This window comes from Lepidochelys kempii, chromosome 8 (assembly GCF_965140285.1).
Source record: "Lepidochelys kempii isolate rLepKem1 chromosome 8, rLepKem1.hap1, whole genome shotgun sequence".
Classification (NCBI taxonomy): Eukaryota; Metazoa; Chordata; order Testudines; family Cheloniidae; genus Lepidochelys; species Lepidochelys kempii.
Window position 1 is genome coordinate 68,638,460 of NC_136387.1, and position 144,179 is coordinate 68,782,638.

Sequence of the window (144,179 nt, forward strand, 5' to 3'; positions counted from 1 at the left end):
CTCATGGCCTGACTAAGGGATGTGCTGAGCACCCACAGCTGCTATGACTTCTCCAGGAGCTGGACATGCTCACAGCCTCTGAAAATCAGGCAATCCATAACCTCTGGCATGTTCTTGCTAAGTGCATTTGGCTCCGCACACACCCTCCAGCATTGGGCCCCAAAAGACTATTTGCAAATTTCCATCTTGCTTTACAGCTTTCTTTAAAATAAGAAGGGTGAACAACTTTAATGCTTTTTATTTAAACCAAATGTTTCCTTTTGCAAGCATGACCGTCCCATTGACAATTAAAGCAGGACAGACATTGTTTTGCAATACAAAGTCATTTTTCTGCTTGAGTCACCACTGAAGTGATCACATTGGTCAAGACTATGCCCTGGAGGTCTATGCATAGATTCCCACATCCAGTACTAAAGGTCAGCCAGCATCCACTGTTCCCAGGATCCCACCAAAGGCACTCTGCACAATGGCTTGAAATCCATGCAGTGGAGTGAACTGGGAGGTCTGCTTCTAGTTGGGAAAACCCTCTGCTGCAGCAATTCCCCTTTAAAGTGCAGTCCCAAGGCAGTCCTGGCCAAAGGGAGTACTACAGATGGGAAACAGTGGGGTTCCAAAATCAGTGAAGCAACATGGACTGCACTGTAGAGAGCAGAATCTGTCCCACTGTATAGACAATCCAACATGTAAATAGTAATCCAGATACGTAATTAATGACATACATCTGGATGCATACCACATGTTTAGAACATGTTGCTGCAAGCAGCTGAGTACCTTTTCCGATGTTCTGAACACCCTATCCTCCTACTGACCTCATTGGAAGTGAAGGGCACACAGAAGGAGTGCTGAGTACCTTGCAGAATTGGATCTTTGCCCTCTGGTGGTGAACAATAAGAAGGGCTCTTCACAGTTTAAACCACAAGTGGTCAGAGGAGAGCCATGCAAGGATTCTTCTACACTGTCTGCATGTTATGGGAGGAGTCTTTTCACCTACTGTGTATAGGTCGGTATTATCTTATGTACTGTCTTTTATCTGTACTTTATTATCTGTACTCCTAATACCGAGTGATGTCCTACTCCAAGGAGTGCAGCTGACTGGCCCCAGGTGTACTGCATGCAGGGTGATCTATGTGAGCAGGCAGCAATAAATGTCTGTTTGTTGGAACTGCTTGGGGTTGTATGTTTCTGTCTGATACTGTATCAGGGACATTACAATCAGAGTTGAGCAAAATTTAAATTTCTTTTCCACAGGAAATTCTGATATTTCCCTATTTGTTTTTCTCCTGAAACAGGGTAAAAAGTTGAAATTTTCCACAGAATGAAAATTCCTAAATATTTCAATTCAGACATTTTTGATCAAAACCAAAAATATCAACATTCTTTGAGTCAAAGTGTTTTTTGTTTCTATTTGTTGAAATGATCTGAAATGCTTTGAGTCATTTTAGCATTCACATTTTCTTATGGTGGCAAATTGCCTAAGGAACAGGGTGGCTTGCTCTTGGGCTGAAGAGCCTGGGGCCAAGCTAACCCTGATTACAGAATGAGCCCCACCTCATGGGAGTCAGGGAATTTCCTATCAGGAGCAGGAAGAGGGGAAGTGTAGGAGACCACAAAGTGTGAGAGAGGCTCCTGAAGGGAAGACTCTGAGACTAGGGGAATTGCTGTGTCTCAGAAGAGCTGGGAGTAGCCTCTTAAGGCAGAAGGACTCTGCCTATACCATGGGAGTTTGGGTGTGCCCAGCTAAAGGAAAGACTATTGTGTTTAGTTTTAAACTTTAAATTAATAAATCTGTCCCTAAGGAGGGCTTATTGTGTTTGGACTGGAAAACCCTGTGGGGAGTTTATTGGGGGATCCAAGAAGGGAAACTGAGGTGAGGGGCTGTGTGCAGCGCGGTACTGAGACCACCAAGGGGTGATATGAGTTGGCCACTAGTCTACAGCCTTAAGGGAGTTGTAGATCAGGCACTGGATTCTCCCACCCACCCGTCCTATGGCCAGGCTCCATGGCTGGACTACATCTCCTACAATCTCCTACAATCCACCCAACATCATACAATTGCCCGATGCACCACACACCTTGATCAAAGTGACATCAGTGCATTGCTTTACAAGAGACGTAATCTTCCAGGGAGCCCAGGCCATGAGAGTGGAACTACAACTCACATAAGATAATATGCCACAATAGGTACATGCAGTTTAATGTTTGTTGAACTGATTTGAAATGAAATGTTTCAGGTCAGTTCAAAAAAGGCAACATTTAAATTTGATTGGAAAGGACCCCAAATTAAATATTTCATTTTTATTCTCTCGATGAAAAAACTGAAAACTTTGATTTTTGCAAGAACTGCATTTTCAGACTGAAAACTCTTGACCATCTGTAATTACAGCTGTGGAAGGCCGCAGTGAGGGCAGGCAAGAGCAGAGGCTATGGAATCTGTATTTACACAGTATCTAAGTAGCACAGAGACACTATAACCCCTCCACATCAGCTCAGATGCTGGAGTTGCAGCTGTAGAGGAGCTGTGTTACATATGCACCACTTTTACTCCAGAGTTAAGGAGTTGATTGTGAAAGTGCAGCATTTCATGGTAAGAACATCTCTCTGTAATAAAGATAACAATTTGCTTTACAGCTCTATCAGAGGTAACTGCAAGATTCATATAATTTTCATATCTTCCGATGACTCTGGAGCAGAAACAAGACAGCATTCTTTTCACAATGGAGAAGTTAAAAAATGAAGAGCTCATTCAGAAATATACTACAGATTTTATGCAATATTGCAAAGCAAAAACAAATAAATGTGACAAATTAACTTTAGTGGAAACATCAGATGTCTGTAGGAAAGAAAAATCCCCTTGTTTCTGATCATGGTAATACTATCTGAATATGACAAATTCTTCAGCATCTTGGTTTTTATACTTTAAAATGGATTCATAAATGTTGCTTTAAACTGGTTACTTTGCTTATGGAATATTTTATTCTTTTGTAATATGATATTACATACTATTTGCACCTTAGAATCCAGATGGCAAAATTAAAGGATGAGGATTAGGATTATTTATGGATGAATGTAGTGAACATCTGCCAAAATCTATCCGGTTATTTGAATTCTCTGTTTCAACAAAGCTGACCATCTGCTCTGTCATCAACAATGATCTTGTTCTAAAAACTAAATCAAAACATCACCTGTCTTAGGCACCTTGTTCTCACTTAATACAACACAAACAAAACTTTAATGGCATCCATCTGTAGCTATGATTGGTGACCTGAAACAGGTAAATATGCAGCCATTCTGACAACTCCAGCTCCAGCTCCTAAGTTTTGACTCAATTAAAATTTTCATCCTGCATTCAAGAATAAAAAGCATGAAGACTAATGTACTGCCTAAAATAATTGCTCCATGTCATCACAATGCATAATCTCCTAAAACCTCTAAAACCCAAGCACATAGACATTAAATTTAAAATATTAAAATGTAGCGTGATATTTCCAATTTAAAAATGCAAAAGCGAGTGCCATCTTTTTTACCTTGTAACTCTTGTATATTTTGAGACATAAATATAATAGAATTATTATATCAGATGAATTAAAAAGCAACTCAGTAATACAGTATAGTCAGTGTTATTATGAGAACCTAAGGTTTTTAAGATCCTCACTGATGAATTTAAATTCAAAATTCATAATAGTGTTTTTTTGTTGTTTTCCCCCCCAATCACTTTGGGTCAATTGAAATATTTTGTTTCAGGGATTTCAAATGTTTTTGTTTTAATTTTGACCTTTTTGGTTATATTTTTCAAAAAATTGAAACAAGTCATTTCAAGCTGGAAAAACATAATATTTTGTTTTAAAAATGTCAAAACAAAGTGTTTCAACAATTTCAAAACCTCTTTAGCAAAATTTTTGAGTTGAGAAATTTGTTGAAATTGACCTTTGTCTGTGAAAAGCTTTGGTTTTGATGAATCTGCATTTTTTTTGATGACCAAAAAAAAAAAAAAGGAGAAAGAGAGAGAGAGAGAGAGAGAGAGAGAGAGAGGGAGAATATTAACCAGCTGTACTTGTAATTACTGCAAAATAGCAAGAGTAAATTCTGGACCTGAAGCCAGGGGAGGATATAAACTTGGCAAACAAATAACTTCCGTTCAAGATGCTTAGAAGCTCTGCTGGTGAAACCAATCAATGGAGTTGCATTCAATGATATTTGAGAATGCTCAGCTTCTGCAGAAGGTGAAGAGCATGGGTTAGGATTGGGTTCTCAGTTCTATAGAATTTGTATTGTACGTTTAAGGAGTATATGAAACTTCACTCTGAAATCTGACAGAGTGTGGTTCCTATAGTTTTTTATAGGGTCAGAAAAAATTATTCTTAGTCTAAATTAACCATCAAAAGAGTGAAAAATTATCAATTTATCTGGGTATTGACAGAGAACACAGAGGGTCAGATTTTTCTGTCAGTTACATCCCTGCTACCCCAATGATTCACTGGAATTACCTGGGTGTAAATGAGAGCAGAATTTGGCCACAGAGGGGCCCAGAGTGAATACCCTTCTAGATTCCAGCTATCAGCTCTAAACAATCTCTGTAGTGAGATGAATCTAAACACTGAATATGAATATCCCACACCTGGAGAAAGAACATCCTTGGATCCGGTTTATGATACTCCTTAAAATTTTGGAATATCTGTGTCCAGTAATTGGGTTAAGTTTGCCCCACTCTAGGGATATAAGGTTATATCCTAGTCCCACTGAAGTCAATGGCAAAATTTCATTAACTTCAAAAGGACCAGGATTTTACCCAGGAAGCTTAGGATCTGGATCTGCAGACCTGGGATTTTAGCTTTGATCTGTAAAAGTGGCCCAACATCATAATTTAAATTGAACATACAATAAACTTCAAACTACTTCTGTGAGTAAGGCTAGCACAGTATGGCCACAAGTGGCTATACATTGTGGATACTTGTCACTTAGTGAAAGAGACAACTTTTCAGCTGTAAGGATCTATCAAATTAATTATAACTGTTAGTCTTGCCTTGGGGCGAAGTGTGTTTCTGTGTTCTATCAATAATATTTGCAGCAAGAATTATGACTCCATAAGTCTTCGTACAAACCAAGTAATGGTATTTTCAGCAACAGTCTAAGTAGAAAAACTTTTGGCGTAAATGGAGGTACTAGGTTATTAGTATTTAAAATTATCCTTTTGATCATGAGCCAGAATTGGGCAATATAAGGACAGTGCCACCAAATATGGATGTGCCAGGTTTTTCTTGGCAGGCTTTCCAGCTGTTTGAGCAAATAGTCATTAAGCTTATTTAATCTTGCAGGTGCCGTATGTATTCCAAGAATTATTTTCATTGTATTCCTTCATGGCATAAGGAAACAGGACATTTGGTCATAGATCCGTGAACTGTTCTTACCATTTAATTTTGGGGTTTTTTGCTACACAAATGAAATCATTAAAAAATTGATTAGGCATGTAAACCATTAATAGGAATACACATAGGACTAGACAGATGACATTTAAAAAAAACCTGAAAAGGGGAGGAGGATTACACAAGTGACTCTGATATGTCTATGCCAAGCAATAAACAGTTTGGATGATTTTTTTAGGCAAGATGCTATTCTTAGAAATGGTGGTAGTGGCCAGGGGATTAGTGTCCAAGGAGTGGAATGAAACCCCTAGATATTTATTCATCTAACTTTTCATTTTTTTTTAACTCTTCACCTTTATGGGCCTGAGCCAAAACAACTGAAGTATAAAAGGGAGTGTCTCCATTAATTTCAATAGGCTTTCAAGCCGATAATCATTCCACTTGTCTTTATCCCCTCAGCACCTAATTCCCATTCAACTCAAACTCATTTTCACTAGGCCTTACTCTGTTTCTTCTTCACTCTTTTTTTCCTGGTTCACTTCAGTTAGCCTCTCAGCTTGAACATACTGTAAAAATGAGTCTTGATAGTTAATAAATACTTGATGCAGTTTTCCCAGAATGGCTTGTTTGAATATATCTCAAATGTTCAAATATATGATATTAACATACTATGTCTGAACTAACCGTTTTCCTCTGCGCCAAAGTTGTCCAGGTAATGATAAAAAGTAATTTTGAAGGTTATATTAAGTATAATTGAATGCATTCAGAGCACAACTGCAAATCTCTTGAAGCTGTTATAAACCATGCAAAACTACTTCCCCTGTTACAGTTTGTTGAGCATATAAATGGAAATCAGAGCACCTAAGCTATCTATTTCAATTCAGTTAGATATTTTGCAAAGCTTACAGTTCTGTAACACACTGCGGAAACTCAAACTCTGCTAAATATATACAGACGTCAATAGCACTTTTTAAAAACCCTATGTTAAGAGAATGTTAATGTTGCATAATTAGGCATCCAAAATCAGGAAGCGACAAAATTAAAGATTGTATATACACTCTTAACTCTGCCATATTGTGAAAATCCATTCATGTTCAGTTTGGAATTGCTCCACAACATACATTTCTCAAATAATAACAGCATGGTCTAGTGCAGTGGTACTCAACCAGAGGTACCCATACCCCTATGGGTACACAGAGGTCTTCCAGAGGGTACATCAATGCATCTAGATATTTGCCTCGTTTTACAACAGGCTACATAAAAAGCACTACACAAAAAGTCAGCACAAATTAAAATTTGACAATACTGACATGACAATACTGACATTGACATACTGACAATGACTTGTTTATACTGCCTTATATACTATTCACTATTAACCGCACTGACAGTTAGGAAGTTTTTCCTAATGTCCAACCTAAATTGCAATTGCTGCAATTTAAGCCCATTGCATCTTGTCCTATCCTCAGAGGACTGTTGTAACAGGCAAGCATATCTCCATTGACCTAGACATTTTTATTGGCTAAGTTATTTTCTCTCTTGGGTATATTTAAAAGTTTAGCCAGTAAGACTGCAACTACACCATTCTCCGTCTCCCTACCAAACCAAACCCGCAGCATACCCTTCCTGAAGGGTATTTCAGGGAATTGGTCAAATTAGCTCCTTGGTTAGTTTAGCTACAAATTTAGAGCCTGATCCTGCAAATAGATATGGAACTTTTTTTTTTTCCCCATGTGAGTTTTCCAATTGAAATCATAATAACTGAAATCCCTGGGACAATTCATGTAAGTAAAGTTATTCAGCTGGTTGAAACATTTTATCCATGAGAATTTTCAAAAAAAACAAACTTTTTTTTTTAACTGAAAGAGGAAGTGGAAAGACAAGACAATGGAAAAAAGGGAGACGGGACAGGGCAAGAATGGAGAGTAAGAGGGGCAAGGGTGAGTGAGGCAGAAATTCTAGCTTCAGGTGCGCATGTGGGGATCTGAGGCTGTTTGACTGACTATATCTGACACTATGTAAAATGTGGTGGAAAATATTGGCACGAATTTATTTTCCTGAGATTCAAAATACAGTATATGATACAAAATACTGTACGTATGTCTAAGTGTATTAAAACCCTAGTTATCCATATACCAAATAACATTAAATAGATTAGTTGTGACCTACGTTTTTAATATCAGGAGAGAAAGCCAAAGAGAGTAAAAATAGCTAAGTCCCACTTTAGGAAGGTATTGTGGTTAAGCCAGAGGGCTGGAACTAAAGGGACCAGAGTTTAGTTCCCAGCTCTGCCACAGACTTCCTGTGTGATGTTGGGCTGGTCATTTGATCTCTCAGTGCCTTCATTCCCTGCCCATGCAAAGGGGCTAACAACTTCCTCACAAGGAGTGTTGTAAAGATAAATTAATTAATGCATGTAACATGCTCAGATACTGGGTGGGGGAGGGTATATAAGAACATGAGTCAACTTAAAAAGAAGTTAACTCATTCACCCAGCCATAAAGTCATTCACCCAGCCATAAAGTCATTCACCCAGCGATGAATTTAATCCAGCCTTGAACCGGATTAAATCCTTGTCTCAAAAGGTATCCTTTTCTCCCAGTTCATGGTCATTTGCTAAATCAAGAATAAAAATCTGTATGTCATTTCCACAACTCTTCCTGTTGTGAGCCTGTTGGCCAAGAATTGCTATCTTAATATTCTTCTTGCTACCCTCCACTTCTTCCACACACCCCAAAAAAAGACATGCATTCAGTAAGTGGTGTAGAATTAACCATCCATAAGGGGAGCCAACCTTTTGAGGGGAGAAGGCCAGAAATCACTTTTACCAAGTAGGCCTCTCAATGTAAGGTTAAAAAAGAAATGACAGTTCTACTAATATAATTATTAAATAATAACTTTGTTTTAAAAAGAGAGAAAAGGGAACAAATCAAAATACAGGTAATTTAATACGGAAAGGGTGATGTTCTTCAATAAAATTTTCTACACACCTACTAGTTTCTTAGGATGAGATTGAATTTAAATTCCATATGGCCATGCAATCGTCTCAAAAGCTATGAGATGTCCTGTAGGTAGAAAGAATATATTCTCATGATTATTCAGTTTTTAATTTTGTATTAGGCTACATGCTTACCTAATCTTTTCTGGGTAGACAAATTTAACGAAACCTGTGATGATTACAGGTTAGCAAATGAAGTTTGCATTGGTAGCTGACAATGCAATGCAATCCATTAGTTCACATACCACTAGGAGGAGAATATTAATCAGATTTCCGTGTATAAAGCAAAGGAGAGAGAAAAAAATTGGAAGTGTGTTTCTTTGTGCCTCTGAAATTAACTCTGAATATGCTCCTAATCTAAGAACCACTAACATGCCACCATAAATATGATTGCATAATATATAATTTGTCTCTCAAATACTTGAGAGGTAACACTATCAGGGGAGAGAGAAAATTTATTTAAGGGGTTAGAAGAGTAATGGACTGCAATATAAAAATGGAAAATTTAACTGAGATACCTGGAAAAAAGTCCTGCCCTTAAGATGCATTAGCCAATAGAGTAGTTTGTTAAGGGAGGTCACTGAAGCACCAACAAAGACATGTTCCAAAGTAGACCAGATAAAACACTTAGTGAACAGGATAATTTTATAATAATGGTGCAGCCTAAATGACCCAGGTGGTCTTACGAACTCTAACTGCGTTGGATAAACTGTACATGGCAAAATAGTGAGACGCGCTAATGAACAGACCACTGCCATTGGCATTAGCCAAAATGAATATGTATCTACAGGAAAGAAATATAAAAAGTGAAATCCCATGGCAGCAATTACAAATGATGAGCTATTAGTATTAATTCCGTGCTAGAATAGGTTGTGGCTCCTCTTCTAGGTACATAAATCTACTGCAAATATGTATGTCAACACTGTAAATAAGTTGAAAGCTTGTGAAGGACTGAGTTGGTTGTGCCTTGGCTGGAGAGGAGCATATGAATGGGCTTTGTGCCCGGGGAGTTAGTGAGTTTTGTGCAGGGATTTTCTGTGGGGTTTAGGAGCCACAGAATCCTCCCCCTAGAGTGCAGATCACTAAATTCAGCTGCTTTGTTGCTACTACTGTGACTATAATGTAAACTTAGGGTCCCTGATCCATACCTTAGGGTAGCTGACCACAGAATCCATGGACTCGCAGGTCCACTGGCTCTGCCTCTAACTTTCCTCCTCCTAACCCCTTCTGCTCTGCTGTGGATAGAGCCCCTCTGGAGCAGAGCTGTGCAGTGAAAATGCAGACTCCATGAAAGCAGGCTCTCCAAGACCTGTTCAGTGTTTTCCAGGCATCATAAAGTCCTATCACAGCTGTTCTGAGATGTAATCTTCAGCTACAAACATGAAAGTAACAAATCCTATATACAGTGCATAAACAAAGTAACTGCAGAATCAGTCTATTTCTTCCATTCTCGTTGGTGTGTCAATCATTTGTATTTGCTACCCATGGATATGCAGCTTCATTTGTTAATTGAGTAACCCAGAAAGTTTGCCTGTGTTCTATTATTTGTATTCTGTTCTATCATTTATGCTATTTACCTTGTCATGTCACCTATTTGTCAACAATAATATTTATTTATTCTCTTAGCAACTCTTGCTCTGCCATGCCAGCTGTTTTTCACTAAATGCCCTGTCATATCGCTGTCACTGCTGTGCTTTGCTCTGTCATATCAATTATCCCTAAAGCTGTCACTCTAGTAAATAATAGGTTAAATAAGAACTTGCAGAAAGGCAAAAAAAAATGTGTATATACCATGCTTATGATGTTACCTTTCTTGCTTGGGCACAGTTCTTCCCACATGTGAGAAAGGCCTAAATTACATCCTGCTGCAATTTTGCTTCTTGAATCTATACCATCTGCATGCCACAGAGCACAGCACTGGGGGCTCCCTCCCTAGAGAGGGCTGTATGTGTGTTTTGAATGTGCAACAACTCTATTATTCCTCTGCTGGTTCAAGAAGAAAGTTTTTCAGGGCATGGTTGTTATCAGTTCCCCTACTATTACACTGCAGCCTTGGGGAAAGATTATTTTCCTCCCTCCTCATGGATATACAAATTACAATGCTTCCTTAGCTCCCGTCCCCTAACACCCCTACTCTACTTGCACTACATTGATGACATCTTCATCATCTGGACCCATGGAAAAGAAGCCCTTGAGGAATTCCACCATGATTTCAACAATTTCCATCCCACCATCAACCTCAACCTAGACCAATCCACACAAGCGGTCCATTTCCTGGACACTACTGTGCTAATAAGCGATGGTCACATAAACACCACCCTATACTGGAAACCTACTGACTGCTATACTTACCTACATGCCTCCAGCTTCCATCTAGGACACACCACACGATCCATTGTCTACAGCCAAGCTCTAAGATACAACTGCATTTGCTCCAATCCCTCAGACAGAGACAAACACCTACAAGATCTCTATCAAGCATTCTTAAAACTACAATACCCACCTGCTGAAGTGAAAAAACGGAGCCAGAAGAGTACCTAGAAGTCACCTACTACAGGACAGGCCCAACAAAGAAAATAACAGAATGCCACTAGCTGTCACCTTCAGCCCCCAACTAAAACCTCTCCAGTGCATCATCAAAGATTTACATCCTATCCTGAAAAATGATCCCTCACTCTCACAGATCTTGGGAGACAGACCAGTCCTTGCTTACAGACAGCCCCCCAACCTGAAGCAAATACTCACCAGCAACCACACACCACACAACAAAAACACTAACCCAGGAACCTATCCTTGCAACAAAGCCCAATGCCAACTCTGTCCGCATATTTATTCAGGGGACACCATCATAGGACCTAATCACATTAGCCACGCCATCAGGGGCTTGTTCACCTGCACATCTACCAATGTGATATACGCCATCATGTGCCAGCAATGCCCCTCTGCCATGTACATTGGCCAAACTGGACAGTCTCTACGCAAAAGAATAAATGGACACAAATCTGACATCAGCAATCATAACATTCAAAAACCGGTAGGAGAACACTTCAACTTCTGTGGCCACTCAGTAAAACATTTAAGGGTGGCAATTTTGCAACAGAAAAGCTTCAAAAACAGACTCCAACGAGAAATTGCTGAGCTTGAATTAATATGCAAACTAGATACCTTTAACTTGGGTTTGAATAGAGACTGGGAGTGGCTGGGTCATTACACATATTGAATCTATTTCCTTAAGTTAACTATTCTCACACCTTCTTGTCAACTGTCTAAATGGGCCATCTTGATTATCACTACAATTTTTTTTTCTCCTGCTGATAATAGCTCATCTTAACTAATTAGCCTCTCATAGTTTGTATGGTAACTTCCAACTTATCTGTATGTATATATATATATCTTACTATATGTTCCATTCTATGCATCTGATGAAGTCGGCTGTAGCCCACAAAAGCTTATGCTCTTATATATTTGTTAGTCTCTAAGGTGCCACAAGTACTCCTGTTCTTTTTGTGGATACAGACTAACATGGCTGCTACTCTGAAACATGTGTAAAGTGTAATCCAGTCGAAAATTGCAAATGGAATGTATCATAACAATAGATAACCATGGAATACTCAGACACACTTATCATGCAGAAACATGTTTTGTGAAGTTGCCTTTGTATTCTGACAGTTCATTTTGTTACAGAGCATGAGTTGTTTTATATATATATAACAACTAGATAGATAGATAGAATGACTAGTTAGGTAAATAGACAGGAATTGTGATGGATTTATATGTTTATTTTTGTTGACAACTATTTTTAATCAACTGTTGCCTAGATACACACAAGTCACAGATACACAATTATTTGTGGAACAACTTTAACATACATTATTGGTTACTAGAAACCCCAGTTTAGTAGTGTCCTTTTTCTTATTTAATGTAACATCAGCGCCAAAATTCTAAGCTGTGTTCTGATGCTTAGGTAGATAGATAGAACAATGATGTCGCTGCAACTCTTGTATTAAAAAACTAAACTGTGACCCTGTCACTTCTTACCAAATGTCCAAGCTTGTTTACTTCACTGTTCTTTCTAAATGAAGAAAAACAAGGGATTGGTCCTGCTTTGAGCAGGGGGTTGGACTAGATGACCTAATGAGGTCCCTTCCAACCCTGATATTCTATGATTCTATGATAAGAGGTTTCAGCTGTGCACCCTTAGCTTTAGCACCAGCCTTCAGGGGTGGGAGGTAGAATCCAGTTTTACTATATGGGATAGTACAGGTTTATTAATCTGGTCAGTTTAATAATTCTTTCCTCCTGCATTTTTGAACTGCATTATGGGTTTTGGAAACCAACTTGTAAATGGGAACAGTATCTATAGTACCTAAACCCAATCAACAGCCCTTCGGTAAAAGGCAGCCAGTGAACATTGTTTCATGAGCTCAGGTAATAATTACTTGAATTTCAGAGATCTCAGTCCTGTATTTAACTACACAATGTCCAGAGACAGATAGTTATGTCCAAGCTAACTGCAAAGTTTGACACTACACAAGGAGATACTTTGAGCTAGATTCTGATCTGTCTAGACAGATTATTCCAAATGTAGATACATTACAGTATTCTTAAAATGTACTTAAAATGGGGAATACTGCTAGGACCTCTGATATCTCTGGAAATGGAATGAACTTTTTACGTACACCCACTGTATCACAGTGTTTGTCTTTGAAAACATAACATGAACTAAGGGAGTGGGACTCAGGAAATCTGAGCTCTGTGTCGGGTTTTGTCACCAGCCTTCTGGTTGATGTTGGACAAGTCACTTCACCTCTCTTTTCCTCAGTTGCCCCATCTGTAAAATGGGGTTATGATACTGATCCTTTTTCTAATTTACAGTGCTTCAGGTCATATGATGATGAGCATTACATAGCTGGAATCTGTCTGCTCACCTGTGGGTTAATACGGTTAGGATAGCTATCAGAATTACTAGAACGTGTTTAGTGTTTGGACTCTATTGAATGCTTGTGAGTTGCTGCATTGATCTTACTTGTAATGTCTGTATTCCATATTGTAATGTAATATGTGAGAGGGTGTATTGTGAGCCTCTGTGCCTGTATGAATCACCATACAGGAAAGGGACATTAATTAGTGTGAAGAGCTGCTCTTCTGCAGAAATTATGTCCCTCCTGAAAGAGGTGACAGGCTAGGTTGGATCTTACATCCAGAAACTCTCTACCTCTGTGTGGCAGGGTGCTGTTGCAAAAGCACCTAATTAGCCCCTAATTACCCAGTCAGCTCCAATCAGGGGAAGCAGATTGGGGCTGATGGAAAAGGCCTGATGCCGGCCTGAGGATTGGCAACACTTGCTGACCTGCCAAGCCAAGGGCTATAAATGCTGGGGGGGAGCCAGAAGGCAGGGGGCCAGCCAGGGAGAAGTCAGTCAGGGGAATACTGGAGGCCTCCTAGCTAAAGTCTGGCTCTGCCTTGTGACAGGGTCAGGCCAGATGGCTACAGAAGAGTGATCCTATTGGGATCCAGGAAGTGGGCGGGCAAAACCCTCCCACGGCTAAAGGATCCCCCCCAGCCTAAGAGGGGGGTCCACAGGACCTGGAAAACCAAATAATTACGGGGAACAACTAATGAACAACAGGGACAGGAGTGTGGTCAAAGGGTCAAACGAAGGGAAATGGACGGGGACACCGAGCAGAGAACCCCGGACAGCGCCCACTGCTCCTCAAAGGCATCAAGGGAGTCAGTGGACGCCGCCCAGAGGAACTCTGCCCGGATACGTGAAAGGACGGAGGATTTGAAATAGGCCCCACAGTCACAGAAGAGTGATTTTTTGAAGCAGAAGAAAATGTATTTGCGTAACACACTTACACAAATCACCAAAGAAGATAAAACAAAACTGTGCAACAAAACAAAAGCAAACAGAAGGTATAACACAGCAGCCTTCAGGAGGGAGAAGTATTCAGGCTAGCCTGGGCCCAGACTGGGGGGGGCTTCCTTGACACTCGTGCTTTTCCACCCTCCTGAGTTACCTGGTGGCTAGAGCGGGGGGCTTCCTCAACACTCGTGGTCTTCCACCCCCTCGAGTTACCTAGTGCCACGCCCAGTGTCACCGATTATTCCTCTCTTGAGAGTGCCCGACAAGATGGGCACGGCTGCGGGGTGAGCGGTTTAGGGGTGGAGGGGACGTACACCATTAGTGACAGGACCTCTCCTAGGTGACAGTAATGATGGTATCCACAGCGGCAACGGCTGGGGCTGGGGTCTCTCGCTCTTCTCCTCAATCAAAGGGTCAGATGGAGGGAACCGGACGGGGTCACTGAGCAGAGAACCTCGGACAGCGCCCTCTGCTCCTCGAAAGTGTCAAGGGAGTCAGTGGATGCCGCCCAGAGGAAACCCGCCCGGATACGTGAACGGACCGAGGATCGGAAAACGGCCCCACAGTCACAGATGAGTGATTTTTTTTAAGGCAGAAAAGAATTTTATTTGTGTAACACTTACAAAGAATCACCAAAGAGGATAAAGCAAAACTATGCAACAAAACAAAAGCAAACAGAAGGTATGACACAGCAGCCTTCAGGAGGGAGAAGTGTTCAGGCTAGCCTGGGCCCAGAGCGGGGCGGCTTCCTCAACACTCGTGGTCTTCCACCCTCCTGAGTTACCTGGTGGCCTAGAGCGGGGGGGCTTCCTTGACACTCATGGTCTTTGTCAAGGTTCCTCCCGCACTCTGAACTCTAGGGTACAGATGTGAGGACCTGCATGAAAACCTCCTAAGCTTACTTTTACCAGCTTAGGTTAAAACTTCCCCAAGGTACAAATAAATTTTATCCTTTGTCCTTGGAATATCCACTGCCACCACCAAACTCTAACTGGGTTTACTGGGAAACGTAGTTTGGACACGTCTTTCCCCCCAAAATCCTCCCAACCCTTGCACCCCACTTTCTGGGAAAGGTTTGGTAAAAATCCTCACCAATTTGCATAGGTGACCACAGACCCAAACTCTTGGATCTGAGAACAATGAAAAAGCATTCAGTTTTCTTACAAGAAGACTTTTAATAGAAATAGAAGTAAATAGAAGTAATCACCTCTGTAAAATCAGGATGGTAGATACCTTACAGGGTAATTAGATTCAAAATAGAGAATCTCTCCAGGCAAAACCTTAGGTTACAAAAAAGACACACAGACAGAAATAGTCATTCTATTCAGCACAATTCTTTTCTCAGCCATTTAAAGAAACCATAATCTAACACGTACCTAGCTAGATTACTTACTAAAAGTTCTAAGACTCCATTCCTGGTCTATCCCCAGCAAAAGCAGCATACCGACAGACACAGAACAAGACCCTTTGTTTCTCTCCCTCCTCCCAGCTTTTGAAAGTATCTTGTCTCCTCATTGGTCATTTTGGTCATGTGCCAGCGAGGTTACCTTTAGCTTCTTAACCCTTTACAGGTGAGAGGAGTTTTCCTCTGGCCAGGAGGGATTTTAAAGGGGTGTACCCTTCCCCTTATATTTATGACAGTCTTCCACCCCCTCGAGTTACCTAGTGCCACCCCCAGTGTCACCGATTATTCCTCTCCTGAGAGTGCCTGACAATATGGGCATGGCTGCGGGGTGAGCGGTTTAGGGATGGAGGGGGATGTACACCATGTGTGATAGGACCCCTCCTAGGTGACAGTAATGATTGTATCCACAGCGGCAACGGCTGGGGCTGGGGTCTCTTGCTCTTCCCCTCAATCAAAGGGTCAGATGGAGGGAACCTGACAGGGTCACTGAGCAGAGAACCTCGGACAGCGCCCACTGCTCCTTGAAGGTGTCAAGAGAGTCGGTGGATGCCGCCCAGAGGAAACCCGCCTGGATACGTGAACGGACCGATGATCAGAAAACGGCCCCACAGTCACAGAAGAGTGATAGAAGGCAGATATATTAGTCCCAGATTAAGTAGATCCCTGTTCCCTGGGTAAGGTAACGGGGCAGTTCCAGAACAAGCAGGGACTTGCTGGAACCAGTTAAGGCAGGCAGGCTAATTAGGACACCTGGAGCCAATTAAGAAGCTGCTGCTAGAATCAATTAGGACAGACTGGTTAATGAGGGCACCTGGGTTTAAAAAGGACCTCCCTTCAGTTAGGGAGAGGCACATAAGGAGATGGGAGTGAGAAGACGTGCTGCTGGAGGACTGAGGAATACAAGTGTTGTCAGACACCAGGAGGAAGGTCCTGTGGTGAGTATAAAGAAGGTGTTGGGAGGAGGCCATGGGGAAATAGCCCAGAGAATTGTAGCTGTCACACAGTTGTTCCAGGAGGCACTCTAGACAGCTACAATCCATAGGGCCCTGGGCTGGAATCCGGAGTAGAGGGCAGGCCTGGGTTCCCTCCAAACCTTCCAACTCCTGATAAGACACAGGAGGAGTTGACTTGGACTGTGGGTTCCACCAGAGGGGAAGGTCTCTGGGCTGTTTCCCGACCCACTTGGTGGATCAGCAGAGACTGCGGGGTTGTTCTTCTACTTTTCCCCATGCTGGCCAGTGATGAGGTTATCTGAATGAATTGCAGATTTGAGCCATGAAAGCAGCCAAACTGAGGGCTGCTGTGAATCTCTGAGGTGAGCAAATCCACCAATAAGCGCAGGACCCACCAAGGTAGAGGAGCAACTTTGTCACAGTCTGTAAAGGAGGAGATTAATCCTGTAAAGCTGTACATAGATGGACACTGGTGGTGGGATGAAGTTAAGTAAATAAAGACACGGTGTTGCACAACTCTGAAGCCTCTCTGAGTCTTATTAGGGAGGGCAAGAGGGCCCCAGGAAGAGGGGCGGGTCGTGGACCCTGTTACACTCTGGATTAAGAAACTTTCACCAAAAAGAATAATGACTCTTCTTCTGCTCTCCTCCCATGAATCCTAGAATCATAGGACTGGAAGGGACCTCAAGAGGTCATCTAGTCCAGTTCCCTGCATTCAAGGCAGACTAAGTATTATCTAGAAGACCATCCCTGACAGGTGTTTGTCTAACCTGCTCTTAAAAATCTCCAGTGATGGAAACAATCTCCCTAGGCAATTTATTCCAGTGCTTAACCACTCTGACAGTTAGAAATTTTTTTCCTAATGTCCAACCTAAACCGCCTTGCTGCAATTTAAGCCCATTGCTTCTTGTCCTATCCTCAGAGGTTAAGGAGAACAATTTTTCTCCCTCCTCCTTGTAACAACCTTTTATGTACTTGAAAATGGTTATCATGTCCCCTCTGTCTTCCCTTCTCCAGACTAAACAAACCCATTTTTTCAGTCTTCCCTCATAGGTCATGTTTTCTAGATCTTTGATTATTTTTGTTGCACTTCTCTGGACTTTCCCCAATTTGTCCTGAAATGTGGTTCCCAGAACTGTACACATCACTCCAGCTGAGGCCTAATCAGGGCAGAATAGAGTGGAAGAATTACTTCTTGTGTGTTGCTTACAACACAACACATCTACTGCTTCCCCCTTATCCACAAGGCTTGTTACCCTGTCAAAGAAAGCTATTAGGTTGGTTTGACACAAATTGTTCTTGAGAAATCCATGCTGACTGTTGCTTGTTACCTTATTATCTTCTAGGTGTTCGCAAATGGATTGCTAAATCATTTGCTCCATTATCTTTCCGGGTACTGAAGTTAAGCTGACTGGTCTGTAATTCTCCAGGTTGTATTTATTTCCCTTTTTATAGATTGGCACTGTATATGCTCTTTTCCAGTCCTCTGGAATCTCTCCAATCTTCCATGACTTTTCAAAGATAATTACTAATGGTTCTGATATCTCCTCAGTCAGCTCCTTAAGTATTCTAGGATGTATTTCATCAAATCCTGGTGACTTGAAGACATCTAACTTGTCTAAGCAATTTTTAACTTGTTTTTTCCCTATTTCAGCCTCTGATCCTATCTCATTTTCACTGGCATTCACTGTGTTAGACATACAATTACTACTAACCTTTTTGGTGAAAATTGAAACAAAAAGATCATTTAGCACTTCTGCCATTTTCACGTTTTCTGTTATTGTTTCTCTCCCCACCCCCCTCCCACCCCAACCCCCGTCATTGAGTAACGGGCCTACCCTGTCCTTGGTCTTCATCTTGCTTCTAATGTATTTGTAGAATGTTTTCTTGTTACCCTTTGTGTCTCTAGCTATCAATCTCATTTTGTGCCTTGACCTTTCTAATTTTTCCCTACAAACTTGTGTTATTTTTTTATATTCATCCTTCATAATTTGACCTAGTTTTGACTTTTTGTAGGACTGTTTTTTTGAGTTTCAGATCATTGAAGATCTCCTGGTTAAGCCAGGATGAAGATGAATGATACCAGTGCATTCCTCCCATTAGCTGAGTTTGCAGCTGAGAGCACATGGCAGGAGGTAGGTAAAAGCCCCAAACCCGAGGAACTAAGGATCTCTATGCTGTTTGGACTTTGATGTGGGTGAGAGATCCCCAGCTGCTAATTCAGGCTTCTATAATCACCAAGTTATATTACCTTTTGAAACCTAAGACTAACTCATTCATGTCTGTTTGCTTGCTTTAACCTTGTAAATAACTCTTTAATTTCCTTTTCCTGTTTAATAAATCTTCAGGTAGTTTAGTAAAGGATTGGCTTGGTGCGAGACCTAAAGCGCAGTTGACCTGGAGTAAGTGACTGGTCCTTTAGGATTAGGAGTAACCTGGATATTTCTGTGATTCTTGGTGTAAGGGGCTATCTGTCACAGAGATATGCTCACGTGGGTGGCAAGACAGACTGGAATACCCAAGGACTCTGTCTGTGATGCTGTGTTGAAGCTGCTAAAGTGGCTGAGGAGTTTGAACTTAGTGCAGTTCATTGTTGAAATCTGAGTTTAAAACGCACTTTTAGGGGGTTGTGCCCTGGTTTTTAAACAAGGTTAATGCAAGTAAACATATATACACACAAATGAGAATGAATCTTACCTTTTGAACTGTAATTTTCAATACTAAACAAGCTCTATATGTCCTTTAGGGCTAACCCAGGCCAAGCAATGGGGATCTTTTGCCTATCCTTAGCAATCCTTGTCCCTCAGAGTCCAGGCAGCATAAAGATACAGTTTATTTTCATTAGGGCTTTTTATTCCTTTTCACTCCCCTTCTGCTTCGAGTTGCAAGTTCAGTTGTTGGGAGGAATTCAGCTGAAAGTCTCCTCTTCCATTGTGTGGGGAGGGGTCTCTTGTCTTCTCATGTTCCACAGCGGTTTGTTTGATGTTTATGGTCCTTCTTTTGTTGGGCAGGAGATAACCTCCTGAGCTAAACGAGTGGTTTACATTTTCTAATGCTTCTCTCCTGTCTAGTGACTTACAGTTACAGAGCAAACACGTAAATGTTACCGTTCACATAGTAGACAGTTCATTATGAGTGCAGTTAAGAAATGCAGCAACTTACAAGCATTCCATAAAATCTAAACACGAAGCACATTTTTATAACTCTAATACCTCTTTTAACAATACTAACACACAGGTGATCTGACTGGTTCCAGCTGAGAAGTAAGGTACTTGGCATGAGCTGGTACCTGATCTGCCAGTGTTACAGTATCTTTGGTACATGTTTACCATATCATCCTTTCCATGGCACCTGGAAAATATTCTGCTTACACTAGGGCTGAATTTACACCAGGTGTAACTCCACTGAAGTCAATGTAACTGTACTTGTTTAAATCATACATGCTTTGGGATAGATCATCACTCCCTCTAAACCTCCTTGTGGTAGCTTCTCCTTTTTTCATGGAGTAGAGTTGATACTTTGGGCCAACTTCACCACTGGCTTAAGTGAGAGTAACCCCACCAAAGTCAATGATATTACATCCGCTTATGCAAACTGTAATTTTGAGCCTAATTCTGTCTAATTCTGAAGACAAGATTATTTTCTGGTCTCTAAGCAGAAGCTTTTTTCCTCATGCCTTTTTTCTGGTTGTAAACTTCCCCCAGCACTGAATTTTGGCTCAAACCAGATTAACTAAGAAAGGAAGATCTGTATTGAAATAGAGAGGGGAATGTTCATGAGGCAGTGTATAGTCACCTCAGTTCCAGTTGGGCCAGAATATTGGAACTAATTTATCCATTACTGCAAAAAAATTCGTAGCTTTTTTAACAATCAAGACCTTTATGTATGTCATCTGAATGACAGAATTGCCCAACCCCCACCCCCACCCCGCTGCCATTCTGGGGCCCTGATTTAATGTTAAGTCAGAGGAATAAGTGCCATGATGAGAAAACAGTTACAGAGGAAGTGCTGTACTAGAATATTATTCAGAACTCTTTGCTGACAGTAATAGCCATATGAATATATGACTGCCATTTATTACCGTGGGAATTGTGTATGTGTATGGTGAGGACAAGAAACTATGCACATTTAAAAAAAAATACTCAGATTTGCATAGAAGGAGATTGTGCACTTGAGATGCAATAAACGTTCAAGTGTTATGTGCTTTTAGAGTTTGTGATTTGTTTCCATTTGTGCATAATGGTAACTTGAATCAGACTTTGGTCTCTATAAAAGACATAATAGATGACTAGTTTCCCTTTATAGTTCTTTTTCTTTTGCTAGAAAAATAAGAGTGACTCATGGAAACAGTCTGACAATGAGACATGCAGAACTGGAAAAAAGAAAAGATGGAGTTTACGCTCTTGAATAGAGCTGAGCAAAAAAATCACAATGAATAATTTATTTGATTAACCTTTCATTCCACTCATGGAAAAGCCATGAGCAGAAACGCAATTTCCTTGAATGTCTACGTTATCTGAATGTTTTTGAATTTTTTACTTTGTGGATCATAAATACAGTATTCAGAATTCATGCTGTATTGCTTGATTGTGATTGGTCAAATTTATCATGTAACTGTTCCCTGATTGGATGAGCTTGCAGTACTTTCAGCATGAATACTTGTGTGAATTTAAAATTCAGTATCCATTAATATTTGCATATGCAACTTTGAAATTCACATTACTTCTGTGCCAAGTTTGTTCCAGTAAAGCCTGATCATTCAAATGTTCATTGAAAACATCAGAAGAGAGCAAGCAGGGCCAAAACAAATTCATTTAGAAAGTTGAACAAATATTTGCAAAAGTGTCATGCATTATTTCCCAACTGTACTTTTGCCCTGTTTTCAACCACTACAGGTTACTTTATCATCCATGACAATTATGATAAGAGAATTCACTTTAATATGCCAAACATCAAATCATGTCCCATGTACCTGTATTTAAATTCAACTGCAAAGCTGCTGGCACTACTGCTTTGTAGAAGATGCAGAATATTGACCACAATACAAGAAAAAAATTATCTTCTATACTCATAGTCTGAAAGCTTAGCTTTAAAAGGTATCAGTATATTTCTGGAAAGTGGACGATTATAGCAATCTGATTTTTGCAGAATTGTGCTAGATACTAATAATGCATGAAACAGTTAAACTCGGTGTGCAAGTTAGCGAATGAGTGGAATGATGATGATGGGCGATCACTTGTTACTGAGTGTGATCATCTTCTTTGGGAGTTATGGGTCCTCAGGTGGCTAATGAGGCCAATCCTTGAACCACAAGTTCTATTACAATGAGGGAAGATGTTTTCAGGCTCAGCAGGAGGCTGTTGACCATGACTGGAAGCCAGTCTCTCCTTCCTTCTGTGCCTCTTGTCCTCTTCGTCTTGTTGGCGAGAAAGTTCAAAATGCAGGGGACCATCACATAGGACTTCACTCCATTTTAAGTGATCCTGGGCAAGTGTCTCCCAAGTGTCAATGTCAATATTACATTTTTTAGGTTGTCCTTCAGCAAGTCCTTATAACCCTTCCATTGTCCACTCATGTTACAATACCCTTCTTTCAGCTGAGAGAACAGGACCTGTTTTGGGAGACGAGGGTCTAGCATCCAAACAATGTGACCAGTCCAGCGGAATTGCTGACAGATGATCATTGCCACGATACTGGTTATCTTTGCTTCTTCCAGAACACTAATATTAGTGTGCCTGTCTGCCCATTTGATCTTTAGAATCTTATGAAGGCAGCATTGATGATGCCTCTCAAGGACTTTCAAGTGGTGTCTGTAGGTTGTGTCCAAGTTTCGGACCTATACAACAGTGTTGGGAGAATAACGGTTTGGTAAACAAGAAGCTTGGTGTCTGTTTTAATGTCATGATCTTCAAAGACCCTGTGCTGTAAACGAGAAAAATCTACACTGGCACAGCTCAGGCGATGTTAAATTTCTGCATCAATATCTGCTTTGGATGAAAGATGACTTCCAAGGTAGAGGAAATGGTCAACATTCTCCAGTGCCACTCCATTAATTTTGATAGATGGGGCATGTAATACTTCATTTGGAGAAGGCTGATAGAGCACTTTAGTCTTCCTGATATTAAGAGTGAAACCAAGTCATGTGTAAGCATCAGCAAACACATTCAAGATAGTTAGAAGATCTTTCTCAGAGTGGGCAAAGATTGTATTGTCATCAGCATACTAAAGTTCCACAATAGATATTGTGGAAATCTTACTCTTGGCTTTCAGCCTGTTAAGCCTGAACAGTTTTCCATCTATTCTGCAAATGATTTCAATGCCAGCTGTAAACTTCCTAGCAATTAAGTAAAGAATGACTGCAATAAAAACTGCAAACATGGTTGGAGCGATGATACAGCCCTGTTTTATTCCTGTTTGTACTTTGAAAGGTTCACTCTGGGAGCCAGTGCTGCTCAGAACAGTTGCTTTCATGTTATTATGAAGCAATTTTAGGACATTGATGTATTTATCAGGACATCCAATCTTAGAAAATGCAATCCAGAGGGCATGGCAATTCACTGAGTCAAAAGCTTTAGTTAGATCAATAAAAGCCATGTACAGTGGTCGGTATTGCTCCCAACACTTTTCTTGCAGCTGCAATGCTGTAAAGATCATATCTGCAGTTCCACAACATGGTGGAAACCACTATGTGACTCTGGTAAAATGTCTTCTGACAGGGGCAGAAGGTGGGTTGCAAGGATCCACGACAGAACTTTGCCTGCAATGGTTAGGAGGGAGATACCATGATAATTTCCACAATCCACTTTATCCCCTTTCTTGAAGAGAGTGACAATCAGGGCATCCCTCATTTCACTGGGTATCTCCTTCTTTATCCAGATTTTAAGAATAAGCAGGTAAAGCTGCCGATTTAGCTCTGGTCCACCGTTTTTAAAGATTTCAGCGGGGATCCCATCTAGACCTGCTGCCTTGTTGTTCTTCATCTGCTGGGTGGCATTGTGTACCTCATACAAATTGGGAGGGTCTCCGAGCTCATCCCTAAATGGTCATTGAGGGATTTGCTCAAGGACTTCATCTGCAACCATAGAATTATGGTTAAGGAGATCTTCAAAATGTTCTTTCCAGCGAGAATTGATGGCTTCGTTGTCCTTCAGCAGTGTGGTTCCATCCTTAGAGTGAAGAGGATTCATACCATGACAAATTGGCCCAGCCTTGGTAGCACTAAAGAAACCACATGTATTGTGGATGTCTGTGAGATGTTGGAGTTCTTGCGCTTTCTCAGTCCACCATTTGTTCTTAAGTTCTCTGGTTTTACATTGTACTTCCGCCCTCACCTTGGCATGGGGTTCTCTCTTTATATTACAATTTATGTCATTCTGCCAAGCACAAAATGCTATTCTCTTCTCATCAATGAGTTGTTCAATTTCAGCATCATTCTTGTCAAACCAGTCCTGATGTTTTTTGGTTTGGTAGCCTATGGTTTCCTCATGGGCACTGATGATTACTGCTTTCAACTGGCTCCAATGTTCCTCAGTTTATTCTGGAAACTCTGATGGGAGCTTTTCTTCTAAGACTGTTTGGAAGTGGTCACACTTAATAGGGCCCTTCAAATTTTGAACCTTCAGCTTGCGCCTGACCTGCTTCTTTTGCAGCCTGCATTTGGAAGCAATCTTAATTTTCATTGTGGATTGAACAAGGTGATGATCAGTCCAACAGTCATCAGCACTTGTCATTGCTCTTGTGAGAAGTACGTCACTATGATCTCGGGCATGAACTGTGATGTAGTCAAGGAGACGCCAGTGCTTTGACAGTGGGTGTCTCCAAGATGTTTTGAACTTTTCCTTTTGTCAGAAAAGAATGTTGGTAATAATAAGTTCATGTTCAGCACACTTGGTCAGGAGCAGAATTCCATTTGAATTGCTTTTGTCAACTCCTTCTTTCCCAATTGTTCCTTTCCACAGATCTGAGTGTCGTCCAACAAGTGCATTGAAATCCCCCAGAAGGATGATCTTGTCTTCTGTAGAGGTCTCTGATAAAATGGCTTCCAACTGAGAATAAAAATCTTCCTTTACATTCTCATCAGCATCCAGTGTTGTGCACAGGCACTCACAATAGTTGCCTGTTGATTTTTGGTGAGCCTCACTCAGAGTGTCATAAACCGCTCATTAATGCCAACAGGTACCTCAGAGGTGCCTTACGAGTTTGTTCTTTATAGCAAAGCCCACTCCAAGCAATCGGGGTTCATCTATAGATTTTTCCGTTCCAGAAGTAAATGTATCCTCCTTTCTCCTCCCTGACCTGTCCTTCATCAGCTCTTCTAGTTTCGGACAAAGCAGCAATATCGATGTTAAATATCTATGTTAATATCGACTCAATTCATGAACAATAATGGCTGTATGTTGCTCTGGTCAGTTGCTGTTTGAGTTGTCCATCAGGGTACATACATTCCAAGTTCCAAAGTTGAAAAGTTTCTTACATTTTTGTTCACTGATGTGGTGAGCCTGCTGGATGCGGATATCCAGCCAGGAAAAACAGAGGCAAGACTATTTTTAGGGTACCTTTCCTAACCCCTTCCCCATGTGGGGTGAGCAGAGTGGATCCTAAAAAGGACTGCTCAGTCGTGGGTGCAGCTGCCGCCTCAGTCCTCAAGCAAGATGACTGTATCACACACCCACAGCCTGTGTGTCGGTCTGTGATTAGGAACTTCTGGATTTCACTGTCCTGTTCCCGTCACCACTCACTGATTGCCACCAGACTTCTGACTTGTGCAAATGTTGTTTTCCAAAAAACTGGAAGATGCCTGTGCAGGACTTCTTTTAAAGTGGGGGAAACTGGTGCACAACAGTAACCAAGCTATCCTTGACAGATAGAGGACTTGAAACCATGGCATGGACACCATGACAATTGGAGATCCTTTATCTGCTGCACCATCATCATCATATGTTAGCACTACTGCAGCTACCCAGAGCTGTGAGCCACTGTGTTACCTCTCTGCCCCAGCAAGAGTGAGTTTTGTTTGTGATTAGACTGTGTATCAGTTCCCTGCCCCCACTAGTCTGTCTTCCTCAAGGCTCACCCAGCCCAAACTGCGCTGAGCAGCTAACAATCCGTGAACTCCAGCATCAAACACACAGCCCCTATCATTGGGTATTCAGAAGATATTAAGTTCACTCTGTTTAAGAGTCAGTACATCAGCTTATTAATTTAAGTGGGGGTAAATGCACTCTTTCCTTCCACATCACTGAATTGGTTTATAGTAAAGTAAGTTTATTAACAAAAGAGCATGGATTCAGTGATACCAGGTATTAGAGATAAAAGTAGAGAAAACACACTTCTAAAAGTCTAAAATTTAGTCTATCAAAAGAGTTTTTGTTCAGGATGGTTTCTGTTACCCAGTCTCCCTTCCAGCATTTTACTGGCCAGCCTGACCAGGACCCACCACAGAGATCAGATCACTTGGTTTCTTTGCCCTGGTCTACACTACAAGTTTAGGTCGAATTTAGCAGCATTAGTTCGATTTAACCATGCACCCATCCACACGACAAAGCCATTTACTTCGACTTAAAGAGCTCTTAAAATCGATTTCTGTATTCCTCCCCCGGACGAGGGGATTAGTGCTGAAATCGACTTGCCAGGTCGAATTTGGGGTAGCATGATCGTAATTTGACAGTATTTGCCTCCGGGAGCTATCTCAGAGTGCTCCATTGTGGCCACTCTGGACAGCGCTCTCAACTCAGATGCAGTCACCAGGTAGACAGGAAAAGCCCTGGGAACTTTTGAATCTCATTTCCTGTTTGGCCAGTGTGGCAAGCTGCAGGTGAGTGCAGATCATCAGCAGAGGTGACCCTGATGGAGTCCCAGAATCACAAAAGAGCTCCATCATGGACCGAACGGGAGGTACGGGATCTGATCGCTGTTTGGGGAGATGAATCTGTGCTATCAGAACTCCGTTCCAAAACATGAAATGCCCAAACATTTGAAAAAAATCTCCAAGGGCATGAAGGACAGAGGCTATAACAGGGACCCACAGCAGTGCTGCGTGAAACTTAGGGAGCTCAGGCAAGCCTACCAAAAAACCAGAGAGGCAAATGGCTGCTCGGGGTCAGAGCCCCAGACATGCCACTTCTATGATGAGCTGCATGCAATTCTAGGGGGGTCCACCACCACTACCCCACCCCTGTGCTTTGACTCCGTCAATAGATTATCACGCAACAGGGATGCACATTTTGGGGACGAGGAAGATGATAGCGCACAGCAAGCAAGCAGAGAAACAGGTTTCCCTGAGAGCCAGGAACTGTTTCTCACCCTGGACCTGGAGCCAGTATCCCCCAAACCCATCCAACACAGGCTCCCAGACCCACCAGGCAGAGAAGGGACCTCTGGTGAGTGTATCTTTGTACATATAATACATGGTTTAAAAGCAAGCGTGTTTAATGATTAATTTGCGGCCAGTACAGCTACTGGAAAAGTCTGTTAGCATGTCTGGGGATGGAGCAGAAATCCTCCAGGGACATCTCCATAAAGCTCTCCTGGATGTACTCCCAAAGCCTTTGCAAAAGGTTTCTGGGGAGGGCAGCCTTATTCCGTCCTCCATGATAGGACACTTTACCATGCCAGGCCAGGAGCACATAGTCTGGAGTCAGTGCATAACAAAGCATGGCAGCGTATGGTCCCTGTGTTTGCTGTTATTCAAGCAACATGCGTTATTTATCTTGCTGTGTTATCCTGAGGAGAGTGATATCATTCATGGTCACCTGGTTGAAATAGGATAATTTTATTAAGGGGACATTCAGAGGTGGCCATTCCTACAGGGCTGTTTGCCTGTGGCTGAACAGAAATCATCCCCGCTGTTAGCCATGTACTGGGGGGGAGGGGTGAAGCGATCATCCCAGAGAATTGTGTATGTGTGTGGAGGGCTTTAGTTGGGTTTTGTGCTGCACGTTAACCTGAAAACCGCAGCCCCACCTTTTAAATTGCCAACCCATTTTAAATGGCCAAGCCAACAGCTGTTTGGTATGGGAAATGAGGGCGCTGCTGTTTGAAACCATTCCCACATGTTATGAAGGTTAAAGAAGCCAAAAGACTGTGGCTTACCAGAGCTCCTGCAAGCTGAATTCTGTTGCCTGCCAGCCCTGTGTGTGTGATTTCTCACACCAAACCAGCAGACCCTCACTATAAGAGGCAAAATGCAACCTTGTACTGAATGCACATGTGCTATGTAATGTTAACAGCAAGGTTCACCCTGAAAGAGTCTACCCATTGTTCTCTAAAGTGTGCCTTTTTAACGACTACTTTCCCTTTTTCTTCCCCTCCTGCAGCTGCAAATGTTTCAACGCTCCCCCTATCATCTCCGTCCCAGAGGCTAGCGAAGATTAGAAGGCGAAAAAAATGCACTCGCAATGAAATGTTCTCTGAGCTCATGCAGTCCTCCCACACTGAAAGAGCCCAGCAAAATGCGTGGAGGCAGACAATGTTAGAGTCCAGGAAAGCACAATATGAACGCAAGGACAGGTGGCAGATTGAAGATGATAGGTGGCGTCAGCTTGCTGACAGAAGGCAGAAGTCAATGCTGAGGCTACTGGAGGATCAAACTGATATGCTCCGGTGTATGGTTGAGGTGCAGGAAAGGCAGCATGAGCACAGACCCCCCCGCTACAGTCCCTGTATAACCAACCGCCCTCCTCCCCAAGTTCCATAGCCTCCTCACCCAGAAGCCCAAGAACGCGGTGGGGGGGCTTCCGGGCACCCAACCACTCCACCCCAAAGGACTGCCCAAGCAACAGAAAGCTGGCATTCAATAAGTTTTAAAGTGCAGTGTGGCCTTGTCCTTCCCTTCTCCTCTACCCCTCCTGGTCTATCTTGGCAGTTATCCCCCTATTTGTGTGATGAATTAATAAAGAATGCATGAATTTGAAGCAACAATGACTTTATTGCCTCTGCAAGCAGTGATCGAAGGGGAGAGAGGAAGGGAGGGTGGTTAGCTTACAGGGAAGTAGAGTGAATCAAGGGGTGGGGGTTTTCATCAAGGAGAAACAAACAGAACATTCACACCATAGCCTGGCCAGTCATGAAACTAGTTTGCAAAGCTTCTCTGTTGCACACCAAACCCTCCTGTACTCTTCTAACCGTCCTGGTGTCTGGCTGTGCTTAATCAGCGACCAGGCAATTTGCCTCAACCTCCCACCCCACCATAAATGTCTCCCCCTTACTCTCACAGATATTGCGGACCACACAGCAAGCAGTAATAACAATGGGAATATTGACAGGTTTCAGAGTAGCAGCCGTGTTAGTCTCTATTCGCAAAAAGAAAAGGAGTACTTGAGGCACCTTAGAGACTAACAAATTTATTTGCATATAAGCTGATGAAGTGAGCTGAAGCTTACGAAAGCTTATGCTCAAATACATTTGTAATTCTCTAAGGTGCCACAAGTACTCCTTTTCTTAATGGGAATATTGGTTTCGCTGAGGTCTGAGTGAGTCAGTAAACTGCGCCAGTGTGCTTTTAAACGTCCAAATGCACATTCTACCACCATTCTGCACTTGCTCAGCCTATAGTTGAACAGCTCCTGACTAATGTCCAGGCTGCCTATGTATGGCTTCATAAGCCATGGCATTAAGGGGTAGGCTGGGTCCCCAAGGATAACTAAAGGCATTTGAATATCCCCAGTGGTTATTTTCTGGTCTGGAAAGAAAGTCCCTTCCTGCAGCTTTTGAAACAGACCAGAGTTCCTGAATATGCGAGTGTCATGCACCTTTCCCGGCCATCCCATGTTGATGTTGGTGAAACGTCCCTTGTGATCCATCAGTGCTTGCAGCACCACTGAAACGTACCCCTTTCGGTTTATGTACTCGCTGCCTTGGTGCTCTGGTGCCAGGACAGGGATAGGGGTTCCGTCTATTGCCCCACCAGAGTTAGGGAATTCTATTACAGCAAAGCCATCCACTGTGACCTGCACATTTCCCAGGGTCATGACCCTTGGTAGCAGCTGCTCAGTGATTGTGTTGGCTACTTGGATCACAGCAGTCCCCACAGTAGATTTGCCCACTCCAAATTGATTCCTGACTGACCGGTAGCTGTCTGGCATTGCAAGCTTCCACAGGGCTATCGCCACTCGCTTGTGAACTGTGAGGGTTGCTCTCATCTTGGTATACTTGTGCTTCAAGGCAGGGAAAAGCAAGTCACAAAGTTCCATGAAAGTGCCCTTATGCATGTGAAAGTTTCGCAGCCATTGGGAATCGGCCCAGACCTGCAACACTTTGCGGTCCCACCAGTCTGTGCTTGTTTCCCGGGCCCAGAATCGGTGTTCCATGACATGAACCTGTCCCATTACCACAATAATGTCCACATTGCTGGGGCCCATACTTTGAGAGAAGTCTGTGTCCATGTCCTCACCGCGCTGCCGTTGCCTACTCACCTGCTTTTGCAGGTTCTGGTTCTGCATATACTGCTGGATAATGCACGTGGTGTTTAGAACAGTCATAACTGCTGCGGTGATCTGAGCGGGCTCCATGCTTGCCGTGGTATGGCGTCTGCAGGAGAGCAGAGTGGCAGCGGAAGCAGCAGGTGGATGATGATGCTGACAGCACTATGGCTCCCACATGCAAAAAGGCACAAAATGATCATCAGCCGTTGCTTTCATGGAGGGAGGAGCAAGGGGTAGGCTGGTGCAGTACGACTGCTAGTTGTCATCTTCTCCTGAGTGCTCACGGTGCTGCTGGCTGGGAGGGCAGCCTGAGGCAGAATGGCCCCCCTCAAGGATTGAACTCACAACCCTGGGTTTAGCAGGTCAGTGCTCAAACCACTGAGCTATCCCTCTGCCAATATTCCAGGCAGGACTGAATCTTCATAGACAAAACTTAAAGAAGAGAATGACCTGAGTCCCTCCCATTTATGTCCAGGCACCCCTGACAAACCTCACTGAGGCCGGTAAGAGCACCAAGAAGACGACGAGGACGGCTAACAGTCGTAATGCACCATCTGCTGCCACAAGGCAAGGAGCTGCTGCTGTGTAGCAATGCAGTCCCGCATCTGCCAGCATCCAGGAGACGTACAATGACGGTGAGTAGAGTGGGCTCCATGCTTGCTGTGGTATGGCGTCTGCACGGGTAACCCAGGAAAAAAGGCACGAAATGATTGTTTGCTGTTGCTTTCACGGGGAGTGGGGGGGAATGACAACATGTACCCAGAATCACCAACGACAATGTTTTTTGCCCCATCAGGCATTGGGATCTCAACCTAGAATTCCAATGGGCGGCAGAGACTGCAGGAACTGTGGGATAGCTAACCACAGTGCAACGCTCCAGTTGACACTAGCCTCGGTACTGTGGATGCACTCTGCCAACTTAATGGTCTTAAGTGGGGACACACACAATCAACTGTATAAAACTGATTTCTAAAAAATCGACTGCTATAAATTTGGCCTAATTTCATAGTGTAGACATGGCCTTTGTCTCCTAGGTGAAGGAAAAAGATGGAGTGTCTCTCTCTCTCTCGCTTATATCCCTAAAGGGAAGTTTTCACCTTACACAGCCTATGGCTACACTACAAAGCTTTTAGCGACACGGCTGTGCCGCTGAAAGCTGTGCAGTGTAGCTGCTGCTTGTCGGCAGGAGAGAGAGCTCTCCTGCCCACAAAAAACTTCCTCCCCCCAGCGAGCAGCAGCAGCTTTGTCGGCTCCTGCTCCCAAAGCGCTGTTCACACTGGTGCTTTTTGTCAGTAAAACTTTTGTCGTTGCGGGGAGGGGGTCTTTTAACACCCCTGAATGACACAAGTTTTGCCAGCCAAGTGACAGTGTAGACATACCCTCAAGAAGCCCCGGGGTTGAGTCTTGTGTCTCTCTCTGGGGTGCTGGAGCCATTTAGTTCTTTTTCTCTAGCGTTCAGGAAACGGATAACCCCCTGCTGGTTTAATTCAATAGCTTTGTTTACAGCTATTATGTAAATTGAGGTAAATCAACATTGCTTTGTCTCAGACAGATCTGTTTATCACCTTTATCTAGGCTAGGCTGTCTGGTCTTAAACACGTTCTCATAACATAATACAGAAGGAATTCATAACTTCACATTTTACATTAACACCTGCATTTTACAGTGATATTAATAGCCAGCATGTTGTTAGCTTTCAAATGATACCTCTCTTACAAGACATATTATATACAGATATTATTGCAGTAGTGTGTAGCATGTGACTACAGGGGTGCCTATGGTCATACTCAGTGTGTGTGGTGGTGAATGAATGTTAGATATATATATATAGTCTGGCAAGAACAATTTTCAGGGATTTGTATTTAAGTTAGTACTAGTAGTAACTTAGGGCATGGCTACACTTGCAGATGTAAAGCGCTTTGAGTTAAACCCGCCTTTGTAGAGCATATTAGGGAAAGTGCTGCAGTGTGTCCACACTGACAGCTGCAAGCACACTGGCATGGCCGCATTTGCAGCTCTTGCAGCAGTGCTGGGAGCCATGCATTATGGGCAGCTATCCCACAGAACCCCTCTTCCCATTCTGGCGCTGTGGCTTGTGGGAAGGGGCAGGAGGTGCGGGGCATTCTGGGCCCTGTCCCAATGCCCCGTGATGCATTGGTTCGCATCCCAGCAATCCCTGAGCTTCCATCCACATTTGGCACCATCTCTCAAAGGTTTTTGTACTGCACGCTCTGTCTTCCCTTTCGGTCTACAAGAATGGAGCCTGAACTGCTGAGGAATATGCTGACAAGTCTCGCCAGCACGTCATGTTTGGCAGTTGAGTTAAGATCCAAACTGACAGTGAGGACACCGATGATGATATTGACGTGAGTAACGCATACGACACGAGACTGCTTGTGGCATTCACGGACATGCTCACCACTGTGAAACGCCACTTTTGGGCTCAGGAAACATGCACTGAGTGGTGGAAGCACATCGTCATGCAAGTCTGGGATGACGAGCAGTGGCTGAAGAACTTTCAGAAGAGAAAAGCCACTTTCATGGGACTGCATGAGGAGCTCGCCCCCCCACCCTGTGGCACAAAGACATGAGATTGAGAGCTGGCCTGCTGGTGGAGAAGCGGGTGGCTATTGCAATCTGGAAGCTGGCACTGCCAGACAGCTACAATTGGTCACTAGCCCGTTTGGAGTGGTTGGAATTGTGTTGATGCAAGTTTGCAGGCCATTAATCGCATCCTGCTCAGAAGAACTGTGACTCTGGGTAACATGCATGACATTGTGTCTGGCTTTGCACAAATGTGTTTCCCTAACTGCAGAGGGGCAATAGATGGGACACATATTCCAGTTCTGGCAGCAGCCTACCTAAACTCCAAGTATGTTAATCGGAAAAGGAATTTCTCTATGGTTCTCCAGGCACTTGTGGAGCACCGTGGGCGTTTCATTGACATTAATGCAGGCTGGGCTGAAAAGGTGCATGATGCACGCATCTTTCAGAACACTGGCCTGTTCAGGAAGCTGCAAGCCGGGACTTTTTTCCCAGACCAGAAGATCACTGTAGGGGAAGTCGAAATGCCTGTTGTGATCCTTCGAGACCCCGCTTACCCCTTAATCCTGTGGCTCATGAAACCCTCCACAGGGAGCCTTGACAGCAGCAAGGAGTGGGATTTAACTGGGAATTGGTCCTGTTTCGAGCAGGGGGTTGGACTAGATGACCTTCTGGGGTCCCTTCCAACCCTGATATTCTATGGTTCAACAACAGGCTGAGTGGTGCAGAATGACTGTGGAGTGTGCTTTTGGCCGTTTAAAGGGCTGTTGCTGCTCTCTGTATAGAAAGCTGGACCTGGCTGATGACAGCACCCCACAGTTATATCCGCGTGCTGTACCCTCCATAACATTTGTGAAGGGAAGGGTGAAAGATTCACTCAGGCATGGAACTCGGAGGTTCAAGACCTGGAGGCTGAATTTGAACAGCCAGAGTGCAGGGCTATTAGAGGGCCCCAGGCAGGGCTGCAAGGATTAGGGATGCCTTGAGGGAGCAATTTGAGGCTGAAAGCCACCAGTGATGTTTGGTGCCCTGCACAGGAGTGAAGTGCAGTGGTTCAACTGTTAGTAGGAATCTGTGTTTGCTATGCTGACTTGCAGTGCCTCTTGCTTTCCTGGGCTAAGGTATCTTTTACTTTATGCAATAATAAAGAATGTTTTCAAAGCCAAAAATTCCATTTATTGAAAAGAAACACAACTGCTTGGGAAACAGACAGGGCAAGGGGGTGGGATGGGTAACGGTTCAATCACAGATTTGCCTGTTCTCATACTCAGACTTCTGGTCTGAAGTGCTGTGCAATGAGTGCTTCACTTCAGGATAGCTACGCTGCATGGTGATGGGGGTTGAGTGCAGTGGGTAAGGGTTGTATTTTTCAGGGCTGGCTGGTGAAGCTACAAGTGTTGGAGGCAGCTGGTGGCAATAAGAACCCAGATGTTGGGGAAAGTGGGCTGGAGGTGACACGGGGCACAAGGGAAAGAGTTTTGGGACAAGGGTTGCTGGGTTGGGTTGCGCGCGGTAGCGCTCCATGTGACAAAGTTCCTGCTCTACCTTGGTGGATCTTGCGCTTATTGGCAGATTTGCTCACCTTGGAGCTTCATGGCAGCCCTCAGCTTGGCCATTTTTCTGATTTCACGGTCCAAGTCGACTCTTCCTGTGTCTGACCAGGAGTTGGGAGGATTTGGGGGGAACCCGGGCCTGCCCTCTACTCCGGGTTCCAGCCCAGGGCCCTGTGGAATGCAGCTGTCTAGAGCGCCTCCTGGAACAGCTGTGCAACAACTACAACTCCCTGGGCTACTTCCCCATGGCCTCCTCCCAACACCTTCTTTATCCTCACCATAGGACCTTCCTCCTGGTGTCTGATAATGCTTGTACACCTCAGTCCTCCAACAGTCCATGTTCTCACTCTCAGCTCCTAGTGCCTCTTGCTCCCAACTCCTCACACGCACACCACAAAGTGAAGTGAGTTCCTTTTTAAAACCCAGGTGCCCTGATTAGCCTGCCTTAATTGATTCTAGCAGCTCCTTGATTGGCTGCAGATGTTCTAATCAGCCTGTCTTAATTGTCTCCAGAAGGTTCCTGATTGTTCTGGAACCTTCCCTGTTACCTTACCCAGGGAAAAGGGACCTACTTAGCCTGGGGCTAATATATCTGCCTTCTATTACTCTCCTATAGCCATCTGGCCTGACCCTGTCACATCCACCTGCATGGCTATGAGTCCTGGATCAAGTCCGCTAGGCACTCCATGATGCTTATAAGCCGATCCGTGCTTTGCTGCCGCAGCTCCACACTTTTCTGCCACCACTCCTCATTCTGCTGGCAGATCCTCCTTTCACTCTCCCTCCACTCCTGCACTTTTAGATTCTCGTTAAGAGACTGTTGCATTACTTCATGCAGCATGTCTTCTTTGCTTCTACGTGGCCTCTTCCTAATTCTTTGGAGTCTTTTGGCTGGTGATAACATGGACAACTGAGATCTCAAGATTGCATCTGTAAAGGCAAAATGCAACACTTAACAGAGGCAGCATTGTTCTAGGGATTCTGGGGTTTCTTCCTCAGCACCCTCAGTCCCGCTTTCCTCCTCCTCCTCCTCCTGCCTTGTTGAATTCGGCTCTGAAGTGTCCATGGTGGTACTCGGAGTGGAGCTGGGATCGCCCCCAAGTATTGCATCCAGTTCTTGTAGAAATGGCAGGTTGCGAGGGCAGCACCGGAGCGGTGGTTTGCCTCGTGGGCTTTGTGGTAGGCATTCTGCAGCTCCTTCACTTTAACCCTGCCCTGCACTGCATCCCTGTCATGGCCCCTTTCCATCATGTCCCTTGATATCTGCCCGAAGGTATCGTAATTCCTATGGCTGGAGCGCAGCTGGGACTGGACAGCTTCCTCCCCCCAAACACTGATGAGGTCAGCACCTCACCATTGGTCCATACTGGGGAGTGCCTGGCGTGTGGAGGCATGATCACCTGGAAAGATTTGCTGAGAGCACTCCGCGCCTGGCTGAGCAAACAGGAAGGGGATTTTCAAAATTCCCAGAGAATTTAAAGGGTGGGTCTGAAGGTTGGTCACCTGAGGGCAGGGCAGTAAAGTTCAAAATGACCAGAGTGGCTAGAACAGGCATTGTGGGACATTTCTGGAGGCCAATCAGAGTGCACTAACAGACCAGGGCGTCCACACTGGCATTGCGGCGCTCCAGTGGGGGCGCATCAAGTATTATTCCACTCTCCGAGGTGGAGTAGCAGGAGTGCTCTAGCCGCGGAGTCTGGGCGCTCTACGTGCCTTGCCAGTGTGGACGGGTAGTGAGTTAGGGCACCCGAGGCTGCTTGAATGTGTGCTAACTCACAAATGTAGCTAAGCCCTTAGCTAGAAGGAAGGAAAGTTACCTGAGACACTGCCACACCATCTCCATTTGGTCTGAAGAAGCCCAAATGTGTTCACCTTCAGGACTTAGTACAACGTCCATCTATTATATCTGATTTTAGGGTGTGCTAAGGTTTGGTAACTTGTGGCTTATTGTTATCTAATATATTCATATTACCTTTTGGCCTATCTAGTTCTGAGATGTGGGTGAGCAGGATAAGATGCTTGATTTACTAGTTTGTTTGTTTATTAAGAATTGTGGTTTAAAGTTTTTCAGTAGAACCCAGCATCTGGGAAAGGTGCTTTTAGTTTATATAAAAGTAGAAATAATCACATGTAATAAATATTCAAATAGAACAAAGTAGTATATTGTGTTAAATTATCTTTCAGAAAATTGGGATAATTCAGTTTACTCGAAATCAGTTAAAAATAGGATTTTCCACTGTTTCACCAAATCTAATATCCTAAATCCAGGAATGGCCAATACTTGATGCTTCAAAGAAAGTTGAAAAAAGTTATTATGATGTACATTTCATGAAACATTCTCCCCTGTCCCTAGATACTCATCTTTAGACACCACAGAAAATAATTTGGTTACCATTATTTTAGCACGCTTAAGTAAAAATATTACTATACTGCTATAACTATTCAGTACTAATACTCACTGGACTGTCCCTTAGCTTGTGCCAAGATCACAGCCTCGGTAGCTATCGCTTGAGACTAAACATTTAATATATTGTGTAAGGAAAGGGACTGACAAATGTTGGAAATGCTTGATGATCTGAATGGGTTATGCAAAGAATATAAGGAAATGGCACAACTACCACATCAACCGATAAACTATTTTATGCTATTTAATCCAGTTATTTTCCATACACTGAAAGAACATATGATCAAAACAAGTGGCCACAGCAAGAAAACCACATTTGCTGCTTCTCTACCTTTTTCTGTTCTTTTCTCTGTGGTGTAATTGTGGAAGGTTTAAATGAAAATTAAGTGTTAAACACCTATAGAATTGGCAAAATGTCATTCCTTTTCCCACCCCAGTCCAATTAAAATAACTCATTACAACATTTATTTGGAAAGCAACAGATGTAGTTTTATTTACAACACACTTAAACACAAGTACAATTCACAAAGTGAGAAAAACCTTTTATCACTGATAAATTATTCCTAAGTGATTTTGCTAGCAAGCATTATTGTTAAATGAGAATAACATCTCATTCCAATTGATAAGCTTCCTACAGGTACTCAGTCTTTAATATCTAATTGTTCTTTTACTCTAACCCAGGGGTGGGCAAATTTTTTGGCCTGAGGGCCACATGGGGGATAGAAATTGTATGGAGGGGCCATGAAAGCTCACAAAATTGGGGTTGGGTGCAGGAGGGAGTGAGGGCTCTGGCTGGGGGTGCAGGCTCTGGGGGTGGGGTTGGGGGTGAGGAGATTGGGTGTAGGAGGGTGCTCTGGGCTGGGATCCAGGGGTTTGGAGGATGGGAGGGGGATTAGGGCTGGGGCAGGGGTGTGGGAAGGGTGCAGGTTCTGGTTGGGGATGCGGACTCTGGGGTGGGGCTGGGGATGAGAGGTTTGGGGTGCAGGAGGGTGCTCTGGGCTGAGATCGAGGGGTTTGGAGAGTGGGAGGGAGATCAGGGCTGGGGGAGGGCGTTGGGGCATGGGGAGAGGCTCAGGAGTGCAGGCTCCGAGCAGCGCTTACCTCAAGCGGCTCCAACATGCAGCGGCATGTTCCTTCTCCAGCTCCTACATGGAGGCATGACCAGGTGGCTCTGCATGCTGCCCTGTCCACAGGCACCGCCCCTGCAGCTCCAATTGGAGCACGTAGGAGCCAGAGTAGGGCCATGACCTGGCTTCCAGGAGCTGTGTAGTGCGGCCCCCAACCCTGCGCCCCCGCCAGAGGGCGGGAGCGGGACTGAGCCACGTGGTGCGGCCCCGGCCGGAGCACCGGAGGGGGGCTGAACTGTGTGGTGTGGCCCCCCGGCCGGAGTGCCGGAGCGGGGCAAGCCCCAGATCCCGCTCCCCAGCAGAAGCTCGCACTCCAGCCCATGGGCCATATTTTGCCCACCCCTGCTCTAACCCATCACCCATTTGCCCTACTTGCCACAATTAAAGTATGTCTTGACTGGAAATACTGAAAAAAAGGATCTTTCCTAATGCAGAAAGGAAACTATGTAATGTAATGATCAAAATAGATTACAACAATAATACTCCACTACCAGTATTAGCAAAGTCCTAAATCATAGCATAGCCCCCCCGAATTCCTCCTCACCCCCACTCCCCGCAAATTCTTCTGTTAAACTACTACTGTCCTTAAAATGTTGTGTAAATCTAAATGAGAGATCTCATTGCCAATAATGGATACATATAGACCAGCTGGGTGATATAAATCAAGGCATTATCTCACACCTACACTCATAATTAATTATCTTTTCATTGATCTTCCTTCTGTTCCAGTCTGTTTCCCTTAAATGCCTCCATATGTTGTATGGCACAAAACAAAACATACTTTAACAACATCTTGATATATACAAGATTCTGCTTAGTTTGAGTTATGAAGTCTATGAAATTTAGCTCTCCCAAATCATGTCATTATAGACTCCATATTGCCTAAAGGAGTGTTATCAGTAAGATAGTACCTCGTGCCCTTTGCGCATAGAGCTCTTTCTGACAGGTGTTTATCCTCACCATTAATGAGTGAGATGAGTTTTCTTTGAGGTTGGAGTGCCTATAAAGCGTAAAGCTTCCAACCAGTGAGAGAAAACATTCACCCTCTCCTTTTCTCATCGCTACCTACTCAGTATGATGCTGAATATTTTTAAAGATTCCAGAGAAAGCGAACAGCCCAAATACTGGAAATGTAAAAGGTACCAACCTGCCAAGTTTTCCGCTATAGGTGGGATGCTCATTCATTGGTTCCCATCCCCACACATTTCCTCTGTTTTGTTGAAATCTCATACTCCAAACAAGAACTGAGCAGGATGTTCCCTCTTCTCAGGTGCCTGGGCCTAACATAGAGTCACAATCACAGGTGGTCTGTGTAGAAGAACTAGCTGGAAATGAAATGGTAGTCAGCAGTGCCTAAAGCAGTGTTGTGCAGCAGAATGGTGAGGGAAGGAAAATGCTGTGGGGGAAGGGGAAGGGCTTAGGGAGAAAGGAGACATTGGGGAAGCACAATGGAAGGACAAGAAACTAAGAGAGCACAGTAAAAGGGGAAGTTAGGAGAGAAAAGAAGGTGAATTGGGCAAATAGGAGACAATAGGGGAGGCGAACCAATGCACAAAATTTCCTAGGGGGAGATGGATCTTCCCTTTGGCGCCATAATCAAAGATTGATTTCATTCACTCCTCCTCTCAAGGAGCTCTTTGTAACTGGGTTGCTCTGAAAGTGCTTTCCTGCACTAAGGGATCTGAAGAAATCTACATTACAAACAGGTTTTCATTTTCCGGTTGGATGAATTTTTCAGATCTCAGAGGGAAAACAATCATGTTTTAGTTTATGCTGCTGTGGGGTGGACACACAACTATAAATCATTTTCCAGCCAATTTAAAAGCAGCCTGGTAGACTGCTACTTCATCAGAAAGTGAGGGTGTCTCTCTTTGCTATTCGTGACCCAGCATCACAACTTTTCGTTGCCTCTTCCAATCAGTCACATGGGACATACAACTCTAGATTCAATAAAGGACATAAATAATAATTTACAGACAGCCTCCATGGTACAAACAGTGAATAAGACAAGATTTATTTGTTGTTTCCTAGGCCTGGTCTACACTAAACGTTTATGTCTGATTTAGCAGCATTAAATCAAATTAACCCTGTACCCATCCACACAACGAAGCCATTTTTTTCAACACAAAGGGCTCTTAAAACCGATTTCCGTACTCCTTCCCAACGAGGGGATTAGCGCAGAAATCGACATCGCCATTTTGAATTAGGGTTAGTGTGGATACAATTCGAAGGTATTGGCCTCCAGGAGCTATCCCACAGTGCACCATTGTGACCGCTCTGGACAGCACTTTGAACTCGGATGCACTGGCCAGGTGTACAGGAAAAACCCCGGGAACGTTTGAATCTCATTTCCTGTTTGGCCAGGCGCGCTCATCAGCACAGGTGACCATGCAGTCCCAGAATCGAAAAAGGTACTGAATGGGAGGTACTTTCTATGCTTTCAGAACTCTGTTCCAAAAGACAAAATGCCAAAACATTTCAAAAAATCTCCGAGGCCATGAGGAACAGAGTCTACAGCAGGGATGCAACACAGAGCCGCATAAAACTTAAGGAGCTCAGACAAGCATACCAGAAAACCAAAGAATCAAACGGATGGTCCGGGACAGAGTCCCAGACATGCTGCTTGGTGTTTCAGGTTCTTTGTGCCTATCCTACATGGCCCTCCCTCCTCCCCGAGTTCCATAGCCTCCTGACCCAGACACCCAAGAACGAGGGGGAGGCTCCGGCCACCCAACCACTCCACTCCAGTGGACAGCCCAAGCAACAGAAGGCTGTCATTCAACAAGTTTGGAAGTGGCCTTTTCCTTCCCTCCTACCCTCTCCCCACACCCCACCTGGGCTACCTTGTGAGTTATCTCCTTATTTTTATAATCAATTAATAAAGAATACATGCTTTTAAATGGTAGTGACTTTATTTTCTTTGCAAGCAAGCTGTGATCGAAGGGGGGAGGGCGGGTGGCTTACAGGGAATTTAGAGGCAACCAAGGGGGCGGGTTTTCATCAAGGAGAAACAAACAGAAGTGTCGCACAGTACCCTGGCCAGTCATGAAAGTGGTTTGCGCTTCCTGCTGTGCTCTTCTAACCGTCCTGGTGTCTGGCTGCGCATATTCAGTGGCCAGGCGACTTGCCTCAACCTCCCACCCCTCCACAAACGTCTCCCCCTTACTCTCACGGAGATTGTGGAGCACACAGCAAGCAGAAATAACAATGGGAATATTGGTTTTACTGAGGTCTGAGCAAGTCAGTAAACTGTGCCAGCGACCCTTTAAACGTCCAAATGCACATTCTACCACCATTCTGCACTTGCTCAGCCTATAGTTGAACAGCTCCTAACTACTGTCCAGGATGCCTGTGTACAGCTACATGAGCCATGGCATTAAGGGGTAGGCTGGGTCCACAAGGATAACTATAGGCATTTCAACATCCCCAACAGTTATTTTCTGGTCTCCAAATTGATCACCGTGATCTCCAAATTGCCGGGGATCGCGGTTTTAGAGAAATCTGTGTTCGTGTCCTCATCACCACGCTGCCGTTGCCTCCTCGCCTGGTTTTTCAGGTGCTGGTTCTGCATAAACTGCACGATAATGTGCAAGGTGTTTACAATGGTCATAACTGCTGCGGTGAGCTGAACGGGCTCCATGCTTGCCATGTTATGGCGTCTGCTCCATTGATTTCATGGAGGTAGGAAGGGTTGACTGATGACATTTACCCATAATGACTCGCAACAAATTTTTGGCCCTGTCAGGCATTGGGAGCGCAGCCCAGAATTCCAATGGGTAGTGAGGACTGCGGGAACTGTGGGATAACTACCCAGAGTGCACCACTCGGAACGTTGATGCTTGCCATGGTACTGTGGACACACACCATCAAATTAATGTGCTTAGTGTGGACGCATGCAATCGACTTCATACAATCTGTTCCCAAAAATTGACTTCTCTAAAATTGGAGTACTTTCATAGTGTAGACATGGCCTTAGACACTACATCCAGACAGAAAAGGAGTACTAGTGGCACCTTAGAGACTAACCAATTTATTTGAGCATAAGCTTTCGTGAGCTACAGCTCACTTCATCAGATGCATTCTTAGGAAAATACAGTGAGGAGATTTATATGCACACAGAACATGAAAAAATGGGTGTTATCATACACACTGTAAGGAGAGTGATCACTTAAGATGAGCTATTACCAGCAAGAGAGTGGGGGGGGGAGAAAACCTTTTGTAGTGATAATCAAGGTGGGCCATTTCCAGCAGTTAACAGGAACGTCCGAGGAGCAGTGGGGGGGTGGGGGAAATAAACATAGTCTTTTTGTTCTTTAGGTCTGAAATCGAGTGGCCAGAGAGATTGAAGTGTTCTCCGACTGGTTTATGAATGTTATAATTCTTGACATCTGATTTGTGTCCATTTATTCTTTTAATCACATCAGCCACACTATCAGAGGCTCGTTCACCTGCACATCTACCAATGTGATATATGCCATCATGTGCCAGCAATGCCCCTCTGCCATGTACATTGGTCAAACAGGACAGTCTCTATGTAAAAGAATCAATGGACACAAATCAGATGTCAAGACTTATAACATTCATAAACCAGTCGGAGAACACTTCAATCTCTCTGGTCACTCGATTTCAGACCTAAAGGTCGCAATATTAGAACAAAAAGACTTCAAAAACAGACTCCAATGAGAGACTGCTGTATTGGAATTAATTTGCAAACTGGATACAATTAACTTAGGCTTGAATAGAGACTGGGAGTGGATGGGTCATTACACAAAGTAAAACTATTTCTCCATGTTTATTTCCCCACCGCCCACTGCTCCTCCGACGTTCCTGTTAACTGCTGGAAATGGCCCACCTTGATTATCACTACAAAAGGTTTTCTCCACCCCCACCACCCACTCTCCTGCTGGTAATAGCTCATCTTAAGTGATCACTCTCCTTACAGTGTGTATGATAACACCATTTTTTTCATGTTCTGTGTGCATATAAATCTCCTCACTGTATTTTCCACTGAATGCATCCGATGAAGTGAGCTGTAGCTCACGAAAACTTATGCTCAAATAAATTGGTGAGTACTAGTGGCACCTTAGAGACTACTTTTCTTTTTACGAATACAGACTAACATGGCTGCTACTCTGAAACCTACATCCAGACACCGCTGCATGTAGTTAAATGGAACATATTTACTGGAAATGGGCCGGCTATCCACTGGCAAGATTTGAATTTCCAAAAGCAACTGAAACATTCAGGCCCTGGAGTATTGAAATGCTGTTATTTTGTAGTATGTTTGAGATGCCTTATAATTCACAGTTAAACTTAGAGGCAGTTCTGCTATAATTTAGGTGGCAGAATTAAGTTTTAAGAGAACCAAATTGTCAGTCAGAATTACTACAACAGTGTTTTCAACTCTTGTGCATGCATGTATTACAAGTCTTGCAAAATTTGATGTTTTTCATAAAACCCCAGCTGCTAGAGATAAACTGATTACATGAGGATCCCTGCTTTCATTTTTCTTTTGCAGGTAAATTTCTAGTTCTCATGGTTATAGAGAAAAGATTGAAAATATGACTCAAGTGCACCTTATAGGCTCAAAAACTTGAAATCAGATTAAAAGAACCCAAAATGTATTGTACTTGAAAGTCTTATGATATCTAAGTCAATCTTGTGGCTCATTATTTTGTCATGCTTGCAGTTGGCAATACTGCTACAAATCATTAGAATACCGATCTATGCCATGATCCCGTATAACTGAATTAAATGGTATTATTTGAGTGAATAAAGTAACCTGACTTTGGCCGACAGTGGGTAGTTGACTAATACACTGTTTGTCCACACATATTTGAAATATTAAAAAAGATAATGAGTACTTAAGCAAATGAATCACTCTGAATTTCATCATTGTAGCAACCGAAACAATAAAGAAGATGAATTATAGGCATCCTGGTTTGCCCCAGGAAATTCTCCATTTAATGTTGTTATAAAATATTTTAAAGTTGTGGTTTAAAATCTTTAGTCTTTCATACTGACATACAAAATTATAAAATGAAGGACTCAATGACAGTGCTTTAAATATACAACTAGAATTGTGTTGTTAATTATAAGATTTCCCCAAAGAACTTGAAGAACAAAATGTCAGTGACACTTGGTGGATATCTGGGAGGTGAAGAGGGAAGGGGAATCAGCAAAACATCACATCAGTTCTAACACCAATCTAAACTCAGTGCACTTTGTTTCTGTACTCTTATTCTGGTATGTGCCTGTTTCTAAAACAAGATATGTCAGTGGTTGTGTGTCAGAAACATCATTCTCTTTCCCACAATTTATATTCAAGGACAAAAAGAGCAAACAGATCACGTTTGCCCATCTGTTCATTTTCTAATCAAAGACCTTTGAAGGTCTTTTTTTCTTGTTGATTCCAGTTGAGATTGAGAGAGCCCGCGCTCTTTATTTTTTTTTCATATGGGCTCTTTAAATGTTAAATTACTACTTATTTTGATTGGCTTTTTTCAATAAAGCATTATACACATCAGATTCACTAGGAAGCTGTTCCCCGACAAGATAAATATGTTGTAAACATCAGAATATTTTCAAATGGTAGCAGAGGTGAATAGCATATTAAAGATTTCAAATTGCCTGGAAGCAGTCTCAAAATTATTTATTTTATTTTAGAAAAATACATCAAGCCATTAAGTGAAGCACCAAGGCACCCTACACACCAAGAAAAAAATAATGACAAAATAGAACAGACCCTCCTCTTCACTACCATTACCCCTCAGCACAAAACCCTGTTCCTTAATATTAGTGAGCATCATAGAATCATAGAATATCAGGGTTGGAAGGGACCCCAGAAGGTCATCTAGTCCAACCCCCTGCTCAAAGCAGGACCAATTCCCAGTTAAATCATCCCAGCCAGGGCTTTGTCAAGCCTGACCTTAAAAACCTCTAAGGAAGGAGATTCTACCACCTCCCTAGGTAACGCATTCCAGTGTTTCACCACCCTCTTAGTGAAAAAGTTTTTCCTAATATCCAATCGAAACCTCCCCCACTGCAACTTGAGACCATTACTCCTCGTTCTGTCATCTGCTACCATTGAGAACAGTCTAGAGCCATCCTCTTTGGAACCCCCTTTCAGGTAGTTGAAAGCAGCTATCAAATCCCCCCTCATTCTTCTCTTCTGCAGGCTAAACAATCCCAGCTCCCTCAGCCTCTCCTCATAACTCATGTGTTCCAGTCCCCTAATCATTTTTGTTGCCCTTCGCTGGACTCTCTCCAATTTATCCACATCCTTCTTGAAGTGTGGGGCCCAAAACTGGACACAGTACTCCAGATGAGGCCTCACCAATGTCGAATAGAGGGGAACGATCACGTCCCTCGATCTGCTCGCTATGCCCCTACTTATACATCCCAAAATGCCATTGGCCTTCTTGGCAACAAGGGCACACTGCTGACTCATATCCAGCTTCTCGTCCACTGTCACCCCTAGGTCCTTTTCCGCAGAACTGCTGCCTAGCCATTCGGTCCCTAGTCTGTAGCTGTGCATTGGGTTCTTCCGTCCTAAGTGCAGGACCCTGCACTTATCCTTATTGAACCTCATCAGATTCCTTTTGGCCCAATCTTCCAATTGGTCTAGGTCCTTCTGTATCCTATCCCTCCCCTCCAGCGTATCTACCACTCCTCCCAGTTTAGTATCATCCGCAAATTTGCTGAGAGTGCAATCCACACCATCCTCCAGATCATTTATGAAGATATTGAACAAAACCGGCCCCAGGACCGACCCTTGGGGCACTCCACTTGATACCGGCTGCCAACTAGACATGGAGCCATTGATCACTACCCGTTGAGCCCGACAATTTAGCCAGCTTTCTACCCACCTTATAGTGCATTCATCCAGCCCATACTTCCTTAACTTGCTGACAAGAAGGCTTTTTCAGTCCAAGGCTTTTTCCAGCGAGTTCTTCTCATATTGTGCTCTGAAGTGCACCAGATTTAGATTATGGCAGATCACTGGAAGGAACTTTTTCCCAAAGTTGTGTGTCTTTTGCTGAGATGCCCGGCTATCAGCTAAGGAGAGTATTTATAGTGAGTATAGTATTTATAGCTCCTTTGGTTGAATAAAAGGGAAGAAGTACGCTCTTACATGGCAGGGTGCTAAACTTCTTAGGGGTCACGGAGATTTCATCCAATAACTTGATCTGCACTTAAGAGCAAACAGGTTGCAAAGCAGGTAGTGCTGATGTTATGTGCCTGAGTGGGACATGCCAATGTGAGGCAAGCTATTCTGTGCTTCCTGAAGGTTCTGAATCCTTTTCAAACATAGCCCCAAGTAAAGAGTATTTAGTATGCAGCTAAAGTTTCAGAAATGGCATGCAATTTTGGGTGTTTCAGGTTCTTTGTGCCTATCCTGAGATATGTTGGATCTGACTTGCAGAGTGATGAGCACCTCTGGCTCCCAGAGATTTCAGCTGGAGTTTTGGGTGTTGATCTCTTCTGAAAAAATCAAGCTGCAAATGTGTCAAATTAGGCACCCAAAAACCTTAGAGATTTGGCCTTAGATTTAAGTGTTTGGAGAGCAAAGACCTCAAACTTTACAAGTTTGGAGAACACCCTTTACTCATCTCAGGAAGCAATGTGCCTGATTTGCCTGTGTAGTCATGCACCATTGTGAAAATGGGTGTAAAAATTCTGATTTAGTAGCATTTTGCATCCACTTTGCATTGGTATAAATGACAGTAAAAGGCCCTATGTCATTTACCCTTTTAAAGAGCCATTAAAATCTATGTGAAAATTCTCAGGCCAATTGTCTGCATCACCAACATCCAGACTAAACAAATTAATATCTCCTCTGCAGAGAGTCATTGTAATGATTTGGGGGAGGGTGGAAAAAGACAATGAATGTTACTATAAAGGACTAAGCTTGAGGGGAAACGTGTTAATAAACTAACAATATACTTTTTGTTTCTTTAGTTAGGCATGTCAAGTAATTGTAAATGAGTTCCCCCTGTTTGTAGAGAAATATAAGTCCAGGTTTGAAAAAGAGCTCAGCACCCATTCAGGCACCTAAAAATGGACCACATTTTCTACAGTTCAGCTCACATATAGGCATGTACATTAAGGGGGCATGTGGTGGGGCATTTGCCCCACACTGGCAGAAAAGGGGTTAAAGCAGCCCCAGGGAGGCTGCGCAGGAGGCAGCCAGTTAGGAAAGGGATTGTAGAGACAGTAGTTGGGATAAGGGTTAGAGAGATAGGGCCAGGCTGGGCCATATAAAAAGGGCTGCTGAACAGAAAAGCTTCAGTCACCCTCTGCAGTTTGAGGTGGGAAGACTGGGTGCTCTGAAGGAGGGAGAAGAGACAGCACCATGGTCAGAGCAGCGTTGGGTGGGTCTGGGGAGCATGAGTGAGCTTTGGATAGATTCATGAAGGAAGAACTTGATTTATATTTCAGTAGGTTCAAATACTTTTGACATGGTAGTTTTATTATAATTATTTTTGTGTCAAATCAATTTCTAGAATTGTTTATATACCTGTAATGTACTTTTCTACTCAGATTCTGCATCAAGCTAACCCATTTCTACCATAATCTTTTGAAATTAAAGCAACAGTCACCATCTTCTTCTGCTGGGAAGTCCCTATGGGAATGGATCAGCTTTCAAGTCCTGCCTCTCAGCAGCTGTTCCCCCAGCAAGTTCCCTCCCAACCATGTCAAGAGGACTGCCACAGGTTTCAGATAGAGAAGCCATTTTCATGCCAGTTTTGGCAAGTACTTGCACATTTTCATAGGTACAGTCCTATAGGATCTGTTTGCTCTCAGGTTGTCATTTCCAGTTGCCAAGATACTGCCATCACAAAGTAGCAGATGTCAAACAGCTCTGTTAATCTAATTTGGTTAAACTTGCATCTGTGTTTCCACCTCATTCAGCTCAGGAAGCTGTTAACGTTGAATTAAAATTGGCAATCTAGTAAACAACACGGTTCACTGTTGTAAGCTTAAGTCAGTTTTCAGGACATTTTCTGTGCATATGCAGCTTGATGTGTGTTAGCAAATGCATTTTGCTTGAACTCTGTACTAAATTCCCTTTTTGCAGCCACTCTACCTTCTCCCTATACTTCAGTGCCCTCTTTTAAAATGAAAATTACATTTGCAAGTAGGCATTATAAGGGTTAACTGGGCTTAAGTCTTCCTGAGAGCAACAGGTGTAATACTTATGCATATATGTAATCTGTGAAGATGAGAAACATCCATGAAATGTAGATTAGGGTGTGTCATAAATATAAGGGGAAGGGTAAACACTTTTAAATTCTCTCCTGGCCAGAGGAAAAACCCTTTCACCTGTAAAGGGTTAAGAAGCTAGGATAACCTCGCTGGGCCTGACCACAATGACCAATGAGGAGACGAGATACTTTCAAAGCTGGAGCAGGGGAGAAACAAAGGGTCTGGGTCTGTCTGTGTGAAGCTTTTGCCAGGGACAGAACAGGAATGGAGTCTTAGAATTTAGTAAGTAATCTAGCTTGATATGCGTTAGATTCTGTTTGTTTAAATGGCTGAGAAAATAAGCTGTGCTGAATGGAATGGATATTCCTGTCTTTGTGTCTATTTGTAACTAAGTTTTGCCCAGAGGGATTCTCTATGTTTTGAATCTAATTACCCTGTAAGGTATTTACCATCCAGATTTTACAGAGGTGATTCTTTTTTGCTTTTTCTTCTATTAAAATTCTTCTTTTAAGAACTGGATGCTTTTTCCATTGTTCTTAAGATCCAAGGGTTTGGGTCTGTGGTCACCTATGCAAATTGGTGAGGATTTTTATCAAACCTTCCCCAGAAAGGGGGGTGCAAGGTTTTGGTGAGGATTTTGGGGGGAAAGATGTTTCCAAATGGGCTCTTTCTTAATAAAAAAAATACCGGTTAGACGTTTGGTGGTGGCAGCGAAAGTCCAAGGGCAAAAGGTAAAATAGTTTGTACCTTGGGGAAGTTTTAACCTAAGCTGGTAAAAGTAAGCTTAGGAGGTTTTCATGCAGGTCCCCACATCTGTACCCTAGAGTTCAGAGTGGGGAAGGAACCTTGACAGGGTGCCATCTACCTGTTTTATTGTTGCCATTCTAGTGCATGCTCTTCCTTTCAACATAACATTATAATTAAGGCTATGTTTTAGTCATGGGTATTTTTAGTAAAAGTCATGGACTGGTCACAGGCAGTAAACAAAAATTCACGGCCCATGACGTCTCCATGACTTTTACTAAAGATACCAGTGAATAAAACTGGAGGTGCTGCCCGGGGCCCCCGTGGGTGCTGGGGAAGGGCAGCCTGGCTGCTGGGAGGGGTGGAAGCAGGCAGAGGTGTGAGGCCCAGGACCCCCACTGATGCTGGGTGGGCCCGGCTGGAATTGTCCCCGCAGGGGAGCTCATTCCTGCCACCATGGAATGGCTACACAGGAGATCTTACAGCAACAAAGCTGCAGTGGTAGAGCTGTGCCGCTGTAAGTTCTGTAGTGTAGCCATAACCTTAGAAATGTAGGTTTGGAATCTAATCAAATCCCTTGCACTGAGGCGGGAATAAGTATTATCTAGACCATTCCTTACATTGTGTTTGTCTAACCTGTTCTTGAAATCCTCCAATGATGGAGATTCCACAACCTCCATAAATTTGTTCCAATGCTTAATCACCCCGACAGGAATTTTTTTCCTAATGTCTAACCTAAATCTCCTTTGGTGCAGATTAAGCCCACTACTTTTTGTCCTATCCTCAGTGATTAAGGAGAACAGTCGTTTACTATCCTCCTCTTTACAACTTTTATGTACTTGAGGACTCTTATCATGTTCCTCCTCAGTCTTCTCTTCCCCAGACTAAACAAACTTTTTTTTTCAGTCTTTTCTTGTAGGTCATGTTTCTAGACCTTTATCGTTTTTGTTCCTCTCCTCTGCGCTTGGTCAAGTTTCTCCACATCCTTCCTGAAGTTGGTGCCCAGAACTGGACACAGTACTCTGGCTGAGGCCTTGTCAGTGCTGAGTAGAGTGGAAGAATTATTTCTTGTGTCTTGCTTATAGCACTCTGGCTAATATATCTCAGAATTATATTCACTTTTTTTTTTTTGCAACACAATTACATTGTTGAGTCATATTTAGTTTGTGTTCCTCTATAACCTCCAGATCCATTTCTGCAGTACTCCTTCCTAGGAAGTCATTTCCCATTGTGTATTTGTGCAACTGATTATTCCTTCCTACTTTACATTTGTCCTTATTGAAATTTATCCTATTTATTTCAGACCATTTCTCCGGTTTGTCAAGATCATTTTGAATTCTAATCCTGTCCTTGAAAGCATTTTCAGCTTCTCCCACCTTGGTATTATCCCCAAAGTTTATGTGTACTCTCTATGCCGCCATCCAAATAATTTATGAAGATATTGAATAGAACCAGACCCAGGACAGATCCTGGCAGGACCCCACTTGAGATACACTTCTAGCTTTATTGTGAATCCAGTGTTCTCTCTAATTTTTCCCATTCATGTGTGAAATGAATTTTGTTATGTTCACCACCTCCATATTGGTGTACATAACAAAATTCATGTGGTGGGGTTGGGGACCTGTGGGGAGGGCTGGGAGTGCAGGCTCTGGGCTGGGGATGAGGGGCTCAGGGCTGGGGCAGAGGGAGCTCAGGGGGTGAGGGCTCTGGATGGGGGTGGGGGCTCTGGGGTGGGGCTGGGGATAAGGGACTCGGGCTCAGGCAGAGGGTTGGGGTGTTGGGGATAGGGCTCCAGTTGCTTGTTCGAGCTCTGGGTGTGGCCGGGAATAAGGGTCTTCAGGCTGAGACAGAGGTTTGGGGTGTGGGGGGGTTGAGGATTCTGGCTGGGGAGGGTGGTGGGCTTGGGCAGAGGGTTGGGGTGCAGGGTGTGAGGGTTTCTGGTCTCCCATGTTTAAGAAGGATGAATTCAAACTGGAACAGGTACAGAGAAGGGCTACTAGGATGATCTGAGGAATGGAAAACTTGTCTTATGAAAGGAGACTCAAGGAGCTTGGCTTGTTTAGCCTAACTAAGAGAAGGTTGAGGGGAGATATGATTGCTCTCTATAAATATATCAGAGGGATAAATACCGGAGAGGGAGAGGAATTATTTAAGCTCAGTACCAATGTGGACACAAGAACAAATAAATAGATATAAACTGGCCACTAGGAAGTTTAGACTTGAAATTAGATGAAGGTTTCTAACCATCGGAGGAGTGAACTTTTGGAATAGCCTTCCAAGGGAAGCCGTGGGGGCAAAAGATCTATCTGGCTTTAAGATTAAACTCGATAAGTTTATGGAGGAGATGGTATGATGGGATAACATGGTTTTGGTAATTAAATATTCATGGTAAATAGGCCCAATGGCCTGTGATGGGATATTAGATGGGGTGGGATCTGAGTTACCCAAGGAAAGAATTTTCTGTAGTATCTGGCTGGTGAATCTTGCCCATATGCTCAGAGTTTAGCTGATCGCCATATTTGGGGTCGGGAAGGAATTTTCCTCCAGGGCAGATTGGAAGAGGCTCTGGAGGTTTTTCGCTTTCCTCTGTAGCATGGGGCACGGGTCACTTGCTGGAGGATTCTCTGCTCCTTGAAGTCTTTAAACCATGATTTGAGGACTTCAATAGCTCAGACATAGGTGAGAGGTTTTTTGCAGGAGTGGTGGGTGAAATTCTGTGGCCTGCATTGTGCAGGAGGTCAGACTAGATGATCATAATGGTCCCTTCTGACCTAAATATCTATGAATCTATGTATGGATTCAGTATTATGTAACCTGAAGATAATGGCTGATATACATTAAATCCTAAGGATAGCTTATTACAGGAGTGGCTACAGGCATTTTCTTTGGTGTGAGATCCAGAGTACTAGTGGATCTTGGATAAGTGACAGGTCTCTTTGGATGGGGAGCAACCTGAATATTTTGTGATTTATTTATTTGTTTGGTATAAGTGACCGTTTATTGCTAAATCCAGCTTGTCTGAGTGACAAAATAGACTGGAGAGCCTAAACGACTGTCCATGATAAGATTGTTACAGTTCATATTTACTACTGGGCTGGTGAATTCTAATTATAGAACACACTACCAGTATGGGGTGTCTGCCTGGTTTTTGACAGTCTTCCCTGAAGTAGGCATTCATGATTGTGAGCCACTCCATGCAGCGTGACAGACATCATATAATTTAATAGAGGGTATGTGTTTGTTTCACCCAGTTTCACTACTTTAAATTCATTATTCAAAAATATATTAGTGGTGTATGTACATGTATCAGATTTGGATTTATGACAGTACAATTTATAATGTAATTTCTTCTTTACAGTTTTCGGAGTAACAGCCGTGTTAGTCTGTATTCGCAAAAAGAAAAGGAGTACTTGTGGCACCTTAGAGACTAACCAATTTATTTGAGCATGAGCTTTCGTGAGCTATAGCTCACTTACACTTCTTTACAGTGTCCTTTCCTTTTCTCCAGCTGAAACAAACTAGTACTGCTAATGGTAAATGATACTGTTGGCCAGTTACACTGCTGCTTATAAACCTGTATTGGCATCCCTATTAGTTACATACTGATAGTACAAATAGTTAGTTTCATTAATGAAATAGAGTGTAACAACAGTTTTGCTCCAGTAACATTTATTTCTTAATTAAAGGATCATTCACTGTGGTGTGCTACACAGAACAAAAAGTACTAGGTGAATGACCAAGGGAAGAGATGCCTCTAGTTTACTTTATAATTTAGCATTAACGTGAATTGCAATGAAAGGATCTTCAGCCTGGTTGCTAATCTGGAAATTGGCAATACCATTAGAAGCAACAGAGATTTTTGTTCCAGTACAGGAGTTGCCCGCCTTTTGCCCAGAAATAACATCACAGTAAGTGCCAGCAGGAAGGCCAGTCTGCAAATTTACATTCAACCACCTATGTATAAAAACAGATTGAAAAGGAGTAAGTGGTAATTCAGACTCCCTAATACAGATTTCTCTGCAAATGTCATGCTAACCTGTGGCCCATGGGATGGTACTACAAGGCTAGATGGGTTTTAGTCTTCTGTCTGGTCTTTTACTCTTTTTGGCCAGTGGGATTGGGAGTGCTGGTATTGGAAGCATACTCAGTCTACTGTGACTTCTCTAGCCAAAGTAAGAGCAACAGTGATGAATTCAAAGGGTTCAGGGCAGTCTTCATAGGCAGTTCACAGGGTTGCGGCACCATGAAGCCTTGCATTGGTCAGTATGAATCAGACAGGGAGTTCCCTGTCACTCATTAGAACAAAAGCCTCATATATTCAGAGGTGCAAGTAAGCCCGTACTGCAAGAACAGGTATACAGCCAACCATAACAGTGGTGGCCAGGAGCCCCATGGCTTCAGCAGCGATTCAAAGGGCCTGGGGCTTCCAGCTGCCGCTACTGTGCCAGCAGCCAGAGCCCTGGGGTAGCGGCGGTGGCCAGAGGCTCTGGCGGCAATTTTAAGATTAAATTTAAGTCACTGCCAGAGTCCTGGGGTAGCACTAGCGGTGGCAGCCAGGAGCCCCAGGCCCTTTAAATCGCCACCAGGCCCCGCTGAAGAGTTGGCTGGGGGAGTCTGGCCCCAGGCCCTCCCCACCTTGCTCAGGACCCCGGCCGCCCTGCGTACCGGTATGTCCCTTAAATTACTTTCACTCCTGCATATATTTCTGGGATACTACTCTCATAACAGGCATAACCACCCCTGAAGCCACAGAAATTTCACCTAAGGCCTGGTCTACACTTAAAATTTAGATTGGCCTGCCTACATTGCTCCAGGGTGCGAAAAATCCTTCCACTGACACCATAGTTAAGCCGACCTAAACCTTGGCGTAGACATGACTAGGACCATGCAAAAATTCTTCCATTGACATAACTACCATTGCTTTGAAAGGTGGATTAACTACCGTGGTGGAAAAACCCCTTCTGTCACTGTAGGAAGTGTCTACACTGTTGCACAGTTGCAGCACACTAGCTGTATGCCCGTAGTGTAGACATGGCTTACATCTCCCAGGGCAAATTTAGGCCCCTAGCAATAAGAGAACACAAACTCAGACTCTTACTGTATTTACCAGCTTTGATAGCATGTTCAGTTTTTAGTTCAGACTCAATGTTTTGACTTTTCATTATCACTTCTGTACATATATTGTTCTTTTCCCTCTCCCTAAGTCTCACCCGAAATGACCTTTTCTGATAATCCCACTGATGCACCTTGGCAGACTGCGGATTTCATAGGACTTTTTTCTGGCAATGTCATACTCTTTATGGCTTCCACTGAGTCTCAAATTCCCAAAGTCTCTTTCTGCACCTCTGACATGAGAGGAGCCAAGAAGAGCACAGCACCAATCCTAACAAACTGCCACCCCTTATGAGACTCCCCAAAGACTCTAGTGAATATCCAGAGAGATTGAAGGCATTGCTGGGGACAAAATGCCTTTTGTATTGGAGAGGGAGGCATTTAACTGAAGTGATTCAAACCTTAACACGGACAACACCAAGAGCAATTCAGTGAATAGTGCTCAAAAGCGGAGAATCCCATCCCTATAATCATCTAATCTAGTCATCAACTCTTCTCCTCTCTGCAGACCTAACCCAATCCCACCTTCATGGCCTTTTGGAGAGCATCCCAACCTGACTGACATATTACTTATTACTGACATGTTAAATCTCCACCCATTTCTTTCCACCTTCTAGCTCATGGCTAGTTACCTCTCACACCTGCATGGTCATGCATTCCTGACTGACCAACCTTCACTGCCGGGTATGAATCCAGTGATCAGGAATCAGTGGCAGACTGGTGTGTTGCTTAGGAAGCTAATGTTGGGTTTTGAAAAGTGTTTCTGGGAGACGGCAGGTGGTAGGTTTGGATTTGCAACAGGTAAAAGCCAAGATCTGTCCCATGACAAAGTTGTCACATATCCTCTCTGTAGCTATCATGTTTCTGAAGATATTCACTCCTCCCACTTACCAGTCATCGTTATTAAAGACAATGAATCCTCTATTACCACGCCCAAAAGCCACTTGATTGCTGCCGTTGTCCCACCAGTTTGAGAAAGGCTGGCCATCAACCACATTACGGAAAATAACCATGTTCCTGAAAATACAACAAATAGGCTTGACTTCAGTTGAAATATCCTCACTTCAGTTAAAGATATATTGCAAACTGCATCCTCTTTATTTAATTTCTCTCTACAGTTTCCTACCTTATTTGACGCCACCTGTGTTCACAGACCCAACCGTTGCCACAAGTGCTATCTGCATTGATTGAAACAGCTTTGGTTGAACCATCACCATGGCTTGGTGGTCCTATCCAGTCATTAACATCCTTGTTGATAAATGTAAAATTATAAAAGTTAAATGTTCTATCTTGGAAAAAGGCCATACATAGGAAACAGGATAGCATTCATTCTTGTTCAGAGAGTCAACACAAGGCTTATTCATACCACTCCTACCCTAAGGATGTTAATGGGAATTAAGTAGTGCATAGACCCAGTGCTGTCTCTCTACACAGGGGTAAAGTTCATCCTAAGAGTCTTGTGAATTTATTTTCAACTGTTAGAAACCTACCTTTCCATTCTGGAAATTTCTTGTCCAGCGGTAACTTGACATTATACGTGAGAATCCATAAGGATGAGAAAGCATGAAACCAACTGCCATTTTATATAGTCTGTAAACCAAAGAGTAATGAAACATGTGAAGATACACTGTCTTTGTTAGGAGAAAAGTAATAAGAACCTCACACAGCCAACAGCGTTCCTTACCTGGCATCCCAGAAGGTTAGAATAGAAGCTCCTCCAGCACCATGTCCCCTTTGGTTGTCATGATTATCCACAAAGACAAGGGCTCTGTTAGAAGCCATGAAACCCCAGCCTTCTCCCCAATTCCTAAACAAACAAACAATGAGTCGAACACATGGACACTACTATTTCAACTATTTCAGGAATCTAACAATGAATCCAAATGCTATATACTTTAAATAGGCCATCTTTTCTCCATTCCATTTGCGGATGACTGTCCCCAGTTTCGCACCATATTTGAATTCAGTCACTCGGCCATTTCCCAAGTAGTCACTGGCTTTAATTGCCTCTCCACCCAAGTCAATTACCTAGCAGAAGTAAGAAAAAGCTGTTAACACATTCCTAGCTATTTAAAAAGCAATACAATAAACACTAGTTCTGGGTCTCTATTATAAGAGAAATAATTTGAGCAAGTAAACCAAACACATTTATTGTTACTACCTAAAGCAACCTAAATTCGATGTAATGAACAACATTGCAAATGTCTTATTTTGTATATAGCAAGCATGGTTAGCACTTGTGGGTGTTAAAAGAATTGCCCTGGTGCCAGAAAGCTTAGTCTGAGAATTCGAGAGACATTTGAGGAAAAACCGCCCCAAACTTTTTCTACTGTGAGTAATTAGTGTCAACTTTTTAAACAGCCATTTAGAGAGAGTAAAGTATTCTATTTTTTATTTTTTTAAATCAAAGCTCTATCAGCTTAGGGCCTACACAAAATAAATGCTATGGTCTTTCTGTTGGCTCTGCAGTAGAAGTTAGCTAACTTTCCTAGAATTTCCTAGACCTGTACATATTAAAAAGCCCTGGAAAACTGTTCAATTAAGATTTCCAAGGGGTTTTGGAAAGCTCCCGTGTCAGCATAGAAGACTAAAAGTGGGATTCCTAAGTGGCAAAGGTTAGACTCCATAGGGAAAATTATTGCTTGATTTGCCACTTCCTTAGACGTTGTGTCATCATTTGCACCTGTGTAGAGCAAATGCATAAATATCTGCATGCAGAAGACAGTTTGATTTCAAAACAAAAGCACTTATTTGTATATGCAAACTGATGATCATGTAAAATTAAATAATTTAAAATTTAGCCCTTAAATCTTTCATTCATATAGGGCATGATTTTGCAGAGTACTGAGTACTCTTTATTAAGTTAAGCCTATGCTTAAGCACACTGCTAGATTGAGTCCAGAGTGTTTAAAAACTTGTGCTTTGCAGGATCCAGCCCATACTGTATTTGTATTTTTATATAAAAGAATCCATTTCTGTACAGAGTGAAATTAAGAAAACGAGATTACCTCCTGGTAAATGAAAGGCTGCGTTCCTGAGGAAAACCATCGAGTATTTAGGTTTTTCAGTTTGTTTAAAAATGCCTTCATATCCCCAGGCCACATGTGCTTGGAAGCATCAATTCTGAAGCCTGCCACACCAATATCAATGAGGTTGTTCATGTATTCAGCAACTTTTGAGCGCACATAGTCCTTCTCCAGGGCAAGATCAAGTAGACTAACGAGGCGGCAATCACGGACCTGTTTTAAAAATTAGTTGAGATATCACCGAGTCATATGCCAAACTATACATTTTTGATTAAAATATATTCATTTTTAAAAAAAGAAAAGGAGTACTAGTGGCACCTTAGAGACTAACCAATTTATGTGAGCATAAACTTTCGTGAGCTGTCGAAAGTTTATGCTCACATAAATTGGTTAGTCTCTAAGATGCCACAAGTACTCCTTTTCTTTTTGCGAATACAGACTAACACAGCTGCTACTCTGAAACCATTCATTTTTAACATATTTTTAATTTCATGTACTAAACCAGTTCAATCCAAATGCCAAACCTGTTTTGAATAGAATTCCTTCAAAGTCAATACAGAAGAATGTACTCTGGAATGTATTATGTTTAGGTGGTGTGCTTCTCGGGTCAGGCCAGGAAGTGAAGAAGATTGTCTGCAAATGTAGCTGCAGTGTGAATTTAGGAAGGGAGACTGCACCATGGAATTTAGCAAACACAAGGAGCTAAAATCCCTAAATTTGGCTTGTCACCTACTGAATTACCAGCATCACTTGCTGCGGAACTGTGGGTTTTCTAAGGAGGTCTCCCATTAATAGTTACTGATCAGGCTGAAAGTTCCTTAGATGCTTAGGCAATAGCTTGAACACAACAGTGTCTTCATCAGTTAGGGGCGATCAGAACTACGTAACTAACAGGTGCATAAATAAGCGCATAACTCTAAGCATCAGAGAAGTCAATGGTCAGACTCCCATGCTTAAATTTAGGCACATACTTCTTGTACTGAGTACATACTGCTCAGCTCAGACAAGGATCTTGTTATTTTTTTTTCCTTGTTAAGATGGTCATCCAACAGCAAAGACTAGTCAAGAAGATAGGAGGGAGGGGAAAGTAAAACCAGATACTTATATAGAAATTACCTGATTCACATCATTGTAATTTTCAATCTCTCCACTTCCAGTTTTACATTTACCATCGTTAAAGTCCAAGTATGAGTACGGGACAGATGGAAAATCTCTATTCCCTGCATTGAAATAACTTCCACAAGTAGCATGATTTCCAGAGCCGCCACCAGATCCACACATGTGGTTGACTACAGCGTCAACGTAAATATGAACCTAGAGAGCAATGTTTGCACTTCAGTTTGTTTTTACAAAGGAGAGGGAAGTGACATTGTGAGTTTCGCTGACTGGATCACCTTTTATTCCTCCCATTTACGTCCCTTCACCTTTTCTAACTTCTTTGCAGCCTTCTCCCTTCATTTGGAATAGGATAGTCAGCTATTCCGATCTGAAATCAGTTTTTTCTCCCCACACTATTTCACCAGGAGGAAATCCACAGACACTTACTCCAACATTGTTGCACCTGGTCACCATGTCTTTAAATTCATTTTCATTTCCAGATCGTGTGCACAGTTTGTAGCTGATTGGCTGGTACCTTTCCCACCAGGGTCTCCAGGGGTTAGTAATTATAATATTTTCATTTGGAGGCGATATCTGGGAATGAAAGGACATCATTTCATAAACTAGTAATTATTTTGACATTTATTTGTATAAGCGCAGAGAGGGTGCTCAGTGCTGTACAACACACATGAGGAGCACAAACACAGATCACTGACACCAGTTTTACTCCTGATTTACACTGTAATCCAGCCCACTCTCTCCCACAAGGAGCTTGCTGTCACAAGATCTGATCCTGGGAGGACTCGAATTGAAATCAGTGGGAGTTAAAGGAGCTCACCATCTCACAAAAGGTACCTAGGACAGATTCCTTAAAGAAAGACAAAACCACCCTGGAAGACTGAAGTAATTTAGAAGTTTCTTTTTCAATGGGGATGACAAGTGTTAGTGGTTTTGCACATCACTGGAGAATAAATATGTCTGAAATGATAGTAAATAAGAAATAAATTGTTACTTTGTACTTGGAGGTATTAGAATGTAAATGACACATAGTGGAAAGCATGTGTTTTTTTTGGATCTGGCCCAGTGGGCACAAAGTAAAATCACCCCTTCAAAATGACTGGTCTAGGCACGTACCTGTCAACATTTCCTACTTCCATCACCGATTTTAATTGATAGTAACTCTGGTGCCTGTCCTCTGTGAACTAGACCTTTTACTCTGGTAAATAAATAATGCCAAAAGATGAAGAAATTTTACTGCCTACTAACATTAGAGGCTACATACCTGAACTCCACCAAATCCATTGGGTGCTAAATACCGTTCACATTCAAGAGCAATGTCAGCCCAACGCCATTCAAATAGGTGGACAATAGACGTCGTCCCAGACTTTGTATTTGGGTTGTATTGTGCCCAGCAAAGGCCAGCAGCTGCTAGCAGAAGAAGAACCTTCATTGTGCTGTAAGTGAGGGCTTGTGGTCTTCTTACTGGATCTTTATAGTCCTGCAAGAGGGTACAGTTCACATTACGTTTACATGTGACATATTTCACATGACTGCCTAGTATTTGGTTAACTAGCCATTTGTCATTTTATCTGATTGTGTCTGAAGTGCTCAACAGGTGAAGAGAAAACAAATTCTCATGCTAACAAACTTTAACTATAAATAAAACAAATTAGGCCTCTGTGTGTTTTTTTAAGGGTGGCAACACAGTTTTCCAGAGGTCTCTGGCATCTGTGAGTGCACATGGGGACACAAACTCATTGACTAAAAATAGATATGAACATGTCAGTGGCTTCAATAATTAGGAGTAAATGCTAAGCTGGGAGGATCGCTCTCACAGATCTAAAAGGCATCAATGGCATAGAATCAGAAATACTTAATATTAAACATTCATCTGCACTGCACCTCTAGAGGGCTCCATGATTTCTGAAAAGTCCAGAATTTCTCTCTCAGGGCTAAATTGCTGCCAGGTAGGATAGATAGCCCTTGGGTGGGAAGGCATGGAACTACACTGCCCCAAGGGATACACAGGTGGCATTGTGCTTTGGCTGTTTTAAAATGTACTTTTCCCTGTAGCCTAAAAATATTTGAAGAAATTGTATTTTTCTGTAGTTTTGTGGGTTGCAAAAAAATGCATATTGGGTCCTTTATTGTAGCACTGGCTTAGCTGACATGAGCAGTCCCAAATTAAGCCAAGACATGCCTGAGTCAGTAATTGCTGAACAAACCCAAACATGTACTTTCTGAAACAATTAACTATTGTGACTGTCTTTACAGTAAATAAGGGAGATAACCACACTAGTTAGTGTCTATGTTTATAGTAAACAATGTAGTCAGGAACACCCTGAACTGATAAGCATATCTTATGCAATCTGCAAAGCAATTGATCTTTCCATGCAAGTATAGATGTTGGTAGGGAGGATAGGTGGTGTGTGGTATGACATGAATTGGAATTGTGGTATCCCCCTGTACCTAAAACCCTTGCATCTAGGCCTGGCTAGCATATGCAAAGAGCAGTTACGTGCTTCATAAAGTAACCTGAGAATCAAGCTGTCTTCTGGATCCCAGAGAACTGGATGAAATGTTCTCCCAGAACTTGACAAGGCATTCTGGAAAAAACAAGTGGTAAAAGCTCAGAAGGAATCCCAACATATATAACAGTTTGGTGATCAACAAGGCTATAGTCACAGAAGTTAAATTCACCCTTATTTCTTCCGTATTGATTTAGTGGGAACAATTGAGTAGAATCAGAAAGAAAGAGGTTAATGCGACTTTGGTTAATATTTTACTACCTGGACTGATAGAGGCCTGAGAGGTCGTAGGGAATTATAAATGCATAGCTTTTTAAGGCTAAAGGGGCTCATTGGGATCAGCTAGTCTGACCTTCTGCATAATGCAGAACACAAATTTCACAAAAAAGTCCGACATGAAGCCCAAAAACCTGTGGATGAACTAAAGCTTATCTTTTAGAAAGAGAGCAAATCTTAGCCAAAATGTGGAAGGGACTCAGAACAATAGGGAAATAACAGAACAGACCAGCTGAAATGATACAGCAGATATAAGGAGGGCGAGAGTCAGGTTTTTAGAGAGACAATGGCTATGTCTTTACTGCAAAAAAACAAAACAAAACAAAAAACCCTGAAACAGGTTTTACCAATAGATATCTTTTAACAAGATATCTATCTTGATGGAAAAACATCTATTCTTGCAGTGAAGACAAAGGCAATATGAATTTCAAGTAGATGCATCATATCATAGTCCCCCACTAAAACAAAGAGTAATAAAATTCCACAGTCTTAGTAAACAGATAGAAAAGTAAATATTAAGAAAATGTATTAAACTTCAAAAGAGACTCTGGAAGATGGAAAGCTTAACAATGTGAATGAATGACAGCCAGAAGTTGAGAAACTTTGTGAGACTCATTCTTTTACCAGGAATTTATTGGTCACGGGCAACTAACACACAAGCCTGGCTACATCACAAAAAAAAAAAAAGAACTGTATTATTGCAAATACAGACTAACACGGCTGCTACTCTGAAACCTATCACAAGAACAGTAAGTTGTCAGAGAGCAGGCTCCGCTTTCCAGCAGTAAACCTCCAACTGCTAACAGCCAGTATATGTTACTGTGATGGCTATAGATAAAAAATATATTCTCTAACTGGTCAAATTCACCTACCTTTTAAATCCAAACTCAAACTAAAAAAAACCTAAATGCTGAGATGGCCAGTGCTATAATCTGATCCCCAATGTACCTACATAGGGAACAGAAATTTGATACGGGGGTTTGGGGGGGGGGGGTCTTCAGTCTAGCAAACAAAAGGTATAACAAGATCCAATGGCTAAAAATTGCCAGCATCAGGCTAGAAAAAAGAAGTGCAAGCTTTTAACAGTGGGGGTAATTATTAACCATTGGATCAATGTACCAGTGCTGTGGTGGAATCACCATCACTAGAGATTTTAAAATCGAGATTGGATGTTTTTCTAAAAGACATGCACTGGTTCAACCACAGCTACTGGCCTTGAAACTGGACTTAATTTAGGGGAGGCCTATGGGTTGTGTTATGCAGGCGGTCAGACACAATGATCACAAAAGCCCCTTCTGGCCTTAAAACTCTATTAATATTTTGACCTACAATTTCTAACATGGATGCCACAAAATTAAACTCAACTAGGCAGCTAAACCCTCATGGAGAAACTCAAATTAGATGATGCAAGAGGAATGTAGATGCCTAGCATGCATCCAAGTAGGACCATTCTGACCCTGATGTAATAAAACAGCCTTCTGATGATATGCAAAAACATTTATAAAGACTGGTATTCTTTGTGCTTATCTCCCATCTGCCTTTCAAAGCAGACTAAGGCATTTGGACATCCAACTACCAAGCCAAGTTCCTTAGGCAACGTGGAAAAAAAAATCTAAGCTTCACTTACTATTTAACGCAGAAAGCATCTAATGTAGAAGTGCGTGCGTGCGTACACACAAACACACACACACGCTTACTTTTATTTTCTTGGAAATTTTCGATCACAGGCACTGGGAATTCTGTAGGTTTTCAGCTACCATGGAGATGGGTGCAGTACAAAAGCTTATCTTTGAAAAAACCAGTCTCGTTGTAGATAGGCTGCTGTACAGATTTTAGTGAATTTCTTAACACGAGTGCTTCATCATAGACTGTACGAGATGATGCTTTATTTTTAATATTATTCAAAACATTGTCAATGCAGAAAGGCAGAACAAACGGCTTTTAGTATTTAAAAATAAATAACTTGGTGTATCCGCTCTCCCAAGGGCTCATGGGGATCAAGCCTTCTCCCTGATGCTTGCTAGTTAGAGGGTCTTCTCTCCCACCCCAACCCCAACGGTAGCAACCTAGGTTCCTTGTTGTGCTGCCTGGTGCCACGAACCAAGGTGCATCCTCTCTGTGCCTAGGACACAAGCGGATGCTGTCCCTTGGAAAAATGACTAATACTCCTGTTCTTACCAAGGCTTCTGACCCAGAACATAAGAAATAGAATTCAATAATGGAACCCTAAACAAATTCAATGTCACACCCACAAAGAACAATGTAACAAAGGGGGACTTTATTGGGGAGAGGCAACAGAGACGCCAGAGACAAAAAATGTTAAATGCTAAAACATTAATAATACAACAAATTCCCCCCCTTCCACCATTCACAGCTGTATTTAGCTCCTGGCACCTTACCAGGCATCTGGATATGTGTGTAGTAACGCTGCAACCACTGGCTGGCTTAAAGAAAACAATAGGGCCTTTGTAAAGTACGATGAGTTGGCTCCTGGACCTATGGTCTCACCTGGCTCTAGGTCGCCAACACCAGCTGGGTCTGTGCCTCCCAGGATACTGGTATCCACAGGTCTCTAACTGCCTGACTTGACCAAAATTGAAACTAAACCTAGTCTCTTTATCACAGAGTCAGGCTGTCCTCTGCCTGAGGGGCTTAGCGGTCATGCCTCATTGTGGGCCCAGCAAACTGCTTGTAATAATTGCCTACTCACTCCATCACAAACCTCTCTAGTGCAGTGGCTCCCAAACTTGCCACACCGGTTTGTTTACCTGCCGTGTCCGCAGGTTCAGCCGATCGCGGCTCCCAGTGGCCGTGGTTCGCTGCTCCAGGCCAATGGGAGCTGCTGGAAGCAGCGGCCAGTATGTCCCTCGGCCCACGCTGCTTTCAGCAGCTCCCATTGGCCTGGAGCAGTGAACCGCGGCCACTGGGAGCCGCGATCGGCTGAACCTGCGGACGCGGCAGGTAAACAAACTGGCCGGGCCTGCCAGGGGTTTTCCCTGCACAAGCGGCGGAACAAGTTTGGGAACCACTGCTCTAGTGGCTTTGCAGGACTTTTTAGTCTATTCTGTTCCTGTCTCAGACTTAAGTAGGCTGGGGAAAGGTGTCTGGAGGGCCTGGAGCATTGTTGTTGTAGGCCAGTGGGTGGATGAAGCAATGATCCCCAAACTGTGGGACATGCCCCCCATGAGGGGGCACGGTGCAAAATTGGGAGAGGGTGCAAAGGGGCCTGGGCCAGTTCCCACAGGGGAGGGAGCACCACCCAACCCCGCTACACACTAGGGTTGCCAATTTTCTAATAGCAGAAAACCCAACACACTTGCTTCCACAACCCCACCCCTTCTCCAAGGGCCCCCCGCCCCGCTCACTCCATCCCCTCTCCTTCCGTCACTTGCTCTCACCCCCCCACCCATCCCTCCAGCTCACTTGCTAATTTTCACAGCAAGGACCAAACAGCAACCAGGAGAAGGCCAGGAGCGGCAACAATTTGAATGTGGGAGATGGAACATGTGATTCAAATACCCTTCACCTCCCCAGGGAGAGATTTTAAACATTATTGTAAAATTAATTGCCCCCCCAAAAGAGTCCCACTCACAATGAGCGAGACTAAAGAGACTATTTCAGGAGCTGATTTTTCTTGCTTTCACCAACTGTCCTGGTAGGGGATCCAGTAGTGCTGCAGCCTACCGTACCTGACAATGAACTGTATACTTTGAAAAAAAGTTATGCTGTTCCATCTTTAATGACTAGTTAAATTGCATATATTGTCTATTAAAGCATATATTTAAACAATGTGAACAAATTTACGTGATGGGAGTCTTAATGTTAACATTTCCTGACACGTTTGCATATGTAACTTGAATATTGCATTGATGTTATTTAATTAATTCATTATAACTCTTCAATGTTAAGAAGGTCAGGTTGCATAAAATGTAATTCATGCTGCAGAAACTGATCCCCTCCCTATTTTGCCATCCTGCTAACCAATAGATTTGCTGGTGTTCTTCAAGTTTTTTCACCTGTACTGTGTGCCAAGTGATGGTGTCACTGTCTCTGTTTTCTTCCAGCTTGCTGCACAGATCTTTGCTATGATGCGGGTTAGTCTGCCCCCATGGTGTATGTGCCTCCTCAGAGAAGTCTCTAGGATAATGGATTGTGTGTTGATGAGCCATTAATGCCGAGTAGCCATCAATAGCCACATCTTTGGTTGTGGGTGTTCCCAACCTCACAACATATTTCTGTAACACATGTAGTAATACTTCATACCTTCATGTACAAGGATAGTACATACAATCCAACAGGTTATTATTGTTCAACAGATCAAGACTGATACCTCACAAGACATGTACAAAACATATAATTATATGACAGTAGTGAATATGGGGGTTTCAGAGGGTCACAGGTTTGATGTGAAACAAGATCTTTTTCAATATTTTTGCATTGCCAAGGCTCTAACAGGTGCTGTTACAAGCTCTTGGGTCTGGGTCTTTCACTCCCTGATACAGCAGAGCCTGTATGTGTTAGGTAGGGAGCAACATCAGCCTACAGTGCATCTGTTTCTCTGCCTGCCTGAGTTTTGGAATTACAATAGAAAAATCATCTCAATTCATGGTTTAATTTCTCCTTTACTTCATGTGAAATAAAATGAAGTACTCTTTAAAGTGAACCATACCTGTAGGCCTGTTACACCATCTCAAAAATGTGTATCAGGATCAGTGCTAGTTATTGTGTAATAATATTACAGCAATGACACAGTATTTCATTAATGAGCCTAAAAAAACCCATTACTTTTGTGCCAATACAGTTTATTCCTTGCTAGAGATGTTATACAGAGACTCATTCGTTCTTGCATGGATTACAATGTAGCATCAACATGAATTGCAATGAAAGGATCTTCAGCCTGGTTACTAATCTGGAAATTAGCCATGCCGTCACCTACAACCTGCACCTGTATTCCTGTACAGCGGTCACCTTCCCTTTGCCCAGAAATAACATCACAGTAAGTTCCAGCAGGAAGGCCAGTTTGCAAATTCACATTCAAGCTCCTATTTATAAAAACAGATTGAAAAGGAATAAATGATTATTCAGACTCTCCAGTATAGGTATTTCTCTTTTATTATAAAGCGTCATTCATTTGGCCAGCCAGCTGGCTTTGGGGATAGTGTTCTGCACTACAATATCCAACACTTGGGGTTTACTCTTGGGTCTGGGTCTTTCATTCCCTGATACAGCAGAGCCTGTCTGTGTTAGGTAGGGAGCAACATCAGCCTACAATGAGTACTAAGGCCATTGTATATGCTGTCTATATGGCCTCAATGTGTCCATGCAGCCCTGCTAGACAAAGAAAGATTCCAGTTTGAAATGCCATCAGGCTTTGCATGTGTAGGCATGAGTAAGCAGCGGTTATCCATCTACTCCCATTCACAAAGGCTTCATATATTTAAAATTCAATATACAGGCTGGTGAATATAAATTATTCACTCATTTTTCATTTGACCTCGACATTTAAAGAATTAGCTTTTGATTATCTTTAGAATGATCCCACTTCTGAAAGGGCAAAAATTAATTAAAATTGAAGCCCCATTTCATCTGGGATAGACATGAGTACAAATGTTAATCTGCTGAAGTATCTTTCAGACAGATAGTCTCTTTCATGCTCTCAGGCATACAGTTCTATCTGACAGCTCCTCCTCCTTTTGCATGAAGGAGATATCTACAGTGTAATTTACACATGAAAGACTCAATTCTACTCTACTTGCCGTATTTACTAATATAAACTATGCCTCTGTGTGAATATAATTTCCACAGAAAGTCAATGGTGACTGTGAATACAAATCAGAAGACAGAATTAGACCCCAAATAACTAGAGCAAAAAACATGAAGACAGATGTGTATGATACTATCTGCAGGGACACTAAATTCAGGTATTCTTGTCAGTTTCCAAAAGTTTAGAGTCTTCCTTATAATTAGGCTCCTATTGTTCCTTTTCTTCTCCCAAGTCCTTCCCTCTCTACATACCCAAATTCTTTTTTCTGATAGTCCCATTAAGTCATCTCAGCATTTCTTGCACTCTCCATTGGAATCAGGAGGGCTCTGCCAATATTATACTGTTTTGGGCTACCTCAGCATCACAGATTCCCTACATCTCTTTCTGCACCTCTGACTCTAAAGAAGTCTGGAAAAGCATAACAATAACCCTAACATGAAGTGCCAGCCCTGATGAGACTCTGCCAGGAGCTTTGTGGAATATCCAGAAAGGAAGTGGGCCTGGTTAGATACAGGAAGCCCTTTGTATAAGGCAGGAAGACACTTAAATGAAGTGAGTGATTCAAACCTTAACACACACGCAAGATTGAGAACAATTCATATGCAATGCAATTCTGAGATCTGTGCTCCTCTAAAATATCCAATCCAATCATCAACTCTTCTCACCATAAAAGAAAGCGGAAAACTCCCAGCTGCCAGCCCTTTCTCAAAACTATCCCAGCTTGACCCACATTACTCTCAGTCAGTTCTCCACCCATTCCTTACAGACATGTCTGCTAGCCTATTTAGGCCCAGGCCCAACACCAGTAGTGGCCAAAGTACCTCTCAGACCTGTGTGGTCATGCACGCCTCACTGACCAACCTCTTACTGCATGTTTCAAATCCAATGACCAGGAACCACGAGCAGAATATTGTGTTGCTTAAAGAGCTAATGCTGGGTTTTGAAGAGTGCTTTTGGGAGTGGGAAGATGGTAGGTTTGGAGTTGCATCAGGTAAGAGCCTTGACCTGTCCCACCAACCAGTTGCCACAGATTCTATAGCCAGTAATAGGGCGTACCGGTTGACCAGGGGGTAACATTTTTTCTGGAGCTATTCACTCCTCCCACTTACCAGTCATCGTTATTAAAGACAATGAATCCTCTATTACCACGCCCAAAAGCCACTTGATTGCTGTCATTGTCCCACCAGTTTGAGAAAGGCTGGCCATCAACCACATTACGGAAAATAACCATGTTCCTGAAAATACAACCAATGGGCTTGACTTTAATTAAAATATCCCCACATCGGGCGAAGAATATATTGGAAATTGCTGTTTGCAGTGTCCTACTTTATTTGACGCCATCTGTGTTCACAGACCCAGTCGTTGCCACAAGTGGAGTCTGGATTAATTGTAACAGGTTTGGTTGATCCATCCTCAGAGCTTGGTGGTCCCACCCAATCATTAATGTCCTTGTTATTAAACACAAAGTTATACAGATTAAACATTCTATCTGAGGAGACAGCTCAATGAAGCATAAAAGATGACACAGGGATCATTAACAGCCTACATACTTGTTCTCATTGATCATAAACCTACCTTTCCATTCTGAAAATATCTTGGCCAACGGTAACTTGACATAACACGTGTAAATCCATAAGGATGAGCAAGCATAAAGCCAAGTGCCATTTTATATAGTCTGTAAACCAAAGAATAATGAAACACATGAAGATACGCTGTCTTTTTTTTTTTTTTGGTGCAGAAGGGGGGAAAGAGAGGATGGGGAAAGGAGGAAGAGGAGGAGGAGGAGGAAGAAGAACAACAACAACTCTGTTGGCTGTATGAAGCTACCTGGAGTCCCAGAAGGTTAGAACAGAAGCTCCCCCAGCACCATGTCCCCTTTGGGTGTCATGATTATCTACAAAGACAAGGGCTCTGTCAGAGGGCATGAAACCCCAGCCTTCTCCCCAATTCCTAAACAAACAAACAGAGTCAAACACATTGAAATTAGTAGTTCAAATATTGCAGGAATCTAATGATTAATTCAAATTATATATATTACTTTAAATAGGCCATCTTTTCTCCATTCCATTTGCGGATCACTATACCCAGTTTGGCACCATATTTGAATTCAGTCACTCGGCCAGTTCCAAAGTAATCACTGCTTTTAATTGGCTCTCCACCCAAGTCAATTACCTAGTAGAAGAAAGAAAAGCCACTATTATAGTCCAATCACCTGGTTAAAAAGATACAATTCATAGCCCTAAATGCTGCTTTTAGGGAACAAGAAATCAATTGAATGTATTAAAACAGAAATAAGTTGGGTTACTTACTAAATCCCACTTATTGCTTCCTAAAGCATCCCAAATTCAGGTGCAATTGAAAAACATTAAAAACCTCTTGTCTCTTCTCCCCCACTCCCAAATATGTCGTGACCATGAATAGATTAGTAAGGAAATACATGACCCAGTTCTGAAACGATCAGTTTGACAATAAAAAGAATCTAATGAGAAGTTTGACTTTAAAGGGACATTCCTGGTAGGTTTAGGTTCAAAATATTAATTCACATTTAAAATTTTAAATTGGTAGAGATTGTCTTCTGGTTTAAAAACAGTCATTTACTGATAAAAGTCATGTAACAATATTGCTGAGACTTGGGGGGGGGGGAATCTTGCGAAGTTATTTATTTATACTTTCTCTATTGATGCTGCAGAAGTTAGAGTTTTATTTTGTAAGTTGAGATCTATGTATATTTTTAATGATTATATGAATAATGATGAATAGGGGGTGGAGGAAGTAAATCAAAAGAAAATGCCTGAAAGAATTAATATACACATTTTAAAGTTTTGCACTGAATAAACCAACTAGGCTTGGAAACGTAAAGCTCTAGTAGCAAAATAGGAGACTGTGGGCTGGAATATGAAGTACTAAAGGTTAGAATCCACAGGAACTAAAACTTTTTGGACCTGATTCTCCATTATTTTTCATTTTGTGTGACCATTTAGACATCTACAATGTGAATGCACATGTAAAATCATGAATAAAATCCTAGCCCCTAGCAGTCAATGGGAGCGTTGACATTGAAGTCAATGAGCCAGGATTTCACCTCAAGTATTTAGATGGTTACTTGATTGCAAACAAAAGGATCCATTTGGGCCCATACAAATTAGAAAGTGGAACATTTTGACATTAGTTCTTTGCATTAATTTGTAGATAATTTAGTTTTGCAAGCTGCTGAGTACTTCAGTCCTGATACAACAAAGCACTAACATACATGCAGGGTCAAGTCCATACTGTATTTGCATAAAAGAACCCATTTCTCCATAGAGTGAAATTAAGAAAACGAGATTACCTCCTGGTAAATGAAAGGTCTCGATCCTTTGGAAAACCATTTTGTCGTTAGATTTTTCAGTTTGTCTAAAAATGCCGTCATGTCCCCAGGCCACATATGCTTGGAAGCATCAATTCTAAAGCCTGCCACACCAATATCAATAAGATCGTTCATGTATTCAGCAACTTTCGAACGCACATAGTCCTTCTCCAGGGCAAGATCAAGAAGACTGACAAGGCGACAGTCGCGGACCTGTTTAAAAAATTAGCTGATTTAAGACAATTTTCATCCTACGTGCTAAATGAAGTGTCCTGAACACAGTTCTTGCAAAACCATTGCTGAAAAAAACACAGAATAATATAGAATTACACAGAGCCCCCAGAAATTTTTCCCATGATATGTACTGTCAGTCCCCATGGAGCCATGCCCAGGGGAGCTGCTGGCAGCAGCACCTCACCTGTGCCATGCTCAGCCCGTCTTCCAGCCTCACCTGCCAGCTGTTGTGTCACTCCCCATCCCTGAGAGGGGACATGGGCTGTTGAAAGTGGGGTGAGGAAGGGCAAGCCCCTGTGGAAGTGTCCTGGTGCAGGAGCTAGCCCCATGACAATGGCAAGGAGGATCAGTGCTGGCCACCCTGCTGCCCTGTGTACCTATTCAAGGTTGGTCCCGCAGCCCCTCTGTCATGGGGCCAAATCTGAGAGGCACTGTGACCCCTGTGCACCAGGTTACAACACCTCTCAATTTTGGCCCCACTGCTCTCGTTCCCTACCATGACAGGGGGGCTGGCAGGGACAAACATGAGTGCCCAGTGGGCCGGCCAGCCAGCACTGTTCATTGTCGTCACTGCCAATGGTACACAATGTGCATAACATACATATGGCTGCAGGTGACACTGGAATTACGTATACTAGACTTTACTATACTGATATAGGACCTGATTCTCTACTACTTTGCATCATGTGGAGTTGTTTATATTTTACACCCACTCTGCATAAGTGTAAGTGATTTAGGAAAATGCCAGCTGAGAATCAGTCCATTAATTCTATACTCATAGGGAGATTTGGAAGGATTAGATTTTTATCAATAACTGTCAGTGCACATTGATTTCACTATACACACACAAACCAATGAAAAAATATTTCCTCCAATAAAAATTGAAATTTACAGGTAGCACAGTGAGAAAAATTCTGCTTGAGAACTTATTGGTATTTGATTTTTGTTTTAATGATAATAAAGCTTGAACTTTTTGAATCTCAATGTGGACTATCATTAAAAATGATGTGACCTTTCCCATAATTTCCCACACCTATAAAATTTTAAATATAAATATAAAAATGCTTAAAACAATTTTTGCAACTTTGATGATTTAAATACATAAAAATTTTAAAAGGCTTACAAATAAACAATATTATCCATCAAAATTATACAAAATAAAAATCGAATTCTGCCAAACCTACTCATGGGATTTTAGTACAACTAGGAGAAGTAATCTGTCTTAATATGTCATTTTTACTTCAGCTCTAATATACAGATAAAAATATTTCTCTTCAGGATCAACTGCATGCTAGTTTTCTCTTAGCATGAGAGTGCATGAGAGATTTTATTTTAGCTGGATTCATAATACAAAATTTTGCCACCGATTTTATTTCACAATTTTAAACAAATTCATTTTGACTATGTTCGTGCCCATTTTTATCTTTGCTTCCTGTAAAATTTGCTGTTGTGAATTTTCAATGAGATAGAAAATTTTAAAAGAGTATTTTAAAATATTCACAGAAAAAGAATGGTTTCCTATGGCAATCCTGAGAGGCAATGTGTTATCAAGTGTTTGATCTCTGCATTACAGTGAAGAGGCGAATAATAATGATACTTTAGCATCTTTCATCCTGAATGATGCCCAATCACTTAATGAATTTACAATCTCTCCCCCTCTCCCAGTCCTCAAGACAGGGACAAAGGGAAACAGAGTAAGAGAGATATACAGAGGAATACTTTCATGTACCATTGGAATGGGGTGAAAGATGCTGTTTAGCAATGCACAGCACCATTACCTGACTTTTCAGGGCAGGGGGGTGAAGAATATTGATTCCAAATGAAGCTGCCATGGGAATTTAGGCAATGGAATGTATAATGGAATTTGGTGAATACAGCTGATGACCTAAGACCCCACAGTGGGAAAAGGAGCTATACCAATAATCACAAGAGGTAAAGTCAAGAGCTCAGTTGTGTGGCTCACCCATAAGGGAGCACAAGGAAGAATGTTATCTACTCACACTTTTCTGTAGTACCCCGGCATTTGCATCCATATTTACTGATCAGGCTCAGTCGTGATTAGCATTTAAAAGATAACAATATCCTTTGAAAAAAGAAAAGGAGTACTTGTGGCACCTTAGAGACTAACCAATTTATCTGAACGTAAGCTTTTGTGTTGCATCCGATGAAGTGAGCTGTAGCTCACGAAAGCTAGTCTCTAAGGTGCTACAAGTACTCCTTTTCTTTTTGCAAATACAGACTAACACAGCTGCTACTCTGAAATATCCTTTGAAATGACCAGCATGGCCTTGATTTAGCAAGGTACTTAAGCACATTCCTAACTTTTATTATAAGAGTTATCCCACTGATTTGATAGGACTATCCACATGCTTAAAGTACCTTGCTGAAATGTATCCTATTGGTTACGTAATTTTCACTACCCCTACTAACTAATTCATGGAGGGACTATTATGTGTGAAATATTGCTAAAGCTGGGCAAAAAATTTCTATTAAACATTTTTTTTGCAAGGAAAAGAATGAATTTGTGTCTGTTTTGCCAAATTGTTTGTTGGGGAGCGTGTGCGCGTGCGTGCGTGTGAGAAATTCCTAAAATTTTAAAACTTCATTTTGACTTTTTTTTTTTTTAATTATCAATATTTTGGTTTGAAACTACTTTTATTTCAAAATATCCCTTTAATTTAATTTAGTTTTTTAAGTTTAAAAAAACTTAAGATGGAACCTTTTTTATATTATTATTTTTAAATTGCCAGTGAACTGAGAAATCAGTTATTCACCCATCTCTGAGTTTTCCTGTTCCGAGGTTTTTATGTAACAGCAAAGCCCAGTAAAGAAGAGAGTGGGAGTAAGAATAAACAGGGAAAATATATTTTACAATTCTAAGTTTACCTGAGTCACATCATGGTAATTTTCAATGTCTCCACTTCCAGTTTTACATTTACCATCGTTAAAGTCCCAGGCTGAGTATGGCACAGCAGGAAAATCTCTGGTCTCTGCATTGAAATAGCTTCCACAAGTAGAACTATTACCAGAACCAGCACCAGACCCACACATGTGGTTGACTACAGCATCCACATAAATATGAACCTAGAGAGGAATGTTTGCATTTCAGTTTAATAAAACCAGTGCCTGAGTGCCATTGACTAAATAACACTTATTCCCTCATTTACATTCCCCTTTTGACTCCCCCCTTTTTTTTTTCTTCTAGAGCTTTTTCATGTGAGCAAAGTGATAGAGTATTATTTTTTTCTAAATATCCAACAGTGAGCTTACCATTCAGTGATATACACCTCATCTGAAAGACTAGACTGTTCGGGAGAAAATTAGATCATCTCTCTTTTTAACTCTGATCTCCTCATATCTTCCCTCCTGAGTTATCTGGTGCCTCACTCTGATTTTGAGTGCTAATGACTACATACCATTAGTCAGACAGCTGTCAAGACCATATGAAGTAGAGAAGTTAAATGCAAGCATCCATCTTAAGTTCTTCTATCTTCAAAGAATAAAGACTCCAATTTTGCTAACTGATAGTTTTTCAATTATACTAAATATTAAAAATAGGCACCTGTTGAAAAGCAACTATTTCTCCTGATTGTTTGCTTGTTTTAAAGTTTGCAAACCAAAAAACAAAACGCAACAACAACAACCCAAAAAAGCAATTTTTGCTGGGTTTTTCTTTAACAGTACTTTGTTGGGTTGAGCTATTGCTGCATGATGAAGCTTTTGATTGACCTAGTCCTCCACTGCGAAGGAGTACAAAATGAGTTCAGTTGAGAACTGGCACCTTATCTCCTAGGAATTATTGAAGAATAAACATTTTTTTCACTGGGAACAGGACAGAGGACTACCTGAAATCTCTTACATCTCCCCACACTGTTTATATAGGAGGAATTTCAAGTCTCTTACTCCAACATTGTTGCATCTGGTCACCATGTCTTTAAATTCATCATAATATCCAGATCGTGTACATAGATAGTAGCTGATTGGCTGGTATCTTTCCCACCATGGTCTCCACGGGTTAGTAATGACAATATTTTCATTTGGAGGAGATATCTGTGAACAAAGTGATGTCATTTGAAAATAAACTAGTAATTACTTATGCACTTGTTTAGTGTTGTAAAAGACATATAAAGACAGAGGGTCTGAGGCCCTGATCATCTGCGACAAAGAGTTGGCTCTATCAGAATCCAATCCAGGGAGATGCTCCGCACTCTCATCTCCCTTTGAAATCAATAGGAGATGAAGCGGCTCAGCATCTCAGAGGCAGTCCTTACAGACAGGGCCTCACTGGGTGATCAGGCCCCTGAGATTGCTTATATTTAAGTGTTTAATGAAGCTGGCATATGAAATAGACATAGGTGAGCAGTGAGTGTTTGTGCAGCCATTTGAGAAACGGTATGTATCAAATTGTAGTTGTCACACTAAAAGGCCAAGCTGCACTTTAGACCCCTTTTAGCTCCTTGAGTATACCCCTCTAGTAACAAGTTTTGTTACCCTCATCCCTCTCTGGTTAGAACCACACAGTCCTACAACTCCTAGAATGAGCCTCTGGACTGCAGGCCCCCTGTTTACCAACAGTGAGAATATGACAGGCCAAACGGTATTTGGCACCTGGCCTGCCAGCCTTTTTTATCTAGGAGCCTGTGACTACTGGCTGATTAAAGGCTCTAAAAACAGCTTCTTCAAAATAAAGTATTATTTATTCATCCCAAAATACACAGTACTCTGAGAAGTGAGTTAAAAAGTGAGGGGCCTAGATACATGCCCATGTCTTACCTAAACTTTATTCTCTCTTTGCAAGTTTTGAGTAAATTCCATCCAGCTCAGACCCCATAAACCTGGGTTGGGAGAAAGACAGACAGCCCCTGCAGCATACTTTCAGTGTGTTAGTCAGACTTACCTCCAGCCACAGCTGCCTGCTCACCCTCCTTGTTCCTAGGCAGTGAGGTCTTTGCCATAGTGTTCCTTTGGTCCCAGGGTCAGGAAAAATAAACTTACTAGCCCAGCTGGAGTCAGAGAGGTGGGTATTTCCCAATTAAAGCTCACTCCATTGCTCTCCTAAGGAGCTTTGGTATCTCTCTGTGGGTACTTTTATCTCTGTCATTTCCTTTTGTTCTCCTCCTAACATTCTCCTTTCACTTAATTCTGCATAGTCAAAATATCAGGCAGGTAAACTGAGGTACATACAATGGTCATAAAAAAAAATACAGGTATCCCCCTCATTTTCCACAGTAGTAAATAAAGATTCAGGTGTTACTTTTCACTTAGAGGAATATTTCCGTTACTCCTTTGGAGTGATTAAATAAATGAACCCCATCATGATGGACTGGTCTATTTTTACTGCTTCAGCATTTAGTACTTCCCTTACCAATTTCTATTTAGTTTGAACTTGGTGCCTGTCCCATATGACCTGGATTTTTACTTTAATAAGCAAAATGTGCCAGCTATGAGGCAATTTCACTCTCTATTAACATTAGAGGCTACATACCTGAACTCCACCAAATCCATTGGGTGCTAAATACCGTTCACATTCAAGAGCAATGTCAGCCCAACGCCATTCAAACAGGTGGACAATAGACGTCTTCCCAGGCCTTGTATTTGGGTTGTATTGTGCCGAACAAAGTCCAATGGCTGCTAGCAGAAGAAAGGTCTTCATGGTTCTTTCCGTAATAGCTTGTGCTCTTCTCATGGATTTTTATACTCATGCAAGAGGGTAAAGTACATGGTACACATTACACATTTAAAAAGGCGAACTATTTTTAGCATGTATTTTGCTTATCTTGCTGTTGTTTTGATTGTTTTGGAATTGCTTATCCGATGAAGCTATGCCACAACCTCTCATGACAACTTTACTAATGTAACACTTTAAGGCTCAGTCCTGGACTACACAAAGGTGTTATTCTGGTATAACTATATTGGTTGAGGGAGTGAGCTTTTTACAGCTATATTTATACCAGTGAAATCCCTAATGTGGACACAAATACACAGTATAAAGGTGTGTTATACAGTAGAGCTCATTCCCCGTCCTGCATAGGAATGTTCTACTGGTGTAAGGCACTGTCATACTGCTATAACTGTATCTGCACTAAGGGGGTCTTGTAAGTACAGTTACAGGTGTACTACTTTTGTGTTTTGATAAAGCCTTAATGTTTTGTTCTGGGTCTTAATGCTGTCAGCAAAGTCAATATTTCAAAGGACTGTGATGTGTGTGTGAACAAATACTTATTGTCAAAACCAGACTTGAACACAGCATCAGATAATGCAGCTAAATCCTAATCTCTGAGGGTCTCTCAGAGCTGTAGTTTTTTAGTGGGTTGGAACCAGAAATACTAAATATTTGACATCCATCTGTGCTGCAGCTTGATAGAGCAAAATGATGTATTAAATGTACAAAATACCAGTTTCTCAGGGTAGCTTATGTCATTCATGCCCAGTCCTGGGCCGGGAGTGGTGTGGAGCTGTGTTGTGCTATCCCTCTTAGCTCCCTAGTACAAAAGGAGAGCTAGCAGAAAGTGCTTCACCCATTTAACAGGTTCAGCATAGTCCCCACCACTGTGTGGCTTAACCAGTTCTCCAGGCTGGCACATAGTGAGGCCAGAGCCACGGCTACCTACTCTCCCACACCTTTGGAGTGCTATGCTCTCCTGGGTGCAGTAACTTCATGTTACTTAGCTCTGAATGTAGCACAGCTCCACACTTTGTAAAGCTCCTTATTATTTTGTGCAGCCAAGCAAGGGCCAACCAGCTTTTAGTCCTCAGTTTCCAGACCTCGTTTAAAATAAAGAGTCCCTAAACATGTTCCCTAAACGGTGGGTTTGTCAAAATTCTGGGATCTCTTGAAATGCCTCTGTGAAAACAACCTGGGCTCTTTTCTCCAATCACAACAAGGATGTAGAGCCTAACAGATTGGAGGTTGCCCGAAGCCCAGCTTTTAGCCTCTCCTTTTGTAGCAGTGATAGTAGGACAGTTGAATTAGGTTAACTTGTACACATTTCCTATAAGATGATAAATATCTGTTATAACAGAGGTGAGCAAACTATGGCCCACGGGAACATCCTGCTGGGCCCTTGAGCTCCCAGCCCCTCCCCTGCTGTCTCCCCTCCCCCGCAGCCTCTGGGCGGTGTTGCTAGCTCTGGCCGGGCCGCATGGCTGCAAGCTCCTGTCTCTCTGAGCGGCATGGTAAGGGAGCAGGGCAGGATAAGGGGCAAGGGGTCCCATGGAGGCAGTCAGGGAACAGGGGACAGTTGGATGGGGCAGAAGTTCTGCAGGGGAGGGGCCGGTCAGGAGACAGGGAACAGGGGGGTTGGGATAGGGGTGTGGGAGTCCTGGGGGCCTGTCAGGGGTTGGATAGAGGGTGGGATTCCAGGGGGAGGTTGGATGGGTCGGGTTCTGAGGGGGCGGGAAGTGGTAGACAGGGGGCGAGGGCCAGGCTGTTTGGGGAGGCACAACCTTCCCTACCTGGCCCTCCATACAGTTTCGCAATACTGATGTGGCCCTTGGGCCAAAAAGTTTGCCCACCCTGTGTTATAGACAGGGAGTTGAACTGCTTTTCTTGGGGCATGGCTACACTTGCAAATGTAGAGCGCTTTGAATTAAACTGGCCTTTGGAGAGCACAATAGGGAAAGCGCTGCAGTCCGTCCACACTGACAGCTGCAAGCGCACTGGTGTGGCATGTTTGCGGCACTTGCAGCAGCACTGGGAGCAGTGCATTATGGGCAGCTATCCCACAGAGCACCTCTTCCCATTCTGGCGCTGTGGCTTGTGGGAAGAGGGCAGGGGGTGCGGGGCATTCTGGGTCCTGTCCCAACGCCCTGTGATGCATCAGTTCACATCCCAACAATCCCTGTGCATCCGTCCACATTTGGCACCATCTTTCAACGTTTTTTGTACTGCGCACTCTGTCTTCCTTTTCGGACTGTGGGAATGGAGCCCAAACTGCTGAGGAATGTGCTGACGAGTCTCGTCAGCACGTCACATTTGGCAGTTGAGTTATTCCTTATCATCCAAAGTGACAGTGAGGGCTCCAGCGATATCGACTTGAGTAATGCATATGACACGAGTTTGCTTGTGGCATTCACGGACATGCTGCTTTTGGGCTCGGGAAACAAGCACTGAGTGGTGGGATCACATCATCATGCAAGTCTGGGATGACGAACAGTGGCTGCAGAACTTTCGGATGAGAAAAGCCACTTTCATGAGACTGTATGAGGAGCTTGCCCCCACCCTGCGGCGCAAGGACAAGAGATTGAGAGTTGGTCTGACAGTGGAGAAGTGGGTGGCTATTGCAATCTGGAAGCTGGCAACTCCAGACAGCTACCGATCGGTTGCTAACCAGTTTGGAGTGGGAAAGTCGACAGTTGGAATCATGTTGATGCAAGTTTGCAGGGTCATTAATCACATCCTGCTCAGAAGAACCGTGTCTCTGGGTAACATGCATGACATTGTGGATGACTTTGCACAAATGGGTTTCCCTAACTGCAGAGGGGAGATAGATGGCACACATATTCCAATTCTGGCACCAGCCCACCTAGCCTCCGAGTACATTAATCGGAAGGGGTATTTCTCTATGGTTCTCCAGGCGCTTGTGGATCACTGTGGGCGTTTCATTGACATTAACACAGGCTGGCCTGGAAAGTTGCATGACGCATGCATCTTTTGGAACACTGGACTGTTCAGGAAGCTGCAAGCCAGAACTTTTTTCCCAGACCAGAAGATCACCGTAGGGGAAGTCGAAATGCCAATTGTGATCCTTGGAGACCCTGCTTACCCTTTAATGCCGTGGCTCATGAAACCCTCCACAGGGAGCCTTGACAGCAGCAAGGAGCGGTGTTGGATCATATTAAAGAAGTTCTGTATTAAAATCACACATGAGTTTGACTCCCCATAGTTTAAATTCCAGGGTATTACTAATTAAAAGGTCTCTTGGTTTTTGGTCTCTTGGTTTTACTGTTTCTCCCCTCTCTGTATGAAACTTGCAAGCTGCTAATTGTGTTAGTACATCCTAAGACAGAGTCTGTTCTCAAAGCAATACGTTGTAACAACTACTCACACAGAGAGAGACTCAAAGCGATACTTTGTAACAACAGAAACAACACACAGAGACTCCCCCACCCTCTTGTTGTATTTATCTCGCTTTGTTAACAATTGTGATTAAAATAAAGATAGAGGATGTATGTGGATGGATGCTTGGTGTGGATAATAAATGAATAATCAGGGAGGTGCCAGCCTAGGAGTTCAGTATAGATCGGTTGAAGAATGCGCAGAATGAAGACAACCAGATGACCCCCAGAGGGCAGACTGGAATCTACCCAACAGCCTCAAGAAGGGAGAGCCGAAGATAACATCTGGTAGCACAGAGCCGTCAGGAATGTGCCATCTGCTGATTGATTCAGCAACAGCATGATGAAGCAATTCCCAAAGACTGGCATAGGAAGAAATACCTATAAAAATGGAGTCTAGAAACTGAGAACTTTGGGGTCTGTTTCTGCAAACCAACTTCCAGGAGCACCAGATGTGCATCTGACAAGGCCCTGCTCCCTCCTCGTGTCCAGGCCACCTGGCTAGTGGCTTGGCATGAGCAACTCTAAGGCTGGTAACTATGATAACAACCTTGCAGAACCTCTGTGTGCGTGTGTGTGTGTGTGAATGAATGTGTGAATAAATATGAAATTAAATGGAATGTTATAGCTATAACTAACTGCTTACTATGATTCTTTCTGTATTCACAATAAATGTGGCATTTTTCTTATTCCCTTTAATAAGATCCTGCTGGTTTTTATTTTATTGGTATAACAGCAGTTCAACAACAGGCTGAGCCAGTGCAGAATGTCTGCGGAGTGTGCTTTTGGCCAATTAAAGCATCGTTGGCACTTTCTGTATGGGAAGCTGAACCTGGCCGATGACAGCATCCCTGTGGTTATATCCGCATGCTGTACCCTCCATAACATTTGTGAAGGGAAGGGTGAACAATTCACTCAGGCATGGAACTCGGAGGTTCAAGACCTGGAGGCTGAATTTGAACAGCCAGAGAGCATGACTAGTAGAGGGGCCCAGTGTGGAGCTGCAAGGATTAGGGATGCCTTGAGGGAGCAATTTGAGGCTGAAAACCACCAGTAATGTCTGGTGCCCTGCACGGGAGTGAAGTGCAGTGGTTCAAATGTTAGTAGGAATCTGTATTTGCTACAATGACTTGCAGTGCCTGTTTCTTTCCTGGGATAAGGTATCTTTTACTTTATGCAATAATAAAGAATGTTTTCAAAGCCAAAAAAATCTATTTATTGAAAAGAAAATTAATTTATTAAAAAGAAACACAACTGCTTGGGAAACAGAAAGGGCAAGGGGGTAGGGTGAGGAACGGTACAATCACTGATTTGCGTATGTCCTGTTCTCATACTCAGACTTCCTGTCTGGAATGCTGTGCAATGAGTGCTTCACTTCAGGATGGCTATACTGCATGGAGATGGGGATAGAGTCCGCTTGGTGCTCCATATGCTTATCAGCTGATCCGTGCTTTGCTGCCGGAGCACAGTGCTTTTGTGCCAGCGCTCCTCAGTCTGCTGGCGGATCCTCCTTTCACTGTCCTGCCATTCCTGCACTTTCTGATTTTCATTACTTGAATGCTGCATTACTTCATGCAAAATGTCTTCCTTGCTTCTACGTGGCCTCTTTCTGTATCTTTGGAGTCTTTTGGCTGGTGATAACATGGACAACTGAGATCTCAAGGTTGCATCTGTAAAGGCAAAATGCAACACTTAACAGAGGCAGCATTGTTCACACCAGACAGAACAATGATTCCCCTGTACTTAAGGGCAAGCACAGTCTACACAATAGCATAATTTGCCCGTCCCAAAGCGAGCACACATAACCCACGGGAGCCCCAAAATGGTGAGTAAGCACAAGCGTGACTGATTGCTTCATGGCTGTACTGTCCTCTGGGTTTCTGTGTCTTGGGGAGAGCCAACAGTGGCAGGGGGCCCCTATACGGAACACTGTCCCCACATTTTCCACAGCAGTTCGTCCTGGAAGATATCTCGCTGCTGAGGGTGACCTGGGAAGCAAGGGAGGGTCTTCTACTATAATACAGCTTCCACCTGGGCCCATATGCTGCTTGCCTGTGTGCAGCAATGGTCCCCCCCACCCATCACGGCACAGTGGTGTGGACATGTTACCCAACTGGGACAAGGACCACAGTAGCTCTCCCAAGAAACCTGCGCAAGCGCATTGCTAAACTTCTGGATGAGACCTTTGAAGAAATCACTGAGGCTGATTACTGCGATGTGAGAGAGCACATCAACACCCTATTCCACATCTACGCATGCATGCAGCCCTAACCCTTCTCTCCCCAAGAGCTCGCACCGAATAACTTCCTTCCCAAAATAAAAGCCGCTTACTGGGAACCTCCTCTGGTGTTTGTCCTTCCCCAAGCACTGGCTGCTGCAACTGGCTACCTTCCTTCTGGCTTAAGAACAGCTCCTGGCTGCATGCATCTAGGGATGCCGGGGTGTCTTCCTCTGCCTCAGCACCCTCGCTCCTGCTTTGCTCCTCCTTCTTCTCCTTCTGCCTTGTTGCACTGGGCTCTGAAGTGTCTATGGTGGTATTCGGAGTGGAGGTGAGGTCACCCCCAAGTATCGCATCCAGCTCTTTGTAGAAACGGCAGGTCGCAGAGGCAGCACCAGAGCAGTGGTTTGCCTCGTGGGCTTTGTGGTAGACATTTTGCAGCTTCTTCACTTTAAACCTGCACTGCAGAGCGTCCCAGTCATGGCCCCTTTCCATCACGTCTCTTGATATCTGCCCAAAGGTATCATAATTCCTATGGCTGGAGTGCAGCTGGGACCTGACAGCTTCCTCCCCCCAAACACTGATGAGGTCCAGCACCTCACCATTGGTCCATACTGGGGATTGCCTGGCGTGTGGAGGCATGATCACCTGGAAAGATTCGCTGAGAGCACTCCATGCCTGGCTGAGCAAACAGGAAGGGGATTTTCAAAATTCCCAGAGAATTTAAAGGGCAGGTCTGAAGGTTGGTCACCTGAGGGCAGGGCAGTAGAGTTCAAAATGTGATGACCAGAGTGGCTAGAACAGGCATTGTGGGACACTTCTGGAGGCCAATCAGAGTGCACTAACAGACCAGGGCGTCCACACTGGTGCTGCGGCGCTCCAGTGGGGGCGCATCAAGCATTATTCCACTCTCCAAGGTGGAGTAGCAGGAGTGCTCTAGCCGCGGAGTCCGGGCGCTCTACGTGCCTTGCCAGTGTGGACGGGTAGTGAGCTAGGGTGCCCGGAGCTCCTTTAATGCCTTCTAACTCACAAGTGTAGCCAAGCCCTTTGGTTCAAGACCTAAAAATTCGGAGAAAAGAAGCTGAATAGCTGTTCTTTATGAAGGAAGGAAGTCAACATATACATTCAGGACTGAGTATTGGGCTAGAGGAGGGCAGAGAAAGGAACTAAGGATATGTCTACACTGGCAAGTTTCTGCACCACAAGTTATACCACTTTTATTAAAATGCTGGAATTAAAGTGCTGTTGCCTGTCCACACTGTGCTCCTTGTGACACTGAAGCGCATCCACATTAGCAGCTCTTGCAATGGCAAAGACAGCAGCACACTGTGGTAGCTATCCCACTGTGCAACTGGCCACAGGGTGCTTTGGGAAGGGTTTGCAATGCCTCATGGGGCAGGCACAGCATCACATGATTCAGTTTTCTCAGTCCCATCTTCCATGGGCATCCTAATACATTGCCAGCTGCTTTTCAGCTGAAGTGGGGGTGGGCGAAAAGAGAGAGAGAGAGAGAGAGTGTGTGTGTATGAGAGAGAGCATGCTGTCTTGTAAGTTCAGACAATGGCAGGAAGCAACCAGTCCTGAGGTGGGGGAGGGGGAAACCCTGACATCAGCCCCTGCCTCCCTCCCCGGGCTCTCTGCACAGCAATCTCTCTCTCACACACAGACACCTGCCTCTGTGTTCAACAGCACGAGCATTCCACATTAATGGTTTGCTTTGTGTCCCGGAGCAGATCAGCACAGCACACAATGGCTGTCAGAAATGGTGCTTTGAAAGTGGAGGGGCGTATGTCTCCAGGGCAGCCAAGTTCAAAACAACGAGCAGAGCGGTCACTCGAGGCATTATGGGACAGCTCCGGAGGCCAATTACAGCACAGAAAGCAATCAAGTGTCTACACTGGCAATAGAGCACTGGAGCCATTGCGCAAACAGCCTGACGACTCTCCTCGAGGTGGTTTTTTTTTTTTGCAGCGCTCCAATTGAGGAGTTTCTGCTCACGAAGTGGCTTGGCAGTATGTACCCGTCTGCAGTTTGAGTGCAAAAAGTGGCTTTACTGCTCAGAAACTTGCCAGTGTAGACCAGCCCTAAGGTTCACATCTGAAGTAGCAAGATAAAAATAAACATTGACTTGACTTTTGTTCAGCTCTGGTGATGTTTGAAAGGGAGGTCCAATATGGAGGTGGTCCACAATGAAGGTTGAAAAACAGGACAGGCTCTTTTACACTCAGCTCAGTGCAGCATGTGTTTTTTGGGAAGACTTAGTCTTCAGGATTTCTGCAGCCCCAGTCACACAGACTTCACTTGTAAACAACGCTGGTTGGAAAATGCTGCTGAGAACCACATCATGTTACAGACATCAAACAAATTAGCAGAATAGGAAAGGGTCTATCTAAAATGGCAAGAAAAAATGTCATCTACATAACAACCCTCCCTTTGCTTGAATAAAATACAAGTGAGGCAGAACTACCTCACCCTTTCTGTGTAGTTGTATTCTTTGGAACTTGTTCAACTGCAAAGTGTGCCAGTTTATACAGCGCAGCTTCTGCTGCCAGATCCTGTTGCCATCAGCTGTTATTGTAATTCACAATCATAATTGGGAACTGAGCTATTTTGAATGAATCACTTGACAAATTTAGCATGAAAATCAGTTTATAAGCAGAAAAATGGGCTAACTGTTGGGTAGTTTATGAACAAGTTTCAGCCTAGGAATTGTATATGAACTGTGGTTTGTAGATTCATCATTGTGTGCTAGGACTGCTTGACCACATAGTATTGTTTCTGTTCCCTGATTGGAGGAGACTGTGTGTACCAAAGAGGGAGAACCTGTGATCAAGTCACTGAACCTTTGATTTTCTCTGGAGAGGACAGAAGCAGTTTACATGATTGGCAGAATTATGGCATTTGGAATCTTTTTCTTTCCTGGCCACGTGAATCACACTTTGTCTGAAACATCACTGCTAGAAAAGCCAGGCAATTCTACAATCAGATACAATGCAATCTGATTTTAAAGTTAAGTTTGTCATTACATTCACACCATAACTGTGAGTTGCACATGTACATGCAATCCTAGCAATCAAGAGTGAGGTTAAAGCATTGACTGGCTATTTAATGTGTGTGTGTGTGCTGGCTGTGACAATGATTGGTTATACTGTCCTAACTCCAAGAGAACAGTTACATGTTTTTGTCCATCGTAAAGTGAGTAATCATATAGGTAAAATGAATAAGACCATATGAAATAGCAAGCTGAATATAAACTTTGATCTTATTTTCACCCAGTTCAGTTAATGCTTGAAAGGAGGATCCATTGCACAGGTTTTCTATTTCTTTGAGATGAGGTGGAAGATTAGCTTGCAGTAAAGCCAGATCAATTAATGATGGTGATTGTGAAATCCTTCAGTGCACCCTGACTACATATCTACACACTGCAACTAGACTGGAAGCTGGCCCATGCAAGCTGACTCAGGCTCAGGAAAAAGGGCTGTTTAATTGTAGTGTAGATGTTTGTGCTTGGGCTGCAGCCTGAGCTCTGGGATCCTCTCACCGCACAGGATCCTAGAGTCTGCGTCACAGTGTGTTTTCAGTATTCAAAGAGCAGAATACTACACAGAGGAGCACATACATCCTGCTGCTACAGCATGGAGGAGCAGGCCCAGGGCTGACCCTCTGAACAATCTCATCGACTTCTTCCTGAAATCTCTAGAGAGCGCTAGTCAATTTCCCACAGGTGACAAGTTAGGGGAACAAGCCTCCGATTCACTCCCCTGAAAACACCAACAGAGTTAGTGAAAATCCAGTCAGCCTTAAAATAAACAAACAAAAGTGTGTGTGGGGAAACAGATGCTGAACTAGGTTAGCAGCCCATGGTACCTCACTCACATACAATATGTCACCTGCTTATTCAAATATGCTCAAACACTCAACTGACATTTTCTTATTGTCTGATATACACAAATTCAAAGTTGTGGTTCCTACAAAGTAATTACTTTGAAACAATGTGTATGCAAACAAAAACAAAACAAAAAAAATAGAAGGCAGCAAAATACTATATAGTCTACACTTGTCTACACTTACTGGGGGATTGATGTTCGATACATTGGCGGTCAATTTAGCGGGTCCAGTGAAGTCCCGCTAAATCGACCGCAGATCACTCTCTCGTCGACTCCTGCACTCCACCAGATCGAGTAGGGGGAGTCGACAGGAGAGCATCTCCCACTGACATCGCGTAGTGTGGATCCAGAGGTAAGTAGGTCTAAGTTACATCCATTTGAATTATGCTATTCACAGAACTCATATTGCGTAGCTTAGATCGAATTTCCCCTGTAGTGTAGACAAGGCCTAAGAGAGTTACAGATGCTCTGGAAACATAAAATTGGCATTCCAAACTTCCTTCTTAACTTAGTTTTTGTATTTAATTGTAGAAAGCTGTTGTAATTCAGTTTGTAAATTTCCAAGCTTTAAATAGTGCTAGGTAGGCACTCTCCCCCTTCAATTCAGAGCAAATCTAAGAATGCAATGGTCATCTGTCTTGGATTAAAACAAGCGACCCTAGTATTTAATAGAATATCACTTTGAGTAACAAAGAAAAAACGGTTACCTACCTTTTGCAACTGTTGCTCTTCGAGATGTGTTACTCATGTCCATTCTATTCCAGGTATGTGCGCATCCACGTGCGCAGTTGGAGACTTTTGCCTTATTGGTATCAGTAGGGTCAGCTATGGTACCGTGTTGAGTGCCGCACTTATGCGCCTGTATATTAGGCGTCGCCGACGTTACACCCTCACAGTTCCTTCCTGTTGGCACCTCTGACAGATGGGTAGGAGGGCAGGTAATGGAATGGACATGAGCAACACATCTCACAGAACAGTTACAAAAGACAGGTAACTGTTGTTCTTCAAGTGCTTGCTCATGTTGATTCCATTCTAGGTGACTCACAAGCAGTATCCTCGGAGGTGGGCTGGGATTTCACCGTTTGGCGGCTTGCAGTACTGCTCTACCGAAGCTAGCATCGTCCAGGGCCTGCTGGATAAGTGCATAGTGGGACGTTAACGTATGGACAGATGACTAGGTGGCCGCCCTACTGATGTCCTGGATAGGCATTTGGGCCAGAAAGGCTGCCAAAGAGGCCTGCACCCTGGTCGAGTGGGCAGTTACAATCGCCGGGGGTTGCACCTTTGCGTGATCATAGCAATAGAGAATGCTGGTGGTGATCCAAGAAGAAATTCTTTGAGCAGACACTGGGCGACCTTTCATTCTGTCGGCCACGTTGTTTTGCAGAATGGCTTTGTCCTTTCAATGCAGAAGGCTAGTGCCCACCTGATGTCTAGGGAATTCAGCCTATGCTACACCTCTGACATACGCGGCTTTGAAAAAAAGACAGGTAAGAAAATATCCTGGCTTGTATGAAACTGAGAGGCCACCTTGGGCAGGAAGGCTGGGTGTTGCCTCATCTGGACTGTGTCTTTGTAAAAGACCATACAATAGATACGCTGGAGGGGAGGGATAGGATAGGATACAGAAGGACCTAGACAAATTGGAGGATTGGGCCAAAAGAAATCTGATGAGGTTCAATAAGGATAAGTGCAGGGTCCTGCACTTAGGACGGAAGAACCCAATGCACAGCTACAGACTAGGGACCGAATGGCTAGGCAGCAGTTCTGCGGAAAAGGACCTAGGGGTGACAGTGGACGAGAAGCTGGATATGAGTCAGCAGTGTGCCCTTGTTGCCAAGAAGGCCAATGGCATTTTGGGATGTATAAGTAGGGGCATAGCGAGCAGATCGAGGGACGTGATCGTTCCCCTCTATTCGACATTGGTGAGGCCTCATCTGGAGTACTGTGTCCAGTTTTGGGCCCCACACTACAAGAAGGATGTGGATAAATTGGAGAGAGTCCAGCGAAGGGCAACAAAAATGATTAGGGGTCTGGAACACATGACTTATGAGGAGAGGCTGAGGGAGCTGGGATTGTTTAGCCTGCAGAAGAGAAGAATGAGGGGGGATTTGATAGCTGCTTTCAACTACCTGAAAGGGGGTTCCAAAGAGGATGGCTCTAGACTGTTCTCAATGGTAGCAGATGACAGAACGAGGAGTAATGGTCTCAAGTTGCAGTGGGGGAGGTTTAGATTGGATATTAGGAAAAACTTTTTCACTAAGAGGGTGGTGAAACACTGGAATGCGTTACCTAGGGAGGTGGTAGAATCTCCTTCCTTAGAGGTTTTTAAGGTCAGGCTTGACAAAGCCTTGGCTGGGATGATTTAACTGGGAATTGGTCCTGCTTCGAGCAGGGGGGTGGACTAGATGACCTTCTGGGGTCCCTTCCAACCCTGATATTCTATGATTCTATGATATAGGGCAGTTCTGAGGTGAGTGCCCTAATCTCGGAGACCCAGTGGGTAGATGTTATTGCGACCAGGAACATGATCTTCCAGGACAGGTGATGGAGAGATCAGGAAGCAAGAGACTTGAAGTGGGGACTCAGGAGCCACAACAGCACCAGATTCAGGTCCCACGGAGGAACAGGGTCCTTGATGTGCGGGTAAAGGTGCTCGAGGCCCTTGAGGAAACTGACCCTCATGTCCTGGGCCAAAACTGACCTACCCTCGAGGGGGGAATGGAAGGCCGAGATAACTGCCAAATGGACCTTGATAGATGAAGGGACAGGCCTTGGAGCTTGAGATGCAGAAGGTAGTCCAGGATTAACTGCAGCGACGCTTGCTTGGGCTGAATGCCTTTATGCGACATTCAGCAGGCGAACCGCTTCCATTTGGCAAGGTAGGTTGCTTTGGTGGAGGGCTTTCTACTGCCCAACAGGACATGTTGGACACTGCCGCTCCAAAACATTCAACCATGCGGCAGCCAAACCGTCAGTTGCAGTGTCTCCAGGTCTCCAGACTGCCATGGTTTTTTGACAGTAGGTCCGGTTGGAGCAGCAGTCGTAATGGAGCGGCCACCGAGACGTCCAGCAGTGTGCTTAACCAGTGCTGGCACGGCCAAGCCAGTGCTATGAAGATCACCTTCACCCTGTCCTGCTTGATCTTCATGAGAACTCTGAATTAACGGAAGTGGGGCGGGGGAGAGGGGGTAGGCGTAAAACAGAGCTCCCGACCATGGCAGCAGAAAAGCATCTGACAGGGAGCTCCTGTTGATTCCTCAAATTGAGCAGAAAACATGGCATTTCCTGTTCTGTTTGGACACAAACAGGTCCACCTGGGGAGTTCCCCATTTACGGAAGATGAAGCTGATCCCTCCCAGATGGAGGGGCCACTCGTGGCGAGATGAGAAGGTCCTGCTGAGGCGATCTGCCAAAGTGTTCTTGGCCCCAGGGAGGTGAGTGGTCACAAGATGAAGGTCGTGCTGCAGTTCCCAGAACCTGAGGGCTTCCTGGCAAAGGAAAGACAATCTGGCGCTGTCTTGCTTGTTGATATAAAACATAGCTGCTGTGTTGTCCATTAGTAATTGGACCGCTTTGTTTACATGTGAGGTAGGAAGGCTTGACTGGTCAGGCGAAAAAGTCTGAGCTCTCTGACGTTGATATGGAGGGATCGATCATGACTGGATCAATAACCTTGTGTGCTGAGATTGCCCGGGTAGACTCCCCCACCCCAGATGCAATGCATTGGAGACGAGTGTCACCGACGGGGAAGTAGTCGCAAAGGGGACTCCTGCCAACACTAATGTAGGATCCTGCCACCAGCTGAGTGACAACAGTATGCAGTTCGGAATCCAGATCACCCAGTCCAGGCTGTGTCTGTTGGGGACGTAGACCGACGCCAGCAACACCTGCAAGGGCCTGAGGCGGAGCAGCATATGCTGGACCACACAAGTGCAGGCCATCATGTGTCCCAACAAGTACCCAGGGGAGGGGTGTATATCCTGCGGTCCCAGCCCTGGAGCTGCCACGGCAGGGAGAGGTGCCTCTCCCCCAGCCCAGTTGCTGCGGGGGGAGGGGGAGAAAGAGCTGCAGGGAGTCCTCTCTGCTGACTGTAGCCCCAGAGCACGCTCCTGCACCCCAAACCCCTCATCCCTGGCCCAACCCCAGAGCCCTCACCCCCAGCCAGCATCCTCACATTCCTGCACCCCAACTCTCTGCCCCAGCCCGAGTGGGAGAGCTCCGATGCAGGATGAAGCACAGCCTCCATGAGGAGGACCCTCAAATGGATATCCTGCTCCTTTTGGGTTCTAGGTCGAACGTTTTTACAGATTTGACACTTGTTCTTCCTATGGGACTCCCCCAAACACTTCAAGCAGCAGTCGTAGAGGTCACTGATAGGCATCAGCCTGCTGCTTGACGAACATGGTTTGAAGCTCGGACAGCAAGGCATGCTTCGCTCTAGGACGAAGTCCCAGCCAAGACTCTAACTACCAACTAACTTAACACTTAACTGAATGGCTAACTAAGTACCTACAAACTGTGCACAGAGAAGATAACAAAGATTGTAAAGAACTGCTAATGCTCTTGCGATCTGCAAGACAAGGTGCTCCAACCAATCGTCACCGGCAGTAACAAGGAACTGAGAGGGCGGGCAGCGCCTAATATACCGACTCATGAGGGTGGCACTCCAAGGGGTGCCACAGCTGACCCTACTGATACCACCAAGACAAAAGTCTCTGACAACTGTGCACGTGGGTACCCACACACCTAGAATGGAATTGACATGAGCAAGAACTCGAAGAAGAAAAGCAGTTAGGGATGCAATTATAGATTCTTTCTCAGTTTGGAAGAGGAATCACTACGATGTGTTGTGCTTCTTTTATGATTAACTTATCTAGGTGTGGTTTAATGAACTAGAATATAGCATAAAACTGGGACTTCTTCAAAGCTTTTATATCATACTGTAGTCCCGCTTTTGTTTGATCCCTTTGGCACAGTGGACACCAGTTGATACCACTTTATTCTCAGAATCCATCTATTGGGCCTGATTGTTTTCTCACACGAGTTTTATAGAGGTGTAACTCAATTGTACAGACAAGGACTAACTCAGTTGCATTCAAGTGTGAGATTACAACCAGGCTTGTTATCTCTGATAAGCATATCAAAAAATCTTTGATTGCCTCAGAGGGAAGTAATTTAAATCCCATGCAATCTGTTGGTTCTTCTTAGAATTGCTCTCAACTGACTATTACCTGTCTCCTTAAATAAAGGTATCTCTAAATAAAAGTTCTTGTTAGGAAGTTTTATCAACCATAGCCCTGTGTAGGTCTTTTCCTGTAAATACAAGAAATGAGCAAATTCATTATAATACTATTTCACTAAAATAAATACAAAGCAGATCTGAAGACATACATTTTTGACTGATTGATGGCATTTTCAGTAGTTTTCCTGCTGTATTACAACCATCTCAGCATTCTGCAGTATGAAGTAGACTGATGGCAATACCATATGACTATGATATGGCAGACCTTTCTGTCTATAAAGGAGCAGTAGATAGAATCCATTCCTCCGATGCCTGCCAGGACTGCTTCTTGAAACTACTGTTAGTAATCATAAGTCTCTGAATGCTGCCCTCTAATGGTCTATTTGGGCTATTGATTTAACAATTCAGTTTTGTTTAAAAACTATTTAACATGTATTTTGTTTAGGAGGTACGTTTGTTTGGTTGTTTTTAAACACCACAATAAATCAAAGGCACATGTGAATTTTTTTTAAAAAATAACTTTGTTTTCAAATTCAAACCATTTGCTGAGCAATGGGCCCTGTCTTGATTCTTGAGATTTGAAAAAGGGATCAATGGGGATTTGTTTTGTTTCTTGTTATGTATCACCATCTTGCTTCCATCTTATTGATTCCTTAGGAATCTGGAATAATGTTTTATTCTGTCAGATTTTGGCTGTTTGGCAGAACATGTAGAAGCAATGTGTGTGCCAGGGAATACAGCAGAGAGATTTTAAAACATTGTAAACTGCGTTTGTTGCTTTATACTTCATCTGTTCAGTAGCCTGACTACATTCTGCTTTGTATTGTGATCCTGTCAGTTAGACAGACTAAGGATGCCAGGACAACTCATTAAGGAATTCAGTCCCTTTCAAAGAATATCTAGGTATGACAGGAAGTGGTACTGGTGGACCAACCAATATTGTCTTCCATAGACCAGCCTATTTTACTCTTGCCACACTGTCTTCTCCATACGAGAGTGGAGTTCATCCTATCACTAAGATAACTGCAGCTGGAGTAGAGAAATGTTTTCTTCAGGATGAAAACTACTAGAGCTCCAGGGCTAGGATAAACATTTGTGCACTGTCACACAAACCCAAACTGGATCCAGTTTCAGAAACTGAGAAGAGTGCCACCAAAGAGGAAAAAGCCTAAGCATTACCTGAGCAATTTGTTTGCTAAATGTGTGCTGCTATGAGAATACTAGTAACAAACTACTTCAAAGAGGACCTTAAAAAACAAAACAGTGGGAGGTAAGGCACACCACAAGTTTCCTTGAAAGAAACCTTGTGTCTGGGGAAAAAAACCCAACCCCCTTCCCCCAAACCAGGAATGGATTTTTTTTAAGGTGGGGGGAGAGGAATCCCATAAATCTTTCTAAACATTTGTGTTATTAGTAGTGAAAATACTTACCCCACCCTTTCTTGAAATTCTTTGGGGGAAAATACACCACTCCCACCATTAAAATGAAAATGAAGGAACAAATTCACCAAAGCCACAGCGATATCCTCGCAAAAGGGGCTCTGCTACAATTTTTTTGCCTATCAGCAATTCCCTGGAAAGAGTCCCATTCCCTAACCCGTCCTCACCCAAACCCATTCTGTAATCTTCCCCGACGAACCCTTCAGTCTTTCCACCCTCCACCTCAGTACCTCTACACCCAACAGTATCTCAGAATCTTCTCTAAGCGGCTCCGTGAGTGGCAGCTGTTTCTCACAGCAGTGGAGGTGGCCAGTGTTTTCTTGTGAGCTCTAGCTGTGGGATGGGAAGTTGAAGGTGTTCTTTTTGATTCTTTACAGAGTAGATCTGCTGTAACTACTGGAGGTCTCTTCCTCCTCACGTGCTATCAGCATACACTTCACATGAGGCTAGCTTTAAATTCAAGGGACATTTAGTTAGATGATTCTTTGGGATATACCACAAAAATAAACTGATTTCGGGTGCAAATGCTCTTTAAGAACTCTAGTCTCCTGCAGCAGAAGTGCAGCCAAGCTGCATGCATTTTCCATTTAACCACAACAATCCATTTGCATTAATTTCAAGGCTCTCTTTTCAAGGAAAATGATTAGACTTACCATGGGTTCAAGTGACCTTCTGAGGACTGGATACACTTGCTCTACAGGCAGATTCAATGTGGCACAGAATGATCAAGTCATTCCCAAGAATCTGGCCAAGCTTTAGATTTACACTGTATAGAAAATGTACTTTCTGATGTCCCAAGTTCCTGATGATGCATCAAGGACTTTTGTGCTAGAAGACCTTAATAGAAACCTTCAGGAGTACTTTATTCAAGCACATCTATTCTGAGAATTAGCCAAGTGCTTTACTGTTATAGCCTGGCATCTGCTTGAAAAATAGTGATAGGTAACTATATCTAAATGGTGTACATTGTACTGAGTAGATTTAAGTGTAATTTAAGCTTTGTTATTTTTATAAGCCATTCGTTACTAAAGGTGAGTGAACTTTACATTTTATATTTACACACTGTCTGGGAAACATCCTCTCATGCCTTGCTAAAAAGGGATAATTTAAAAGGTGTTAAGGCTCAAGGCATTTAATCCTTTTAAAATCATACACGGGAGATAAAAACTCTTTCCCAAGTAGGGAGGGGATATGGCAAGACTAGAAAGTATGATAAGATTGAGCTGGTATTTACAGATTCTGTTTCAGTACATCTGATGAGTACTCATCAGTGTCTGCAGAACTTAAGCTTTTGTTTATAAACATATGGGCTAGAAACTCAAAGAAAATTTTCTCTAATGGCTTGTCTTCACTGCAGTGTTAGCTCAAGGTATAACTAGAGTTGCCTCTAACCCAACTCCCAAATCTACACACACACACACAAATCTCTAGCTTGAGTTATCTGGTGCTTTAAATTCGAGCTAGATTGTCTGACATGGGTAGTGGGTAGATGCTTAAGTACTACTGAAGCATGAGCTAATAATAATGCAGTGGGGACAAAGCTACAGTCTTCAGCTGTAACTCTGAGCTGTTAATCAAATCATTCTGTGTAACCTGAGCTGTTTTTGTAGCATGGCTGCTCTCACAATTTAGTAATTTAGCAAGCTTTTGAAGTCAAGGCTTAAGTGTTAAAAGACCTTAGACATAACAGAAGCACCATGGCTTCGGTGGGTTGGTTGGTTGGTAAAAAAGGGCAGAAAGAGAGAGACATTACTCATGGACTGTGGAGGCATGGCAGGTGCATCACTTACTTCTCAAGTGTGGATGATGAGTCAAAGCTAAGTTTGAGAAGTTGATATAATGGGTACCTCAACACTTGTTCCTGTAGGTTATTCTGCTTTTCTTTAGCAAAATCGAGTAACTTAACTTGTGATGTGGCTTTAACTCGACAGTATAACTAACCAACTTCAATTAACAAGTTATTTTGTTTGCTTGCTAAACTTCAGACATAAACCAACATACGAGAACTAGCTTTTTTATTTACGCTAGTGAGCAGGAAAAAACACTTTTTAGCATCATGAGGGTGTGTCTTAGTTTTAGTCATCTTAGTTATACTAAAGAATTATTTGATAGACTATAAAAAAGTCAAAACTCCCTGCTCTTTTGTGTCAACAGGTTAGTTTTCTAAAATATCTGTTCACAGCTTGTGCTAGTGTTCCATCTCCATAAGCTGTACTCAAAATAAAGAGAACTCTTATGATTATTTGGCTGGTGTGCTGTTTAAGGTGTTAACGCAATGTTAAAAGTTTTGATGCAAGTCATCTTAACCTCCCCACATACACACCTCTATAGTGTCGGCATTAAAGAATATAACAAGTGGGGTTTCTTAAACTCAAGAACTCATATGAAAGTATTTTAAATGATAAAATCAGGTTTCACTGAAGAAAGAATGTAGATGTATTGCACAGGTTTAAATAGTAATGAGTAAGTACTAAGAGTGATCTTTCTTTCCCCTGTTGCTACTGGAGAGCGGACAAGAGAGGTCTATATCCCCCTTCCACCTGCCTTACAAAGTACTAGCTCTGGATTTGATGGTAAGGTTTATTGCTCCTCAAAATATTTGTATTTCACTGCCAATTAAGCACAGTTACATAGTCTTTCCCACATGGATTTTAGAATATATAAAACTGCTTGGCTTCGCTACAGTTCTGAAAATTAGTGTCTCATACTTTCAGATAGCCTAAAGCAGAAGTTCTCAAACAGTGGTCCATGAGCTCCATTCAGGTGGTCCACGGATAGTTCCCTCTAAGGTGTGTGCCTGGGCAGCACATACAAGAGAATGAAGGGCCATGCACCTAATTAGTGGAGCCATGCAGGCCTGGTTCCACTAATTAGGTGCCTTGACCCTGGAGAAGGTAGTGGTGGCCATGTAAGAGGAGGTGGTGGCCTTGGGGGAAATTTGGAACGTGCAAGGCTGCAGCGGCCAGAGAAAGAGGAGACTTTCCCCAGCTCCGGGGCTGCAGCTGCCGGGGAGAGACGGCCCTCTTTCCCAGCCTCAGATCTGTGGCTATAGCGGTGTGGGGGAGAGAGGGCACATCCATCGCATTAGAAAGGTAAGAATACTGATATTAGAATATGAGTTGTGTGTTTTTATTCGTAGAATAAAAAAACGTTAATTAAGGGTTTTTTTTTTTAATATAGTGCTTTTATCCAAAGTGCTTTACAATAGTTAGCTATCGGTACAAACAACATTTGGAAAGATCATGAAGTGGTTTACTGAGACCCTCAACGATTTTCAAGTGGTCCACACAAAAAAAAAAAAGTTTGAGAACCACTGGCCTAAAGCATTGATTTATAGCACTGCTGCTTCAACGAGAGAGTAAGAATGCTAGCCTACATTGTTCCCTTGGCTTAGCAGTGTTTAAAATTATTGTTTGGTATTTATCTTATGGTAATGTCCAGAGGCCTCAATCAGGACTGGGGCCTCTTTGGACTTGATACTATTCATGTGTGTTTGTAGATAAAGGTCCCTACCTTGTTGACATTGGTCATACCTGTGTAATTCTCGATCCAAGAATGAATGACCAGAAGCAACTCACGTTCATTTGAATGAAAAAATCTCTGATGGTACTGTGCCCCCAACACAATACTAGGGTATTAGTTCAGTACTGTTTCCAAGGCAAAACAAGAATTCCTGATACACTAAAATTGATTCTTATGCCCATTTTTACTTTCAGAGAGCACATCAATATCCTCAAGGCAGGAAGAAAACATCATTCACCCTGGCACCTATGAATGTGTCTTCTGACATTAAAGCTCTGAGGCATAAAGATGTAAAATAATTCAGTATTGTGTTTCTGTAAGAGGTAAACACCTCATCTCAAAAAAAAAAAAAGAGCAAGTATAACGCAAAGTGAAGGGAAAAGGAATAATTTATTAGAGACTTAACAAGCCGACTAATATACATTTTTCATATATCTGTCTGATAGGCTACAATGTGTTTAAAAGCATTTGGAACCTTTAAGAATGAAGAGAATTAAGTCTTGTTTTAAAAACATTTGAAATGCTACTACGCACTGTTCAATAGTCCTGTTGATCACATTGCTTCTTCCCATGGCTTGGTAACATTTGAAAGAGATGGAACACAAAAGGAACCTGGAACATTATAAAGGCATGTTAAAAGTATAAATGACTGGAAAAATTACTGTGTTCAGTTGTCAGAAGCTTAACTGGAAAGTTGAAAGATCGTAAGATACAGAAAATTAGTGAATCATGTCTGAGCCAGCTAAATTTGGCTTACTACACACAGCATGTATTAGTTTATATTACATTTAAAAAAAGGTTAATCTCAGAATGCTGTAATACAAAACCCCCAAGAAAATTATAGATTAGTTGCCACAAAACACTACCAGAAAGTGGGAAACAAAGGTAGCAATGAATAAAGTTTAGCTTCAGTCTTCATTACTTCATTATGAGACATTGCTAGATTTTCTGTTCTCTATTCTAAAAAAAGGAAAGTGTTATAAGAGAAACTAAGTACAGGTTGCGTCCCATAAACTGGGACACAAACTGTCATTAAATGAATGTATTACTTAAAAAGACAACGTCAAGGATTGTTTTCTGCTTATAACCACCCCATCAAAACTGAAACATTCTAACACAGTGTGGTGTTGCTATTTTTTAAAAAGGAATATCTAGGGCCAGCTCCTCAGCTGATATAAGTCAGCATAGCTCCACTGAAGTCAATGGAACAAGGCCAATTTACATCAATTCAGGATCTGGCCCATAAAATAAAGAATTTATGAATTCAGAGAAGGAACAGGGAGGAAAGGTCACATTTTGAGACTAGAAACGTTCATGGTGTCGCTTTAAGTAAATAAGTGACCTGATTCACTAACTTTCTCCCTGAAAAAGTTCCCTTTATAATTTTTTAAGTATCTTACTTATTTTAACAGAGATTTACAAAATTGTAAAAAAAGAGAGTAAATTCCTCCCCGCACCTACACTAAAAGAGAACTTTGAGGTATTTGAGTGCTATGGAAAACATTGCACAAAAAAGGATACAACAAGAAAGGATACACTCTGCATGACAGTATTACTGCAGTATTTACGCAGGAATGTTTCTAAAGAAGAACAGCAGAATGTGGTTTAATTTTACTTGATTCTCAGTATTGCATTTACAAAACTTTTTTACTACCTATTACAAGATTGTTCAATAAAATATAGCTGTTTTGATCCCTTATCTGCAAATTAGTGAGAGCTCCACTCCCATAAGCAAGTGAGGCTCTTTACAAATCGAGGAACTATTAGGAAAATGTCAGCATTTACTGTCCCATTCATTCAGTGGTCTGCATTTTACATAAGGTTCTGTTTTTCCATCAGCTTTTTTTTTTCTTTTTTAAATCATGCTTCCATCCAATGCAGTCTTTTAGGCTACCCCTCTCACGGGAGCCAGTAACCTTTGCAACATTAACTTCTTCCATGCTCTCTCATATAGCTGCCATTTTATTTGTATCAGAACTGTGCACCCAACTGTTCATGAAAACATTAGTTAGTGATGGGAAAGGGAAATTCCAGTCAATGAAAAGTCAAAACTGTATATTTTTCATCTTCTGGGAAGGCATGTGCATTACAGTATCTTCATAAAGCAGAAAGTAGTAATACTTGAATAACTACTGTCCAATAAATTTAGCTATTTTCACAGTTTAATAAAATCTGACACTAATGAAGTGCCATATAAAGTGACACTTAAATAGTATGGGTGTATCAATTTACATTTGCTGTGTATACAATTCACATTTTACAGTATTTTTATTTTACTTGATTTACAAAATGTACTTATAAACCTGAATCTCCAGATTTCATATCATAGAAACCATTATTTTGCATCAAAAGCTAGTGTACCTCAAGTCATATTGGCTCTTGGCAACGACAGAAGAAAATATATTCAAATAAAATTAGGGTTCATGTTTGTTATTCTTTAGCAAAAGCAAAACAATTCAAAGTTAATGAAACTCAGCCCTCCACTGTGCCACTTTGCCCGAGTTCTGTAGTGGCCAATTGTACACACAACAGTGTTATGTATTCCATGATACTTAGATACAAAAGGCTGGGTTTAAATGCAGGTTTTGATTTTAACTCAGTTTATTAGACTTTTAATTTGCTAACTGCAAATCTAATCCTTTTACATTGTAAATAAAGCTCATGCAAGTATGACAGCTGACTCCAAAGTACTAACTCTGAATTGACTGTTAAAAACATGATTAGCAACCAAACCAAGGTCTAGTCTTTTCTGTTTATATAATCTGAATGCCAATTGAAACTTGTTAGTGTAGTCAGAAACTGGATTAGTGACTTTTTTTTTTTTTTAAACACAAGGAATAAATTGGGAAGACTAGAATTCAATTATAGTACATTTTTTTTTCAGTGTTTAAAATTAATGGTTGCCAACATCCATTCAAAGAATATCTTTTTTGTTTTTTTCTGCACTTGTCACACTACATAAAATAACCTTAAAACAATGGAATAATTCAATAAAGAAACAACAGGGAACAGATCTCAAAACAAAGCTTATTTGTGCCTTTATCCCTTTTAGAATAATTTAACCAAGTTTTATTTCTTTGTTTCTTTTTAACCCATGTAAGAAAATACCTGTGAACAGCATTTGTTTTTAATTTGATAAAATCAAACAGCTAACTTTGCCAAATGGAACCAAAGCTTATTCAAAAGTAGACTACACACCATCTCAATATTGCACAAGCCAGAAGTTTCAGAGGGTGTCTTATCAACAATTCAAAAACATTAGAAATACCGTTGAAGGCAATATATAGGTTAAATAGCATGGCCTCCAGCGGACACAAGACATCTACAATAAAATGTCTATTTTAATAAATACTTCATTAGTGACAGCAGTGCTGAGCATCTCAAATCAATTTTAAGAAAATGTGCTGTTATTTTTCCATCAGAAACAGCAACATTGAAGCTAATTTCATTTCAACTAACAATTATCAATAGACAACAAATTTAAACTTAAGAACTTTCTGGAGATATTTTCACTTTTTGGAGATATTTTCTCAGATACACTCAAATTAAGACCTCATCTATACTAGGAAATAGGAACATCTTTTCAAACTAACATGATGCTAAATATGCTTTTGTTGGCAGTGTGGACAGAGATCCTAGGGATAACCAGAATCAGGAAACACATTTTTAATCACAACTGTCCATGTCCATAGAAAGGAAAAATCTTGTTTAACATCACATTAGCTAAAACATTTTCTAACACCATGCTATTTCCTAGACAAACAAGGCTTAAAAGAGACCTGCAATGATGCACAGATCCCACCTATTAAACATAGGGTCACCAAAGCAAAGACTCCTTGGGAGATGCCAGCAAGGAAACTAGAGTACTATTTATGGGGTTATAGCACTGAAGCGGTTATTGCTTCTGGGGCATATACCCTGCTGGAGTATGATCCTGAGCTGTTAGACTGGCAGCATCCTACTCTCTCCTATGTACCACAATCCCTTAAATTTAACTGCAGGGTCAATGGCCAAGTTTCTTCAAAACTCCCGCCCATCTCACCCCCACTTTTCTTTGTTGGTTTGAGGACTGAATGTCAACACACATCAGTACTACAACTTGAGGACTGGGATATAGGCTCTATGATTCTAAAAGGGAGAAGTGAAATGTTAACATAAGTCAAAACTGACAGCCTCCTTGCATACTGGCTTCCTGATAGATTTCCTTTGTGGAATTCTCCCCAACCCCCACTATGTGCTCAAATAATTGACTTGTTTTTTTTAAAATCAGTCTGAATGTTCTCTTTCCTTTCTCACTAAATCTACTTACCTTTAGATTTGTTCTATCTTTTTCTTTTCTCTTCTTTGGAATCCTGTTTTGGTCTAGCAGATCGTGCAAATTGCTAAGGTTTTGTTAAGGACTACAAGTCCAAAGTATAAGTGATAATTGTTAGCAGGAAGCCAGAATCAATGAGCAGAGAAATACTAATTCACTAGAAGGTAAATAAAACTTTGGAGAATGAATGTTTTGAACGTATACATAATATGTATGTACTCAATCCAACTTTACCTCTTACTCCAGTCACATGAAGCTACACTTACCGTTTCTTCAAATCAAATGGAACTACTTCCCCACCACAACACTTATATGCAGTTAAAAAGTGGATTATTTGCTGTGTGATCCAGGATTTAATTGGCATATATTAACTAAAAAACCCACCTCTGAATTTAAACTTGTTACATCACTTTTTTTTTTTAAACCTGAATATAAACTTTGGAAAGGAACAGCTTGTTGATTTGTAAAGAGTTTAAGAGTGAGTCAGAATCTTCCACATAATGCCCCTTATTCTGCAAACAAACACTTACACTTACACACTTGCATAACTTTAGTCAGTGGGGCTACTTATGTGAGTGAGGTAGCACATGCATAAGTGCTTGCAGGACAAAGACATAAGTGGTGATTTTATTTTAAGAAATATCTATTCTTTTCTATAGTTATTTATGAAATACATTGAGTTTGTAAGATAGGAAGCAAGAATCTCAGTAACTGACCTAAATTTAAAAGACACTAAAATGAAAATGTTCAGAAAAGGATACAACCACCATGGGCTTTTCAAACAAAACATATCCATTTACTTCTTTTAAGGCTTTGGTAGCAGATTTTTCATTAGGGAGGCCAATAAAAGCCTGTCCTTTCATGCGACCTTCTTTCATCAAACGTATATCAAACCTAGAAATAAAATTGGGAAAGGGATGAAAGGTTTACCTCCTCACCACCACAATTTACAATCGGCATAAAACGTCACATGCAGAAAGTTGAGGAGCAAATGGAAGTGGCAGCGATGCCTACATTCTGGTACAGACAGGGTTATGTCATGAGACACTGATAAGTTTGTCTGGAAAAATATACTAGCAATTTGTCAAAAATCACCATTAGAAGGCAGGACAGCAAGTTGCTGTACTACTACAACAAATACCGCATATACAACCAAACATTTAACAGATGAACAAGCACCTAGGACTTCAATCATTACAATGCTGTACACTTTGGCCAATCCAGCGATACCAGAAACTGGAATTCGGGTCTGTGTTCTAAAAGGCACAGTACAGGGTCTTTAGACCCAGATGTACCACTCCACTCAGTAGGTGGAAGTTGTGTGCATACTGAGTATAATATAAATGTTGCAGTAAAAAAAAAACCTACCCAGTCCTTCCCCACTGTTATGCGGTAGGTGTAAAAAAATATTCTGTTAATAGGTACACCACTTCCAGATAAAATACTTAAGCTGGGCATTTTGTACTGAACCGTAACTTAAAAAAACACAAAACACACGTTTCCACCACTTGCTAACTGCAAACAAAAAAATTCTACTCTCCCCTAACAATTAAAATTTTCAGGCCAAAATGATTTTCTCCGCCCAAAATTAGAAGCAGACAAAGGGGGCTCAAAATGACTGCAACTTCAACTGTAGTTTTCACTATTGCTGTAAAAGTTAGTGCACAGTTTAATTTTACCAAGAATTGAAATAACTTACATAATCCGTTCAGTTTCTGATTGAAAGTCAACATATCTTCCAAAAATAAACTTGAGATCCTGAAATTAAAATGGGTGTGTAAGGAAACACAGCAAACAAAGAAAAACAGAAAGACATTTTCATAAATCCTTCCTCACCTTTTCTTGAACTTGTTTTGACAAATTCTTCACATAAATCCTGCAGTTTGGATCACCTGGCTCATAGTTTTTGAAAATGGAAAGTTTTTCCATTTCTTGACCAAGACAGAAAGATGGGGAAAAATAATCAATATGCATGTTATATGACTTAATAAATCTTCATCTCACAGCTTTTTAAAACCTCATTTAAAAAAAAATTATACATTGTAACAAAACCAAATATCTTACAACATAAATAGTAAATTATAGACTATGTAACAGTAATGTAACTTAATATTTTAAACAAAATATCAATATTTTTAAATTATTGATTTGTACATAATAGTTAAAATAGAAACTAATCTAAAGAAAATACCTCCTCTAGAAAGTCTGCCTTTTTCCAGTTCCCTTCTAGAAACAAATTCTGATGGTATTTCATCATCATCTTCATCATCTTCTTCTGTGTCCTCTTTATCATTAGAGCTGGGAGCTGGGAAGATCTTTCCAAATCCTGCATTAGTTATTTCTTCTGCAGTTGCATAAAGGTCTGAAAGTTGAATACAATATTGTACTCAATGTTTGTAAGAGCTGATTCACATTCCAAAAGAAGAGGGAAAGGGATGGACTGCAAGCCAGAAAATCCTGAAGTTTTAGAGAGGTTAAGTTCTGAATATAAGTCAAGATAGAAAGGAATTTTAGTACATACATAATGATTATTTGTCTTTTGCAGATGCACGAAGAACAATGTGTCCTAATTCCTACTTTGACAGAAGATGTCTGCTTCATATAATGCTCCAGCATTTACTTTAGTGGAGAAAACACCTTTCAGCAAGACCCATTCTTCCCTCTTATTATTATTACGCTGTTTTATAAGGTTTTTTAAATTGTCATTTTATAGTCCATAAGAATATCTACAGGAACTTCATAATATTGGGTAATAAAGCTATAAGAAATCTTTATGCCCCAGTACTATAAAGACAGTGGGGGAATATGAGCAAAGTGCACATTGGGGCATTACAGAAACTGACAACTACAGGAAGGCTGCTCTCTTCAAAGAAGCTGAAGCACACACCAAGTGTCTTGAAATGCCTCTTTACCCCATGTGAAGTCTTCAACATAATTTGTAAGATTGTTAAAAAAATTAAAACATAATTTGCTTCAAAAAGACAAGCATACTAAAACATCTTGTGTTGATGAGGCAATCTTAGAGCCTTAAAATCCCACCCCCATCCTGCATTCTGAACTGAAACTGAACAGAGAGTGTTGTAAAAGACAGAATTCCTGAAAAAAGTGAGATTTAAGGCAGCAGGTTTAGTGACTGAATGACATGCTACACTATGGTGAGCAGAGTGGCATTGCTATGGCACTGTAGCTATGCCACCATAATGCCATAGCATAGATGCAGCCACGCTGATGGAAGAGGTTTTTCCATCGCTGTAGGAACACCGTGTCCCCAAGAGATGGTAGTTTACACGAGGTGTTAGGTCAGCACAGCTCTTCATCTCTGAGCATTGTAGCTATGTTGACCCAAAATTTAAGTGTAGACCAGGCCTTAGGGTTGAATTCCTTAAAAGAAAACTCACATTAAATAAATATAAAAATAAACCAGCACTATTTACATAGCCGTCTTTCTCCAAGTCACAGAACATAAAAATATTCAACTCACATGTTATGTTGTCATCTTGCCTGTTCTTTGCATCTTTAAATATTTCAAATTATTTAACAGAAGAATTTAAGGATAAGCATTCTTACCATTGTTTTGGTCTCTCTCTAAGCTTTTCTGAAGAACGTCCGGAATGTCTGCAGAAATTTGGAACTTAATTTTTTTATGACCTACAGATTGTGGCTGCTCAAACACATCCGAAGGTGATAGTGTAGGGTGCAGATTACTGTTTAAAACAACAATATGTCAATTTCACTTGAGGTTTAAATGGTCAATGGAACAGGCATGGTCAAACAAAATATATGCATCTTTTCCAACTATATTTCATGCTGTTTACCTTTAGGCACAGTAGTTTTCCGTTTCCAAAGCAACTTTAAACTTTACACAACTTTTTGTGGGTTACATGTAGTTCATCAGTGATAAGACATGTTTAGTTGCCAAACAGCAAAAACAAAGACCAGAGATAACCTTACACTACAAGTAGACTCGCTTACAAAAGAAAATTGTCTTAAGAGAAATATTAAATGGAATAATATGAGGCACCACCAAATGCACTTTCTTAAAGACTGAATGCCAAGAAAAATAAATTAGGCTTGTTTTGTGTCTCTATATAAAGGAGGATTGAAAAAATATTTTTTTAAAAAAAGCTTAGCTTCAATCTTAGGCTCAAAACTAGATGAATGCTTCTAACCATGAAAGGAGTGAAGTTCTGGAACAGTCTTCCAAAGAGAGAAGCAGGGGGAGGGGGGGTGGAAACCTAAATTGTAGCATAAGTTTACAGAGGGGATGCTATGATAAAGTTGCCAACAATGACATATAGCCCATCCATGACTACTGGAAATGGGACTCTAGAGGGTGAGGCTCTGAGTTATTACAGAGAATTCTTTCCCAGGTGTCCAGCTGTTGGGTGTCACCACATCACCATATTTGGGGTCGGGAAGCAATTTTTCCCCAAGTCAAATTGGCAGATACCCAGGGGGAAGAGAGGTTTCCTCCGCAGCATTGGATGCACTAGCTGATTTGATCTAGAGTAAATGGTGAATTCTCTGTAACTCGAAGTCTTGATATCAAGATTTGAGGACTTCAGTAACTCAGTCAGAGATTATGGGCCTTTTACAGGAGTTGATGGGTCAGGTTCTGTGGCCTGCAATGTGCAGGAGATCAGACTACATGATAATGGTGGTCCCTTCTAGCCTTAAAGCCTATGAACCTTTCATATTAGAAAACAGGTCCTCTCTTGGCTGGAAGATTCTCTCATGAGTGGAGAACAAATGATATAATGACATAATGACTAAGAATGAAAGTTAAGCAAATGATTAGAGAAGCAGACTGTATAAAATTGTTATTTGGCTTCAATGACTAGTTAACATTTTGGGTAAAAGACATCTTTGTTAAATATTCAGCACCAATATCCTTTCAATTAGAGTGCATGAGCGCATGTTAATCGTGCTCTCAGATTCCGCAAGGACCCTTCAGCAATACTACGGAAGAGCAGACTTGACACCCCTGATATTTCCAGGGCTATTTCTAAACCAGGATTTAAAGGTGCGATGTCAGATCATGTTAGCTAATTCACTTTAACTAACGACATGTACAATTCTAGTAAAGAAAGGGCAAGCTGTACTTTAGCAATCTGTCAAGTTAAAGCTTAGGCTCTCCCCTAGGCATTAATTGCACTATTTTGGCACATACTAAAGTACAACTTGCCTTATCTGAATTAGAATTTTAGAAGGTGGTAGACCAATTTAGTTGATACTGTTTAAGTAGAAAAAAATATTTTAAACCACAATAACCCCTACAATCCACCCTCCAAAACATCCAGGCTTTTATCTTAAAGAAGCAGAAAAGGGCACAGCACAATTTTTGAAAAAATATTTTGCAACTCATCTTTAACGACCAATTTCGTAAATCACCAGGACAAAAATAAGTCTAGAATAGTTTTTCCTCAAACAAGCCAAGAAAATTAAGTGATTTTTTTCTTTCCTTCACAGTTTTCTATTAGAGCTCTGCAAAAGCAGAACTGTCATATTATTTAAACAAGTCACAATGCAAAAATATTAACAAGTGTCCTCTGCTATTCTAACTCAGTATAAAAATGTGCCATTTAGTTTTCTTCACGTGTGCAGGGCAAAGTGAACACACTTGTATAAATACATTTTTAAAACAGTTGATTGTCAGGAGATCAAAATATTACTTCTGTTTCTTAGGGACACAGTGGAATAAAACTGGAGATGCCAAAGCATTTAAACAAAATTATTATTTTCTGTATTTTCATATTTCTACTAGAGATGGCCTAAGCCTATTCAGATCCATGTTCCAGCCTTTAGCCAGAATGGGTAGAGGAGCAACCTGGGGTTCTGTTCAGGTCTATTTCAAACTTGATATAAAACAAATTGATAGAAAAACAGATATGGTAGGGGCCAGAACAATAGTCTCAATAAAGGGTCCACATCTGTGGAACTGGCTTGAGATCAGGAAAAGCTCAAGTCTTGGGGATTTCAGAGCATGATACAACTGTCATCTGTTCAGGGAAGTTTTAGTAACAACTGGAAGGGATCACCTACAACACTTCATCTTGCAGTAAGACCCTCTGTATTAAAGGTTCTGAGGTAGAAAAAAAAAATCCTGAGCAAGGCACTTTTTTGTGATTACTCCTTACACTCAAAACACGATGAGCACTGCAGAAATACAAATAATAATACAATACCTGTGGGGAGCAGATGTGGGAGCATTCAGCAAGTCTTTTATCTTTTGCTTTTTTCTCACACTACGCTGCTTTGTGGATATTGGTCTTTTAGGCTGAATAGTGGCTAATTCCATCAATTTAGTCATTCTAAATTGGAAACACAATGAAGACATCCAAAACAGTTTAGTTTTTAATCTAGAGATGCCATTTTAGAAATGTAGCTTCTTATTTCTGACCAGAACTTCTGAAACTCAAATGTGTTGAACTGTTCTATTATATCCCACAAAACATTTGTGATATACTAGCAGAATGCAGCTACACATTATTTATTATACAGTAAATAATATTACTGTAGAACATCTAGATTGATGAGAACGTGGATTATTAAAATTAGAGTAGTACTCAGACATGAGGAAAGAGTGTATAAAAACTGCCTAAATCGTTCACCAAAGTAAAAAAAAGGTAAACTTACAAGAAACAGAAGTTTCATTACTATATTATGACTCATAAAAGGAAATCTTTACTCAAATATGTTTAAAGTATTTGTTCTAGTTACGTTTAGTTAAATTCTTCAATCTTTCAAGGAATTTTAGATACTTTTAAATTGGAGGCAACAGATTAGCAATGGGAAATATTTTTAAAGACTGCCCTAAAGGCCTAATCCCACATAATATATGGCATAATGCATATAATACACAATCAATGTCTGGCCTTGTAAGTCAGGCAAGCCCTTGACACCGGCTTCAATGCAGGATAATAGTGGGGTGGAGGGCTAGAGAAAGTCAGCTTTCCACAAATGTCATAAAATAAAATAGCCAATCCAAAATCAAAAGCAAGTGGCACAGCTACTTAATGAGAGGAGAACGCATGCAAATGAGCTTTGCACCTCCTACATCATATTCAGCATAGAGCTCTGTTAATTCCCCCACATATGGGGGGGAATTAACAGAGCTCAGCATGCAGGTGGGTAGAAAGCCGACATCAATTTCAGAGCATAGATGAGATTTTCTGTCTTTCCCCTAACAGATAAGAGATCTACCCTATTCAATAGAAATTTTAAAAGAGGTGGGAGAGTACAAGTGTACAGAAACTAGTCATGTTAATTTTTGAGCCACATGGCCACGTTCATCCTTGCCCTGACTGACTTTCAGAGGAGTACTGTCAGCCTTAGGGAGAATATTAAGAACTGCAGCTTCTTTAAAATTTATGTCTGGAAAGGCCACTTACATATTAGAATAGCTGGGGCTATTCAGTCACAAAATTGGAGCTTCTGTGGGCCAGGAGGCACAGAGGCTGATTTTGGCTGGATTGAGACCTACAAGAACAGCATTCCCCCCCGCCCCCAAGCATGATTAGTTACTGATTATAATTACAAACCTCTCCTTTTCTTCCTCATCAGCACTTTCATATTCAGATTCTTCTCTGCTAGATTCCTGATCTTCCTCTTCTTCAGGCAAAGGAGGCTCCTCTGGAGGCAGTGGTGGGATAGGTGGCGGCGGCACAGGCGCTGATAAATATTCTTCATACTAATCAATGAAAGACATAAAATCGAAGTCTTTAAACACTCATTTTGGAAAAAAATGTACGTTTTAATTTCTTCTGCATAAATAAGAAGCCTCAAATGTGATAAACTGGCAGATGGCAAAGGAAGCTTTTCAAAACAAGATGTTTATTGAGATCTATCTACCCACTCTTGACAAATTCAGTTTCATGAGGATTTTACATCAAACAATTCAAACTCAAAAATAGTAACAAAATACTTAATTCTTCAAATTAAAATGGGGAGTGAAGGGTGAGGGATGAATTAGAAGAAAAAGATGAATTAGAGCACTTCAGAAACGAAGGAAGGAAAAACAGCCAGCTTCTCCAGAAGTTTTGCTTTTCCATTCTTAGTTTTGCAAACTAGAAAGGAGCATAGTCTGAGCATATGATGGGAAGCCAGATGCTCTCAAATTCTAATCTTAACTATTATGCTGAATCTCCTCTGTGACTTTGAACACGCCATAAGCTCCTTCCCTCTGTAAAACAGGGATAATACTTACCTACAGGTGAAGGAAGGATTAGTTATCCATTACAAGGATGAAATTACTGTAGGAATATTATGAGCAGTTTCCTGCCAAAATAACCTCAATCTGATAGGATTCCCAATGCACTTTACTATAAAGCTTACAACCACTTGGATGAACAAATGTGGGGACAGTTGCACAAAGTGCTGAAGTCAATGAAAATGAAAACATTAAAGTGCTGAGCAGCTTCTACTGAGAACTGAGAGACTGAGTCTTTTGAACTGTTACTAATCTTTACCTGATCATAACATTCCTAGTATTTGATCCTGTCCTAAAGATGCAAAGGATAGTTTCAAAAATATCAGGGAAAATTCACTGGTCTGCTAAATTTACTGTGCATCATGTAACCTCCTGAAGAAACTACCCTCCCAATCCCTGAAAAAGCAGAAGGTGCTGGTGTGCCAGGGCAAGCTGTGGGATGTATTGGACCTGAGCTTCCTTATGCCTGATCCTGCCAATGGCATAACTTACAGTAAGCCCTCCGCAGCTCCAAAATCTGCTGGAGACAGGGTGCTAGCTCCCTGTATCCAGACATAGTGGAGAACTGGGGCCACAGATTCAGGTCCTTCCTTCCTTTTTCCCCTTCATAACACCCCCATTAAATCCTAGAGCCAAAGTGAGTGATTATGCGGTTTTCACATCAGCAGTCAGAATCTCATAAGAGCTCTCTTCGAATGCATAGATCAAAGAACATTTCATGCAATAGACTAACCATGCGATATTCAATTGATTTTCACGTTTCCTATAACTGTTACAAGATATTGTTTGCACTACCATAATCTCCATTTTAATGCCCTCCATTATTTTTGAAATATTCTGAAGATATTACCAAAAGGTCACAACACACTGGTTTTCATCTCATACTGTTGGAAAATTCAATTTTCCTTGCAACAGAAAATAGACATACACCTGTTTGGAGCCCATGCCAACACATCCAACAGGTGCATAAGTGTCTAATCAACAGCAAAAACCGATGAACCTCCTAGGACAAGGCACACATATTAAACGTAATATACAAAATTTCTTACCATGGGTGGTCGAGCAGTAACTGGTCCAAACGGTGGGGGTAGATTCATTTTATTCATAAGGTGCAGCACCTGAAATAAAAATTAAGTAACAATTCTCTTTATAAACAAACTAGTTCTTTGGTACAGTACTTTCTAACTCTTTAATATGACTTTTTAGTATTCTACTCAATTGTAAATCATACAGATAAAAATATACAGACTTTTACAAAAGCCGTGTTTGTTAAATGTGGAAATGTTATCAGTACAGACGAGTTACTGTTATCAGTACAGTACTCAGAGTTACAAACACTTTGGTAATGGAGGTTGTTCGTAACTGAACAAAACTTTATGGTTGTTCTTTCAAACGTTTACAACTGAACATTGACTTCATACAGCTTTGAAACTTTACTATGTAGAAGAAAAAAGATACTTTCCCTTTTTTTTAGTATTTTACATCTAACACCGTACTGTATTTACTTTTTTTTTTTGGTCTCTGCATCTGTCTGATTCTGTACTTCCGGTTCCAAATGAAGCGTGTGATTGACTGGTCAGTTCGTAACTCTGGTGTTTGTAACTCTGAGGTTCTAGCATATAAGCTATTTGCAATCTTCAATTTCCACTCCACTACGAGGGTGTCTTTTTGCAATTATTTTCAAATAGAAGTATACGTTAAAACGCAGTACAACTATAATAAGAACAGTTACTCTTATTGTTATTTTTGTTTTAAGTACTTAACACTTATATTGTAATCCATCAGCACTGGTACTGTAAATTAGCTAAGTACCCTGGGTGAGATCCCTACTTGTGTATACTGGTGTAGCTCCCCTGAAGTCAGAACTATGCCAATTTACACCAGCTGAAGAGCTAACCTCATATGAAGCTCACCTTATGAAGTTAACATTCCACTATGAAGAAATAAAGACTAAAATTAAAATGTAGCTAATGAGTTAGCAATGGAGGCCAGACACCTGACAGTGGCTAAGTACAATTAACACAAAGGGTTTGCTCTGAGCCAGTTTACAGTATTGGGTACCAGAGTCAAAAACAGTACAAAGAAATTATCCAGTGGTGTCTTCAATGCTAGTGAAATTACATCCACTTCTTGCCAACTAAATCTTCTCTATATTTATCTCAACTTATTTAATAGTAAAATGTTAACTCATAGCACTGGAAAATCAAGTCTTAATTATCCACAGGAACTAAAGTAACAGCAGTATTCTATAGGATAATAGCTACTATAGTATGTGTTACTTTAAAAAAAAAAAAAAAAAGGAAAATATTGGTGTTTGACTTGTATTCCTTTACTTTTCCCCTTCTTCACTTACCTGTACATAAAATTTAGGCACGCTTGCTAAGGCATTTGCTATATTTGCTAGGATTGTACTTGAAGGCGGTGGATATAGATATTTGAGGCAAGAGTTTATAGGAAAGGTTAGCCTGGGAAAAAATAAACATTGGAGAAAATTTTAAAAACCAATAAACCAGGAGCAACATCAAATAATCTTACATTTCTTGAACCCTACAGGTAAAATTAAAGAAATATTTAACTTCCGAAATACCTCTTAAAATACATCCTCAGAGCCACCTATGGTTAATAGAATACAGCACTCCATAAAATGCAGACATCTCAGCCAAAAAGAGTATAGCACAAAACTCAACCTTGAATTTCAGAACTTATCTCCTGTCCAGAGTTATCATACTTAATGATACAATACAAAAACAAATAAAACCCACTGGAAGGGATATTAAACCTCATGTTTCAGGGCTTAAGCTGATCTCTGACTACTAGGATGAGACCTAACAAAAGGAGGGAAATAGATTACTCCATCATCTGTCTCCTGCAGGATTCTTAATACCTTCCTCTGAATCATCTGATGCTGGCCACTATTTGAAACAGGATAGTTGGGCTTTGAGTCAGATCCAGTATAGCAATTCCTGTACGTTAAAATATGCTAACCACAACAAACTCTAGACAACTTTGACTTTTCTTTCCTCAGTTTGTAACAATTACAGTGCATGCCCCCCGCCCCCCACCACCAATAAGCTGTGTGTGGTTACACATCCATATTAAATCTCCAACTCCATTAACCCATATGCACATATTTACATTATTAAAACATTAAGTAAGTATTTAGAGGATAGGAGGCTAATTCAGTAACTATACTATGCCAAGAATATAATAGTTAAGCAGCCAAAGAATCAGTACTTACCCATGGCTGGGAGCAATTCCATTCTCTATTTTAGGACAGCTTGGCTCTTTCCGTTCTCTCTCTTCTTCCACTGGTTCTTCTGGCCTGAAAAATAGATTAGTATTAATTAAAGTTGGGCAAAACTCCATGAAATACGTAATACACAATGCCCAGAAGAAGAGAGTTTCTCTTGTAACATTCATAATTTATTTCAGAATACAATGGGTTAGTCTACTGGCCTTTACAACTTTTGTAGACAATGCTAGTACTGTAATTATAGCACCTAGACCTTTAAGACTTGTCCTGAGCTCTTAAAAAAAACAAATAAATTCAGAGTTAAATGCAACAATGTCATATTACCTAATGCTTGGAGGTTTGTACAATACCAAAGTATAACATTATGATTTGAGAAATATTTCAGCTTTATTTCTATTTCTCTTCTTTTGTGTGTACAAGTCAAATGTTTATTTTATTCTGTGGTTGATTTTAATTATATGTAAACACAAATTTGACAGACAAAAGCTTTTTATATTTTGTATAATGTAAGTAATCAGGCAACCAGGTAGTCAGATCTATTCTGATTTAAAAATTCATAATTATATCTTGTGACCTGAAATCAAAAATTTAGAATTTTTAAGTCTTTCATTCTTTTACTTGATCCCCTTATGTGTCTTTGGAAATGAAGTATTATATGAAAGATTATAAAATGAGACCCAAACTATCATACTCCTTGGTTATATACCTACAGATTTAGAATGAATGGGGCTATTTTGAAGAATAATCACACATTTTTGTATTGTATTGAAAATTTTAAAAGTAAGTTGATAATATGAATAAATCACTAAGGCCCAAGCCTGCAAGGAGCTCCATGAAAGGGAACTGTGCACTTGTGCAGGAGTTCCTCACAGGACTGAGGCTAGTACAGTCAGATTCACAGTGGAAAAGGGCTCAGGAAACCTCCCCACACTGCTATGTGCTCTGTTACAGACCCACAGAGAATTGTAGCCCATGAGCTATGAGAAGTGAAAGATATTCCATCCCTAACATATGGGTCTTGTGTGGGAACAGTGGATAGCACATGTGGAGATCACTGAAGGACTGGAGACTTACTCTGCAAGTGGAAACCAGTGGGACTACACATCAATTAGGGCAGTGGTTCCTAAACTTTTTCCTCAGTCGCCAACAACCTATGGGAGCGCTGGGTGAGGTGGAGAAGGGGCCCAGCTTTCCACTACTGAGTGGTACTGTGACCTTATATGCCACGTCACAATGCCCAAAGCAGGAAGCTGGCCCATCCCCAGGAGCCACCACTGTGGGGTGAGTGCAGGGCAGGCTCGCTCTCCAACCATCCCTCTCCTTCATGGATTGCCCTCTGCACCAGACCTGTGACCCATCTACAATCTTTCCATGAGCAACTGGTGAGTCAAGACCAACCATTTGGGAAATGCTGGATTAGGGTACTATTCTATATAATGGTGGCACAACTGGACCTGAAGTCAGTAATGTGGGCAGGATTTGGGCCCTCAGTCTAGAGATCTATTATTGTTCTTACTGTAGAAACTGAATTCAAATATGTTAATGTTTTTAAATGGACATGTTTTATTTTATGACTGAAAATAAATGACAATTAAGATATTGTGAACACATTTTAAAAATGTTTTTTCTTATTGTTATGGTCAAAGTTATAAAAAACTCTAAACACGGAAACAAGCTATTATGCACATACATACCTTTTATTTTTCTCTGAGAGTGAAGGTTGGCTAAGAACATGAACATTGTCTTGCTCCCTTGCAAATTCAACAACTAAAGTGTGGCCTAAAAGTCTCAGCTGATGTAGTCTTGACAGTGCCTTAAAATAGCCACAATAGCAAAAAAGAATATGAAGACTCAGTTAAGTTAATATAAATATTTAAATACATTCCAATAAAAATAATATTTTCATCATTTTTCAAGGCTCAATTTTTCTTCCTAACATACTGCCCCTTGCCATTTTATTATATAACCTGATTTTCACCTAAACTTCTACTATATACAATAGAACAGGCAGAATCCTACCATAACACTTGCCAACCTGGGTGGAAGTTGGTTTTGGAAAGGGAAAGACATTAACTGTATTAATTTTCTGAAGTGCTAAGTCAAGGCTGTCAACAGTCAAAGATTTAGTGATTACATGTTTTATTTTTAGCTTACAAAGATCAAGCCTCTTTGGTTATAGCAAGTTATTTTTTGAAAAATGTTGATATTGTATAGGAAAAATGACTCCTGTATCAATATTAGTAACACACTCAGATATCCTTCAAATTAGAAAGCAAAATTTAATTATTAAACCAAAATCTATTCAGCTAATCTGTTGCTCTCCATGTAGAACTTAAATATTCTATATTTATTAATAGAACAATGATTAAAAATAGACTGGTAGAATACCTGGAAAAATCATGATATGATAGGGTCTAACCAGTACAGTTTCTGCAAAGGTAAATCAGCTCTCACCAATTATTAGAAGTCTTTGAATATGTCAACAAAGCAATGAATGAAACAAAACCAGTTGACATAGTGTATGTAAACTTTCAAGAGGCCTTTGAGGGTATGTATGTCTACACTGCAACACAAGCCCATGCTTGAGGCCAGGCTCAGGCCTAACCTGCTTTGCGTCTACACTGAAATTGCACTAACCCAGGACCTAAGTTCCGTCTAAGCTGTGCGGCCGAGCAGGGGCCCAGGGCTGCGGCGGGGAGAGATGCCCTAGACTTGCGGCAGCCGGGGTAGAGGAGCCCCTCTCTTGGCCCAGGTCCGACGGAGCTGCTAGGGAGAAGAGCCCCTCCCTTGGCCCAGCCCAGCCAAAACTGCTCCGGCTGGGGAGAGGCACCCCTTCCCCAGCCCTGAGCTGCTGCAGCGAGGGGGGGGGGGAGAGTCCTCTCTCCCCACCGCAGCCTTGGGGCAGCCTGCACTCCAAACCCCTCATCCCTGGCCCCACCCCAGAGCCTGTACCCCCCTGCATCCCAACCCTCTGCCCCAGCCCTGAGGCCCCCTGCACTCCAAACCCCTCATTTCTGGCACCACCCCAGAGCCTGCAGCCCCAGCCAGAGCCCTCACCCCCCACTGCATGCCAACCCTCTGCCCCAGACCTGAGCCCCCTCCCACTCCCAACCCCTTGGCCCCACCCCATGAATGTTATGTGTCACACATCACCTCCATATTGGTGCACATAACAAAATTCATTCTGCACATGGATGTAAAACATTAGAGGGAACACTGCCCAGGGCTCAGACCCAGGGTCCCAGGACACCACCGGGGTGGAGGGTCCGAGCTCGACTTAAGGAGAGACCCAGGGCCCAAGCCCTATTGCTTTGCAGCGCAGATACAGCCCCATTGACTTGGGTCCCAGGAGTCAGATGAAAGTATCCCAAAATTCCATGGGACAACTTCCTTAGTCCTTTCTATCGCAACCGTCTACAATCCACTCTATTAAAAATGGAAGCCACCCACCCTTTGCAAATGGCAGCAGATCAGATCAGCATTCACCCATTTTCTTCTGATCACTGATCTGCAGGCACACTATCAGAGAACCTTCTCGGTTTGCAATGGAGCGCAATCCAATCAAACCTTTTGCACAGCGAGCTGGTTGCGTGCAGGGCAGGCAGTAAAGTTTTCCCACAGTGCATCATGGTTAGAGCGCTAGAGCAGCCATATTTTGTGGGGGAGAAGGGACACTAGGGACTTTGGGATATGGTTACTTTGACTCGGGTCTGTGCCCTGCACTGTGGATGCCAGAGTCCTAGGTTTGAACCTGGGTTATAAAAGTCTTAACCTAGGGTTAAAATAGAATGTAGACACTCAAGAACAGTGCACCCAACACAGCTTAGTGGACTCAAGTCCCACTAATCCTGGCTTTAAGTTGCAGTGTAGACGTAGGCTGAGAAATTTCTTCCCAAGAGGCTACTAAAGAATCTAAATAGTCATGTGGTGAGAGGGAAAGTATTGTCATGGATCAAAAACTGTCCAGGGAAGACCGAGGAACTTTTAACCAAGCTAGTCAACACAATAGCAGAAGTTGAATATTAATAATTGTAAACTACTCACTCACCTTATAGGATTCTAACCATATCAACTCAGGAAAATACGGAGGCCTCTACATACTCTATTGTATTGTACTGGTTGTAGATAGCATGGTTCAAATCTCATTGCATACAAAACAATGCTCTAGAACCAAGATTCCTGAACTGTGAATTTATGAAGCTCTGGCAAGTCAGCGAGCCTGTATTCTGGTGAGCAACTAGAGTTGATAACTAACATTTTTGTCACATTTGTGGCATGATAATAAAGAACAGCAGAGCCACTTGAAGCCAAGTCACTATTCAAATGACACATTCAACACCACTTTCTTGAAAATTATAGTATGCAGCGTGGCCTAAAACTGGATTCAGAAGAGCTGGATTCTATCTCTAGCTCTTCCACTGGTCAGCTGGGTGACACTGAGCAAATCACTTCACCCGTCTGTGCCTCAGTTTTCCCAACTGTAAAATGGATATAATGAATATTACCTCCTTTTCGGTGGAATATGAGATCTGCCAACAAGAAGTGCTATATAACATTATTATTACCTCTCTACCTTGTTTACAAGGTGCCTATCAACATGGCAACATCCCCGCTCTTATCAAAATAGGACAAAGATTTTTTCAGGGTGCAGTCCCGAATGTGCACACTTCACCACCTGTGAAGTCCTTTAGCAGATGTTCTAGCAAACATTCAGTTGTAGTTGCACACACACTTTTATGTTTGCTATAACCAAACCTGTGATATAACAGTGTTTGTTTTAGTCTGAATAGCATGCACATACTTGAAAGAAGTTTTACTCTACTTTATTTTGGCATTTGTTTTGCATCTTTTTCCCAAACTCCCAATTTTGGGAGATCCAGGAAATGTTAAAAGTTAGCTGGAAACCATTTGCTAAAATATTTAATGAAGAGCCCAATACAAACCTTTCCAGCTGAATTTTCATTGGGGAAAGTAGCAAAAGCTGTATGTTTCTGGAAAACAAACAATTATTTGTCTGTTATAGTTTTTTTTAGATCAGAGTATGAGAGATCTCAGACATATAAACAAACTTTTGGACCACAGTTTTTCCCCAAAGATTTAGCACTAGAAATTACATTTAAATTAGATTTTAAATTATAAATGAAAATTTCAAAGTTAATGAATTATTTGCAGGTTTCAAGGTTTCTGGTTTTTAGTCTACTAAATGTATGTTTAGGACAAGAGATGGATGACCAGGGAGTACATGGCTCACAAAAAGGAACAAGAGGGAGGAAAACAGTCAGCTCTGTGTCCATGAAGGCAATGGAGCTCTGCAAAGAGGTAAAGGGTTGTGGGGAAGAAGTGAAGATTTGCCAATGTAAAATTAAAGCATGCTTAGTTTGTGGCCAAGCAGATATTGGGGATGTTTATCAAGCCCTGATTTTCACATGAGTATATCATCTCTAAGTCATCATAATTGTATATTAGACATATTTTATGATCTAGGCTTTTCTAGTGAATAAAATTCAAGTCAACAGTGCCAAGTGGTGGAACATCTTCATCAAAGTAATTCTTACGAACACTACTTTCCTGTTACAAAGGCAACATCACACCTAATGCTATGTTCTGAAATTTGGAAGATTTTCTGCTTATTTTCGAGCATAGATGATTTACCTCTTTTTCCTAAGTACAAGCCACTTGTTCCAAAGTACTGCCTCAGATTTCAAATCTGAAACAAACTATCATTCAATTAATAGTTTAGACTTCAGCCTAAAGTTGTATTAGTTGGCATAATTTTATATGTATATACTGGAACCAAATTTTACTATAGTTTATTTTGGCATTTGTTTTCCATCTTTTAACAAAGATCCTACGAACACTAAAAAACACATACTTAACTTTATTTTCCCAAGTAGCTCCAGTAATTGAATTTTAGACTGAGGTTTAAACATTATAGTCTGTTATAGTGAAAAAGCATTAAGGATCTAACAGAAGATAATAAAGAAAATTTACATTTCAAGATGACAGACCAAGTATATAATAGGGCATTTACTACATCCAGTAAATTGAGCCCCTCTATTGTGGAACTGTCCAACATAAATTAAGCGCACTAGTTCAGGCTTTTAAATCATCTTGCAGTTTTTTAAAAACAATTTGGCTTTGTCACCTCTAACCAACAGTCCACATATCTTGGATGTCTGGGAGATCTGAAGCATCCACTTGCACCATTATAATAGGATTTTGTAGTGATAAAAATTAAGTTAGTGTTTGAAATACCTTTATTTAATATAAAGGCCATTCTCAGATTTCTGGTTCAATGGGGTTTGACAACTTTTAACCCCAAACTGGAATCTCTGTTTTTACTCCTATAACCCTGAAGGCTAACCCCACTATACATCAATAAAAACTGAATTTGTGTGGTTATTTTCAGAATGTTTTCATAATAATATTGGGCATGGGAATCATATTGCATAATTTTGGTGTATTATTTAGGGTTGAATCAAATCTTCTGTCATCCATTTATCATTGTCACAACAAAAGCTCGATCCTGAAATAAGCTCTATGTGGACAGACCCCTGCATCTACCTGGAAGCCCACTGAAATCAACTAAGCTCTGTGAGAGAGCCAGTCGGGAATTTTTCAACATGTTTTGAAGTTTTATGGGAACGTAACAGTTTCAACAAAACTTTAGTTGGGTCCAGGATGGAGAGATGGGAGGATGCCCGAGAATAACCTGGCGAAAGTGGCGATTAGGGAGGGTGCTCCGCTGCACTGTGGGAGACGCAGGTTCAAACCCCTGCTCTACCAAGGGAGCTGTTGCTCGCTGTCCAAATTACATATGCAGGGACTGGTACCTGGGTCGCTAGCCCCAGCGCCGCCGAACCCCATACAGATCTAATTCTGCAGCAAACAGTTGCCAATAGCCGGGAGGTTCCGCCGCAAACACAGTTATTACGGAGCGGCGCCGAGGCGGCCGGACAAGAACAAACGCGTCTCTGGCTCCAAGAAAGGGGAAGGAGGGGCCAGTTCCCCCCGCGGGTCAGGCACCCCGCCCCGGCTCCCTTGCGGGGGTGGGGATGCCGAGGCTCTTGTCCTCTCCCCGGACCGGAGACGGCCCTTCCCCACCCCCTCGGGGGCCGAGGCTTCAGGGGAACGACGAGAGAGGTGGAGCCTCCTCTCGCAAGTGGCGCCGCCCGAGCGCTGGAGGAGGGGGAGGGGCTGGGGGTAACCTCACAACCTGCCCCGCCCGTATCAGACGCTACAGGGTCACCCTCCCTCGGGAACCCCGCCGGACGCGACCCCCCCTCCCCTCCCCTCCCGCCCGCCCGCCCGCCCGCCGGCCGCTCCCGCTCCCTACCAGCCGCCCCTGGTCGGACAGGACCCGCACGGACGCGGCCCCGAAGTGCCTCAGCAGATCCTCCTTCTCCGCGGCCGTCAGGTCGGCAGGCAGGTGCCGCACCAGCAGCGTCCGGCTCCGCCGCCGCCGCCGCCCCACGGACGGGGGCCCTCCCCCTGCCGCCGCCTTGTCCTCCTCAGAGCCGCCAGGGGCCGCCATGCCGCGGGGCGGGGGTGTGAGATCCAGGGTCGGAAAGGCCGTGCCAGCCCGGCCGCGACACCCGGCAACGGCAGCTACAACCCTCGCGAGAACGCCGGGGGTGAGGGGCGGGGAGTACAAACCTCCCGAGAGTCTCTGCGCTTCCGGGTTGTTCCGGCGCGCGCCCAGGCTGCTCTCGCTCGGCTGACGAGGGGGCGGTCCCTTGGGAGGCGGGCACGGAGCGGAGCCTGGGCGGGGCTGCAGGGGTTCAGGGGCTTCGCTCCCGTGTTCCCCAGCCTGGCGAATCGCGGCTGTGGCTGGCTCGCTGACTCCCCCTGCCGGCGCGGTGCCGCGCTGCGCAGTACACGTGGGTCCGAAGTCACTTCGCTTTCAGAACGCGTCCACCTGGAGCTGTTCTGGGGCAGCTTTGCTCCGCACAGTTATCAGTTGCCCTGTGTAGACACGCCCTCCGCGCCGCCTGCTGGCTGCTTGGCGCTGACGAATTAGATCAGCCTGGCTGCGTTGCGCAGACTGTGAAGAATGTTGAACCCTGTCCCTAGCTGAGTCCCCTACTTAGGCTAACCGAACTCCTGAGGTTCCCCCCCCCCCCCCAGGACACAAGTGATCCAAGATGGATTCCAACCGGGGGAATCATCAGTGTGCACCACGCACATCAGTGTCTGCATGTGTGCAAAGCAGACATTAGTACCAACCAGGTATCGCCTGCAAAAGCAAACATAGTTGAAGAGTACATATGTAGCAGCGTGCTTTTCCGCACACACCTTGGGCACATCAGGCATAGAGGTGGAAATAATCCCCAAAAAAGTTACCATGGAAGGAATGATGGCAGGTCATTTTTGTAGGGATGACAGGTGCAGGTATGGGTAGATGGTATGTCACAAATCACTGGGAGGTCAGCTGCTGAATTTGCAACGCTGGTGGTGGCTCCAGAAGGCTTCAGAAAATTCTGCTATGTTAGTGTCTGTGTTCAAACATGGATAAATGACCTTTACTTACTTACTTTTTCTCACCATGGCAATAGCATTACAGCATTTTCAGAGGCAGCCAGAACTTTGAAGATAATCGAGGCCTAGGAAATAAGTCCAGTGCATGGCCTGTAGCAATATTAAGTCTGGAGTATTCCCACTTTCAAAGTCTCTTGGAAATATAGGTCCGGCATCCAGCTGCTGTGAGTGGAAGGGAGGGAGGTGTTACAAAGGCACATTTGTGATGGTTTTATGTCTCTGCATCCTACTTCAGCATCCTGTTTATGTTGGCCTGAATTTTAGTTTGTTCCTAGCTCATGGTGCAGGAAAACTTTTCATTTAGGAGAAACTTGAATTGGTCTATCAGGTTTCTAGGCAGAGCAAACTTCCCAAATTCATCCCATGTAGCTCATTAATTCCAGTCACTAATCTGCTCCTCAGTCACCAGACAACAAAACAGTTCCATGACACCAATGGATGATTTTCTCCCAGAAGCCTAGAACAACTGTTCTCTCTTCCACTTAGGGATCTCAAGCAAGTTCACATCTTCCAGTGCTACCACATACTAAAAAAATGTTAAGACCATCATCACTTGTACTGGTCTGCTGTCCCACACCTTTCCCCTTCTAATTGCACTTGCCATTGTCCTGATGAGGAAGAACTCAGAGACTGGGCAGAGACATGCAGAGATGGTGAATGCATACTAAGGAGATAAAAGTTAAAGGGGAGAAAGTTTACATTATTTTTACCTTGGATATAAAAGTAATGTACTGATTATTTGCTTCTCAGGATGTTTACTCTGAGGCAGTTGGACTGCCAGTGTTCATTTTTACTGTTTACTTTATGGCAGCTGAGTTTCCAGCATTGTTCACTTTGAATAATTTGCTTTTCAATCCCTTGCTGTGTGAATACTTTGACACCAACAGAGAAGGAGCAGAACTTCCAAACACACATTTTAATGAAGAATCAGCTTGACAGTACACATGTGAGATAATGTCATATAGAAACACAGACAGTGCAGTAATATTGTAACATTGTATTCAGATAATTTCACTTTCCTCTTCTTTCATTTCTCCCTTCAACCTAGGGATAGTAAAGGTCACTCGTTCCACTCTATGTGTCCCACTCCTCCCTCTCCCTCCCCTCGCATTCTGTGATGCCCATATTAACAATGTACAGAAGGGGATCAGATTAACATTAACCTAGCAAAACACATGTCTGTGATTTCAGCTATAAATATTTCCTCCCATTTCAGTCATTGCCGTGCCAACCCATGACTTTACCTGGAGCCTTCCAGGCCCCTTATTATAGTTCTTCTAACTTAATCAATCCAGTTTGTACCAGTCTATTTGTCTCCAACTTTTGCTGACTTTTAGAAACAATTTTATTTCAACAGATTGGAGTTGGACTTCTGTTACTTTGGACAACTTAGAATTAATGAGATGAGGCTGCCACCCCTTGTTGGACATTTTTCATCGGGGGATGCTAAATGGGAGCGGAGGGGGGGGGCACATGGACTGGTGTGAGTTTTACTGTCCTGGCTTCCACCCTACCATTTCCTGAATCCTGAGATCCACCAGTTTTCCAATAGGTCTTCATCAAACATTTCCTAAATTAAACTAAGTTTCAAAACTTTGTCTGCTTCAGACATGGGAGGCTTGATAAACTTCATAGTTGCAGACCAGTACAGATTTTGACAGCACCTAACTGGCTGTGATTGTGTGTGTCACTTTCAAAGTTCTTTACTTAAGAAGCATCTATTTCTAAAAAGTTTGTTTTTCTGAGATGCTGGAGAGGAGAGAGGAGAGTTTAAAAGTTAAATAGGTCACTCAACTCAGCAGTTATGAATGAAATGGATAGAACAAATCAAATGAAATGTGGTATTGTATCAAACTATGCCTCACAAGCTGCAAAGGCCCAAAGGTGTGATAGATCCAAGATAAAGGAAGCCAAAAGTTATTTATGAAGGAAACTTGAAGTTGTGGAATTCCTTCCTTGAGTGTAAATGCTGTTTCTCTAACCAGAATTTTCATGACTTTCTGTTTTAAAGAATTTAACAAGAAGTGAGAAGCCACAATATTTGTGTGGAATATAGGTACCTTTGAGACTAAAGTGAAGTGAAAGTGAAAACACTTGAAAGCCACTCATGTAGATGCACATTTTTTTCTCTTGTCTTTGGTGGGCTAGGAACCAGTCAAATAGGTCTGATTTCACCAGAGACTTCAGAGCTTTACTGTTAAAGAAATAAAAAAGAAACTAAATATGACCATTTTAACAAAGTTTAAAAAAAACGGATATTTTTGCAAATTTTTAAACTGTACAAGAAATTTTGAAGCAATTTGAAGATTGCCCCCATCTAGTACCAATGCCATCCCAAGCAGCTATTTGCAAACAAATTCTAAACACTGAAAGCAAGTTCACAGTGAAAATAACTGGCCAATTTGGAGGTGAAGTGAACATAAGTTTTCATGAACAGTGAAAATGAAGTTTGAGTTAATATTCATGTTGATGCACTTAAGATGAAAGCATTTCTTCATGGGCATAATGCATAGTGCTTTTAGATTTTAAAAACATTCATTCAGTTGTCTGGTTGAGGTGTTATTTCCTGATGATAAATTCACAATTTTGAATTGATGCTAAGTTGCCTAGTGGCAAAAGGAGTTACATTTTCTATTCAAGAAACGTTCTCTTTCATAGTTGTAATGTATAATGCCAAATTCTCTGTAGCATGGGCCTGTTGCACCAATCAGATGGTGATAAAGGAGCCATAATCTAGCTTCAAATTCCTGAGTAGAACTGTGCCACAGGTGAGACTGCTCCTCTGTCCAGTGCTTAATTTGTACCAGGGCTGACAGCTCTAGGTTTGCCAGTTCAAAGTCCCAGCACCTCTGGGCTTGCTGCATCAGTTAGCAATATAAAAAAAATTGCTTGAGACCCAGCACCTCTTTCATTACAAACTAAGCACTGCCTCTGTCCCCCTTTCCCAGCTCCTGTCCAGTTTAGGAAGAAAGGCAGTAGGAATGGGAAATGCACCACCAGTGGTGCAATTTAGAGCTGCATGGCAACAGCTCTAAATCCTGCCAGGGTCAGCTCTAAGAATCACAGAGTTGTAACTGGCTCTCTGAGGGTCCCGTCTCTGTTGCACTGAGCAGAACTCCGGTATAAGAGATAATCTTTCCTATAGTGTTTAGGAATAGTATTGGCATAGTTTTAAATTCAAATCAGTTCTTCTTGTTCAAGAGTATCAAACATGTTTCCGAGTAACTCCAGTATTCCTTGACGTCCTATTCAAGACAGAAAATCACCACATTGTGCATGTCTCATTTATGTACTTAGTTCAGATACTAACCACATGATCAAAATGCACCTGTTTCTTCACTTCTGCAGGTGGCTACTGTAGTTGTAAGAATGCTTGATAGAGATCTTGTAGGTGTTTGTCTCTGTCTGAGGGGTTGGAGCAAATGCGGTTGTATCGCAGAGCTTGGCTGTAGACGATGGATCGTGTGGTGTGGTCACGGTGAAAGCTGGAGGCATGTAGGTAGGAATAGCGGTCAGTAGGTTTCCGGTATAGGGTGGTGTTTATGTGACCATCGTTTATTAGCACTGTAGTGTCCAGGAAGTGGATCTCTTGTGTGGACTGGACCAGGCTGAGGTTGATGGTGGGATGGAAATTGTTGTGGAATTTCTCATGGGCTTCTTTTCCATGGGTCCAGATGATGAAGATGTCATCAATATAGTGCAAGTAGAGTAGGGGCATTAGGGGACGAGAGCTGAGGAAGCGTTGTTCTAAGTCAGCCATAAAAATGTTGGCATACTGTGGGGCCATGCGGGTACCCATAGCAGTGCCGCTGATTTGAAGGTATACATTGTCCCCAAATGTAAAATAGTTATGGATAAGGACAAAGTCACAAAGTTCAGGCACTAGGTTAGCCGTGACATTATCGGGGATAGTGTTCTTGACGGCTTGTAGTCCATCTTTGTGTGGAATGTTGGTGAAGAGGGCTTCTACATCCATAGTGGCCAGGATGGTGTTATCAGGAAGATCACTGATGGATTGTAGTTTCCTCAGAAAGTCAGTGGTGTCTGGAAGGTAGCTGGGAGTGCTGGTAGCGTAGGGCCTGAGGAGGGAGTCTACATAGCCAGACAATCCTGCTGTCAGGGTGCCAATGCCTGAGATGATGGGGTGCCCAGGATTTCCAGGTTTATGGATCTTGGGTAGTAGATAGAATATCCCAGGTCGGGGTTCCAGGGGTGTGTCTGTGCAGATTTGATCTTGTGCTTTTTCAGGGAGTTTCTTGAGCAAATGCTGTAGTTTCTTTTGGTAACTCTCAGTGGGATCAGAGGGTAATGGCTTGTAGAAAGTGGTGTTGGAGAGCTGCCGAGCAGCTTCTTGTTCATATTCTGACCTATTCATGATGACAACAGCACCTCCTTTGTCAGCCTTTTTGATTATGATGTCAGAGTTGTTTCTGAGGCTGTGGATGGCATTGTGTTCTGCACGGCTGAGGTTGTGGGGCAAGTGATGCTGGTTTTCCACAATTTCAGCCCGTGCACGTTGGCGGAAGCACTCTATGTAGAAGTCCAGTCTGCTGTCTCGACCTTCAGGAGGAGTCCACCTAGAATCCTTCTTTTTGTAGTGTTGGTAGGGAGGTCTCTGTGGATTAGTATGTTGTTCAAAGGTGTGTTGGAAATATTCCTTGAGTTGGAGACTTCGAAAATAGGATTCTAGGTCAGCACAGAACTGTATCATGTTCGTGTGGGTGGAGGGGCAGAAGGAGAGGCCCCGAGATAGGACAGCTGCTTCTGCTGGGCTAAGAGTATAGTTGGATAGGTTAACAATATTGCTGGGTGGGTTGAGGGAACCATTGCTGTGGCCCCTTGTGGCATGTAGTAGTTTACAAAGTTTAGTGTCCTTTTTCTTTTGTAGAGAAGCAAAGTGTGTGTTGTAAATGGCTTGTCTAGTTTTAGTAAAGTCCAGCCACAAGGAAGTTTGTGTGGAAGGTTGGTTTTTTATGAGAGTATCCATTTTTCAGAGCTCATTCTTTATCTTTCTCTGTTTGCTGTAGAGGATGTTGATCAGGTGGTTCCGCAGTTTCTTTGAGAGCGTGTGGCACAAGCTGTCAGCATAGTCTGTGTGGTATGTAGATTGTAATGGATTTTTTACTTTCAGTCCTTTTGGTACGATGTCCGTCTGTTTGCATTTGGAAAGGAAGATGATGTCTGTCTGTATCTATACAAGTTTTTTCATGCAGTTGATAGATTTCCACTCCATACGGCTAAATGCAGTGCCTTGCATAATGACAGGTTTCAGAGTAGCAGCCATGTTAGTCTGTATTCGCAAAAAGAAAAGGAGTACTTGTGGCACCTTAGAGACTAACCAATTTATTTGAGCATAAGCTTTCGTGAGCTACAGCTCACTTCATCGGATGCATACTGTGGAAAGTACAGAAGGTCTTTTTATACACACAAACCATGAAAACATGGGTGTTTACCACTACCAAAGGTTTTCTCTCCCCCCACCCCACTCTCCTGCTGGTAATAGCTTATCTAAAGTGATTACTCTCCTTACAATGTGTATGATAATCAAGATGGGCCATTTCCAGCACAAATCCAGGTTTTCTCCCCACCCCCACCACAAACCCACTCTCCTGTTGGTAATAGCTTATCTAAAGTGATCACTCTCCTTACAATGTGTATGATAATCAAGGTGGGCCATTTCCAGCACAAATCCAGGGTTTAACAAGAATGCTGGGGAAAGGGTAGGAAAAAATAAGGGGACATAGGTTACCTTGCATAATGACTTAGCCACTCCCAGTCTCTATTCAAGCCTAAGTTAATTGTATCCAATTTGCAAATGAATTCCAATTCAACTACAATACCCACCTGCGGAAGTGAAGAAACAGATCGATAGAGCCAGAAGAGTTCCCAGAAGTCACCTACTACAGGACAGGCCTAACAAAGAAAATAACAGAACGCCACTAGCCGTCACCTTCAGCCCCCAACTAAAACCCCTCCAATGCATTATGAAGGATCTACAACCTATCCTGAAGGATGACCCAACACTCTCACAATCTTGGGAGACAGGCCAGTCCTTGCCTACAGACAGCCCCCCAACCTGAAGCAAATACTCACCAACAACCACATACCACACAACAGAACCACTAACCCAGGAACCTATCCTATGCAACAAAGCCCGTTGCCAACTGTGCCCACATATCTATTCAGGGGACACCATCACAGGGCCTAATAACATCAGCCACACTATCAGAGGCTCGTTCACCTGCACATCCACCAATGTGATAATGCCATCATGTGCCAGCAATGCCCCTCTGCCATGTACATTGGTCAAACTGGACAGTCTCTACGTAAAAGACTAAATGGACACAAATCAGATGTCAAGAATTATAACATTCATAAACCAGTCGGAGAACACTTCAATCTCTCTGGTCACACGATTACAGACATGAAAGTTGTGATATTACAACAGAAAAACTTCAAAACCAGACTCCAGCGAGAGACTGTTGAATTGGAATTCATTTGCAAATTGGATACAATTAACTTAGGCTTGAATAGAGACTGGGAGTGGCTAAGTCATTATGCAAGGTAACCTATTTCACCTTGTTTTTTCCTACCCCCCCACAGACGTTCTTGTTAAACCCTGGATTTGTGCTGGAAATGGCTGACCTTGATTATCATACACATTGTAAGGAGAGTGATCACTTTAGATAAGCTATTACCAGCAGGAGAGTGGGGTGGGGGGAGAGAAAACCTTTTGTAGTGGTAAACACCCATTTTTTCATGGTTTGTGTGTATAAAAAGATCTTCTGTACTTTCCACAGTATGCATCCGATGAAGTGAGCTGTAACTCACGAAAGCTTATGCTCAAATAAACTGGTTAGTCTCTAAGGTGCCACAAGCAAGATTGGGACATTGTAATCTGGAATTTCCCTTTTCCCCAAAAAAGTATATATGAAGTATATACCTACCTGTGTGGGAGGCATGAGTACAGAAGACAAAAAAGGGTGGAGTTTTTTGTTTTTGTTCTGAAAAGAGTTAGGGCATAACAAGAGAGGGATCCAAGCATGAGGCTTTTTAAACACCAACATGAAAAGGCAAAACTCTGGCAAGAAGGAACAGATTTCTACCTCTCCAGCCTTTTGAGTAAATTTATTTGACATTTGTCAGAATTCATTATTTCCCTTTCATTCTTTTTTAAAATTCAAATATTTTCTGCTTTATTTCAAAGTGGACAAAAATGTCCTAGTTTAATCAGTCAAGGAATGTGCATCACCGTGTACATTTATTACCCTTGGATCAGGGCTAACTTATCATTTACTACCCAGGAACATTTCTTTCCAATTTCAACATCGCAAGATTAAAAAACTGAGTTCCAAATGGCTTTGAATGCTTTCTGTTTTTCATGTTGCATGCAAACATCAAAGTCATGCATAAATTTCAGTGCACTCCCAATATCTTGTATATATTCTCAGAAGATCAAGATTTTTTTGCCACATTAATTTGCAGTACCTCTTTGGACTGGTATCATGTATTCACCTGTTAAAAATATTAAGTTATTTTGCTCTTTCTGAGGGTACATAATTTGGAGCAGAACTCCATCAGTGGATCCTGATACAGAAGCAGGCTACATCCACTGGCTGAGTGGGGGAAAAAAATGTCCAGGTGGAGCAGTTCCAGCACCTGATGGGAGCATATACAATTTACTGGTCCAACATGACCTCACTACAGACAGCAACCACCAGGATCCAAACAAAAACACAGAGTTCCTCAGGTTCTAGGCCCAAGCTACACGGTCCATGACAGCCTCACTCTCAGACTCATCCCCAGAAGACTGAGGGTAAGCTAACTGATTCTGTGAAGACACAGGCTCCATTTTACTTCAAGTGCTTGGCACCACATGGAGAGCGTGATATGAATAGATAATTAAACACAAAGTGAATTTGATGGGGGTTGTGACAGATGTGAGGCCTTGGAAGCATGCAGACTTCAACAGATATATATCGAGATATGCCAGACACTATAGTCAGAGAGGTTAGTCAGATTTTTGTATCTATAAATATTATTTGTATCTAGGGTTACCATATTTGAACATTCAAACAAGAGGACACTCCACGGGGGGGGAGAGAGAATTTGCTTGGCTCCCGCGCCCCTGGCCCCGCCCCAACTCTCCCCCTTCCTCGCCCCCATTCCAACCTCTTCTCCAAAGTCCCCGCCCCAACTCCGCCCCCTTCCTGCCCCATTAGACCCCTTCCCCAAATCCCCGCTCCAGCCCCGCCTCCTCCCCTGAGTGCGCCGCGTTCCCCCTCCTCCCCCATTTCTCCCAGCCACGTGAAACAGCTGTTTTGCGGCACAAGCACTGGGAGCTAGGGGGGAAAAGTGGGCACACTCTCCAGTGATCAACATTCACTCTCTTTCTTGAATGATCAACTCTTCTTTGGGGAAAAATAATAATGGCAAAATCCCGGACGTTTTTAGATATTTAAAAATTCCTCCCTGATGGTGATTTAAGAACCAAAAAGCAGGACATGTCTGGGAAAATACGGATGTATGGTAACCCTATATGTATTTCTGTGAACTGTGGATTGTATTCTAGCTCCACGTGGGACAGTTACCAAGCTTCCCTCAAATTAAAATCTGTGTGTGGGGGAGCTGGCGGGGGCGGGAGGGGTGGGGGAGGAGTAATTACTGCAAATCCCAGGACAGGTGAACAACTTCAGAGAAGTACTACTTCCTAGAAGCAATTGTATATACTGGTTCAGACCAGGTTCATGAGGCCCAGGAGACAAAGAAAGGGCTTTTGGTACAAAGGGTCAGCATGAACTGACTCAGAGATCTTCATTTTGATCAAAAAACTAACATGAGATTGTAACCAAAAGGACATAGAATCATAGAATATCAGGGTTGGAAGGGACCTCAGGAGGTCATCTAGTCCAACCCCCTGCTCAAAGCAGGACCAATCCCCAATTAAATCATCCCAGCCAGGGCTTTGTCAAGCCTGACCTTAAAAACTTCTAAGGAAGGAGATTCTACCACCTCCCTAGGTAACGCATTCCAGTGTTTCACCACCCTCCTAGTGAAAAAGTTTTTCCTAATATCCAACCTAAACCTCCCCCACTGCAACTTGAGACCATTACTCCTTGTCCTGTCCTCTTCTACCACTGAGAATAGTCTAGAACCATCCTCTCTGGAACCACCTCTCAGGTAGTTGAAAGCAGCTATCAAATCCCCCCTCATTCTTCTCTTCTGCAGACTAAACAATCCCAGTTCCCTCAGCCTCTCCTCATAAGTCATGTGTTCCAGACCCCTAATATTTTTTGTTGCCCTTCGCTGGACTCTCTCCAATTTATCCACATCCTTCTTGTAGTGTGGGGCCCAAAACTGGACACAGTACTCCAGATGAGGCCTCACCAATGTCGAATAGAGGGGAACGATCATGTCCCTCGATCTGCTCACTATGCCCCTACTTATACATCCCAAAATGCCATTGGCCTTCTTGGCAACAAGGGCATACTGCTGACTCATATCCAGCTACTCGTCCACTGTCACCCCTAGGTCCTTTTCCGCAGAACTGCTGCCTAGCCATTCGGTCCCTAGTCTGTAGCTGTGCATTGGGTTCTTCCATCCTAAGTGCAGGACCCTGCACTTATCCTTATTGAACCTCATCAGATTTCTTTTGGCCCAATCCTCCAATTTGTCTAGGTCCCTCTGTATCCTATCCCTGCCCTCCAGCATATCTACCACTCCTCCCAGTTTAGTATCATCTGCAAATTTGCTGAGAGTGCAATCCACACCATCCTCCAGATCATTTATGAAGATATTGAACAAAACCGGCCCCAGGACCGGGGCACTCCACTTGACACCGGCTGCCAACTAGACATGGAGCCATTGATCACTACCTGTTGAGCCTGACAATCTAGCCAACTTTCTACCCACCTTATAGTGCATTCATCCAGCCCATACTTCTTTAACTTGCTGACAAGAATACTGTGGGAGACTGTGTCAAAAGCTTTGCTAAAGTCAAGAAACAATACATCCACTGCTTTCCCTTCATCCACAGAACCAGTAATCTCATCACAGAAGGCATTAGATTAGTCAGGCATGACCTTCCCTTGGTGAATCCATGCTGACTGTTCCTGATCACTTTCCTCTCATGTAAGTGCTTCAGGATTGATTCTTTGAGAACCTGCTCCATGATTTTTCCGGGGACTGAGGTGAAGCTGACTGGCCTGTAGTTCCCAGGATCCTCCTTCTTCCCTTTTTTAAAGATTGGCCCTACATTAGCCTTTTTCCAGTCATCCGGGACTTCCCCCGTTCGCCACAAGTTTTCAAAGATAATGGCCAATGGCTCTGCAATCACAGCCGCCAATTCCTTTAGCACTCTCGAATGCAACTCGTCCGGCCCCATGGACTTGTGCACGTCCAGCTTTTCTAAATAGTCCCTAACCACCTCTTTCTCCACAGAGGGCTGGCCATCTATTCCCCATGTTGTGATGTCCAGCGCAGCAGTCTGGGAGCTGACCTTGTTAGTGAAGACAGAGGCAAAAAAAGCATTGAGTACATTAGCTTTTTCCACATCCTCTGTCACTAGGTTGCCTCCCTCATTCATTAAGGGGCCCACACTTTCCTTGGCTTTCTTCTTGTTGCCAACATACCTGAAGAAACCCTTCTTGTTACTCTTGACATCTCTCGCTAGCTGCAGCTCCAGCTGCGATTTGGCCCTCCTGATTTCATTCCTACATGCCCGAGCAATATTTTTATACTCTTCCCTGGTCATATGTCCAACCTTCCACTTCTTGTAAGCTTCTTTTTTATGCTTAAGATCCGCTAGGATTTCACCGTTAAGCCAAGCTGGTCGCCTGCCATATTTATTATTCTTTCGACACATCGGGATGGTTTGTCCCTGTAACCTCAACAGGGATTCCTTGAAATACAGCCAGCTCTCCTGGACTCCTTTCCCCTTCATGTTAGTCCCCCAGGGGATCCTACCCATCCGTTACCTGAGGGAGTCGAAGTCTGCTTTCCTGAAGTCCAGGGTCCGTATCCTGCTGCTTACCTTTCTTCCCTGTGTCAGGATCCTGAACTCAACCAACTCATGGTCACTGCCTCCCAGATTCCCATCCACTTTTGCTTCCCCTACTAATTCTTCCCGGTTTGTGAGCAGCAGGTCAAGAAAATCTCCCCCCCTAGTTGGCTCCTCTAGCACTTGCACCAGGAAATTGTCCCCTACGCTTTCCAAAAACTTCCTGGATTGTCTATGCACCGCTGTATTGCTCTCCCAGCAGATATCAGGAAAATTAAAGTCACCCATGAGAACCAGGGCGTGCGATCTAGTAGCTTCTGCGAGCTGCCGGAAGAAAGCCTCGCTGGAAGGGTTTGAAGGACTGGAAACCTACTGGTGTCTGCAAGTGGAAGATGAGTGACACCTGATAAGCTTATCATGCTTCTATACTGTTTATTGTTTTAGTCTATGTTGTCTCTGTAACAGTTTTGGCCTAAAAATAAACATACAGTGCTTTGTGAAAGCTGGCTCGTCACTGGTAAACACTCCCTAGAGAGAGCAAACCACAGTTGTAGGACTAAAATCAGACCTGGGATAGGGGAATTGCAGGGGGAGTGCAAGCCTAAATCCCAGGTCTGGAGGGAGAGAGAGCTGCAGGTCCCCAACCATAAAGAGGTGACAATTAGAGGCCTAAGACCTAAAGTGGCATCCTTGAGAAGACCATGGTGGGGACAGAAGTGCAGTTAACTCAGGAACCGTGACAGGGGCTACAATGGTCAGGTAGCTGGTGTGCTATGACCCCTTATTACAATGATCATAACTTTGTCAGTGTTAACTTGTGCTCTTCCCATCTGTTGAATCCACCTCACCTATTGTCATTTGTCTTTTAGACTGTAAGCTTTTTTGGACAGGGACTGTCCTTATTGTAGGTTTGTATTGTGCCCAGCACAATGGGGCTCTGATCCTTGATTAGTGGCTGCAAGGGGCTGTTAGAATACTATTATTAATATTACAGGATATTCCCTAATGTTCCCTTGCTGGTTCCACCTCCTCTGTAGAGGGGCACAGAGGGAATGCCTGCTATCTCCAGTTCTCCACCTGTAGCTACAATCTAGGAAAAACATTGTGAATTTCCTCCCCTCTTCCTGGCATGCTGTTGTGAAGCAGTGAAAGAGTTGGTAAAATTGATTGGTAGAACAAGGGAAGTTTCCCTACAGATTTTCATAACCCATGTGTACGTACACACACTAAACTTTTTTTGTTGGGCTTGTCCTGGCCCATTTTAGGAACATGACTCCTTTCGGATACATGTATTCCCTTGTCCATATTCTCTCACTGTTGAGCTGGTATATGCACAGAGGCCTGTGCTTCTGAAATAAGTCCAACAAGCTGGTGAATTCACAGTGACCTGCCCCTTGGTATCAACTAAGCAATCTAGAGGTACTTAGTCACTGACCACCTCACAAAGGCCTATTACTTGATGTGAGGCTAGAGGTATTGAACTAGTAATTGGACAAAAGGCTGGGCACCAACTTCAGTCCAGCATGCTAAATCTGTTGAGCTAGTTATTTCACATTGACTTACACCATGACTTCAGCTCAGAGCTGCTGAGTCAGTAATTTCACAGAGGCCTGTAGCTCAGATCAGCATGTTCAAGTTCTTCAGCTAGTGGAGTTTCATATTGGACCAGCACACTAGAAGTATAGAGCTGTTATCTTCAGAGAGACTAGCGTGCTACATTGTCTTTGCACTTCTCGACTCTGGGCCTGACAACGAGTTGCTGTACCTGCAACAACCCTCTATGAGAACCCCAAAAATCACAGACCAGATCCCCTGACTCCCTGTCCTTGGTCACTAGACCATCCTTTCTCCAGTAACAGTTATGCAGAACAGAGAAGTGCGAAAAGGGTGTGGATATTACCAGTCATTCATTTTCAGACATTTTTAAGACAGGTCCTCCTATGCATAATGTATCTCCCATCAGCTCGTGAGATAACATTAGGTAGGCAGAAGTTATTTCAATAACAGTGTGCTGTTTTAGTAGCCTCAGGGAAAATAGTTTTAATTATTAAAGAAAATTTAAAAATATACCAGTCCATGAATAGGGTCAAAATGACAATGCTGTTGGGAAATCAGATTTTCATAGTAGGAATCCCGTATGGCTGAGTATTAAAATTAATAGTATACTGTGACAAAGTGGCATTAGAACTGGTAAAGTTAGAGGACTAAATATCACACAGTTAGCATAATGGTTCTTATTACTACTATTATTCCATTTGTATTGTACTAGTGTCTAGGAGTTGCAGGCATGGTCCAAGGCCCCATTTGCTAGGCACTGCATAAGTGCATAACAAAAGACAGTCCCTGCCTGAGTTAGTATCGTGGTTGCTACATTTCATTTTGCTTGGCATATAATGGACCAAATTTTGAGGATTTGACTCATTTACAGTTTACCTAAATAAAGTCTAATCATGGAATAAGGATCTCAAGATTTTTCCACTGGGACTGCAGTGTACATTGCATATATTAGGGCAGATGATAATAACCGCAACACAAGTATGTGGTATTTCTTTGTTGTCATTTACACCAGCGCAGAGTGGGCACAATATGCTATCCTGATCTGGTAGCATTTTGTACCAACTTTGCTGTCAGTTCACAATGGTGTAAATGACTGCACAAGATGCAGTGATGTATTAGGCTCCAGATTTCTATTTTTAATAACTGACCACTAGATGATGCTCTGGCTCCAACTATGTGTGAAGCTGGAAGTCTTAAGATTTTTTTTCCCAATTATTCTCTCATTTGATAGAACTTTTTATCCCCTGCAACATTTTATAGATTAGTTATATACAATATGAAACACATACAGAAATACTATCATCTCTGCCAAGCTTCTCTCCTTGGCTACATCTACACTACGGACATCTACTGGCATAACTATGCTGGCTTGGGGTATGAAGAGGTGTGATCCCAGACTGACATAACTGTGCTAAGCCCCTAGTGTAGATGCAATTATACAAGCAAAACTGCATTTGCCAGTATAGGTTGTTTCACTCGGTGGGGGCGGGGGTGTGTGTGTGTGAGGGGTGTGTGTGTGTGTGGGAGAAGCTATGCCAGCTCTGGCAGCACAGCTTTGCCAGTATAAGCTGTGTCAACACAAAGAGTGCTTTGCCAGTATAGTCTGCTGGTACAGAATCATAGAACTGGAAGGGACCTCGAGAGGTCATCTTGTCCAGTCCCCTGCACTCGTGGTAGGACCAATTATCTAGACCATTCCTGACAGGTCTTTGGCTCACCTGCTTTTAAAAATCTCCAGTGATGGAGATTCCACAGCCTCCCTAAGCAATTTATTCCAGTGCTTAACCACCTTAATCCAATCCACAGAAACATTTTCCAATCATTGCTAGTGTTAGGGGTGACAATTTGTCTGTTTCTATACTACCGCTAGAAACGAGTAATCTGCCTCACTGCCATTGTAGGCATTAAAGTCTGTGCCCTCTCACCGCAGGCCACCAACCATTCTTTTGATGTTGCTTTCTTCTAAGTATCTGATGACTTGATCCATATCCTTATCCAAGACTCAGATTTTCAAGGTTCACATACCACTTTGTTGATTATTTTTCAAATTGCTTGCAGAAGAGTACTGTTATTCTTTCTGCTTTTGTATTAATTAACTTGCTACCAGTTTACATTTTATTTTTTCTGAATTCTTGTAAGAACTCTTCAGTAGTTTCATTGTTAGTTTCATAGTTATGTCTGTCATCCTGGAACTACAATTGCCAAACTGAAACCGAAGAGAAACGGAGAAGATTGCAACCTTTACTTTAGAGAAGAAATAAATAGGAGAGGATGTTGTGACCCTAAGAGCCCATCAATGCCAACTGGCAAAGGGCCCAATATACTGTAACTCATAACAGGCCTATGTGACTGGGTGGATCTCACCCCTGAGGCGCCTCCTTCTGGCTGTCCTGGGGATTAGCTCTGCTAGCCAGTGTGCCTTCTTCTGGTGATATCTCACCACTGTCACTTCTGCTCCTGGACCCATGTCGTTCCAAGGACCACAACGTCTTCTTCAGGACACAGACCTCTGGCTGTGCTGCACTCTGTGCTCCCCCCTTCTGGGGGACGTCTCTGTAGTCCCTGTACAACCACTTCTCTCAGTGGTGACCGCAATCTACTGTCTAGCCACTTCCCCACTACTCCCGGCCCAGGGACTTTGTAGATAGCTACTACTTGCTGCATCCCATCCAACTGCTCAGTCTATTTCCCTGGGCCACTTCCTCACAGCCCTAGCACCTTCTTCACCCTTACCTCAGGATCTCAGCATGCCAGTCTTAGCAGCCAGCCAGGAGCTCGCTCTCACTCCCCCAATCCTGCCCAGCACTGTTTTATTCCAGTTGCTAGCTTTCTTCCACCTGCAAGGCAGCCAGTTCTCCCTCCTCAAGCTCCAGGGAGCAATTGAAACTGGTCTGCTTTGCAAGTCTTCTGATATGGGCCTGCCAAGTCCTGATTGGCTGCTCCTCACGGCCCTTCTCCTAATGGATGCTTTCTGCTCAGCCTCCCTAGGGCTACATTAACCCCTTACAGGTCAGTGTGGGGCAGATGCCCCATCACAGCCTGACATACTCACTACTCCTAACACACTGTTGTCATCTTGTAAGGTATCCTATGTATGTTGGTGTCACACTGGTCAGGAATATCACGGTGTGATTATGTACAGGTTGTGTACCAAGAATTATGTTTATGTGCTGAAAATATGTTCTTAACATTTGTTTGGGAGGCAGTGCATAGATCAAGTTTGCCCTAGACAAAGGAATGTGGATTTACCTGTCTGACTAGCTTGATTACAGGCAGAAGACAACGGAAGAACTTTTACATATAAGGTAAACAAAGCAATCATGCTGACAAGCAGCAGAGAAAACAATTTAGTGAACACACTGTGGGTCTGAATCTGCACCCCCAGGAAGTCTTTCTGACTCTTAAGACAAAAACAATGAACTTTGGAAAATATAAGGGGGATGAAAAAAGACAATTTAGATATTCGCCATATATGTGGCACAGCGCACAGCACCTTCTTTGCATGAAAGGCAGGAGCAACTGATAGATTCTTATTTACAGCAACCTGTTTTAGGCAAAGATATAGATTTCTAGAATTAAGTTTTAAGCACTAGAAAGAGTGTTCTTTTTGTTGTTTGTAACCAGTCCTGTCTATTTTTCTCTTGCTTAGTATCACTTAAATCTCTCTTCTTTATTACTAGAATTATTCTTAGTTTTATCATAAACCGTCTCAGTGATGTTATACTGAAGCACACAGAGAGTTCTCAGCTAACTTAATGGGTTGGTGTGTACACTGTCTCTTTGGAGGCAGCAAACATAATAATTTCTGTGAGTGTCCAGTGAGAGGGACTAGAGACTACAATGAAACATCTCTGGGAAACTGGGGTTCACTGATTGTTACCTGCAAGGCAAGGTTAAAACTGGCAGAGTCTCGAGGAGTTTGCTGGTAAGGCTGACAGAACTGGTGTGGCAGGGAGCTGGCACATAATCTAATCTCCCGTAATATTCATTCTTGCTAAGGCAGAGGGGCAACACAGTTCCTTCCAGTTCTGGATGTCCTGAACAGAGCAGCATGAAAATTACAGAGGAATACAACATAATGAATGGGAAAGTGAAGTCAAATCAGATATTCCTATTTACCATCTCATAAGACAAGAACAACAAAACTAAAAGACAGCAAATTTTAAACGGAATACAGAAAAATATTTTATGCAATGCCTAATTAATCTATGGAACCCATTGCCACAAGATATTACTGAATAGGGTTAAAAACAAGATTAAATATTTATATGGATAATTAGAGAGTTATAATTATTTTAATACTATCAAATGTAAGGGCTATAATTCCTTATGCTTCAAAGCTAAGCCAACCACTATCTGACTGATATCCTAATCTTTTAGAGCTGTGCATTTAACTGTAATTGTATTCTTAGTATATCTGAGATGTTAAATTGACAGGTCTCTATTTTCAATTTTAGTCTGTACCCCATTTTTCAAAAATATTACACATGTTTCTTACTGTTCTTTCAGAACATCACTGCTCATGAGAAACTCCCTCAATGCAAATGGGATTTTTTTTAACCACAACTGTTTTAAAAGAATGCCATCTGGAGATTTATTGATTTGAGTCACAGTGACTCACATATGGCTAGGGCTTTGTGTAAATCACAGAGGAGGGTGAAAAATTTCATAAAATAGTCATGGGGAATATGGCAGATTTCACCCTTTGTCTCTGATAAATGGAGGAGTCTGAAAACAGTCATTTATTTGTTTAAAGTTGCTTTACATATGTGGTTCCCAATCTGTGGGTCACAACCCCAAATGGGGTCGCGCCATTAGCAGATGAGGGCAGCAATCCCTAGTGTACAGAGGATGCCATTTTTCTCTACAAAATGGTGTCTTCCGCACAGCTTGACCTCATGCATATGGTGCATGTGAGATCATGCTGAGGGGAGGATGCCATTTTGTAGAGCAAGTACATACAAGTTCATGCTGTGCAAGGATGCCATTTTGCTCTTGCCATTTTGCTCAAATGGCGTCTCTCTGTTTGAGGTCCCAGAAGCAAATAATTAATTAAAAGTGGGTATTGCCAGCAAAAAGTTTGGGAACTCCTGCTTTATGTAGTGATACAATCAAATTTCAGTCTGTGATTGGCATCAAGAATCTAAATTTTAAGAAGAGGAACATGACACAATAACAGAATATCTATGACAAAACTGCAGTCTATACAAACCCAGAGCATATAAACCCAGCGAAGAGGGTCTAGTCAAGTTCTTCTGCATCACTTATACTACAGTTAAGACCTTTATTTCACTGAGGTGAATTTCATCCCAGGTCACCCTAGCTCTGATAGCCTAAATAGGAGCATAGTGTTACATTGTATCAATGTGAGGGGAGAAATTAAAGATGTTATGGACCCCTGCTAAGAAGTCACAGGTACTGCTGTCCCTGAATTAGGATTTATCATGTTACGAATTACACCTGGTAGGAGACGCACACCAATGCTGCGAATTACACCTGATAGGACACGCACACCAGTGCTGCGAATTACACCTGATAGGACACGCACACCAATGCTGCGAATTATACCTGATAGGTCATGCACAGTTCGAATCTAGGCTGAGGCACAGAAACAAAGTCCACAACTGCAGAGTTCCCAAAAGACACTAAGTTTATTATGCTCGAGCGTGGTGCCCCCCTGCTAGCCAGGGGGGGACCCTGAATACAGATTATACAAAGGTTATATACTTTTTAGCAAAGCATGTTGCCCTCGTGCATTGGAAACCTTAGCCAATAAACAAACCCTTGTCTTATCTACCACCTATCCCTGCTTGGTGCATTCCTCGTGCTATACCAGTATGTTAATTACACAGCATGGTCCTAAAGCCATGCATCAGTAACTTTTATTATCAGAATGGGAGGCCTCACATCAAGGCCAAGAGACAGGGAGTTAGAGACTAACAAAAACCAGATACTGGGAGTCAAGGCAGGCTGGAGACAAGGAGGAGGATTTTCTCAGGGATTCAGTATCTAAGGATCACTCCTCCTGGTGTATAATGTGCTGGCATTTAAACAAAGGTGGGCCCCAAACCAAAATGGAGTCACATGTGCTAACTTTTCCTTAACAATCACCTAATTGATCTTAGTGCAAATAAGGTTAAGGAACAAGTAAAGGTAAGCTAAAAAGGTGCTTTATTTAACATAAGGTAAGTATATGGACAAAATATCTCAGTGGCTTGTATGGGCATGAAGACCAGAACCCTCTCCCTCTACAAATGACAGACAAAGGTATTTATACTTTACAGATCAAAGTTTGCCTGATCGTCTGCCTCGGCCTTGAGATCTGGATCTACCACTGTGCTTGGGGATGACAGGCGGCGCAGCAGGGACTCAGACCTTTGATGACTGCTGGACCAGGATTAGGATCAGGATCAGGATCACTTCTCAGGTAAGTAGCTGTGGTGGTATCTCTCAGAGATCTTCCGGTGGTTCTTGATCCGATTATGCAAACACGGGCTGCTGCTAGGGAGGACAGCACCCTAGACCCTGTGTGTGGGGCTTTTATATCCTCTAGTCTCTAGGCAGATTAGTGACCACCTGAGCAGTCCTTTTCATTGCCTTTCCACAAAACAGCATCAAACTCAAACAAAAGGGTTTCAAAGTTCCAAAAAGAAGGGTGGCCAACATGGCTGCCTAACAACTACTAGACAGTTCAAGATGGTGATTTTAAAATTTTTTCAACATTACCATTTCCCAGGTAAATTATACAAGATTCCACATCGACATAAATCAGAGCATGCATATTAAAACGTACGTACATGAATAATGCTGTACAATAGGACTGGAAGGGACCCCTAGATCATCGAGTCCAGTCTCCTGCTAGGTCAGGTAACCCTGTCATATAACCACATTCATAATCTTAGCACGCTCCATTTGAAAACTAGTTAGGCTGTTTGCCCCTATTACTTCTATTTGGAGTCCTTCAACTGTAGAAACCTTTTAATTTCCAGCCTACATTTATTCATGCCAGTTTATATTCATTTGTTCTTGTGCCAATGTTGTCTTTTAGCTTAAATAGCTCTTCTCTCTGCCTGATATTTAGCAGCCCCCCCCAAGTATTTATTGGGAGCAATCATATCCCTCTCTGTTTTCATTTTGCTAGGCTACAGAAGCCAAGCTCTTATGTCTCATCTCATAAGATAGGGTCTACATTCCCTTGATCATTCTAATATCTCTTCCCTGCACCTGTTCCAATCTGAATGAATCTTTCTTGAACCTGGGTCACCAGAACTGTACACAGTGTTCCAAATGAAGTCTTACCAGTGCCTTGGACAATAGTGTTAATACTTCCCTATCTCTACTGGAAATACCTCATCCAATACAATATATAAGCACATATTTCAAGATATTTCACATAACCACATCACATATCAAACAACATATTTCACATCACATTTCTGGTTCATAGTCATCCTGCATTTGACTAATACACGTAGGTCTTTCTTCTCCTCTGTCATTGGCAAGTGATGAGCCCCCAGCTTATAGCAGAAAATTTTATTAGTCCATAAATGCATGATTTTGCACTTTCTACTATTACATTTCATCCTATTAGGTCAGTCCTCAAGGTCATCCAACTCTTCCAGTATAATATTCTGATCTACCTCTGTATTGACAGTCTCCCAGCTTTGTGTTATCAGGAAATTTCATTAGCACAATCCTAGTATTTGTGCCAAGATCATTAATGAAAATATTAAATAAGATTAGTCCAAGACTAATCCTTGAGGAGACTAATCCACAAGTAACTTCCCTCTAGCTTGACACTTCTCCTTTCAGCATGATCTACTCTCATTGCCCCTTCAACCAGTTTCTTATCCACCTTACAATTCTTGTTCTAATCCCCATCGTCTCCATTTTAACTAATAATTTCCCATGTGGTACCATATCAAATGCTTTACTGAAGTCCAAATAGATGAGATCTACCTTATTTCCCTTGTATAAAAAAATAGTTATCAGAGACAGATATCAGGTTAGTCTGGCATGATGTACCTTTGGTAAACCAATATTGCATTTTATTCCATTTTCCATATAACTCCTTGTCTTTAATCTTTCCTTCAAAATTGTTCAAAAACCTGGCATATTATTGAGGTCAGACTAATGGGTTTGTGGTTACCCAGATTACTTTTCCCTCCCTTTCTTAAATATAGATACTTTGTTTGCTATTCTCCAGTCATACATTACCACCCCTGATTTGACAGATTTATGAAAAATCTTTGCTACTGGACTAGCAATCTCATGTGTCAGTTCTTTCAGTATTCTGGGATAGAGATTATCTGGTTCCTCCCAATTTGAGCACATTAAGATTTTAGAGTTTTGCTTCCGCTTCAGATGTGATCATTTCCATTTCTATACTCATTCCCATTAGTCATCCTGCCTTTGTCCCCATGTTCTACATTATCATCCTTATTGATAACTGAGGCTAACATATTCATTTAATATTCATTTGTGCCATGCCTAGATTATCTTTAATCTCTACCCCATTCCCTTCGTTCCACTTCTTTTCTTGTTCTCTTTTTATTTATGTGGATAAATAAACTTTTACTTTTTAATTTCTTTTACAAAGTCTAACTCAGCTTGTCTTTTGGCAATACTTTATCCCTACTCATTCTGACCTCTAAGACAGAGCTTTCGTTGCTGTCAGTTTCTTTTTCCATTCCTTGTAAACTTTCTAATTATTCCTAATAGCCTTTTTGAGGTATGGTTGTTTTTTTTCTTTCTTTCTTTGTTTTTAGGTCCAGTTAGGTCTGGAGCCCTTCCATACATGTTTTTTCCTCCCATGCTTGGGATGTAAATTCAGACCTGCTCCACGTTAAAGTCCCTGAGCTCTGAAGTCCAGCTAAATTCACTAACTATTTCCCTTAATTTCTTAAGATCTGTGATTTTTGAAACCGAAAGCCTTAGCTACCAACCTTCCATTTAATTTATACTGAATCAGCTAGCAATCACACAATCCAAAAAGTTGTTTTCTAAAACCAGCTCTTCTATAATGTCCTCACTAGTTACCAAAACCAAACATACAATAGCTTCACTTTTTTTTTTTTTGGTTCAGTGAATATTTGGTGAAGAAACCGGTCAGCTATCAAATCCAGGCATAACTGGGCATGCCATTATTAGCAGCAAATGTTCTCCAGTCCACATTTGTGAAGTGAAAGTCTCCCATAATTGGCACTTTTATCTAGAAATCTTTGATTCTTCTGATGCTTTTGAATAAGAGTGTGACTCCTAAGAAAGTTTTCAAGTATGCAGTTTTCCATACTGTACAGAAAGCTGTTTTAAAATCACTAATTTTTATGTTTAATGATTAGATTATTTATTTTTTGCTTGTGGCAAAGCTAGTCAAACTTTTTACATGCTAACAAATAGAAGTATGTTGTAGGGTAACCCAGCCTCTTGCCTCACACTATCCATTGAGAGCAACTTCTTTGTACTAAGGCTTTGATACATTCAACTCAACCTACCACCACATTACAGAATGTTCTATTAGAGAGCTTTCAAAATGAAGAATCCTCAGCTTTCTTTCTTCAGCTCATGCTTCTTTTCCTAGTCCAGTAAGATAGACACATTTCAAGCTGACTAGCCTTAGGCGATGAGCATTCCATTCAGTTTCACTGAATTCTGATAATGGTTATGAAAATATTTGCATACCAGTTGCTTTATTCACCAAGGGCTTGATCGTACAAGGTGCTGAGTACTCTGATCCCATTATAGCAAAGCCTTTTAAGCACAAGCTTAACTTTAAGCATGTGAATAGTCCTATTGACTTCAGACTAGACTGAGACCAGAGTGCTCAGTGTATTTCAGATTTGAAACCCAAGGAGTAGATTCCAATTTACATTTTGCCCTGGCCTTTGAAGGGGGTGGTAGTGGCATAAGAGACACTGCCCATGCGAGAACTCTGGGAGTCCCCTCCCTCAGCTCCCTTGCACATAGAGGGAGTGCATGTGCCCTGTTCCTTTGGATGGCATAGCCTGTGACATGAAAATACCCAGCCATGGCTCTGCCTCCTCCCTAGGCCTTCCAAGCCCCCTCAGTGATTTGCAGAATCACCGACATAGGCAAGAACAGTCTTTGCACTGAGTATATTGGCTTCTATTTTGCAAGGGTTGTTTGGGGAAGCCTCTTTGTGCTTTCAACCATGCCTACACAGCCAAGCCTAACCTAGCCTCAGTATGGCTACAATATTTTGCTTACAGCTATCATCACTCTTTTTACTACACGTTTGAAAATCATTTAAGCAATATGGAGAGCCCAGCCTCCAATTTGGGGAATAATGCTAGAATGAGTTTTTACCATGCTTTTGTTCATAAGAACAACATAAGAACATAAGAATGGTCATACTGGGTCAGATCAAAGGTCCATCCAGCCCAGTATCCTATCTACCGACAGTGGCCAATGCCAGGTGCCCCAGAGGGAGTGAACCTAACAAGTAATGATCATGTGATCTCTTTCCTGCCATCCATCTCCACCCTCTGACAAACAGAGGCTAGGGACACCATTCCTTACGCATCCTGGCTAATAGCCATTAATGGACTTAACTTCCATGAATTTATCTAGTTCTCTTTGAAACCCTTTTATAGTCCTAGCCTTCACAACCTCCTCAGGCAAGGAGGTCCACAAATTGACTGTGTGCTGTGTGAAGAAGAACTTCCTTTTATTTATTTTAAACCTGCTGCCCAATAATTTCATTTGGTGGCCCCTAGTTCTTATATTATGGGAACAAGTAAATAACTTTTCCTTATTCATTTTCTTCACACCACTCATGATTTTATATACCTCTATCATATCCCTCCTTAGTCTCCTCTTTTCCAAGCTGAAAAGTCCTAGCCTCTTTAATCTCTCCTCATATGGGACCCTTTCCAAACCCCTAATCATTTTAGGTGCCCTTTTCTGAACCTTTTCTAATGCCAGTGTATCTTTTTTGAGATGAGGGGACCACATCTGTACGCAGTATTCAAGATGTGGTGGTACCATAGATTTATATAAGGGCAATAAGATATTCTCCATCTTTTTCTCTATCCCTTTTTAAATGATTCCTAACATCCTGTTTGCTTTTTTGACTGCCGCTGCACACTGTGTGGATGTCTTCAGAGAACTATCCACGATGACTCCAAGATCTTTTTCCTGATTAGTTGTAGCTAAATTAGCCCCCATCATATTGTATGTATAGTTGGGGTTGTTTTTTCCAGTGTTCCCTCCCGACTGGACTAGAGAAGCTATTCATTGATTGGCTTTCCTGTTTAAACTTTGTGTAAGTTTCAGTTAGTAAAAAGGTGAAAGGAACTTCTTATCTGCTTTGAAAGAAGTACATTATTTGTTAGTCAAAAATTATTTTTGCAAAAGGTCATTCTTCTGATATATTAGTCATTGCAGCCTTTGCCAAGAAAAATCTCATTGACAATCCTTTACGTTTTTCATGTATTTATTTTTATGATATGCTGAGGCAACTCAAGGTTTACATGTAAATTCTATAAAGCAAGACCTTTTAGTCTGTCTCTCTAAAACTTCTCCTACAGTGCCTGGCATTTGGCCTGTCATGTGTTTTAAATTTAGCTTATTTTGACTAAGATTTCACTAGTTATTGAATTTTATATCTGAGTTTGTAAGCCCCAGCACTGTTTTTATTGTTTTGCTCATTTTATTATGCAAAATGTTTTTGATGTAAACTCTATTGACTTTATTTATATACAGAATACAACAGGGTCCTCAGGCTTCATTTTTCCTCTGCTACCAGTACAAAAATCAGTAGTAATTCCACTGAAACAAATGGAATTTTGCAGGTATTGGGGCTGGCAGGGGGGAAGAGTTTGAGGGAAGAGAAGTGGCCTGATGTAGGACGCTTGGGGAATTGAGGAAAAAGAAAGGGTTTGTAAGGAGGGGCAAGCAGAGAAGAAGGAGCCAGAGCCTTGCAGAGACAAAACTGTCAGGAAGTTCGGGAA

At 42.3% G+C, this 144,179-nt stretch overlaps 3 protein-coding genes across 11 annotated transcripts; all 3 read right to left on the reverse strand.

Moving 5' to 3' along the window:
* Window positions 1-33,700: 33,700 nt before the first annotated feature.
* Window positions 33,701-64,804, reverse strand: LOC144929065 (pancreatic alpha-amylase-like). 4 transcript variants are annotated; one of them, XR_013636175.1, is made up of 12 exons: window positions 60,356-60,420; window positions 59,103-59,318; window positions 58,268-58,414; window positions 57,839-58,036; window positions 56,705-56,935; window positions 55,591-55,724; window positions 55,381-55,503; window positions 55,187-55,286; window positions 54,823-54,944; window positions 54,588-54,713; window positions 38,779-38,956; window positions 33,701-35,030 (listed from the first exon to the last, which is right to left on the reverse strand). XR_013636175.1 is itself a non-coding variant. In XM_073356864.2 (12 exons), the coding sequence occupies exons 3-12, from the start codon at window positions 59,268-59,270 to the stop codon at window positions 52,349-52,351; spliced, it is 1,539 nt and encodes a 512-aa protein (XP_073212965.1). In that variant the 5' UTR covers window positions 59,271-59,318; window positions 60,356-60,426; window positions 64,641-64,662; the 3' UTR covers window positions 51,986-52,348. The 4 variants fall into 4 exon arrangements, 3 of the variants coding, with proteins under 3 accessions (XP_078710195.1, XP_073212965.1, XP_078710196.1); XM_073356864.2 differs by lacking the exons at window positions 33,701-35,030; window positions 38,779-38,956 and adding exons at window positions 51,986-52,538; window positions 64,641-64,662 and having other exon boundaries at window positions 60,356-60,426; XM_078854069.1 differs by lacking the exons at window positions 33,701-35,030; window positions 38,779-38,956; window positions 60,356-60,420 and adding exons at window positions 51,985-52,538; window positions 64,641-64,804.
* LOC140916019 (pancreatic alpha-amylase) lies at window positions 64,674-75,670 on the reverse strand. Of its 3 annotated transcripts, none has more exons than XM_078854071.1 (10): window positions 73,872-75,434; window positions 72,855-73,052; window positions 69,717-69,947; window positions 68,427-68,560; window positions 68,216-68,338; window positions 67,964-68,063; window positions 67,715-67,836; window positions 67,498-67,623; window positions 65,570-65,666; window positions 64,674-64,761 (listed from the first exon to the last, which is right to left on the reverse strand). In XM_078854071.1, exons 1-10 carry the CDS (start codon window positions 74,037-74,039, stop codon window positions 64,750-64,752), a joined length of 1,311 nt encoding a protein of 436 aa, XP_078710197.1. In that variant the 5' UTR covers window positions 74,040-75,434; the 3' UTR covers window positions 64,674-64,749. The 3 variants fall into 3 exon arrangements, with proteins under 3 accessions (XP_078710197.1, XP_073212966.1, XP_078710198.1); XM_073356865.2 differs by lacking the exon at window positions 64,674-64,761 and adding an exon at window positions 75,454-75,670 and having other exon boundaries at window positions 65,462-65,666; window positions 73,872-74,018; XM_078854072.1 differs by lacking the exons at window positions 64,674-64,761; window positions 68,216-68,338 and having other exon boundaries at window positions 65,462-65,666.
* A 4,945-nt stretch (window positions 75,671-80,615) lies between these two features.
* Window positions 80,616-118,758, reverse strand: RNPC3 (RNA binding region (RNP1, RRM) containing 3). Of its 4 annotated transcripts, none has more exons than XM_073356869.1 (15): window positions 118,450-118,758; window positions 116,057-116,104; window positions 112,808-112,926; window positions 111,099-111,182; window positions 110,214-110,325; window positions 108,910-108,978; window positions 107,193-107,341; window positions 105,837-105,962; window positions 103,219-103,355; window positions 101,843-102,013; window positions 101,488-101,582; window positions 101,351-101,409; window positions 100,413-100,545; window positions 99,646-99,718; window positions 80,616-80,695 (listed from the first exon to the last, which is right to left on the reverse strand). In XM_073356869.1, the coding sequence occupies exons 1-14, from the start codon at window positions 118,645-118,647 to the stop codon at window positions 99,659-99,661; spliced, it is 1,560 nt and encodes a 519-aa protein (XP_073212970.1). In that variant the 5' UTR covers window positions 118,648-118,758; the 3' UTR covers window positions 80,616-80,695; window positions 99,646-99,658. The 4 variants fall into 4 exon arrangements, with proteins under 4 accessions (XP_073212970.1, XP_073212968.1, XP_073212967.1 ...); XM_073356867.1 differs by lacking the exon at window positions 80,616-80,695 and adding an exon at window positions 95,708-95,948; XM_073356866.1 differs by lacking the exon at window positions 80,616-80,695 and adding an exon at window positions 95,708-96,916.
* Between the last annotated feature and the right edge of the window lie 25,421 nt (window positions 118,759-144,179).

What these genes read in the sequence shown, in the direction of transcription:
- RNPC3 (XM_073356869.1), bottom strand. Translation starts at nt 118,647, where the DNA reads ATGGCGGCCCCTGGCGGCTCTGAGGAGGACAAGGCGGCGGCAGGGGGA. An exon ending in CTCTCAGAGAAAAATAAAAG is followed by an intron (nt 111,183 to 112,807) that starts GTATGTATGTGC and finishes TCTATTTTTCAG; the next exon opens with GCCAGAAGAACCAGTGGAAG. An exon ending in CAAAACAAGTTCAAGAAAAG is followed by an intron (nt 101,410 to 101,487) that starts GTGAGGAAGGAT and finishes TTTTAATTTCAG; the next exon opens with GATCTCAAGTTTATTTTTGG.
- LOC140916019 (XM_073356865.2), bottom strand. Translation starts at nt 75,654, where the DNA reads ATGAGAAGAGCACAAGCTATTACGGAAAGAACCATGAAGACCTTTCTT. An exon ending in CCAGATGCAACAATGTTGGA is followed by an intron (nt 73,053 to 73,871) that starts GTAAGAGACTTG and finishes ATTCCTCTCTAG; the next exon opens with GTTCATATTTATGTGGATGC. An exon ending in ATTACCATGATGTGACTCAG is followed by an intron (nt 69,948 to 72,854) that starts GTAAACTTAGAA and finishes TTTTTTAAACAG; the next exon opens with GTCCGCGACTGTCGCCTTGT.
- LOC144929065 (XM_078854069.1), bottom strand. Translation starts at nt 64,793, where the DNA reads ATGGCTCATCAACACACAATCCATTATCCTAGAGACTTCTCTGAGGAG. An exon ending in ATGGATTTGGTGGAGTTCAG is followed by an intron (nt 58,415 to 59,102) that starts GTATGTAGCCTC and finishes TTTCATTCCCAG; the next exon opens with ATATCGCCTCCAAATGAAAA. An exon ending in CCAGGTGCAACAATGTTGGA is followed by an intron (nt 58,037 to 58,267) that starts GTAAGTGTCTGT and finishes ATTGCTCTCTAG; the next exon opens with GTTCATATTTACGTTGACGC.